General features: G+C 44.9%; 1 protein-coding gene across 2 annotated transcripts; it reads right to left on the reverse strand.

Moving 5' to 3' along the window:
- Positions 1–20,815: 20,815 nt before the first annotated feature.
- RABGEF1 (RAB guanine nucleotide exchange factor 1) lies at positions 20,816–120,537 on the reverse strand. 2 transcript variants are annotated; one of them, XM_030185653.1, is made up of 10 exons: positions 120,450–120,537; positions 119,169–119,229; positions 102,536–102,721; positions 98,758–98,927; positions 59,799–59,965; positions 44,624–44,705; positions 41,831–41,963; positions 32,113–32,204; positions 30,033–30,289; positions 20,816–23,000 (listed from the first exon to the last, which is right to left on the reverse strand). In XM_030185653.1, exons 3-10 carry the CDS (start codon positions 102,712–102,714, stop codon positions 22,602–22,604), a joined length of 1,479 nt encoding a protein of 492 aa, XP_030041513.1. In that variant the 5' UTR covers positions 102,715–102,721; positions 119,169–119,229; positions 120,450–120,537; the 3' UTR covers positions 20,816–22,601. The 2 variants fall into 2 exon arrangements, with proteins under 2 accessions (XP_030041513.1, XP_030041514.1); XM_030185654.1 differs by lacking the exon at positions 119,169–119,229 and having other exon boundaries at positions 120,450–120,517.
- Between the last annotated feature and the right edge of the window lie 1,359 nt (positions 120,538–121,896).

Below are 121,896 nucleotides of genomic sequence, written 5' to 3' on the forward strand. Positions count from 1 at the left end.
AAAACCATGAGATGAGATCAGTGAGCCTAGGGAAGAGGTGTAGATAGAGAAGAGAAGGGGTCCAAGGACAGATCCCTGGGGAACTCCAACAGATAGTGGGATGGGAGTGGAGGAAGATCCATGAGTGTACCCTGAAGGTGCAGTGGGAGAGATAAGAGGAGAACCAGGAGAGGACAGAGCCTTGGAACCCAAAAGAGGACAGTGTGGTAAGAAGTAAATCATGATTGACAGTGTCAAACGCAGCGGATAGATCGAGGAGGATGAGGATTGAATAGTGGCCTCTGGATTTGGCGAGGAGCAGGTCGTTGCAGACTTTAGAGAGTGCTGTTTCTGTCGAGTGTAGAGGGCGAAAACCGGATTGAAGTGGATCGAGGATGGCATGAGAGGAGAGAAAATCAAGGCAGTGACTGTGAACGGCGCGCTCAAGTATTTTGGAGAGGAAGGGTAGGAGAGAGATGGGGCGGTAGTTGGAGGGGCAGGTAGGGTCAAGTGATGTTTTTTTTAGGAGAGGTGTGACTACGGCGTGCTTGAAGGTGTCAGGGACAGTTGCAGTGGAGAGAGAAAGGTTAAGGAATCGACAGATGGAGGGGGTGACAGTATGGGAGATGGTGTTAAGTAGGTTGGTGGGGATGGGATCGGAGGAACAGGTGGTGCATTTCGAGGAGGAAAGAAGGCGGGAGGTTTCATCCTCGGTGGTCTCAGGAAAGGAGGAGAAAGAGGCCATGGTTGGTTGGTTGTTGGATAGGGCTACAGGCTGAAGAGGAGGTGGTGGCTTGGTAGTGAACTCAAGGTTGATCTTTTGCACCTTGTCGCGGAAGTAGTCAGCCAGTGATTGAGGAGAGAGAAGGGGGAGTGGGAGCGGGGGGCACTTTGAGGAGGGAGTTAAGGGTGGTGAAGAGACGACGAGGGTTGGAGCTAAGAGAATTGGTCAATTGGGTGTAATAGTCCTGTTTTGCAAGTAATAGGGAGGAATGGAAGGAGGATAGCATGAATTTGTAGTGAAGGAAGTCTGAATGGGTATGAGATTTCCTCCAGAGGCGTTCAGCGGATCGGGTGCAGGAGCGAATTTAGGAAATAGATTGGTAGTGCGTATTGTGTAGCTTTCTTTAATAGCAGTGAGGTTAAACAGTCAAGTGACAAGAGTTCGGCCTTGTCTAGTTCGTGTAAAGTCTATTTATGTTGTATTTAAGATGGAACATTATGGTAAGCTTTCTTGAACATGTTCTGCTTTAATCCTAAAGTAAACCATCTGGAAACAAAGCTTGCCCTATGTGTCTCCATATGAGATCAATAACCTCAAGAAGGAATTGGCTACAATTAAGGAAACATCCAGGATTACTCAATTGCCAGCAAATTTACCACCACCACCACTACTGCCACAAAGAATGAAACAACAGAGGGATAGATGGGTCACAGTAGGCTCAGGTAGATTAAGACCTGTGACACAGAAGCATTCACCCTCACAACATTTGCCCCTGTATAATTCCTTTGCTGCATCAAATTATGATGATGCTGAAACAAAAAAGTACTCAGGTGGAACCAGAGGCAAGGAAGGTAGCACAATCCAAGAAGCATCCCCCAAACAAAGATTGGTGTAAAGCGCAAACTTTATACTGCTAGGAGACTCCATTATCAGAGGCAATAACTTAGGGACACAGTTTAAGGGTTCCAACCTAGTGAAATGCCTTCCAGCATCCTCAGCTACCAGAAGTACCAACTAAATACTGAACGTGATCCGAGAGGAAACTCCAAACAGACCAAAACACAGCAGCCAGGTTGATATTTGGTAAAACACAATTCGAAAGGGCCACTCCCCTCCGAGAAAAACTGCACTGGCTCCCAATCAAAGAACGTATCACCTTCAAAATCTGCACCCTGGTCCACAAGATCATCTACGGCGTAGTCCCAGGTTACATGTCAGACCTTATAGATCTACCAACCAGAAATAGAACCGGATCATCACGATCACACATGAACCTCCACGACCCAAACTGCAAAGGTCTCAAATACAAAGCAACCCATGCATCCAACTTCTCCTACATAAGCACACAACTATAGAACGGACTACCAAAAGCCGTGAAAACAACCCACGACCACCTAAACTTCAGGAAATCACTAAAAACCCATCTGTTCAAAAAGGCGTACCCTATCGACCCAACTTAAATGCCTCAACTCAGTAACACAGCAAAACCAAAGATCATACTGAACATTATATAATCCCCCTTTCTCCGACCCTATTGTGCCTGAAACATACCTACGTTATCTGACCTTGACATTACACTGTATTTATCTACCTTATTCGACCTCAACATTACATTGTATTTGTTCCTCTACTGGACTAGGCGAACGCCTTACCATGTAAGCCACATTGAGCCTGCAAATAGGTGGGAAAATGTGGGATACAAATGCAATAAATAAATAAACAAGGATTCTAATACTGATGTTGTAATCCACCTGGGAACAAATGGCCTGGCCAACAATAGCAAGTTTACAGCACATAGAGCGTTCCTGAAGCTTGGGGAGGGGCTGAAGTCTTTGGTTCATACTGTGTCTTTTTCTGAAGTAATTCCTACATATGGGAAGGGACAGGAAAGACTATGTAAAACAGTGGAATTCAATAAGTGGCTTTAATCTTGGTGTAAAGAAGAAGGTTTTAGATACATAAGAGGATGGGGTAATAAATGGAAAAATAACAGACTGTACTGTAATTAATGATGGTCTACATAGGGGTGGGAAGTACCGTTGGGCTGCTGTGGTAGCCCGGCAATACTTCCTGTTTAGCGAGCGGTAAGCCTGCGTTGGGCTTACCGCCACTTAGTAAAAGGGGCCCATAGATAGGTAAGAGGAGTTAAAGGTCAGAGAGATGATTAAACATACGCCTAACGCAGCAAAAACTGCATTTCCGAGGTAACCAGTTAGCACATCAACATTACTATGCGCTGATTAGTGCACAGATAACACAGGAGTCCTTACCGCCTACCAAATCTTCCAGGCAGTAAGTGCTGGTGTGGTAATTTTTAAACATGGCTGCATACCATGCACTGCCAGAAGCTAAAATAGAAAAATGGCATTTTTATGGCTGTGGTAAAAATGGTCTTAGTGCAGGAATGATCCATGTAAGGGCACCAAGGCCATTTCTTACAGCAGCTTAGTAAAAGGACATCTAAGGTAGTTGCAAATGTAAATTCATTGTGCTGTAACAAATTGAGGAGATAGCTGAAAAGGAGCTTGAGGAAACCATTGGGTCACAATAATTAAAAAAAAAAAACCCCACTCACAAACCACACACATTTAAAGGAAGGAGGGACCCTGCTGAACTGTTTTCAGTTCAGCTTGCACAGAGATTTGGGCTAAATAGGAACAGTTTATAAGTAATGCCACACTGGGAAAGACCAAGGGTCCATCAAGCCCAGCCAGTGGCGTACCAAGAGGGGGCGGTGGGGCAGTCCGCCCTGGGTGCACGCCGCTGGGGGGGGGGGTACCACGCACACCTGTCCTTCGTTCGTTCCATGCTCCCTCTGCCCCGGAACAGTTCCTGTTCCGGGGCAGAGGGAGCATGGAACAAACGGACAGGCACGTGCGGCACCCCCCCCCCCAGCAGTGTGCACCCGGGGGGGTTCTTTCACAGGGGGGGTCACGCTGCATCCAGGGGGGCGCTGCACCCGGGGGACGGGGCGCGACGATCCGCCCTGGGTGTCAGCCCCCCTAGGAACGCCACTGAGCCCAGCTTCCTGTCCACGACAGCGGCCAATCCAGGCCAAGGGCACCTGGCAAGCTTCCGAGATGTACAAACATTCTATACATGTTATTCCTGGAATTGTGGATTTTTCCCAAGTCCATTTAGTAGTGGTTTATGGACTTGTGCTTTAGGAAACCATCCAACCCCTTTTTAAACTCTGCTAAGCTAACTGCCTTCACCACGTTCTCCGGCAACGAATTCCAGAGTTTAATTATGCATTGGGTGAAGAAATATTTTCAGTTGTAAAAAAAAAAAGGTAATATTTATTTACCCCCCCTCAAACATTTAATATCTGCAGTACTGATTACTTACATATATATTAATATTTAGGGGGTTGTTTACTAGCTGTTAATGCATGTTGAGGCTCATTTTCAAAGCACATACACTTACAAAGTTAGACGTTACTATGCAACTTTGTAAGTCTATATGCTTTGAAAATGAGCACCATCTTGTAACTGCTTAACACAGCTTAGTAAACAGGCTTCCTAAGGGGTATCCTTTACTAATGGTTTGTAAGTACTAATGCTGTTAATTCAGGAAGGTAAAATTATGTATCATACCTGATAATTTTCTTTCCATTAATCATAGCTGATCAATCCATAGACTGGTGGGTTGTGTCCATCTACCAGCAGGTGGAGATAGAGAGCAATCCTTTTGCCTCCCTATATGTGGTCATGTGCTGCCAGAAACTCCTCAGTATGTCGATATCAAAGCTCCATCCGCAGGACTCAGCACTTAGAGAATTACACCCACAAAGGGACACTCTGCCCAGCTCACCACCGCCGAAATGGGGGAGGAGAATCAACCCAGCTCATCCCCACACAAGTGGGGGAGGGGAATCCGTCCAGCTCATCCCCGCGGAGCAGGGGAGGGACACCACACCCGTCGATGCGGGGGGATCTGGCTTATCCTGCGACCACAACCGCGGGAGGAGCTGGCTGACCCTAACACCGCCGAAGCGGGAGGGATAGAAGGCTGCCCTACTGCCACACCAAGCGGGAGGGAGCGCCGGCAGAATTTAGGTCTCAATCCAGCCCCGTAAAACGGAGGGGAGAGGAATGCAGCAGCTCACTGTAACACAAAAGAGTCTCAACTCCAGAAGAATTCAATCGAAAAAACTTGAACACGAAGATCCTCCTGAACAGGAACTGAAGACTAAACTTGAACCTGAAATGCAACCAGAATAAAAACAGTACAGTTATCTGGGAGGGGCTATGGATTGATCAGCTATGATTAATGGAAAGAAAATTATCAGGTATGATACATAATTTTACCTTCCATATCATCATGCTGATCAATCCATGGACTGGTGGGATGTACCGAAGCAGTACTCACCCAGGGCGGGACATAGAAATCCCTGACCGCAACACTGAAGCTCCAAAACGGGCCTCTGCCCGAGCCGCCACAGTCAAGCGGTAATGACTGGAGAAGGTATGAGCCGATGCCCAAGTTGCCGCCTTACAAATCTCTTCCAAGGAGACAGACCCTGCCTCTGCCATCGAGGCCGCCTGTGCTCTAGTGGAGTGAGCCTTCAGCTGGATAGGCGGCACCTTCCCCGCGGCCACATAAGCCGCTGCAATGGCTTCCTTGACCCATCGTGCCACTGTAGGCTTGGATGCCTGCAGACCCTTACGAGGACCTGCGAACAGCACAAACAGATGATCCGACTTCCGGACATCATTGGTCACTTCCAAGTATCTGATGATGGCTCGTCTCACATCTAGACATTTGAGAGCAGAGTACTCCTCTGGGTAGTCCTCCCTACGAAAGGAGGGTAGGCAGAGCTGCTGATTCATATGGAAACGAGAAACAATCTTGGGCAGGAAGGAAGGCACCGTGCGAATAGACACTCCTGCCTCAGTGAACTGCAGGAAGGGCTCTCGACATGATAGCGCCTGGAGCTCGGAAACTCGTCTGGCTGAAGTGATAGCCACCAAAAAGACTGCTTTCAACGTCAGGTCTTTCAGAGATGCCCTCGCCAAGGGTTCAAAAGGCGGCTTCTGCAAGGCTCTTAGCACTAGATTGAGATTCCACGCAGGCTCCACCGAGTGCAGAGGAGGGCGTAGGTGATTAACTCCCTTGAGAAAGCGCACCACATCTGGCTGCGAGGCCAGGGAAGCACCCATCAGGCGACCCCTGAAGCAAGCCAGAGCCGCTGCCTGGACTTTAAGGGAACTGAGCGACAGGCCCTTCTCCAGACCTTCTTGCAGGAACGCCAACACTGAAGAAATTGGAGCAGTGAAGGGAGAAAGAGAGCCTGCCTCACACTATGATGCAAAGGTACGTCAAACCCTGGCGTAAGCAGTAGAAGTAGAGCGCTTCCTCGCTCTCAGCATAGTGGCAACGACCTTGTCTGAGAAGCCCTTCTTCCTCAGACACTGCCGCTCAATAGCCAGGCCGTAAGACCAAAGGGGGAGGGATCCTCCATCACCACGGGACCCTGATGCAACAAGCCCCGCTCCGCTGGCAGCCGCAGAGGGCCGTCCACTGAGAGCCTGATCAAGTCTGCATACCAGGGACGTCTGGGCCAGTCTGTACCCACCAGGATTATCCGGCCCAGATGCTTTGCCACCCGGTCTAGCACCCTGCCCAACATGGGCCAGGGCGGGAACACATAGAGAAGCTCCTGTGTCGGCCACCGTTGGAGAAGAGCATCTACTCCCAGAGATCGAGGGTCCCGTCCTCTACTGAAAAAGCGCGGCACTTGGCCGATGACGCCATCAGATCTAGGCTCGGCTGGCCCCAGCGTTTCATGATGTCCAAGAACACCTGAGCAGATAGCTGCCACTCTCCGGGATCCAAGGTATGGCGACATTCATGACTCCCGCAATGTGGGCCGCCGACAGCTGTTCCAGATTCGCTTCCGCCCACTGGCATAGATTCATGGCCTCCTTGGCTAGAGGGGCGCTCTTGGTACCTCCCTGGCGATTGACATAGGCCACAGCCGTGGCATTGTCCGACAGGACCCATACTGGCTTCACCACCAGTATCGGGAGAAACTCCAAAAGCGCCAACCGAATGGCTCTGAGTTCCAGGAGGTTGATAGACCACTTTGCCTCTGCAGGAGACCAGAGCCCCTGCGCTGTCCTTCCCAAGCAGTGGGCTCCCCAGCCGTCAAAGAGGCGTCCGTCGTGACGACAACCCACTCCGGGGTCAAAAGAGGCATTCCTGCGGACAGCTTGTCTGGCCTCAGCCACCAGCTCAGCGCCTTGCGCACCGCTGGATCCAAGGGAAGGCGCACAGCGTAATCCTCTGACACTGAGGTCCATCGCTGCAGCAGAGAGTGCTGTAGAGGTCTCACATGGGCCCTGGCCCAGGGCACTACTTCCATCATGGCCATCATAGAGCCCAACAGCTGCACATAGACCCAAGCCCGAAGATGAGAGGCTACTAGGAACTGGTCCACCTGAGCCTGAAGCTTGACAAGCCGATTGTCTGGCAGGAACACTCTGCCCACTTGGGTGTCGAAACGAACTCCCAGATACTCCAGGGACTGAGTCGGGCGCAGCTGGCTTTTCTCCCAGTTGATGATCCACCCTAGGGAGCTCAAAAGAGCAATCACCCGGTCTGAAGCTCTGCCGCACTCTGCATAAGAGGGGGCTCGGATCAACCAGTCATCCAGATAAGGATGGACTTGTACTCCTTCCTTGCGTAGGAAGGCCGCGATGACCACCATTACTTTGGAGAAGGTCCGTGGAGCAGTAGCCAACCCGAATGGGAGGGCTCTGAACTGGAAGTGTCGGCCCAGGACTGCAAAACGCAGAAAGCGTTGATGAGGAGGCCAGATGGGAATATGCAAGTAAGCTTCCTTGATGTCCAAGGATGCCAGGAACTCCCCTGCCTTCACTGCCGCTATAACAGAGAGGAGAGTATCCATTCGGAAGTGTCGAACTTTCAAGGCCCGATTGACCCCTTTGAGGTCGAGGATAGGCCGTACAGAACCTCCTTTCTTTGGTACCACAAAGTAAATGGAGTAACGACCCTTGCCAAGCTGATCTTCTGGCACCGGAACGACCGCACCCAGGCAGATCAGATTGTCCAAAGTCTGCTGCACTGCCACAGCTTTGACCGGAGACTTGCAGAGAGAGTGCACAAACCCGTCTCTTAAGGGTCGGCAGAACTCTAGCTTGTAGCCGTCTCTGATGACTTCCAGGACCCAAGCGTCTGAAGTTACCCTGGTCCACTCGCCCAGAAACGAGGATAGACGTCCTCCAATCTGCTCTGGGCCATGGACCAGGGCCCCGTCATTGGGTACGAGACCCTGGGGGAGGACCGGAGGACGCACCTCCGGGACGGCGGTCTCTGCGAAAGGAATGCTGCTTGGGGGAGAAGTTCCTTTTGAAGGAAGAGGGGGCAGAGGAGCCCGACTTGCCCGGGCGATACCGACGGGCTTCCTGAAACCGTCCTTTGGAGGAACCGGGGCGGGCACCACTGGCCCGAGCCCTGACCTCCGGTAACCTCTTGCCCTTAGACATGCCGAGATCGGTCACAATCTTGTCCAGCTTGACCCCAAAGAGCAGCTTGCCTTTAAAAGGCAACTTAGCCGAGCGAGACTTAGAGGCGTGGTCAGCAAACCAATGCTTCAGCCAAAGCCAGCGCCATGCAGAGACTGTCTGAGCCATACCTTTAGCCGAGGCTCTCAAGACATCATACAGCAAGTCTGCCAAGTAGGCCAAGCCCGATTCCAGGGCTGGCCAATCAGCCCTCAAGGAAGGATCCGAGGGGGAAGCCCGCTGCACAATCGTCAGGCACGCCCTGGCCACATAGGAGCCGCAAACTGAGGCCTGCAAACTTAAAGCAGCCGCCTCGAAGGACAACTTTAAAGCCGCCTCCAATCTTCTGTCTTGGGCGTCCTTTAGGACCGTGCCACCTTCCACCGGCAACACCGTTTTCTTAGTCACCGCAGTGATTAAAGAATCCACGGTAGGCCAAAGAAAGGCCTCCCGTTCACCTTCAGGCAGAGGATAGAGGCGGGACATAGCCCTAGCCACTTTAAGGCTCGCTTCTGGGAAATCCCATTGAGCCGAAATCAAGGTGTGCATGGCTTCATGCACGTGGAAGGTTCTAGGCGGGCGCTTCGTCCCCAGCATAATGGCGGAGCCAGCAGAGGCTGAGGGAGAGACGTCCTCCGGAGAGGAAATCTTCAAAATGCTCATGGCCTGCACTAACAGGTTGGGCAAATCCTCTGAGCGAAAGATCCGCGCTGCAGAGGGGTCATCCGCTCCATCCGAGCGGGAATCCGTCTCCTCCAAGGAATCCCCAAAGGACCATTGAGAGAACTCAGATACACTGCCCTCATCTACATCAGAGGAGACAGAGTCCTCTAGGGCCTGGAAATCCACCTGAGGGCATTTGCTTCCGGAGGCCTCAACCCCTTTATCAGACAGGGGAGCAGGGGCAGTGTTTTGCATAAGAAAGGCCTGATGCAGCAACAAAACGAACTCAGGGGAGAAACCCCCCATACTGTGCGCTTCTGCAGCCTGGGCCACGGCCCTAGACGCACCCTCAACCGGCGCTCGTAAGAGTGGGGGAGAAACATGCTGCGCATCCAAAATGGCATCCGGTGCGAAACTCTGAGGAGCCGCGCGGGAAGAACAGCGCTTAACTTTTGCCACTTTCCACGTCTCCCCACCTCGAGGGCAGCCCAAGAAGAAGCCGTCCGAGCAGAGTGGCCGGCCAAAATGGGGGAGGCGAGCAGTGGGGGATGGGCGCTTATGGCGGGAAAAACCGCCACACCGGAGGAACAACCGGGACACTGACCGGACTCCAAACTGACGCCCAAAAAAGGTGATTCAGGCTTTGAAACCCCCGCATCCCTGCTAGACGCACACACGCGGTCCGGGGAGCGATTCTTCGCGCCCACGGCCTCTGACGCCATAAGCCACGTGGAGACCAATCGGGGAAAATTACCTGCTTCTCGCTCCGAGCTGTAACGAACTGGTGTCCCAGTGAGCAGCTGCAATAAACGCTGATATAAATGTTGAAAATTTTTTTTTTTAATGGAGCCAGTGGGAGGGGGGAGAAAAGGAGGGACCTGGCACCACCTAGTTTGCACTTGCTCAAGAAGAGCCCTCAACCCCAGGTACTCAACAAAACCTAAGAATTAGGCTTGGAGACCTAGCCAGAGCTGCTGCTGTGTGTGACCACCACCTGCTGAGATAGAGAACATACTGAGGAGTTTCCGGCAGCACATGACCACCTATAGGGAGGCAAAAGGATTGCTCTCTATCTCCACCTGCTGGTAGTTGGACACAACCCACCAGTCTATGGATTGATCAGCATGATGATATGGAATTAATGTGGTGACTGGATAACACATACTATTTCCCATCAGTAGCTAGATATGCTAGTACACATTCTAGAACTTTATTCTTTGTCGTTGCATCAACTTTCCAGAATGCTCTTCCATAGTAACATAGTGACAGCAGAAAAAGACCTGTACAGTCCATCCAGTCTGCTCAACAAGATACATATGTGCTACTTTATATGTGACCTTGATTTGTATCTGCCATTTTCAGGGCACAGACCATAGAAGTCTGCCCAGCACTAGCCCCGCCTCCCAACCACCAGCGCTGCCACCCAATCTCCACTAAGCTTCTGAGGATCAATTTCTTCTGAACAGGATTCCTTTATGTTTATCCCACGCATTTTCATCTCCACCACCTCCCTCGGGAGGGCATTCCAAGTATCCACCGCTCTCTCCATGAAAAAATACTTCCTGACATTTTTCTTGTCTGCCCCCCCTCAACCTCATTTCATGTCCCCTAGTTCTACCGCCTTCCCATCTCCGGAAAAGGTTTGTGGATTAATACCTTTTAAATATTTGAATCTATCATATCACCAGTTTCTCCTTTCCTCTTAGAGCACAGCCCATTCATATGTTAGAGCCCTTTTTTATGTTTACATCTGTTTATTGTCAACAGTCAAAAATTATTACATATGTAATACTGTACCAAGAATTCAATGCTGTTATAACCAACAATTGCCCCTCGTTCTACAGTTTTCAGTTTTCTCCCGACCCTTCCCCAACCCTCCCCTCTTCTTCCCAACAACCCCCCCCCCTCCTTCTCCCCCTTCCCTCCTCCTCCCTCAGAGTTCAGGGCTTGGGTCTGGTACCACTTTGTTAGAGCCCTTTTAAAAGCACACTATTATATTCAGGCTTTGGCTTATAAATAACTTACATTGAAGGAGGAAGGTTTACCACATAATAATGTGAGTGAACCAAGGTGCTTCCTGGTTAAGCGTGCGATTGCTAGATATATTATGTGTTTATGACCTGTTTCTGAATTATGTCGGACTGTGAAGTGTGCTCTGGTATGAATGGTTAGGACTTTAGCTGACTAAAACAGTTATTTTCCTTTCTTCTAAATGTTTTTATTGATTGCAAATCATTCTGACATGTTTCTTGAGAACAGTATATCAAACATTAATAAACCATAATTGGGGGGGGGGGGGGGGGGGGGGGGTTGTACCTTACGGTTAATACCACCAGAGCAGGTGTAGCTAACTGCCTCATGGCATCTGTAATTCAGTTATCACACAGTAAAGACATTTCCTCTGTGTTAACTGTACAGGAAAATGCTGGGAACAACCAACCGTTACGCAAGCATTTTACTGTTTCATGTGTTAATTTTGGCAATTAATGTGTGGTAGAGCCCTTAATGATTACAATGTTTTTAATCATACACTGCTGTGAAGATTTATTTACAGTGAAGGCACTATGTTGCTGATACCAGTGATGCACTTCCATGATGTTGAATTGGATGCATTTAAAATGAAGATAAATATTTAAACATTTTAAAAAAGCTGATGATTCTGGTTAAAAAAAATACTTATTTCTTAAATTTCAGGTTAAGAGGATTGGTCCATTTTCTTTCATGCGTTTTTCTGGACCCTTTACTCATTCAAACAAATTGTATTTCCATCATTCACAATGTATTGTAAGCCACACTGAGCCCGCAAATAGGTGGGAAAATGTGGGATACAAATGCAATAAATAAAATAAAATTCATCTTTGTTTTCAAACCTATTCCTGAGGGAGACCCAAACGTTTCCGCCTTCTTCATTCTGTTCCCAACTGCCCAAAACTTTGTAACTGTATCTTGTACACAAAGCAGAACATTATATCTGGAAGTCTCCTTAAGGTTTGTTGAGGGCAGGGAGGTGGTGCGAAAGGCTTATGCCTAAATTTAGGTGCAATAGTGCAGGTAAACTGATTGGTGCCAATAATTTCAAGTTCTGCACATAAATGCTTGGTGCCATCCATAACTGGCAAACAAAGTGCTTTGCTAGCAACTATAAGGCTGGGCATGAAGGTCAGAAGCATGGGCATGTCATGGGTGTACCACCAAGCAACACCCTCGGCTTATAGATGCACGCATCAACTTATACCAGCCATGACATAAAACGGCATACCAAACCGTCACTGTACCAAAGCAGCTTTGTGCTAATATCTATAACAGCTTAATGCAGGAGCTGTTATAGCATTAGTGCTAAGCGTATCCCACTGTAGCACCTATATCTTGGTTTACACCCCCCCATAGAAGATCATTTTTGCATAGGTTGTATACACAATAAAACTGAATTTTAGGGTTTGACCGTATAAACTTAGAACCCCCCCCCCCCCCAAGCCTCAGTGAGCACCAAACCTTTTACAAAATAGGTATAGCACTGAAAATATATATGGTGCCATTTTTATATGTAACAGAAAGGGCCATTTTATCAGCATACATGTTGAATAGAGCAGCATCATAAAGGGGTTATACACTTTGACATATAGATGTTGATGTAGTGATTTCTCTCCATATACATTTAAGTGCTAATATGGCAGATTCTAAAAAGGCTGCATGTACTGGGAAGTTAAATCAGGGAGTCATCCTCTGAAGGTCACTCAGGGCTTCTTTTACAAAGCTGCTCTAGCGATTCTTGGTGCGGCAAATGAGCCCGTTCAATTCCTATGAGCTTCCTCATTTGACATGCAGGAATTGCTAGCACAGCTTTGTAAAAGAAGCCTTCAGTGTCTTGAATGTTAGGTGAGCATGTTTCTTCTCTCTAGCACTTCTCTAAGCCCCAGGTCCAAAACAGAAGTTAGCCAGATGCGAAATGTTACTTAACAGGTATGAATGTAGACAGGTAAAATGGCCAAAGTGTGTATTGCTCTTCTAAAATGTACTCCAAAATGTGACAGTTTGGAGTGGTGGAGTAGCCTAATGTTTAGTGCAGTAGGCTGAGAACCTGGGGAAGTGGGTTCAATTCCCACTGTGGCTCCTTGTGATCCTGGGTAAGTAACTTAACCCTCCATTGCTCCAGGTACAAAACCTAGGGGTCCTTAGTGCTTACTGCAGTTTACAATGGCATACCACAGGGGGCACCAAGGCATCCTGCAGTACTTTTGATATGTGTGTGCGCTAAAAAATAAAATGTTCTTTTTTTTTTTTGCCAATGGGGCTTGTTTGGGGGCAGAGTGTCTGCGCCAATCAGGACAGCCAGACTGCCACATGTTGATTAGCATGTAAGCCCTTACTGCTCACAAAATAGGTGGCATTAAGGGCTCACCCGCTATTTTTTTGTGAATGGCCAGGCACTAATAGCAACATCAGCGCATGGCAATTAAATCAGAAAATGGGAAACCAGCCATTTTCTGGCCAGGGCAAAATCTGGCCTTAGCACGCAGGAAAGACCCATATAAAGGTGTGCTAAGGCCACGTATTGCTGCAGCTTTGTAAAAGGGCGCACTAGGGAAAGAGAACGTACCTGCATATAATAAATATAGACTGCTTGGGTTGTAGCAGAGAAATGAGGTATATCAAATACAGGCCCTCTTTACAATTAACACCATATGTATTCACTTCTTCAGTCACAAACTGCAAATATTTCATCAAATTTAAGAAAGCATTTTTTCAGTCAATGCCCACATATACAGTGGAAATAGTTGCCAGATGGATTTAATAACATTATTTGGACATGTATCTTGAGAGTAGGTCCATTAGGTATAGCGCAGGTACTTACCTGTACCAGGTGTTCTCTAAGGACAGCAGGCTTTATATTCTCACAAGTGGGTGACGCCGACCTGTGTCGCTTGGTCTGGAATTTACCAAAATCTAATGACAGCTTTGTGGAGAGCGAGACATGCTCCACCACACATGCACGAGTGCCTTCCTGCCCGCTGCAAGAATGCAGTCTCTTCAGTTTAGTACTACAGCAAAAAATAAAGTAAAAATCTATGAAGGAGATAACTCCAAGGAGAGGTGGGAGGGATTGTAAGAACATAAAGCCTGCAGTCCTCGGAGAATACCTGCTACAGGTAAGTACTCGCGCTTTCTCCAAGGACAAGCAGGCTTATAATTCTCACAAGTGGGGTATCCCTAGCATCCAGGCTCACCAAAAACAACAAACATTGGTCAATCAGGCCTCGCAAAGACAAGGACTTAACTCAGACTAACCTGAAACAATATACAAACTGAGCAAGAGTGCAGCCTGGAACAGAATAAAACAGGCCTAGAAGGGTGGAGTTTGATTCTAGACCCCAGATTCTGCAACACTGCCCAAACCGACTGTCACATTGGGTATCCTGCTCAATGCAGTAGTGGGATGTGAATATGTGGACAGAAGACCATGTCGCAGAGCCTTGTAAATTTCTTCAATGGAGGCTGACCTCAAGTGGGCTACTGACACAGCCATGGCTCTGACATTATGAGCTGTGACATGACCCTCTACAGCCAGCCCAGCCTGGGCATAAGTGAAGGAAATGCAACCTGCCAGCCAATTAGAAATGGTGCATTTCCTGATTGTGACCCACATCCTGGAGATCAAAAGAAATAAAAAGCTGGGCAGAGTGTCTGTGGGAGATGTCCGCTCTATGTAGTAGAAAACAACAGGGCAACCGGTCTGCAAACTCCAAAATGGAAACACAAAAGAGCAGATCGATGAGAGAGAAATATCAATTTATTAAATAACAAAAATATTCAGAATCAGCCCGACACAGGCCGTGTATCTAGATATACAAAATTAAAAACATATAAAAATGTATTAATATCCATAAAAATCAATGATTTATATACCCAATAGCAAACAATGTAAAATATGTGTATTCTAAAAGTGACCTATATGAATTAATATAGAAATTATTGTATATAATCTAAAATTAAAGTATGTAGGACTCTACATATATATTAATCTATACAAAAAATTTCTATATTAATTCATATAGGTCACTTTTAGAATACACATATTTTACATTGTTTGCTATTGGGTATATAAATCATTGATTTTTATGGATATTAATACATTTTTATATGTTTTTAATTTTGTATATCTAGATACATTTTGTTTGTGATTATACAAGTTTTTAAATGTCATGTCATTTGTTTTGTAGCCCCTGACGCAGCCCTACTGGGCGAAACACGGCCTGTGTCGGGCTGATTCTGAATATTTTTGTTATTTAATAAATTGATATTTCTCTCTCATCGATCTGCTCTTTTGTGTTTCCGCTCCATGTAGTAGGCCAATGCTCTCTTGCAATCCAAGATGTGGAAGCTGCTTTCGCCAGGATGGCCATGAGGTTTGGGAAAGAATGTTGGCAAGACAATCGACTGGTTCAGATGGAACTCCGACATCATTTTCGGCAGGAACTTAGGATGAGTGCAGAGGACTACCCTGTTATGATGAGACTTAGTATAAGGTACATCCACTACTAAGGCCTGAAGCTCACTGACTCTATGAGCTGAAGTAACAGCCACCAAGAAAATGACCTTCCAGATCAAGTACTTCAGATGGCAGGAATTCAGTGGTTCAAAAGGAGCTTTCATCAGCTGGGTGAGAATGACACTGAGATCCCATGACATTGGTGGAGGTTTGAAAAAAGTAAACCTCTCATGAAGCGAACAACTAGAGGCTGTCCAGAGATGGGCTTACCTTCTACATGCTGATAAAATGCACTAATTGCACCAAAATGAACCCTTACGGAGTTGGTCTTGAGACCAAACTCTGATAAATGTAGAAGGTATTCAAACAGGGTCCGTATAGGGCAAGCAAGGGGATCTAGGACCTTGCTCTCACACCAGACAGCAAACCTCCTCCATTTGAAAGAATAGCACCTCTTAGTGGAATCTTTCCTAGAAGCCAGCAAGGCTTGGGATACACCCTCCGAAAGACCCAAGGAAGCAAATTCTAGGCTCTCAACATTCAAACTGTGAGAGCCAGAGACTGGAGTTTGGGATGAAGAAGAGATCCCTCGTTCTGCGTGATGAGGGTCAGAAAACACTCCAATCTCCACAGTCCTTCGGAAGATAACTCCAGAGGGAACCATATCTGTTGCAGCCAGTACAGCGCGATCAGAATCATGGTTCAGTGGTCTTGCTTGAGTTTCAACAAAGTCTTTCCCACTAGATTTATGGGAGGATATGTACACAGAAAACTGTCCCCTAATTGCAATTGAGTGAAGGAGTGGACTAGTGGTTAGGGTGGTGGACTTTGGTCCTGGGGAACTGAGGAACTGAGTTCGATTCCCACTTCAGGCACAGGCAGCTCCTTGTGACTCTGGGCAAGTCACTTAACCCTCCATTGCCCTATGTAAGCCGCATTGAGCCTGCCATGAGTGGGAAAGAGCGGGGTACAAATGTAACAAATAAATAAATAAATAAAAATAATTGAGGAGGAAGGCAACTGATCCTAGTCTGTCGTAGGCCTGAATCCTGGAACAGAACTGAGGGATCTTATGGTTGAGCTGAGTGACAAAAAGATCCACTGAGGGGGTGCCCCACACTCGGAAGATCTTGCAGGCTATGCCCCTATTGAGAGACCACTCGTGTGGTTGCATTACCCTGCTCAGTCTGTCGGCCAGGGTATTGCTTTTGTCCACCAGATAAGTGGCTCAAAGGAACATGCCATGTTGGCAAGCCCAATGCCACATCCAGATGGCCTCCTGACACAAAGAGGCATATTTTCAAAGCACTTTGGGAGGCTAAGTTCCATAGGTTTCTATGGAACTTTGGGAGGCTAAGTGCTTTGAAAATAAGCCTTAAAGGGTGTGATCCGGTGCCCCCTTGCTTGTTGGTGTAATACACTGCAACCTGATTGTTTAGACGAGAACAATTTGGTGAGATAGCCGATCTCTGAAAGCCTTTAGAGCGTTCCAGATTGCAAAGCTCCTTGAATGTGAAGCCTATCTACATGAGCTCCCCATCCCAGGAGAGATGCATTCATCATCAGCACTTTCTGTGGCTGAGGAATATTTGGAATGGAAGTCCTAAAGTCAAATTGGATCAAATGGTCCACCACTGAAGAGAGAGTACAAGCTCTGGGGATACTTGGACGACATCTTGTAGACTCCCCGTGGTTTGATATCACTGAGAAGCTAGGGTCCATTAAGTTGATCTCACATGAAGATATGTCATGGGTGTAACGTACACTGTGGAAGCCATATGGCCCAACAATCTCAACATCTACTGAGTCGTGGCCTGCTGAGAGGTACGAATATTGGATGCGAGTGGAATCATATTGTCCACTCTCATCTCCGGGGGGTAGGCCCAAACCATCTGAGTATCAAACAGGGCTCCTATGAACTCCAATCGCTGTATAGGATGGAGATGGGACTTGGGGTAGTTTAAAATGATCTCTAGTAGCTCAAGCACCTGAATAGTCATCCGCATGAACTCCTGAGCACCTTCCTCCGAGGTGCCCTTCACCAGCCAATTGTCGAGATACGGGAACACATGGACTCCCGGTCTGCGTAGCGATGCTGCAACTACCGCTGGACATGTTGTGAAGACCTTAGGAGCTGATGCAAGGCCAAAAGACAACACGCGGTACTGAAAGTGATGTGTTCCCAGAAAAATCAAAGATACTTCTGGTGGGACTTCCAGTAGGCTGGAAGTATCAGGATGTAAGTATATGCATCCTTTTAAGTCCAGAGAGCATAACCAATCGTTTTTCTGAATCATTGGGAGAAGGGTGCCCAAGGAAACCATCCTGAACTTTTCTTGGGCTAGGAATTTGTTCAGGGCACTTAGGTCTAGGATGGGACGAATCCCCCCGTTTTCTTTTGCACAAGGAAGTACCTGGAATGTAATCCCTGCCCTTCTTCCCCTGGTGGAACAGGTTCGACTGCATGGGCCTTCAGAAGGGCAAAGAGTTCCTTTACAAGTACCGGCCTGTGCTGAGAGATGACCGAATGAGCTGTTGGTAGGCAATTTGGAGTTTTGAGATACCAATTGAGGGTGTATCTGAGATGGACTATTTGAAGAACCCATTGATCAGAGGTTGTAAGAGGCTACCTTTGGTGAAAAAACTTCAACCTCCCCTGACTGGCAAGCCGTCTGGGATCGACACTTACTGTGGCTATGCTCTGCTGGAGCCAGTCAAAAGCTTCTCCCTTGCGTTGCCTGGGGAACAGCAGGGGCCTTAGGCACATGCTGTTGACATAAACGAGCGTGCTGGGGTTGAGCCCGAGTAGGCTGGTGAGCCGAAGGGTTGTACCTACACCTAGGATAGTAATAGGAACCCTTCCTTGGTGTGCCAGAAATTCTCCTAGCTGAGGAGGCTGATGCAGAAGGTGCCCGGCGGGAGAGAGAAGAGATGGTATTAATGTGTTTTTTTTGTTTTGGTCTGCGACCTCCTCAACCTTCTCTCCAAAAAGGTTATTCCCCAGCATGGGGCATCCGCCAACCTCTGCTGAACAGAATATTCCAAGTCAGAAACACGCAGCCATGAGAGTCTGTGCATTGCTATACTTTGAGCAGAAATCCTGGATGCCATATGAAAAGTGTTGTAAGAGCCCCTGGCCAAGAACTTTCGACACACCTTGTGCTGCTTGATCAACTGGCAAACTGAGTTGGCCTGCTCCGGAGGGAGTGTCTCAGCCAACTTGCACAACAAGTTTCTCAAGTGGATGCTCGTGAACAGCTGGTATGATTGTATTCGGAAAATAAGCATCGAAGCCTGGTACATCTTCCTCCCCAAAGAATCCAGGGTTCTAGCTTCTCTGCCTGGGGCTGCAGAGGCATAGTCCCTGGAACTCCTGACTTTTTTGAGAGAAGATTCCACCACCATGGAATTGTAAGGCAACTGGGATCTGATACTGGGTGGCAATCTTCTTGGGCATGACAGGGACTGACAAGGGGACTCCAGTTCCTGACCAGGACTTCCCCGAGTACCTTAGGAGAAGGCATGTAGTCCAGGACCTTGAGCATCCTGGCCCTGGACTCACCCTCCATTTCCAAAGGAAATGGAATGGCATCAGCTATTTCCTTAACAAAGATGGAAATGAAAGGCTAGCTGGAGGAGAGGGGAAGGTTCAGAGAGAATGCCATAGGACTCATCAGAGGAAAAGTAGCTTGGATCCTCCTCTGAATCCCATGAGCACTCCTCTTTGGTGTCAGACAATACCTTCTGATGGGAGAATTGAGACCAAACCTGCCTCAATGTAGAGGAACCATGTCCTCAAGAGTGGCGCTGAGAAGTCGACTCCCGCCTCGATTCCAGCGAAGCGTCCTCCACCGACATCAAGGAAGTGCTGGCTTGGGTGGCAGTCGACACCGGACTGCCACTCGGGCCTCATGCGTCATCGGAGGCTGCACTGCAGGGAGTGGAGGAGTGGCCTAGTGGTTAGGATGGTGGCCTTTGGTCCTGGGGAACTGAGTTCGATTCCCACTTCAGGCACAGGCAGCTCCTTGTGACTCTGGGCAAGTCACTTAACTCTTCATTGCCCCATGTAAGCCGCATTGAGCCTGCCATGAGTGGGAAAGCGCGGGGTACAAATGTAAAAAAAAAAAAAAAAAGGGCCAAGTGGGGCCGCAAAGGGAGGTAGGGTAGGTGCAAGCACCCCCCGGTGCCGATGCACACCATTGCATGAGGTCATCTAACAGCTCAGGGAGCAAGGCCCAGAAGAACTCATCAAGGGCCGACAACGGGAAAAGCTGGGTTGCCAGATCAGGCGCAGGTTGCAAAACTGCTGGGGTTGATAAAGGCACAGGGTCTTGGCTTCTGGGAGACTGATGCATCTTCACCTCCTGTATGGACGGCCTCCCGGCGCCGCTGCTTCTCAGGTGCCAAATCCTTTGATACCTTGGAGCTCCTGGCATCATACGTTGAGGGTGACCAGTGACAATGCTTCTTGGCCTTCGTCCGAAGCATGCTGAGGAAGATGTTGAATCCGCACGTTGACTCAGGGTCAGATCCAATAATGGACGGTCCCGGGGGCCCTGAATAGCAGAAGGCCTCAAGGCAGATGGAGACCAACTCTGTGCTTCACTGCTCCCAGTGTCTAAGGGTCTAACAGCAGCCATGCTTACCAACGCTCCCAATGCCAGTGCAATGCTCATCTTCGATGCCAATGTTGAAGAACTAGACTTGGCTCCAAAAATCCTCTCGTTACCAGGTCCTCTTCTTCATGCGAAGACAGAGAACATAGTCTTTTTGTGTATGGTGTACAGCGCTGCGTATGCCTTGTAGCGCTATAGAAATGATAAATAGTAGTAGTAGCTATGGTTGGGCCCAAGACACAAAAAAGCTCTTTAGGACCGAGCAATGTGAGGAGATGGTAAAAAAAAAAAAAAAACGTGCCCTTTCCTCACCGCGGTAGAAAAAGAACTAAGGAAACCACGTTCTCGCGGTGGGTGGGAAGGTGCCCGTGCATGTGTGGTGGAAGGTGTCTCATGCTCCACAAAGCTCGTTAGACTTGGTAAATTCTGGACCGGGCGATGCGGGTCAGCGTCACCCACTTGTGAGAATTATAAGCCTGCTTATCCTCACAGAAAAGGCAGGTAGACCCAGGGAATAAAATCTATTAAAGCTGAAAGTGAATAGAGGATGAATCCTCTCATTGGCATCTGCTAGATTCAGTACAGGAGGAGACAGATTGCTGGGCTGCCACTGCTCTAACCTAGTCTGGTACTACTTTCCAAACTTACCCTTTCATTTGAGTTTTACCCAGTGTAACATTTAATATTCTTCAAATGCATGAAACACGTTTACTACATTTTAATTTGACTGGGAAAAATTTAAAAGCTCTAAACATTTAAGACTCAAATTATTATATACAGATGTTTATATATTATAAAAGATCCATACACAAAAAGATGTCATGCACAGATATATTTTCTTACATATTTACAGAATTGTACATATTTACTTAGGAATTGAGGCGCTTGTCCTTAAAATTTAAAAATGTGTATAAATCCAGCCACACAGAAGAGTAGTACCTTAAAATGCCTTAATATTCAGCTTAGTTTTAGAATGGGATGTATGCTTAATGTTTAAAGCTTTCTTCAATTAAAAGAAAGAATGCAGCTTACATTCCTGCTCATAGGCAGCCGAATGGGGTGGGCCCTCTGGGGCCATGGCCCAAGATTGGTTTCTTTGGCTCCTCCAACCAAAAAAAAGTGTTCTGTGGCCACTGTTCCTGCTGCATTCCACTGAAAATTCCCAAAAGTCTTTTAGCAATTTAAATATAAAAAAAACTTGGTTGGAGGGTTAAGTTTTTCTAGTACCATTCGATCTGTTTTGGAAATACCAGCTCAGTTGCTATGCTGTACTGCCACATAGCTTCTGCTCCCTGAATCAACCGGACCTCTGGATTTTATGGAGGAAGCAATCACAGCACCTCTGTTGGGGCAGAGAGAGAGGAAAAAAAAAGGGAAAGAATCCCAGCCACTGTGTACTGGTGACACCTAGCGGCTAGATTTATAGTCCATGATTGCAGAGTCTGTGGTTCAGGATTCTTGTTATAATAACTGGACTAAAATAAGATGGGTGGGGGATATAAAATGGGGAGGGAGGAATCCTTGGCTAATTGTGAATGAAGGCTCATGGTGGAAGGCAAAAAGAAGAAGCAGGAGAAAACTTCTCTGTCAAAAATAAATTATTGTAATATAGCACGCGTCTGAAGAGAGCAGTGCTTATAAAGGAAGCTCCTCACTGTGCTATTTTATAGGAAACCAGTTAGCATAGAGAATTGGTCACTGCTGGGAAAGACCAATGACACTCGGGAGTGCATCATCAAGAACTTCTTCGCTGTGGTCATTGAGTAGTTACAAAATATTTAAAATAAGTACATTATATAACCTCAAAAAATAAGTAGTGCCCCAGAAAACCACGTATAATCAGGAGGGCAGCAGCACAGGAATTAAGCAACCATGGCGCCATAGATCTTATATTCAACCCCAAACCCCAACTCCCTCCTGCTAAACAAAAAGTGATGCTACGGCCAAGCGTATCTCCGCTATCTTGCTCATGGCCATGCTGCATGTAACCACGCCTCTCACTGATGTCAGTACTCCAATGTGTCTCTTCAATGTCAGCATAGGGAACACAAGCATTGCTGCCTGATAAAGGCGATGCCAGTGCAAGGCCAAAGTTTCTTTCCAGATGTGAACAAATGCCTTTTTCTCTGGACATGATATTGGAGTTAAAAATACAATTAAACAGTTGGCCATCATGCTCATAAAAGATCTTACAGGGGTTAATTATTGAAAAAAAAAAATTAATGCAAATCTAAGAGCATTTCTCAGAGTAAGAGAGCCTTTAATTCTTAACCCCATCAAGCAATTATAGCTTGTAGTCCATGGGTGGGAATAAGTCAGAAGGGACAGCTGTTCACCAAGTAGTGCTTCTTGAAGAGATACTGTTGTCTTTTCTATGGTAGACTTATCTTCCCAAAAACCCCTGTGGAAAGCTGCATTTAAATAAATAAGATTTATCAAACATCATTAATTATAAATTTTAAAGGATTTTGTACCTTTCAAAGATTTTCAATTTAAATTCTAGTGATTTTTAAACACTAAATGGAGTGTTTCCCAGCAGCAGGATGTAACAAAAGAGTGATGGATTCTTCTCCACTTTAATACTTTCCTTGCACATCTGTATCTTAACCTGCATAAACCTGAGGCTGTAAAGGTGGGGGCAGTTTGTCATTTTCCACATTTTCAGAGTCAATTGCTGCCAGCGGTTGAGGTTTTGGTTTAATATCTAGCGGATATTTCTCTACAATATCTTGGACTTCCTTGGTAACACCATCAGTCCAGTCTATAAGGTCTTTTTCAAGTTTCCTGGCTTCGTGGACAATTCTCTCCTGCCTCTCATTCAGCTGTGATAGGAGGTCTAAATTTTTGTACATCTGCTTCACACCCAAGCATGCATCAGGTGGCCAGTTTTCAGCATCCTGTTTCTTAGGAGAGGACTGGCCAGACATGTAACGATCAAACTCCTCCTGGCTTAAATTCAAAGACTGTGCATCCAGTTTTTCAATGAACGCCATAGCACAACACTATAGAAAAAGAAAAAAAAAACATTTCTTTATTTTAAAAATACCTAAGCGGCTTACACAAAAAATACATACATAATACATAAACAGGACAAAAACAAATACAAGCTTCATCAGTTGCTGCCTGTCCCTGTCTCTTCATGTTCAAGTGTACAGCGCTACACACGTCTACAGAGCTATAGAAACGATTAGTAGTAATTCTCAGCAATAACGCTAAGCAAATAGCATGCCTCGCAAAACAGCTCCATCCCATAGCCCACCGTATTTCAGATTGTCAGCTTTGTACATCCGTCATAATGTAGCCCACTGTTTAAAAAAAAAAATAAAGCCTGCACAAAAAAGTGAGTTTTCAACAAGGCTGGAATTGTAGGATACATTAAGAAACAACTATTAATAACTGCTCTATCCCTGTAGAGCTCTTTTGTTTGATGTGTTTATACTATACCTTTACAATGCCACATTAATGTAATATTAATAACAAAAGACATCTAATTAACATAATTATAAATAAAAGGAACGGAACTCAAGAGCAGGTGCAGTACTGCCAGACTCCACAATCTCCCTCCTCCTCTTCCTGTTTCATAGCAGATGTGCACGAGTAAGCAGTGTGTGAGCAGAGAGAGGAGGGGAGTCACATGACCTACCAGTATTGTGCACGTTCTGAGCCTCCACAACCTTCCTTCTGCAATTGTTCTGTATTGCAGATGTTTCAGGAAAGAACAGAAGGCAGCACAGAGCTAACTCGGGGGGGGGGGGGGGGGGGGGGGGGGGAGAGCAGGCAGGGTTGGGTCATCAAGTGTCTCAGTCTCCCATATCAGGTGGGAATACCTTGCTCCTGAGTGGAAGAGTAGGAAAGAGACTACCGATATGGACGGATTAGCAGGCAAAATTACTGGGGATGCTCAAGCACGCAGGGAACTGGCATCTAAGTCCCATTTCTTATACGCTTGTTCTAAGTACCAGGCAACCTGCCACATCAAGAGAAAGGTCTCCAAACTCGAGGATCTTACCTGATTTAGTTTGGCGATTTTTATACAGACTGTGATCAAACACATTCCAATCCATTAAAAAAAAAAAAAAACACAGTTGCAACTCTGAAATGGAATTTGCTGGAATAAAACTAAAAATTAAACAAAGTACTTATGGCATGGTATGTGTGGTGGGTGCAGGGGAAGGGCAGGAAAGATCAGCAGTTGCTTAACTGTAATGGGAGTTCTCCATAGACAGCAGGGGAATGCATCCACAATATACGATGTCCTCCTGATGAACCCAGTGTGTGTGGTACCGTAGCTCAGGGAAGCTTTTTTGAGGACTGAAGACCATTCTGAAGCCCTGCAGACATTCACAAGGATGACTGTGCACAGCTTTGTAACTGCTGCTGCTTTTGCCTTTAGTTGGTGAGGGCTGATCTTGCTTCAAGGTTGTATCTTGGCTTGGTGATAGCAGAAAGCTGTGAAGTCAGAGATCCAGATAGAAGAGTGCATTTGTTCATAACAAACAGAGTGGGTAGCTCATAACAAATAATTGTGAGCTTTTACGCAAGTCCTTCCAGACATGAAGACAGTAGAAAAGTACTCTTCTGCAACAGACAGTACAGAGCATTTCTTCTGCTTTACTTGGATAGGATCCAAAAAAGGAGGAAAGGATGATGAATGGATTGATGTGAAATTTGGAGATGACTTTTAGGAGGAATTTTGGGTGTGTGCACAGCAAAACTTTATGGAGGAAAAACCAAGTACTGGGGGAATAATGAACCAGCTCCTTGTGACTTAACCCTCCATTGCCCCATGTAAGCTGCATTGAGCCTACCATGAGTGGGAAAGCGCAGGGTAGAAATGTAACAAAAATAAAATAGATACTATTGGAGATTCTACATGGAATGTTGCTACTATTGGAGATTCTACATGGAATGTTGCTACTATTGGAGGTTCTACATGGAATGTTGCTATTCCACTAGCCTGAAACCACTAATATCTCCAATACCACGAATCTTTGGAAAATGCTATCTCGCTCTTCACTAGTCCAAAGATAAGAACTAAGCGTATGCACACAGCAATTATACAAATACCTCTATGAATATGTGTTAATATATGTGCAGGTTTCACGTGTTTTCTATGTTTATTGGGAACCCTCGGACGATACCACTTAACGGCAATTTCATTAGTTTTTTGCCTAGTGGCTAGGTCTCTCTTCATAGGGCAATCCCTTTTATTAAACCATAAATAATTGCAGTTGCAAACACTTTCCACTAGTGCCCAAAAGTATACGTGCTCAAAATATAATAATTCAAAAAGAAAAAATAGAAAAACTTATCTTGAACATTACTGCATGTCTCTCTGTCGAAGTCCACTTTGGCTTCCCCTAAATTACGCCCGACGCCGCGGGTTTCAATATTTTCATCAGGGACTCGGGTTAATCTTGCCCGCCTTGAATCCTCAACAGTCCGTGCACGTAGACTCTCGCTAGGCACAGCGAGAGTCTACGTGCACGGACTGTTGAGGATTCAAGGCGGGCAAGATTAACCCGAGTCCCTGATGAAAATATTGAAACCCGCGGCGTCGGGCGTAATTTAGGGGAAGCCAAAGTGGACTTCGACAGAGAGACATGCAGTAATGTTCAAGATAAGTTTTTCTATTTTTTCTTTTTGAATTATTATATTTTGAGCACGTATACTTTTGGGCACTAGTGGAAAGTGTTTGCAACTGCAATTATTTATGGTTTAATAAAAGGGATTGCCCTATGAAGAGAGACCTAGCCACTAGGCAAAAAACTAATGAAATTGCCGTTAAGTGGTATCGTCCGAGGGTTCCCAATAAACATAGAAAACACGTGAAACCTGCACATATATTAACACATATTCATAGAGGTATTTGTATAATTGCTGTGTGCATACGCTTAGTTCTTATCTTTGGACTAGTGAAGAGCTATTCCACTAGCAACATTCCATGTAGAAGGCTGCGCAGGCTTCTGTTTCTGTGTGCAGGACGTCAGACTCACAGAAGCCTGCGCGGCCACATTGGTGATCTGCAAGGGCCGACTTCTACATGGAATGTTGCTAGTGGAATAGCAACATTCCATGTAGAACCTCCAATAGTAGCAACATTCCATGTAGAATCTCCAATAGTAGCAACATTCCATGTAGAATCTCAAATAGTAGCAACAGTGGAGGAGTGGCCTAGTGGTTAGGGTGGTGGACTTTGGTCCTGGGGAACTGAGTTTGATTCCCACTTCAGGCACAGGCAGCTCCTTGTGACTCTGGGCAAGTCACTTAACCCTCCATTGCCCCATGTAAGCCGCATTGAGCCTGCCATGAGTGGGAAAGCGCGGGGTACAAATGTAATAAAAATAAAAACCAAAGCTTAGATTTCACTGAATTCAGGCTGAAGTCATTGCCATAAGGAATATCAACTTTCAAGTGAATTATCTGAGCGGTGCTTCCACTAGTGGCTCAAAGGGTGCCTGCATGAACATATTTAGTCAGATCCCAGATTGGAAGAGGGTCCTATTAAGGCAGTTTAGCTTTCACAGACTCTCATTAACTGCAACACAAATGGGTACACAGAGAGTGATTTGCCTTCCAGTTGCCCATGACAGGCCGAAAATGGTTGACAGATGTGGAGTGGCATTTTAGAAAGGATGTCCAAGTCAGAACATCACAAATGGACATCCATCTCACATGTATTTTAGAACAGGATAGAACACATGACTGTAATATCAATGCCCAGCATAAACATCCATTCTACAAACTGAAATGTCCAAATTATGAACTGGGTAAAACAAGGGATCCATCTTATAAAATGGCCACACAGACATCCCATGCAGAGCAGAGGCGTAGCCTAAAGATTAGAGCAGTGGGTTGAGAATCAAGGGATCCAGTGTCAAAATTCCACTTCAGCTGTTTGTGATTTGTTTTTACCTACTGTACCTGCATGTACACCACTTCAATAGCCTTCAGACTTGAAGGTGTCATATATACAGTAGGCATTTTTCTGCCCTGGAGGGCTTGCAATTTAAAAAAGAAAGAGGAGCTGAAGTGGATTTGAACCTGGGTCCCTCGGTTTTCAGTCCACTGCGCTAACCATTATGCTACTCCTCAAACCTGCATGCTACTCTGTTAAGACTGTCCATAATATCTGAAGCCCAGTATCCTTTGCTGGTTTCACATTCAGGGGAGAGGGAGGGGAAACTGCAACCACTGGGGAATTAAGGAGGTGTCATGCCTTAATCCCTCCAGTAGACAGCTGGTCAATCAGAACACCTTTCTGTAACCTGAACTAATTCTAAATAACATCATCCATCTTTTTAGACATGGACATCCCTTCCTCTTCCCCCATTAGCATGCGGCCATTAAAAAATAAATAAAAAATTAGCATGCGTGTACTTACCGCCACCCATTTTGTAGGCAGTAAGGGCTCATGCATTATTCACTAACCAGTTAGCGTTCAGTAATGTAGCTGTGGTAATTAGCACAGGAACACCCACTCTCTGGCCCCAAACACACCCCCTCAAAAAATAAATTTTTAAAACATTTTAGCATGCTTAGCATGCACCCATTTGCTATCACAGGACACCTGAGCATATCCCACAGTATGCCATCTTAAGCTACGTTAGTCACGTATTACCAACTAACACAGCTTAGTAAAAGGAGCCCCAAGCTGTTTAACAGGTTATGAGAAAGGGAAATGTTACTGGGGATGATGGGTGAGGCAGAAATACAGATAATGCCTAAGAGGGCAAAGACAAGATGGAACATGGGTCTTAGAAACCTAGATCCGTGTTGAAATATTGAAGTTAAAATCACTGCAAATGTTTTTGTGAATAGGCTGGCGGTGCTGCCTACCGTGGTGAGCCTGGATCAGTGTGGCTTTGTGCTGGGTCAACAAGCCACAGATAATGTGAACAGTGCGTTGCAAGTGGGATGGGTAATTGGCCAGTTGCAGACCCAACTTAAGCTGTCACTAGATAACTAGAAAGTGTTTGATCAGGTTCACTGGAGGCAGTATTGAAGAAGATGGGGGTGGATAACTGTGAAGAAACTGTGTGTTTTACACCTGGAAAATATATTGGATATTTTCCTGTCAAATATGTCTGAAGTGTATTTCTCCTGTTTGGCCAGCAGATGGTGCATGTTTATGCTTAAAGCTGTTGGACTGACTTCTCTTTCTTTTATTTGGCACACAGATAATAGGAACTGCCTTGCAGTGATGTAACCAGTTTTTATTTGAAACTTGACTGTTCTGGGCTCTGATTGGCCTGGAGTTTTGAAATTATTATTTATTTATTGCATTTGTATCCCACAATGGAAGTTGAGAACCAGGATCCTGATGCAAAAGCTAACAGCAATGTACCATGCTAAGCTAGAGCAGTATGATAAAGACTGAAAATCGCTTCTTTTCTATTTGGGGATAGGTAAGTGACGGAAGGGGGTGGGGGACTTAGGGGAAGCAGGAGTAACAGTTGAGGAAGGGGAATAAAGTTAAGATAAGGGAGTTAAAAACAGAGAGGGACAATTTTTTTTTTGTTTTAAATTTAAGTATTTGAGTTCAACCATTTATTTGCTGGTGCTTTGAAGAAACAACCAGGAACCAGCAGAGTTCTTATATGTTATACTATGTTTGCTGTGACTGATTCAAATTAAATAAAATGTTTTAAAAAGGGGGCGACCAAGATGATAAAGGGGATGGAACAACTTTCATATTAGGAAAGGCTAAAGAGGTTAGGGTTCTTCAGCTTGTGCAGAAGAGATGGCTGAGGGGGAATACAATAGAGGTCTACAAAATGCTGAGTGTAGTGGAATGGGTAAATGTGAATCAATTGCTTATGCTTTGAAAAAGTACAAAAACCAAGGAACAAGTCATGAAGTTACACACTACTACTTTTCAAACAAACAGGAGACAATATTTTTTTTTCACTCAGTAAGCTCTGAAAGTCAATGCCAGAGGATGTGATCAAAGCAGTTAGAATAGATTCCTGGAGGCAAAGTCCATAAACCATAAAGGTAGATCCAGAGAAGTCAATGATTATTCCTGGAGTAGGTAGAATTGAATCCTGGCTTGGTCACTATTAGAACTAGAATACTGGGCTAGATGGACCTTTGGTTTGACCCAGTATGGCAATTCTTATACTCAGTTTTTCCCCACCATCTGCTGGGAAGCATGGCATCTTTGGAAAAGTACGGAGGTATGAGTTTGCTGCTTTGATCACAGGGGCAGTCTGCTTTTGAGTATCAACGAGCAGGCTGTGTGTAGCGCTAGAACTAGTGAATCCTGGGGGCAGTAAGTTCAATGCTCTCTTCACTTCTTAGGAGCATAAAGCGAACCAGCAGTCCCTCTGATGCAAGCCATGGGCTCCAGAGCTCCCAGCCACCATCAGCATTTGAGTCATCTGGGTGGACGGTGCTGTTCCTCATGCAGCCCGAGTCTCTCATTGGTACTTGTGCTGGGCCCAAAGAGTTGTAGGGTTGGGGCAGAATGTCTGGATCAGTTCTAAGAAGGGGTCTTTGCCATTATCAGGCATGTTATTAGGTTCTGTGCTTGCCTGTGATGCTGTTGACTTGATCCTTTTGTCTTTATTTCTTTTCTTTTTTTCCTTGTCCGAGGAGGGAGGAGAGCTGCATGGTACTGGGACACAGAAAACTTTTAGATTGAGGAGAGGGAACTGCTGTGTGTTGGAATGCCCACATGTGCTCAGGGGAGCCAAAGAGACTTCCTTGAGCTACAGGAAAGCTTTGCACACTGGGTTCATCAGTGGGATGTCACCTTATATCTGCATCTCCCCTGCTTGACTACAGAGAAATTTAGATTGTAAGCTCTTCCGAGCAGGGACCGTCCTTAATTGTTAATTTGTACAGCGCTGCGTAACCCTAGTAGCGCCCTAGAAATGTTAAGTAGTAGTAGTAGTAATGTTACAACAGAAATAAGTAGCCAAAATGGGTTTACACTAAATCCTCTTGTTATCAAGCTACCATGTGTCCATGTATTGAACAATTTCACCAAATTCATTATCATGGGATGGAACAGACTAATTTGCACATACCAGATTGGTAAAATAATATCCATCTTCTCCAGTCATTAACCTACTCGGATTACAGAAGCGGGTTATGTACTGGATGTTGGACTGCAGCCTGGGTGGATTTGCCTTCAGAACAATGTAGATAAGTGTTGGCAAGAAGTCATCAGCAGATGCTGGCTCGTTCTTGGTGATCTTGATGGCATTGAAAATGTGCTTGCTGCACCTGGTGATGCAAGCCAGTTTGTCACGAGGAACACGCTTTGAATCCATTTCAATAATATCTAGGAAACAGACAATTCCAGTTAACTGAGCTTTCATTTGCTTATTTATGTCCATATTTTCCTCATAACAGTTATTGAGGCAAACATACACTGTCTACATATATAGTATCAGAAGAGGGCCTTTTGATGCTTTGCCCAGGGCTGGCCTGACCACTAGGTGGGCAAGACATCCGCCTAGAGGGCAGCAACATTGGTGCAGCAGAAGTCAGCATCCGAGCTTTGCTAAACAAAAATTTGAGGCAGCCGGTGCAGTGCCTTCAGCAACCATGTAGTTCAGGCCTGCAGAGTCTAGCCTCTTCCAATGCTCAAGGCACCATGCTGGCTGCACTGATGGTAGTTTAGAAGCTTTAGAGCCACAGCCCAGGTGGATCTGGTGGAGTGGTACAGGAACAGTGAGTGTTGTGAGGGGAGATATACTGGATATGTGAGGCACAGGGAGAGAGGATGCGAATGCTAGACATCTCGGTGGGGGGGAGGGGGGTCTAGAGAAGGGGAAAGGCTGTATACTTCGGGGGAGGTGGTTGCTGGGCACATGAGGAAGGCTTTGAACCATCCATGGGGGTTAGGGGAGGGTGTGTGTGTGGGTGAAGGTTCACCTAGAGCACAAGATAGCCTTGGCCCGGCCCTGGTTATGCCACTGATTTGTGGAATAAAATTCCCAAGGAACTGATCACAGCTACCTTTCTTTTTCTAAGACATGTAAGACTTGGCTATTTCAGGAGACTGTTATTTAAGTAATTTGTAAAGGTCTGGCCTTGCAGCTTTATTGTTATAACTGAGGTTGGTGGTGATTTTTCTGTTTTGGTATTTTATTTGCTTTTATGGTTGGTCATATTTTATTTTTGGTTTTATTGCTTCAAGATGTATTCGCAATGATAGCTCCTGAAGACGAGATGAAATGGAGCTTTGTCGAGCTGTGCTATTACACTGATGGAGTGAAGAGGTTGTGATGGACCTGAGATAATTGTTTTTGGCACACATATTTTGAAATTTTGAACAGTAGTTGAATGTGATTTATTGTTCACATATTGGTGGCACATTTAAGTTCAATCACCGTTGGACACAACATAAGTTGGTTTTCAGTTGAATGCACTTTCTAAAGAACCCCAAGGATATTAATTTGGAGCACTAAATAAGCCACAGTAGCCTAATGTAAGCTCCATATAGGCATAAGATCAATTGTTAGCACTGGTGAGTGTGAGTTGACCTTTAGTGCTACTGAGGGGTCTTTTCTAAATATTTTATTGTATCTTATAGTTCTACTGGAACCTGACTTTGCTTGTGTTCATTGGTATCTTATATTTCAGAGAGTTTTTTCTGTTATTCAGTATTAGTGCCTCTCTGCACGTTTTTTTGTTGTTGTTTGTTAAGACAGCAGCTCATCCTGATCATTCATGCACTAGGGGATGGAGGCTCAGGATCTTAGAAGGGACTTTTGTATTGTTAGTTTATTCTTCTGATGTTTATTATATTATTATAATTTGGAAAAAACTTTGATCACTGTGCTGTTATCAGACTTCATGATTATGCAAATCTGGAGGGTGCACTGATTCACTGTAATTGAAATAAAAAACAAAATGCTGACACCCCCCCCCCCCCCCTGGACTATGAAATAAAAGCAAAAGATCACAGAAGCGGCTTGTATCAGACAGTGGATAACTTATGGAGATTATAAACTGCTCAAACTCCTCAAAGCAATACTAGCAGTAGTTACAATTCTAACCACCAAACTGGGCAGACCAGATGGGCCATGTTGGTCTTTATCTGCCATCATTTACTATGTTATATAATGACAACAGGAAAAAAAAAGCTGTGTACCAAACCTGTAATTGCCTTAACCACCATATCAGAGACTTCAGGAATATCTTCATTAACAGGAACACACAGCATTTGAGAGGTCACCCAGTGTAAAGCTCTACAAAAACACAAACATTAATGAGAAATTCAAAGCAACAGCATGCCTTACACTCATTTAGTTAAGTAGCTTATCAGACTTCACAGGCCACAAGCTTGGACCAAGTACTTATGTTATGCTGGCTGATGTATAAGTTAGTAGCTCCAGCTACAATCCTGCTCAGTAATTATTAGAGAAAACAAGGAAAATACTGGATGCTATGCAAAGCAGCTGCTTTAGACTTCCAGTTATGGGATGAACGATCTTCAGCCTAGGACAAAGGCCTTACTCTAACAGGTTATTTTATTCATTTACTTAAAAATAGTTATATGCCACAAAAACTTCAAAATGTATGAAAAAATATCATTTGTACAAATACATAACCAGACAGTAACAATAATTATCAAATAAAACAATATGACATATTTACACAGTGCTGTATAACAAGAGTTCCAAAACTACTACTTGCTGTAGCACACCTTCCCTCCAACTCACCTCTCTCCCTTGATATAATCACTTTTCCCTCTCCTCCAGTGTCACCACCTTCCATTCCTTCACTCCTCTGATAAAATCACTTTCCTGTCCCTGACACCTGCTGCTGCCTTTGCTCTGAAGTCAGAACCACATGGGTCCCTAAAATCTTGCAAGGCTGCCAGCCCCATGGAGTTCTCATTTCAAAGGGAATCTAGCAGAGGTGGCTTTAGCAGCAAGTTAAGATGTGCTGCCTACTACCACTCTCTGCCATCCAGAAGCAACGGTGCACGTATTGAAAAAAGGTGAAATTTGGATTTACCTAATAGTTTCCTTTCTAAGAATCCTGCCAGATCAGTCCAGGTAAGTGAGTCATGTCCCCCTGACTGCAGATGGAGCCAGAGAAAAATAGCTGAGAGCTGGCTTTATTCCCTTTACAGAGAGTCAGTGTTGCCTTTAGCTCCTCAGCACTTCTCTAGCTCCAGCACATGTGCAGGCATTTGGCCTGGTGCAGCAAACTACAAGTAGGACAATGTGGTGTAAGCCCAGATTCCTGGTGAGGCATAGACTGAGTCCAGGGGGGACCGCTGGACAACAGTGCTATGGGGCTGATCTCCCTCCCTCTTAGGAAAAAGGCTCAGCTAAAGGCTGAGTTTCCACACCAATGGGTCCAGTACCAGGTGTGTTGGTGAATTTTCACCTTTGGCGAGTACGAAAGTAGTATATGACTGCCTGGAAAGAGAGAGACTAAAGTCAAAAGAAAAATTGTTTAAACAGAGACTCAAAATCATTCTACTATGCGGGTCATTCAATGCTGTACTCTCCAATTGTGATTTTACAAAATAAGGACAAACCTCCTAGGTGCCCCAAGACCACATCCTTCTCCTCACCAAGAAGGGAATATAAAACTCTTGATCTTGACCACCTTAACGCTAGAATCAGGGGTCTCAGCCTGAGGAAATCCCACTTCAGCTATCAGATGTAGCGGGAAGCACTTGGGAGTGAGAGGAACCCTACGACCACTGAGAAATATAGGACTCCCCAAAGATTACTATCATAGCCTATTCTAGTGATACTGAGTAGTTATATCTTAGAAAATAAGAAGCACCAGCTCCTCTCTCTCAAACAACCTCCCCACTGAGGTGGCAAATTCCACGTCTGCTGAACCAACTCTCCATTCTTTCCCTTGCTCTACTCTGCAATGCTCCGGCATCCCAAACATTGCCAAAGTCACTGTAACTGTCTTCAGACAGCAGCAAAAATGGATAGTCAGCAAAATCACTGGCTCTCAAATTCCATGAAAACTTTCATTGTTGTTGATGCTGTGCTGCCACTCACAAATCATTTTCTGGCCCAAAATCAAAGAGAGGGAAGGGCCAAGTATGATGCATGGGTCAAGGGAGAAAGGAGGGCAGAGTGTAATGCATAGCTAATGAACACTACCACCTACACTGACTCGGCCCAAAAGAAAATTGCTGCCATTGACCCTGGTAGGGGGAGAGGATATGAGGAGAAAAAGTATAATGTGAGGTTGAGGGTGTGAAGAGATAAGGTTAAATGACAGAGAATTAGCTGGGGATTATAGTCAGGCATGGTGGTGGTGGTGGTGGGTGGGGGTGTGAAAGCATCAACTAGGAAATGTTGCAATATCTTCAAGATGTGGACATAACAGCCAAGGCTCTACACTAATTTGGGTACCTTTCTAACATTTAGTCTGTGGTGTGGGCAAATGATAGCTCTCAACCCAGAAAGCAGGCTTGTGAAGTCCACAAAGGATTATTGTTATTGCCAATCCTTCTTAAAATTTATGCACGGTAATTACTGAATTGATCCAGACATACAATGTTGAGCATCCTCTATTTTGCAGAATAAATCTATGCAAAATAAATCAAAAATCCCTGATGAAATAGAGAACAAAAAATTCTTGGATTCCCACTACTTCATATAAATGCTATTAATAGTCAGACAACAGAATTCAGATACTATGGCAGAACTTGAATTCATGTGCATAACAAATAAAAAAATCATACGTTCCTTTCAGACTAACATTATTTTAAGAATTTAGTATTCAACAGATTAAGAAAACACTTCTGCTACAAAGAAACATAGAAAATGATGGCAGAGAAAGATTATATATCCCATCCAGTCTGCTCATCCATTCCTCTCCTTTCCTCTTAGAGATCCTCTGCGCTTGTCCTTGTCCCATGCTTTCTTGAATTCAGAATCAGTTTTTATCTCCACTTCCTCTACTGGGAGGTCGTTTCACAAATTCACCACCCTTTCAGTAAAGAAGTATTTCCTTAGATTACTCCCAAGTCTATGAACTTTCACTCTCTGTCCTCTAATTCCCAAGTTTCCTTTCAGTTAAGAGAGCTTGCATCCTGTGCATTTATACCACAAAGGTATTTAAAAGTGTTGATTGCATCTCCCCTCTTTCTTCCTAAGTATACATATTAAGATCTTTTAAGTGTTTTTCCATATGCTTTACAACTAAGACCACTGACCATTTTAGTAGAGGCCCTCTGGATTGATTACATCCTATTTATATCTCAAAAACTGTACATGGTACTCTAAATGGGGTCTCATCAAAGACTTATAAAGAGGCCACTATGACCTCCTTTTTCCTGCTGGCTTCCATGTTTTGTGTACGGACTGCTTCAAGGGTACAGACTTCTTGGCTCCACTCTGAATCAGATGTGGACAGATACTGAATGTAAAATATATTCAACTGTCCACAAAGTCCACTGGAGAACTATTTGGAAGAACTACAATCCACTGTACAGGAAGCGGTAGTCAAGGGACTTGTTACTTTGAAAGAAAAGTATTTGGATTACTCTGCATCTTAAAAGTTCCTGTTACCTATCTAAAAAATCAAGTCCCACTAGGAAGACAAAGTATCAGCCGCTGTCAGTGTGCATAGATATTGTAAGATCTTTTGTTCCATTAGATTTGTCATATGTTAGAGATTCTTCTGACGTGATACTTTTATTGCATTTATTTGTATATATATATATATATATATATATACACACCACAAGATGTAATAATGATTAGCATCAACATCGATTCTTTTTACATAAGTCATCAAATCAATGGCTCTTCAACAGGGCCAGTCTTACGCAGGGGCGACAGGAGCGGTCGCACAGGGCCTCGCGGCGCTTCCTGTCACTCCCTACCATATCGTCGCTCAGCTGCTTTTCTTCCAGCCGCCCTGCATTTAAAAAGTCGCAATGGCGGCGGCAGCAGCAAAAAAGCAGGCTCGCCTCTAGCTATTAAGCCTTCCCCTTCTCTCTCAACGTGCACTGATGCAATTTCCTGTTTCCGGTTTCCGCGAAGGCGGCACAGTGTGCACACGGAGAAAGAAGGGGAAGGCTTAAAGGCTAGAGCAAGCCTGCTTTTTCGCTGCTGCCACTGAGACTTTTTAAACGCAAGCCGGCTGGAAGGAAAGCAGCTGAGGAAAACTGAGGGCACAGATGGGGCTGGGGTAAAACGGGTTGGGACCTGAAACTCGGTGGCTGAAAAGGGGGGTAAGTTAAGTTGGGGGCTGGAGCGGGCAAGTCACTGGACATGGATGGGAGGGCAGGGGACAGAGGAGAAACACTTGATGTGGATGAGAGAGGAGGACAGGGGGCAAAGGAGAATCGCTGGATGGGTGGGGAGGGCAGGGGAGAGAGGAGAGAATAGTATTATAGGAAGAGACAGCCTCATTGACAGACTTGGATAACATAGTGGTAGAGAAGAGATTTGAAACACTGGAGGACAATGTAGAAGGGTCAATATTCTGAAGATTCCTAAATGTGTTGGTTAAGATTGGACAGGACTGGGGAGGAGGGTGTTTAAGTGTGAAAGTTATCAGATGATGGTCAGAGAGGGGAACAGTTGAGGCACAGAAACTGGAGAGTGAGAATTTCAGAAGAGGATAAGATCAAGACAGTGGCCATTCTGGTGAGTGGGGGCAGTGGAGCACAGTTGAAGATTGAAAGAGGATGTTAAAGCAAGAAACTGAGAAGCATAAGAGAGGGATCATTAGCATGAATGTTAAAATCCCCAAGAATGAGGGAAGGAGATGAAGGTTCAAGAAAGAAGGAAAGCCAGGCATCAAAGTCAGTGAGAAAGGAAGAAAGGGACTTATCAGGGGGTCAATAAACGACTGCTACTCGGAGAGGCAGAGGAGCAAATAGACAGATGGAGTGGACTTCGAAGGAAGAAAAACAGTGAGACTGAGGTGGAAGAACAGGTTGAAATCTACAAGAGGGTGAAAGTAGTAGCCCGACACCACCTCCGCGGCCAACCGGGCGAGGAGTATGGGAGAAAAGATAACTACTACTACTTAACATTTCTAGAGCGCTACTAGGGTTACGCAGCACTGTACAAATTAAACAAAGAAGGACGGTCCCTGCTCAAAGGAGCTTACAATCTAAAGAACGAAATGACAAGTTAGGGCAGTCTAGATTTCCTGGGTAGAGGTGTAGTGGTTAGGTGCCGAAGGCGACATTGAAGAGGTGGGCTTTAAGCAGTGATTTGAAGATGGGCAGGGAGGGAGCCTGGCGTATGGGCTCGGGGAGTTTGTTCCACGCGTGGGGTGAGGCGAGGCAGAAAGGGCGGAGCCTGGAGTTGGCGGTGGTGGAGAAGGGTACTGAAAGGAGGGATTTGTCTTGAGAGCGGAGGTTACGGGTAGGAACGTAAGGGGAGATGAGGGTTGAGAGGTAAGGAGGGGCTGCAGATCAAGTACATTTGTAGGTTAGTAGCAGAAGCTTGAACTGAATGCGGTACCTGATCGGAAGCCAATGAAGTGACTTGAGGAGAGGGGTGATATGAGTGTAACGGTTCAGGCGGAAGATAAGACGTGCAGCAGAGTTCTGAATGGACTGTAGGGGGGATAGGTGGCTAAGTGGGAGACCAGTGAGGAGTAGGTTGCAGTAGTCAAGGCGAGAGGTAACGAGAGAGTGGATGAGAGTTCGGGTGGTGTGCTCAGAGAGGAAAGGGCGGATTTTGCTAATGTTATAGGAGGAAGAAGCGACAGGTCTTGGCTATCTGCTGGATATGCGCAGAGAAGGAGAGGGAGGAGTCGAAGATGACACCGAGGTTGCGGGCAGATGAGACAGGGACGATGAGGGTGTTATCAACCGAGATAGAGAGTGGAGGTAGAGGAGAAGTGGGTTTGGGTGGGAAGACAAGAAGTTCGGTCTTGGCCATGTTCAGTTTCAGGTGGCATAGGGTTGTGACTGAAGCAGAGTCTTCAGGGTAAAGCCAAGTTTCAGTTAGGGCAAGCAGATGGACAGTACGAGAGATAAAGAAGTCATGGATGTAGGAAAGTTTGTTACAGACAGAGCGAGCATTCCAGAGAGCGCAAGAGAAAGGCAGGGAAGAAGGGGAGAGGAGAGGAACAGAAATTAGATTGGAGATATCACGGTGTGACCTGCACAAATAGGATGAGAGCTGATGAGGAGGACCAGGATTGGAATTAATGTCCCCAGCAGACAGCAGAAGGGGCAAGAGAGTACGGAGAAGAGTAGGAGAGGTATGACGACAGCGACGAAGGCGAGATGTACATAAGTACATGCCACACTGGGAAAAGACCAAGGGTCCATCCTGTCCACGACAGCGGCCAATCCAGGCCAAGGGCACCTGGCAAGCTTCCCAAACGTACAAACATTCTATACGTTATTCCCGGAATTGTGGATTTTTCCCAAGTCCATTTAGTAGCGGTTTATGGACTTGTCCTTTAGGAAACCGTCTAACCCCTTTTTAAACTCTGCCAAGCTAACCGCCTTCACCACACTCTCCGGCAATGAATTCCAGAGTTTAATTAGGCGTTGGGTGAAGAAATATTTTCTCCGATTTGTTTTAAATTTACTACACTGTAGTTTCATCGCATGCCCCCTAGTCCTAGTATTTTTGGAAAGCGTGAACAGACGCTTCACATCCACCTGTTCCACTCCACTCATTATTTTATATACCTCTATCATGTCTCCCCTCAGCCGTCTCTTCTCCAAGCTGAAAAGCCCTAGCCTCCTTAGTCTTTCTTCATAGGGAAGTCGTCTCATCCCTGCTATCATTTTAGTCGCCCTTCGCTGCACCTTTTCCAATTCCACTATATCTTTCTTGAGATGCGGCAACCAGAATTGAACAAAATACTCAAGGTGCGGTCGCACCATGGAGCGATATAACGGCATTATAACATCCTCACACCTGTTTTCCATACCTTTCCTAATAATGCCCAACATTCTATTCGCTTTCCGAGCCGCAGCAGCACACTGAGCAGAAGGTTTCAGCGTATTATCGACGACGACACCCAGATCCCTTTCTTGGTCCGTAACTCCTAACGTGGAACCTTGCATGATGTAGCTATAATTTGGGTTCTTTTTTCCCACATGCATCACCTTGCATTTGCTCACATTAAACGTCATCTGCCATTTAGCTGCCCAGTCTCCCAGTCTCATAAGGTCCTTCTGTAATTGTTCACAATCCTGTCGCGAGTTAACGACTTTGAATAACTTTGTGTCATCAGCAAATTTAATTACCTCGCTAGTTACTCCCATCTCTAAATCATTTATAAATATATTAAAAAGCAGCGGTCCTAGCACAGACCCCTGAGGAACCCCACTAACTACCCTTCTCCATTGTGAATACTGTCCATTTAACCACACTCTCTGTTTCCTATCCTTCAACCAGTTTTTAATCCACAATAGGACCTTTCCTCCTATCCCATGACCCTCCAATTTCCTCTGTAGCCTTTCATGAGGTACCTTGTCAAACGCCTTTTGAAAATCCAGATACATAATATCAACTGGCTCCCCTTTGTCCACATGTTCATTTACTCCTTCAAAGAATTGAAGTAAATTGGTACTCAGATAGAAAGGAGATGGATGAATGGAAGGAAGGAAATGTTGAAGGTTGAGAGCTGAGGAAAAAAAAGAGATGGTGAGATGATGAATTCAGAGGGTGGACAATGTGTTCCTGCAGTGTACAGTGGTTACAGATGGAGAAACAGATTAGGAAGGGACAGTACCAAGAAGAAAAAGTGAACTGGAGTAGAAGGAATTTGAAGGAAGAAAACAGTTGAAGGAACGGGACAGTATGAACAGACTGGAGGACAGCAGAGAGTGAGAAGTGAAATTGGAGAATATATAGGTTGTAAGTGAGGGGCTTCAGTGGGATTGACTAAGAGAAGGGATTGGTGTTAAGAGGTGTTTAAAAAGTGGATCCTCCTTTCTTTCCTCTATTCACGGTGCTGGATCTCAACATAACATTCCCAGTCCATGAGCCTCTTTCTTCTTCCCTGTTTCCCTCTCAATACCTCCTCTGTATGTTTTTATCCCCTTATCTACTCCTTCCTCTCCTCCCCAACATCCCTTTTCCCTCTCTATCCCCCTCTTCCTCTTGTCCCAGCACTGACCACTAAGGCACCTTTGCTCCCCTCTCTCCCCAAAGGAACAAAGTTAACCAGGCACCTAAGAAATGTCAGAAAACAACTATTTTAATACAATCCAAATTGAACCTAATACATATAATAAATCGGGATAAAATCAAGGCAATGTGCATTGATATTGATGCAGAAAAGGCATTCAACAGGGTGGAATGAAACTTTTTATTCTGGGTTTTAGAGTACACTGGGCTGGGAGGTCATTTGGATAGTGGGTGAGGGCACTTTATGCCACACCCTCTAGTCAAATTATGGTCGAGATCAGCTCCTCCCCTTTGTCCTGGGCATGGGTGTGCAGCAGGGTTGCCCAATGTCTCTCTTACTGTTCGCCCTCACCATAGAACCCCTAGTCCATAATATCTGTCAGAATGCGGCAATTGAGCCGATTTTGGCTGGAAGTCTACATCATAAAGTACTCATGCATGCAGACGACACATTGTTGTTTGTACAGAATCCACAGATCTTGTTTTCCCCATTGTTGGAGGAGATTGAGGCATATGCAAAATACTCTGGCTATAAAATTAATAAAGACAAGACAGAGTCCTTTCTCTTTCAAATTAACCAGGAGAAGGAGCTTAGGGATTTTCCCTTCCAGATATATGTCAAAGGTTTCCAATATTTGGGAGTAACTATCTCTAACCAGGTGCAGGATTTATATAAGTTGAATTATGTTCCTCTGACCCAGACTATTAGATCACTACTAGGCACCTGGCAACATTTGAACCTGACCTGGGGAGGGAGAATAGAAGTTATTAAAATGATGATTCTCCCTAGGTTCTGAGACAACAGTTTAAAAAGTGGGACAAAATGTTGCGACACTTTATATGGGCTGGAAAAAGACCCAAGATTCGCTTGGGCAGGCTGACAGTGAACAGGCAAGAAGGAGAAATGAGTCTCTCTAGTCTCTGGCAGTATTAAAAGCATTAAATGATCACTATGATCAATTGCCTGAGAAGCAATGGGTACAGACGGAACGGGAATGTTTGAATTCTTGGGTAAACCTTGGGGAGGGGCTGTGGAGTATCAAGACTCCAGAGGTAATCAATAGAAATAAAATAAAACATAGAAAAGAAAATATGATACATTTTTTGATTAGCTTTCGAAGGTAACCCTTCTTCATCAGATCAGAAATAAGCAAATGTTGATAAATAACAGTATATATAAGTGAAACATCAAAACATTCCAGTGACAGTCTTACAGGATGAGGGTGGGGTGGGTTAGGTGAGAGACAGGGAGAGCCGGGTGGATGAGGGACAGGGAGATATCTTAAGTTCCTGGATTGTCTTAAAGTTTCCTTTTAGTATTCTCACCAGACAGGACTTAACTGTCCTTGGAGAAGCAGCTTTCTGAATTTTGAGAAAGATGGTTCTAGTCAAATATTCAATGGTAGGGAATCCCATAGATGTGGTCCTGCAATTGAAGGCAAGCTGTCCCATAGACAGGGTACATAGCAACTGAAAAGTCTCTAGCTCTTTCTAAATGCAAAGGTACCTCCCACAAAGAAAGTACTGTCAGAAGACCATCCAAATAGGGTTCTGCCATTGCAAATTACTGGCCAAATAAAGAAAGTCCAACACTTCAAAGAGGATGACAGGCTAAAAACTGCAAGCTTAAAAACTGATGATACCTTTTAAAAGTCCACTGTTACATCATTTCTTTGCATTTGATACTTCACTATAAGTGACCTACTTCTTTACCAAAAGGTAACGGGAAACACCTATGTTGCCACCAACTGCACAAGAATACCCACCTGATTCTTCTTTGAACTGTGAGATCTTTCTTCTCATCATCTGTAGTTTCCGGACAAAACACATGTTTATACGAACGGGTCATGATGAATTTTTCAATATGATCCATCACATCCTCAACTTTTTCTGAGGGCACTTCAAAAGAAAATTAAATACAAAAGTAAGCTGATCCAAAAGTTATGCAAAACAGACTAAGGCAAGAGTTCTCAATCCAGTCCTCAGAACAGACCCAGCCAGTCAGGTTTTCAGGATACTACGATGACTATGCATGAGATACATATAATGGAGGTAATGCTTTCAAATTTATCTCATGCATATTCATCATGGATATCCTGAAAACCTGAATGGCTGGGAGTATCCTGAGAACTGGGTTGAGAACCACTGGACTGAGACAATACCAACAGCTAGAGTTACTAGCGCATTAAAGCATATTATTTTTCCCAGGTCTCATTTAATGCAATGGGACGTAGTTACAAATAATAATATGTACATTAGTATCTGTAAGAGCACAAGAACATAGAATATTAGGGATTATTCAACAATGAATGGAGAACAATATCATTATGCTTCTGTAGAGGTCCTTGGTGTGATATAACCTTGAGTACTTGTGTGAAATTCTGGTCACCCCCTATCAAAACTAGAAAAGGTTCAGAGAAGAGCTACAAAAATGAATAAAGGTTCTAACCTGTTTTACCCTATCAGGCTGGAGAAAAGATGGGATATGACAGAAGGAAAGTTAAAGAGGACACTTCATGAAACTAATGAACAGCAGAATAAAAACAAATCATGCAAAGTTTTTTCATGTAGTACATAATTAAGTTCTGGAATCTGTTGTCAGAGGATGTAATCAAGCAGGGCTCATGAGGGCTCATGAGGTTTAATCTATATTTTATTAGTTAGTTAAGACTTGAGAAAGCCATCACTCATCCCTTGAAAAGAGCTATGAGAATTAGATCTATTTTTTGGGATCTGCCAGGTACTTGTGACCCAGCCAGGCCACTGTCAAAGACAGGATACAAGGCTTGATGGACCTAGGTCTGATGCAGCAAGGCTTTTCTTATGTAATTAACACACATTAATAATTCTAGCTGCAAACACAATGAAGCTAAACCAAATACAAGATGAGATGCTCAAAGCAAACTGGGTTTGCAGTGATTCATTTAGACTGGTTTTAGCCAGTATAAATGAAATGTTACTGTGCGGATAATGCACAGAGGCTTTCAGGGTTCCTTTTACCGTGCACGGAAGAAGCCACCAAAAGCCCTATGCAAATAAGCTCGCTGGTATTTAAATGATGCCATTAGCGATTCCGTGCAATGCTCAGAGAAACTGCACATAGAAACCCCCTGACCTAATGACTAAAAACTTACCAACAGATCTGAGCTGTATTAGGGTCCTGCATGCACAGAGCTCTTTCCTGTTCCTGAGGTGTACAAACCCATAGTATTCTATACCACTCACAGACTTTGCTCTCTACCTGCCCAACTCTGAGGTGCAGACACAAAGCTGCCCCATTCTACCCCAGACCTCTGCCTCTCTTTTGGTCAGATAAATTAGTTCATTCAAAGTTCATCCTTCATAGCAGATTGTGTCTTGGCTCTGAGCCCCTCCCATCAGGACGACGACTGTTAAAATCTTTAACCATTTGGATTCTCCTACTACCTCCAGCAAGCTTCAGACAATCAGATTTTACTTTGAAAAGGTGTTTTCCCCCAACACAATGGGAATCGTATAGGGCGCTTTGAACCTCGTTTCCTAAAGGCGCAGCTCAAAAAATGATTTGGTCTCAGAGTTAGCAGTTCAATACACATAGCAATGAAGTTAAAAAATTTTACATCACTTTTACACAAATAACACGCTTCATATTTCACTGGCATGCGCCAGGAAATATTTCTCCCCCTTTAATGTTCAATGCTCAACAGTAACAGTGTGCATATTATTTGCCTACTGTTAATGTTGAGCTTTGGTCAGTAATTCTGACTCAGTGTTCCAGCCAATGTTTTCCGGTGCTATTCTCTACAGCGCTGGAGTTCTGTGCATCTGCTCCACAATTTGTCTCACATTATTTGTTGATTCAAGCATGTTTAAAATTATACCAAAATAACTTTCAACTCTTCTGCATCAGGAAAAGAATAAATATTTACTAACCTGAAGAGGTTTTCACAACTGGTCATCGGGGTGTGCTGCAGTGAAGAAGCCCACTCCTGGCTCGTTACATCTACGCCTTCTACTCCCCCTCCCCAAAAGGCTACATTATGATACCCAATGTCTTTTTCCAAGACAATTAGATCTGCTTGTTTGCTGTCATTTCCTATCTCCAGCATCTACTGCAACTAGATTAGGCACATTTGGCTATAAGTCTCTCATGATCTGAGACAGAAAACCATGCAATCAGAACCCAGCTACAGGGATGTACAGCGGGGAAAAAGCATTCCTAAACAAAACATGTTCCAGTAGCAATATACTTGTATGAATGCCTGCTCACTGGTTTATTTATTTGTAGCATTTGTATTCCACATTTTCCCCACCAATTTGCAGGCTCAATGTGGCTTACATTTGCCGTAGTGGCGATTGCCATTTCCGGTTAACAAAATTACAAATGGTATTGCATTAAGGTGCGTACATACATGGTAAAGAAGAATACGTTATGGTATTGCATATAAGTTCCTGAGTAATAGGTTGGATTGTAACCTATGTTAGGTCATTAATTATAGAGAAAACTTGCTGCTGTTTAATTTTCTTTTTGAAAAAATGTTCTGTAACCTCTTGCATACAAATTGCAATAGTTATCTTACTTTTCCAACGCAACTGTAATTTCTCTGCTGTATTATGATAAAAATCCTGAACATATTCTGATTGCTCCTCGATGCTGGCTTCCTAAACAAAAAAAGAGCACAACAGAAAACACAAATAAGTGATACTGTAAGCTGATGAATTCAGCAAAATAAAATAAAAAAAAAAACAGTTGAAAAGCTTATGAAGGATAACTACATTATTACTTTTAAAGATGATGCTTAGAAAAATGTGTGATTTCAAACCTATCTTAATTTTTACATATCGTAACAACTCATACTGCTAAAAGGGTTAAAAAGAACCCTTCTTGTCCAAAATAGGTTGGGGTGGATGGATGGAAAACGGTTGCTTTGTGATGTGCTATATGGAAAGAAGAAGCCCAGATAGAGCCATGATCTAGGATTTCTCTTCAGACACGTTTACCAGGCTATTTAAAAAAGCAAAACAAAAAAAAAAACCAAAACTTTCCAACCTCAGATTTGGGGGCCAAGCTTTTGCCCAAAAGATCAAAAACATTTTTTGAGATAAGATTATTTTTATATCCCTGTCAGCACCCTTGACACAAACCTTTTATTTGTGGCAGTATGGACCATGGTTAAGATGATAATGCTCATTGGAGGCATGAAGAGAATTTAGTGGGTATCAGCAGGATTATACTTTTTATTCTTCTCCCATGACTTGTACACATGCATAGATTACATTTTTTTTTTTTTTTTAGATACCTCTCTTTGGGAGGGCTGCCATAGGGAATAGAACTATGTCGGATCATGTTGCCTGTTGGGTAGATCTTGATGACATTCAACATGAGCCTATGGAGAGATTTTGGACCCTTAACACTAGTTTGCTCAAGGACGAAGAGATTATCTATAGACAAACACTCCATGATTACTTGGAATATAATCTAGACTATGGACCTTCATTTCCTATTGTTTGGGATGCTTTGAAAGCAGTTACAAGAGGCTTGTTTTTAAAGCATGCTTCTAGGAAACGGAGGGCCAGAGAGCTTTTAACACAACAATATGGCCCAACTTAAACATTATCAATAGAAATGCCCAGCTCCTATCATCATTTCTTCATATATTTTGCCCCCTCCTTTAAGAAATAATTTTGGTGCCGAAGATATTGAGTATTACCAACGTAAACATTAGCACAAACAGGAAGTAAACAGGTTCTTAGCTCTTTGAGACAGACTCATTTGTTGCCAAGAGCTAAATCAAGAAGACTTACAATTTGCATTGGACAGGCTTAGACAACAGAATTATGAATAGATAGTACATAGTAACATAGTACATAGTAGATGACGGCAGAAAAAGACCTGCATGGTCCATCCAGTCTGCCCAACAAGATAAACTCATATGTGCTACTTTTTGTGTATACCTTACCTTGATTTGTACCTGTCCTTTTCAGGGCACAGACCGTGTAAGTCTGCCCAGCACTATCCCCGCCTCCCAACCACCAGCCCCACCTCCCACCACCGGCTCTGCCACCCACTCTCGGCTAAGCTCCTTAGGATCCATTCCTTCTGAACAGGATTCCTTTATGTTTGTCCCACGCGTGTTTGAATTCTGTTACCGTTTTCATTTCCACCACCTCCCGCAGGAGGGCATTCCAAGCATCCACTACTCTCTCCGTGAATGCTTGGAATGGGGAAGGTGAGCTCCTTGCTGGCATTAAAGCTTCATAAGACATGTTCTGAGTGAGTAGTAGGAAAAATCAAAGTTGTTCAGGTCAGCTACTGTATAAATCTGGACAGATTATAGGGCATTTCCAGGAGTTTCTAGAGGAATTGTATACAGGGGATACTAAGATGTAATCCAATGATACTCAGCAATATTTGGGTGCCTTGGAGTTGCATTCCTTATCCAGTGCTCCGCGGGCAGGCTCAGATGCACTGGTGACACCTAAGGAGGTCCTGGTTTCTATTCAAGCTCTGGCAAGGCACCAGGTTTGGATAGTTTTTATAAAACGTTTGCACCAGAACTGTCCTCTTTAATTGCAAGCCTTATGAATGGAATACAGGATGGGGATCTTATCTCACCCACTATGTTGAAGGCCTGGATCTCTGTCATTCCAAAAGAAGGTAAAGATTGCGACAGGTTGCCAATCATACCGGCCTATTTCAGTTCTTAACACTGATGTAAACATTTTTGCAAAAATGTGTTGGCCGAGAGATTTGGAAGGTCTTGCCGAACCCGATTCATCCAGATCAGGTGGGCTTCATTCCCAAGAAGCAGGCAGCCGACAATATTAAGAAAATTGTTGATTTAAGTTACATTTCTAAAAAAATGGCACAACAGGCCTTCCTCCTTGGGAATCGACACTGAAAAGGCATTTAACAGAGATTACCGGGGATTTTTGCATACCACTCTTCTTAAAGTGGAGTTGGGCAATGCTTTTGTGGACAGGTGAAAAAAAAAGCCTGTGTTCTGGCCAACGGAGGTAATTCCTCTATGTTTCCTTTGAATCGAGATACACGGCAGGGGTGCCCATTGTCCCCGCTCCTCTTTGCTCTTGACATGGAACCCCTGGCCATGGCCATACGATCCAACCCGTCTATTCATAGTATTCAGGTGGGAGGATAGAGAGTATAAGATCAGTCTGTTCGCAAATGATGTTATTATCTTTGAAATACCTTTTTATCTAGATATACACTGATTTGTTGTAATCCTTTATTTCCCCCTGGTATGGTCTCCTCAATGTACACTACCTGGCAGACCTCTGGTCTCTCTCACTGGGGTCAAGTATACAATGAGGACACTTTTTTAACTTTTGAGGAACTGGCCCGAGACTACAATTTGCTACCCTCCCACCAATATGCTTATCTGCAGTTGAAGCATCTTTTAACATCCAAGCGCTATAAGGAGCATTTGACAGGGGAATATACTTTTCTGGAGAATGTACCTGAGGATTTTCAACATACTAAATACTTAATTAGCACAATTTATGGTTATCTTAGGGACTCTCTTCCTGTCCCAGTGGCTCATAGACAGCGATGGGAGAGAGAATTGAACATTAATATTTTGTGAGGACTGGGAAAAATGAAAACAATCTTTAGCTAAATTGCCACAGCTTCCAATATCAAGAATAATGTTAAGATACTGTACTGCTGGTCAGAGGCACTTTGGGCCATATACGGTGGACATACCCCAAAGCGAGTTTGTTCTGGAAATCTATTCAATTTCAGATTTTGTGGCATACTGGTCTAAGGATTCCATTGGTTCCTGGGATTTTCCTGCTCAACAAGGTAAAATTATGTATCATACCTGATAATTTTCTTTCCATTAATCATAGCTGATCAATCCATAGACTGGTGGGTTGTGTCCATCTACCAGCAGGTGGAGATAGAGAGCAATCCTTTTGCCTCCCTATATGTGGTCATGTGCTGCCGGAAACTCCTCAGTATGTCGATATCAAAGCTCCATCCGCAGGACTCAGCACTTAGAGAATTACACCCACAAAGGGACACTCTGCCCAGCTCACCACCGCCGAAACGGGGGAGGGGAATTAACCCAGCTCATCCCCACACAAGTGGGGGAGGGGAATCCGTCCAGCTCATCCCCGCGGAGCGGGGGAGGGACACCACACCCGCCGATGCGGGGAGATCTGGCTTATCCTGCAACCGCAACCGCGGGAGGAGCTGACTGACCCTAACACCGCCGAAGCGGGAGGGGTACAAAGCTGCCCTACAGCCGCACGAAGCGGGAGGGAGTGACGGCAGAATTTAAATCTCAATCCAGCCCCGTAAAATGGAGGGGAGAGGAATGCAGCAGCTCACTGTAACACAAACTCGTCTCAACTCTTGAAGAATCCAAGTGAAAAAATAACTTGAACACGAAGTCTTCCTGAACAGGAACTGAAGACTAAACTTGAATCTGAAATGCAACCAGAATATAAACAGTACAGATATCTGGGAGGGACTATGGATTGATCAGCTATGATTAATGGAAAGAAAATTATCAGGTATGATACATAATTTTACCTTCCATATCATCAAGCTGATCAATCCATAGACTGGTGGGATGTACCGAAGCAGTACTCACCCAGGGCGGGACATAGAAATCCCTGACCGCAACACTGAAGCTCCGCCCGAGCAGCCACAGTCAAGCGGTAATGCTTGGAGAATGTATGGGCCGAAGCCCAAGTTGCCGCCTTGCATATCTCTTCCAAGGAGACGGAACCGGCCTCTGCCATCGAGGCCGCCTGAGCTCTTGTGGAGTGAGCCTTCAGCTGGATAGGCGGCACCTTCCCCACGGCCACATAAGCCGCTGCAATGGCTTCCTTGACCCATCTTGCCACTGTAGGCTTAGCAGCCTGCAGACCCCTACGAGGACCTGCAAACAGGACAAACAGATGATCCGATTTCCGGAAATCATTGGTCACTTCCAAGTATCTGATGATGACTCGTCTCACATCCAGACATTTGAGAGCAGAGTATTCCTCTGGGTAGTCCTCCCTACGAAAGGAAGGGAGACAGAGCTGCTGATTCACATGGAAGCGAGAAACAATCTTGGGCAGGAAGGAAGGCACTGTGCGAATAGCCACTCCTGCCTCAGTGAACTGCAGAAAAGGCTCTCGACATGAGAGCGCCTGGAGCTCGGAAACTCTTCTGGCTGAAGTGATAGCCACCAAAAAGACTGCTTTCAACGTCAGGTCTTTCAGAGATGCCCTCGACAAGGGTTCAAAAGGCGGCTTCTGCAATGCTCTTAGCACCAGATTGAGATTCCATGCAGGCACCACAGAGTGCAGAGGAGGGCGCAGGTGATTAACTCCCTTGAGAAAGCGCACCACATCTGGCTGTGAAGCCAGGGAAACACCCTTCAGGCGGCCCCTGAAGCAAGTCAGAGCCGCTACCTGGACTTTAAGGGAACTGAGCGACAGGCCTTTCTCCAGACCTTCTTGCAGGAACGCCAACACTGAAGAAATTGGAGCAGTGAAGGGAGAAAGTGAGCCTGCTTCACACCACGCTGCAAAGGTACGCCAAACCCTGGCGTAAGCAGTAGAAGTAGAGCGCTTCCTCGCTCTCAGCATAGTGGCGATGACCTTGTCTGAGAAGCCCTTCTTTCTCAGACGCTGCCGCTCAATAGCCAGGCCGTAAGACCAAAGGGGGAGGGATCCTCCATCACCACGGGACCCTGATGTAACAGGCCCTGCTCCACAGGCAGTCGCAGAGGATCGTCGACTGAGAGCCTGATCAAGTCCGCATACCAGGGACGTCTGGGCCAGTCCGGACCCACCAGGATTATCCGGCCCGGATGCTTTGCCACCCGGTCTAGCACCCTGCCCAACATGGGCCAGGGCGGGAACACATAGAGAAGCTCTTGTGTCGGCCACTGTTGGAGAAGAGCATCTACTCCCAGGGATCGAGGGTCCCGTCCTCTGCTGAAAAAGCGCGGCACTTGGCCGATGACGCCATCAGATCTAGGCTCGGCTGGCCCCAGCGCTTCGTGATGTCCAAGAACGCCTGAGCAGATAGCTGCCACTCTCCGGGCTCCAAGGTATGGCGACTGAGAAAGTCCGCCTTGACATTCATAACTCCGGCAATGTGGGCTGCTGACAGCTGTTCCAGGTTCGCTTCCGCCCACTGGCATAGATTCATGGCCTCCTTGGCTAGAGGGGCGCTCTTGGTACCTCCCTGGCGGTTGACATAGGCCACAGCAGTGGCACTGTCCGACAGGACCTGTACTGGCTTCAACGCCAGTACCGGGATGAACTCCAAAAGCGCCAACCGAATGACTCTGAGTTCCAGGAGGTTGATAGACCACTTTGCCTCTGCAGGAGACCAGAGCCCCTGCGCTGTCCTTCCCAAGCAGTGGGCTCCCCAGCCCGTCAAAGAGGCGTCCATCGTGACGACAATCCACTCTGGGGTCACCAGAGGCATTCCTGCAGACAACTTGTCTGTCTGCAGCCACCAGCTCAGCGCCTTGCGCACTGCTGGGTCCAAGGGAAGGCGCACAGCATAATCCTCCAACATCGGAGTCCAGCGCTGCAACAGAGAGTGTTGTAGTGGTCTCATATGAGCCCTGGCCCAGGGCACTACTTCCATCGTGGCCGTCATAGAGCCCAACAGCTGCACATAGTCCCAAGCCCGAAGAGGAGAGGCTACTCGGAACTGGTCCACCTGAGCCTGAAGTTTGACAATCCGATTGTCTGGCAGGAACACTCTGCCCACTTGGGTGTCGAATCGAACTCCCAGATACTCCAGGGACTGAGTCGGGCGCAGCTGGCTCTTCTTCCAGTTGATGATCCACCCCAGGGAGCTCAAAAGAGCAACCACCCGGTTCACAGTTTTGCCGCACTCTGCATAAGAGGGGGCTCGGATCAACCAGTCGTCCAGATAAGGATGGACTTGTACTCCTTCCTTTCGCAGGAAGGCCGCGATGACCACCATTACTTTGGAAAAGGTCCGCGGAGCAGTAGCCAACCCGAAAGGGAGGGCTCTGAACTGGAAGTGTCGTCCCAGGACTGCAAAACGCAGGAAGCGTTGATGAGGAGGCCAGATGGGAATATGCAGGTACGCTTCCTTGATGTCCAAGGAAGCCAAGAACTCTCCTGCCTTCACTGCCGCTATAACAGAGCGGAGAGTCTCCATGCGAAAGTGCCGCACTTTCAAGGCCCGATTGACCCCTTTGAGGTCGAGGATAGGCTGGACAGAACCTCCTTTCTTTGGTACCACAAAGTAAATGGAGTAACGTCCCTTGCCAATCTGATTTTCTGGCACCGGAACGACCGCACCCAGGTGGATCAGGTTGTCCAAGGTCTGCTGCACTGCCACAGCTTTGACCGGAGACTTGCAGGGAGAGAGTACAAACCCGTCTCTTAAGGGTCGGCAGAACTCTAGCTTGTAGCCGTCTCTGATGACTTCCAGCACCCAAGCGTCTGAAGTTATTGTGGTCCACTCGCCCAGAAACGAGGACAGCCGTCCTCCAATCTGCACTGGGGCGTGGACCAAGGCCCCGTCATTGGGTACGAGACCCTGGGGGAGGACCGGAGGGAGCACCTCCGGGACGGCGGTCTCTGCGAAAGGAATGCTGCTTGGGGGAGAAAGTCCTCTTGAAGGAAGAGGGGGCAGAGGAGCCCGACCTGCCCGGGCGGTACCGACGGGCTTCCTGAAACCATCCTCTGGAGGTACCGGAACGAGTACTAGCCCGAGCCCTGACCTCTGGTAACTTCTTGCCCTTAGACGTGCCGAGATCGGTCACGATTTTGTCCAGCTCGACCCCAAAGAGCAGCTTGCCTTTAAAAGGCAATCTAGCCAGGCGGGATTTAGAGGCGTGGTCAGCAGACCAATGTTTCAGCCAAAGCCACCGCCGCGCAGAGACTGTCTGAGCCATGCCTTTAGCTGAGGCTCTCAAGACATCATACAGCAAGTCTGCCAAATAGGCTAAGCCCGATTCCAGGGCCGGCCAATCAGCCCTCAAGGAATGATCCGAGGGGGAAGCCCGCTGCACCATAGTCAGGCACGCCCTGGCCACATAGGAACCGCAAACCGAGGCCTGCAAACTTAAAGCAGTCGCCTCAAAGGACGACCTTAAGGCCGCCTCCAATCTTCTGTCTTGGGCGTCCTTTAGGGCCGTGCCACCTTCCACCGGCAAAGCCGTTTTCTTAGTCACCGCAGTGATTAAAGAATCCACGGTAGGCCACAGATAGGCCTCACGTTCACTTTCAGGCAAAGGATAGAGGCGGGACATAGCCCTAGCCACTTTGAGGCTCGCTTCCGGGACATCCCATTGAGCCGAAATTAAGGTGTGCATGGCATCATGCACGTGGAAGGTTCTAGGCGGGCGTTTCGTCCCCAGCATAATGGCAGAGCCAACAGGTGCTGAGGGAGAGACGTCCTCCGGAGAGGAAATCTTCAAAATGCCCATGGCCTGTACTAACAGGTTGGGCAAATCCTCTGAGCTAAAAAGCCGCGCTGCAGAGGGGTCATCCGCTCCAACCGAGCGGGGATCCGTCTCCTCCAAGGAATCCGCAAAGGACCGTTGGGAGAACTCAGATACGCTGCCCTCATCTACATCGGAGGAGACAAGGTCCTCCAAGGCCTGGGAATCAACCCGAGGGCGTTTACCTCCGGGGACCTCAACCTCTTTACCAAACGAGGGAGCAGGGGCAGCGTTTTGCATAAGGAAGGCCTGATGCAGCAGCAAAACAAACTCGGGGGAGAAACCCCCCAGACTGTGCACTTCCGCAGCCTGGGCTACAGCCCTAGACGCACCCTCAACCGGCGCTCGCAAGAGCGGGGGAGAGACATGCTGCGCATCCAAAATGGCGTCCGGCGCGACACTCCGCGAAGGAGCCGCGCGGGAAAAACGGCGCTTAACTTTAGCCGCTTTGGTGCCGTCGCCCAAATTAAGGGCGTCCATGGCATTAATGTCTCCCTCAAGGGCGGCCCACGAAGAAGCCGTCCGAGCCGCGTGGCCGGCCAAGATGGCGGAGGCGAGCAGCGGGGGATGGGCGTTTATGGCGGGAAAAACCGCCACACCGGAGGAAGGACCGGGACACTCATCGGTCACGAAACTGTCACCCAACAAGGGCGAATCAAACTTTAAGACCCCCGCATCCCCTCTAGAAGCGCCTAAGCGATCCGGGGAGCGACTCTTTGCGCCCTCGCCCTCCGACGCCATATGCCACGTGGAGATCAATCGGGGAACCCCCTGCCCGCTATAAAAAGGTAAAAATTACCTGCTTTCCGCTCCGAGCTGTAACGACCTGGTGTCCCAGTGAGTAGCTGCAATAAACGTTTAAATAAACGTCGAAATAAACGCCTTTAAGGACGTTCAAAATTTTTTTTTTTTTTAACGGAGCCAGCGGGAGGGGGGAGAAAAGGAGGGACCTGGCGCCACCAGGTTTGCACTTGCTCAAGAAGAGCCCTCAACCCCAGGCACTCAACAAAACCTAAAAATTAGGCTTGGAGGCCTAGCCAGAGCTGCTGCTGTGTGTGACCACCACCTGCTGAGATAGAGAACATACGGAGGAGTTTCCGGCAGCACATGACCACATATAGGGAGGCAAAAGGATTGCTCTCTATCTCCACCTGCTGGTAGATGGACACAACCCACCAGTCTATGGATTGATCAGCTTGATGATATGGAAAGATATCGCTGGATTTTATAGGTGACACATTACACTGATTAGACATTTTCTAAATGCAGCTTTGTTGACAATGGCAGCAAGCTGGAAGGACTCTTAATATTCCATCTTTGAATCTATGGAGAGTGAAACTTAGTTATGTTTATAAGATACAGAAATTGACTGCCATTCGTCGAAAAACTGAATTTAACTGGAAACAGGCTTGGGCTTTGAAGAGTACTGGTCTTCTGTAACTGACAAGTTATTTCCCTTGGTTTACTTTGCTGTATTTGACGCCAGATCTTGGATATCCAGTGTGAGAAACTCCCCTCCTTTGATTATTTTGCATTTTAGTTTGAGTATTGGTAAATATTTACAATTACAGAAGTACTATAGGTTTCACTTCCATGATGTTCATGTGTACTGAATGTATTTGCACTTGTATACTCTTTTGTTCAGTCTGTACTGTGCAACAGGGGCGTAGCCAGACAACAGATTTTGGGTGGGCCTAGGGAAGAACTGGGTGGGCACCAATTGTTCTCCCCCCTCCCCTAACCACCACCCAAAAAATATCTCAGCTGGTGGCAAAATGCTTCTTTCCACCTTGGAAGTCTGCAGCAGGCATGCGCTGAAAACGGAACATACGCAGGTGCCGGTATCATGGAGAGTAGCATTTTCGTTACCATCAGGAGGAAGTCTTCAGCTGGCTGAGTTTGGGATCCCACCAGCTACCACTAAACGTGTGCTACTGTTGGGTGGGCCTGAGCCCTAAGTGGGTGGGCCCCGGCCCACCTGTGGCTACACCACTGCTGTGCAATCTTTTAATAAAGACTTGCAGTTATATATATTTTACAAAATGGATGATAATGCTCTACATATTGGTCATGTTGTTCCTTTGCCCCAGTTTAAGATATATTTGGGAACAAGTTTGGGATCTTATCTGTACTATATTACAGACTGAGGAACAGCTAACTTACAAGACTGTAAATTGGAAATCTCTAGCAGTTCACACAGGAAGCTGTCCAAAGAGGGTCACCTGCTCACAATGTTGATATCTCTAGCGATTAATATTAAGTAGCTGGAAAGACAACTCTATTGATTTTGCTATATGGTGGAATACCACAAACATGAAAGGGTTGCAGATGAGAATAAGAACTTCTTGTATGTAGATAGTAAAACACAAGTACCAGTCATGGGTGCCAGCTCTGGGGATGATTGGACATGCTCAATATTTTTATTATACACTTAATTAAATTTGGAGCTGAAACCTCCATGCTGCAGAATAGCACAGGAAGGCAGGCAGGAAGTGTTTCTATATCCCAGTTACAGAGCCTGACTCCCCCCCTGTAGCCTACTGGCTGGAATGTCTGACCAATGGGCTACAAGAGAGAGAGAGAGATGTTTTATAGCCTATTGGCGGGCTGTGTCTGACTGACAGGCTGTAACCAAGGATAGAAGCACTTCCTGCCTGTAGTGCCAATGGGGAGGAGAAGAGCAACAGATAGATACTGAAAGAAAACAGTCACATAGCTTTATCGGCATGTGTTTCCACAAAATGTAGCAATTAAGTAAAAAAAAAAAAAAAAAGTATTGTGAGAGGACTAGATAAGCAAGGAAGCAGTGAAGGAGTTTGAAAGGGGTTATTGGCAGGGACAGAGAAAGCAGCTATGAAGGGCTGGAGGTGGCAGAAAGCAGCTGCAAGGGGAGGGGAGCAGAATAGGAAGGGGTAAGTGAATTGAACGAGGTTATTGCCTAGGAGAGAGAATTCTGCTGTGAAAGGCTGGAAGAAACAGAAAGAAGATGTAAGGGGGAGAGAGGCTGGTAATGGGGACATGCACTGGAAGTGAAGCTGTGGGGAGAGAAAGAGAGAGATCTGGGAAGGGGTGAAGGGGATTGAAAGGAGTTTCTGACAGAAGAGAGAATTCTGCCGTGAAGGACTGACAAGGGCAGAAAGGAACTGTATGGGGAAATGAGGCTGGGTGGAGCCGTAGGAAGGTGTTACTGCATGGGAGAGAGAATGCTGCTGTAAAAGATTAGAAGAAATAGAAAGAGTGTAAGGGGGAGAAGGGCTGGGTGATCGGGACAGGCACTGCAGCTGTGGAAAGAGAAATAGAGGGAGCTAGGAAGGGGTATTCAAAGGAGTTATCAGTTGGGAAAGAGAATGTTGCTATAAAGAGCTGGAAGTGTCTGAAAGGTCTAGAGGAAAGTACATAAGTAATGCCACACTGGGAAAGACCAAGGGTCCATCGAGCCCAGCATCCTGTCCACGACAGCGGCCAATCCAGGCCAAGGGCACCTGGCAAGCTTCCCAAACGTACAAACATTCTATACATGTTATTCCTGGAATTGTGGATTTTTCCCAAGTCCATTTAGTAGTGGTTTATGGACTTGTCCTTTAGGAAACTGTCTAACCCCTTTTTAAACTCTGCCAAGCTAAACAATTTCAGCACGTTCTCCGGCAACGAATTCCAGAGTTTAATTATGCATTGGGTGAAGAAACATTTTCTCTGATTTGTTTTAAAATTACTACCCTGTAGTTTCATCGCATGCCCCCTAGTCCTAGTATTTTTGGAAAGCGTGAACAGACGCTTCACATCCACCTGTTCCATTCCACTCGTTATTTTATATACCTCTATCATGTCTCCCCTCAGCCGTCTCTTCTCCAAACTGAAAAGCCCTAGCCTCCTTAGTCTTTCTTCATAGGGAAGTCGTCCCATCCCCGCTATCATTTTAGCCGCCCTTCGCTGCACCTTTTCCAATTCTACTATATTGGGAGGCTGAGTGATGGAGACAGCAACTGGGAGTGTAGCTGTGTGAGTGGAGAAGACACGGGCTGCGAGAGGAACCCAGGGACAGAGCATGGGCTATGGTGGGGGAAGGGAGCTGGGAGGAGGCAACATGATTTGGGAGACAGAAAGAAGAGGAAGGTACAGGGGACACAATGCAGAGGAAAGAGGAGCTGAAAGAGATTTGAGTACATCTTTGTGGGACTGGGAAAAGAGAAGCTGAGAGAAAGGTGAGAGGAAAGAGGTCATGATTGAGGGTAGAGACCTGAAGGTGAGAAGGGTGAGAAGTCGAGTGAGATGAGAGAAGGTAGAGACAGGCTATTGCGAGTCAAACACATGGAGTAAAGAGAAATGAAAAATGAGAAAACTGGAAAGAATTCATAAAAGACAAAGAACATGAAGGCAGAGAGGAAAAATACGAGAAAACAAAGAATACACAGAGACGGAGGTTATAAGACAAACTATAGACACAAAAGTAAAGATTTCTGTGCTAACTGGGCAGGGTCAAGGGTGGGGAATAGCTGGTATTTTGCCATTCTCCTCCAGCCCTATAGTCACCAGGATATATAAGTTATTTTACCAAAGGGACAAGAGGAGCAGAGGGAGTTTTGGCAATATATGATGCCATGATCTGAAAAAGTTCTGAAATGGAGTGGATATATACAGTGGGGGAAATAAGTATTTGATCCCTTGCTGATTTTGTAAGTTTGCCCACTGACAAAGACATGAGCAGCCCATAATTGAAGGGTAGGTTATTGGTAACAGTGAGAGATAGCACATCACAAATTAAATCCGGAAAATCACATTGTGGAAAGTATATGAATTTATTTGCATTCTGCAGAGGGAAATAAGTATTTAATCCCTCTGGCAAACAAGACCTAATACTTGGTGGCAAAACCCTTGTTGGCAAGCACAGCGGTCAGACGTCTTCTGTAGTTGATGATGAGGTTTGCACACATGTCAGGAGGAATTTTGGTCCACTCCTCTTTGCAGATCATCTCTAAATCATTAAGAGTTCTGGGCTGTCGCTTGGCAACTCGCAGCTTCAGCTCCCTCCATAAGTTTTCAATGGGATTAAGGTCTGGTGACTGGCTAGGCCACTCCATGACCCTAATGTGCTTCTTCCTGAGCCACTCCTTTGTTGCCTTGGCTGTATGTTTTGGGTCATTGTCGTGCTGGAAGACCCAGCCACGACCCATTTTTAAGGCCCTGGCGGAGGGAAGGAGGTTGTCACTCAGAATTGTACGGTACATGGCCCCATCCATTCTCCCATTGATGCGGTGAAGTAGTCCTGTGCCCTTAGCAGAGAAACACCCCCAAAACATAACATTTCCACCTCCATGCTTGACAGTGGGGACGGTGTTCTTTGGGTCATAGGCAGCATTTCTCTTCCTCCAAACACGGCGAGTTGAGTTCATGCCAAAGAGCTCAATTTTTGTCTCATCTGACCACAGCACCTTCTCCCAATCACTCTCGGCATCATCCAGGTGTTCACTGGCAAACTTCAGACGGGCCGTCACATGTGCCTTCCGGAGCAGGGGGACCTTGCGGGCACTGCAGGATTGCAATCCGTTATGTCGTAATGTGTTACCAATGGTTTTCGTGGTGACAGTGGTCCCAGCTGCCTTGAGATCATTGACAAGTTCCCCCCTTGTAGTTGTAGGCTGATTTCTAACCTTCCTCATGATCAAGGATACCCCACGAGGTGAGATTTTGCGTGGAGCCCCAGATCTTTGTCGATTGACAATCATTTTGTACTTCTTCCATTTTCTTACTATGGCACCAACAGTTGTCTCCTTCTCGCCCAGCGTCTTACTGATGGTTTTGTAGCCCATTCCAGCCTTGTGCAGGTGTATGATCTTGTCCCTGACATCCTTAGATAGCTCCTTGCTCTTGGCCATTTTGTAGAGGTTAGAGTCTGACTGATTCACTGAGTCTGTGGACAGGTGTCTTTCATACAGGTGACCATTGCCGACAGCTGTCTGTCATGCAGGTAACGAGTTGATTTGGAGCATCTACCTGGTCTGTAGGGGCCAGATCTCTTACTGGTTGGTGGGGGATCAAATACTTATTTCCCTCTGCAGAATGCAAATAAATTCATATACTTTCCACAATGTGATTTTCCGGATTTAATTTGTGATGTGCTATCTCTCACTGTTACCAATAACCTACCCTTCAATTATGGGCTGCTCATGTCTTTGTCAGTGGGCAAACTTACAAAATCAGCAAGGGATCAAATACTTATTTCCACCACTGTAGTTAAGTCAAATTGAAAGAGAAATGGAAAGGAATATCATGTTCCTTTTTCACAAAAATAAAACAATCATCCTGCCTCAGTTTGGGTGGCATGGATAGGCCAGGCTAGACTAGAAGGGATACGACTGTGGTATAGATGAGGGGGAGGGAGAAGACAAAAACTGAGATGGAGTAAATTGGTGGAGTTGGGGAGGAAAAGAAACTGGTGGTATATTCAGTGCTTATGAGTCCTTCCATTATGTGTACTACCTGCTGTGCTCTACATCTAAATATGGCCTGGCCAGTTATGTCCATAATACTACCATATTTTGTTTTCCTTTTTACACACAGGGTAATGTGTGCTGAGTCGAGCATCTCCTATCATTTTGGGGAAAATGGCCCCTATGGCACCAGTGACAAGATTTCTAAGTTGACTTCTAATGTCCTCTCATTTGGTGGCTGTCTCTCTGAGATTGGATTTTGGGGTTGATTTGGGTTGCTTGAAATTTCTTAAGTTATGCAGAAATGAAGTGGAAATTTAAAAGAAAATCAAACCAACCTACAACCGATAACTTTCCTTCTAAACTTGCCTCCATAAATCTGCACCTGCCAACCAACTACACTAAAGCAGATGTTCAAAGTCAAGTTAAAGTTTTACTGGTGACTGATTCTTACTGTGTAGTGCTGAATATTTCCAGTAAACATGCAATATTTACTCAAAATAATCCAACCATCCTCCACTCCTCAAATCCTTCTTAGCTCTTAATTTACTCTTGTCACTGCTTATCTTTGACCCATGGCTGGAGGAATTTTCTAGTAGTATAAGAAATGCAATGTTGTCTTTTTGATATCATACTAGGTGTCAGAGTTTAGGAAGAAAAAGCATGGAAAAGCACCCTTAGTTTCTAAGAAAGATTACAGATGGGAAGGAAGAGACGGGAAAAGTTATCAAAATACATTATGCCACACTGCAGAGACATTCATACTCAATGGCAAGAGACAAGCTACTCTGTGCTATAACTTTAAGAAACAATTCCACATGTACCTGCTAAAAGGCTGTTGAAGACAAATAGCAAGAAACTGGACCTACCCTTTTCTGCTGCATTGCTTCCAAACAAATTTTACACTGCTTGTAAACGTCATGACCTGCTTTCTGGCAGGGCTTCAGAAATTCAATAAACTCCTTGGATACTTGTTCCGTTTCAATGCTGACCTGTCTGTTTATGGAAGGGCTTGGTGCTTTCGTCTCCTGGTTCTCTGTCAATAAAATTGGAGTGGGGAGAGTTACATGAATCCTATTGTTAGCAACCTTCCTATGATTATACTCCTTACAGGTCAGGGCAGTGAAAGGAGAATAGAACTTTTAAATGCTAGCCACAAATATAATTAATTCAGTGAAAAGGCATCACCCACAACTTCTTTGTTTGCTTTTACTTCTGCATATCTAAGTGGATTACATAAGTACATAAGTAATGCCACACTGGGAAAAGACCAAGGGTCCATCGAGCCCAGCATCCTGTCTACGACAGCGGCCAATCCAGGCCAAGGGCACCTGGCAAGCTACCTAAACGTACAAACATTCTATACATGTTATTCCTAGAATTATGGATTTTTCCCAAGTCCATTTAGTAGCGGTTTATGGACTTGTCCTTTAGGAAACCGTCTAACCCCTTTTTAAACTCTGCCAAGCTAACTGCCTCCACCACGTTCTCCAGCAACGAATTCCAGAGCTTAATACACATTGGGTAAAGAAAACTTTTCTCCGATTTGTTTTAAATTTACTACACTGTAGTTTCATCGCATGCCCCCTAGTCCTAGTATTTTTGGAAAGCGTGAACAGATGCTTCACATCCACCTGTTCCACTCCACTCATTAATTTATATACCTCTATCATGTCTCCCCTCAGCCGTCTCTTCTCCAAGCTGAAAAGCCCTAGCCTCCTTAGTCTTTCTTCATAAGGAAGTCGTCCCATCCCCGCTATCATTTTAGTCGCCCTTCGCTGCATCTTTTCCATTTAACAAGGCGACGACACTACATTATTCAGTATATAGTAGTTGACCTGATATTCAAGTTAACATTTTCCTTTGACCTGTACAGCACTACCAGTGAGTTTTTTCTAGCACAAAAAGGTGCCGGTACTCAAATGCTAGGCCACCCTTCAGGGGTGAGGTAATCACTGAGGGACCCACCCCACAATAACAGGACCCCCTGCAACCAGTCACAGAATCTATGGCAAGGCAGAATTGGTATGTAGAGCCTGAGCTCTTTCATTAAAACTTGGGATCCATGGGTCGATTTTAGCAGACAATGGAAAAGGTGCCGGTACTCAGTACCCCCAAGTACCCCCTCAGAAAAAGCCCTGAGCACTACTCTCCTTGAGCTACTAGTGAAAAAGGTGTAAGCAAAATCTAATAAATAAAATAAAGAAATATTATGTGACACTGTAACAAGCGTTATTTTCCTGGTAGTGCGCTTCAAGAAATAATAATCCCTTTCTAGGTGTGCGCTACCCCTCACTAATCCTATCAGCAGTACTTCTTAAACAGCAGTCTCCTGAATTTAGCCAGATACGAAATTAAACAATGATGCAAATGGGGTTTCCTTATTCAATCGAGATTAAATGTGTTTTTAAACACTTTAGAATCTTTTGGTGTCACACCAGGGGCGTAGCCACGGGTGGGCCTGGACGGGCCCAGGCCCACCCATTTTCCCTCCAGGCCCGCCCATCCTTCGTACGCTGTCGCTGCCCTTTTGTCCCGCGGAGGCAGCATTCAGCGTTTCCTTCCTGCCCTGTCTTCTCCCCAGGCTCCGCTGCATCGTCCCTGCAAGTGGAATCCTTCTCCTTTTCGGCCGTCGCACAGCGCTGCGCTGCGCTGCCATACACACAGGCAGCTTCGCTCCTCCTCCGCCGCGTCCATTCTGGCCCTCTCTGATGCACTTCCTGTTAGGGCCGGATGAACGCGGTGGGGGAGGAACGAAGCTGCCTGTGTGAATGGCAGCGCAGCGCTGCGCGACGGCTGAAAAGGAGAAGGATTCCACTTGCAGGGACCGATGCAGCGGAGCCTGGGGAGAAGACAGGGCAGGAAGGAAACGCTGAACGCGGGGAAGGGACTTGAGGGAAGGGAGAGAGAGCTACTGGGACATGGGAGGGAGAGGAAGAAGGGACTGGAGGGAAGGGAGAAGCTGCTGGGACATGGGAGGGAGAGGAAGAAGGGACTGGAGGGAAGGGAGAGAGCGTCTGGGACATGGGAGAGAGAGGAAGAAGGGACTGACGGGAAGGGAGAGCTGCTGGGACATGGGAGGGACTGGCGGGAAGGGAGAGAGCTACTGGACATGGGAGGGAGAGGAGGAAGGGACTGGAGAGCTGCTGGACAAGGGAGGAAGAAGGGACTAGAGGGAAGGGAGAGAGCTGCTGGACATGGGAGGGAGAGGAGGAAGGGGCTGGAGAGCTGCTGGACAAGGAAGGAAGAGGAAGAAGGGACTAGAGGGAAGAGAGCTGCTGGACATGGGAGGATAGGGAGAGAAAGAGGGGAGATGGATGAAAGGATGCAGAGAGAAAGGGGAGAAACTAGAAGGATGTGGAGAGAGGGAGGAGACTGAACAGAAAAGGGTAGAGAGATAGACACTGGATAGAAGGAGAGGGGAGACAGACACTAGATGGAAGGATCAGGAGAGAGGGTAGATGAGTGGAAGGATGAGAGAAAGAGGGAAGACACTGGATGGAAGGGTAGGGAGAAAAAGGAGACGCTGGATGCAAAAGAAAGAGGGGAGACACTGGAAGGATGGGGAGAGAAAGAGGGGAGCTGCTGGATGGAAAGAGGGAGAGGACAGAGTAGGGAAAGACTGGAGAATAAGAGGAAGGGGCATGTGGCGAAGAAGGGTGAGGAAAAGATGAAAAGCCATAGGAAATGGACAGGAAACCCTGGCAAGAGAAAGACGAAGGAAAGCAGAATCTAGAGACTGGGAGCAACACAATGAGAAAAAGTAAATGGCCATACAACAAAAGGTAAAGAAAATAATTTTATTTTTAATTTAGGATAAAGTAATATGGTACCTGTGTTAATAAATTTTCAGAGACCAATACTTCCTTCCTTAGGTCAGGAGAGGATACCATAACAGCATTATACTGACCTGAGGCAGGAGGTTTTAGCCTCTGAAAACTCACTGAAAAGTGTGACTAAATTTTGCTGGGGGAGGGGGGTAGAGAGAAAATTTTGTGCCCACCCACTTTGGGTTCAGGCCCACCCAAAATTGGCAGTCTGGCTACGCCACTGTGTCACACTGGTAGAATTGCAAACTACAGGGTTTTGTTTTGTTGTTTTAAATCTTGCTTTGATAAACCCACCTCTCAGTTTCTCCATCAACACTGTTCCAAAATCAAGAAGAAAATGAAAAGATGATGCAAACAAACATGAAATGTGTGTGGGAGAGGGGGTTGGGAGGCTAGGGTAAAAGGCAAGGAACAGGAAATGGTTTCTAATTACCATGCAATCACCATATCTGTACATCAAGCAAACTCATGCAAAACTGTAGAAACTCAAAATAGACACAGACACACGCAGAGGCTTTGGGACCACAGTAACTGGTTAACATAGCAGCTTGGCTGCCTCCAAGTCCAATAAAAGTTGATCAATTAAAACAAAAATTCATATTCCTATTTTATTACAATTTTTTTAAACCCATGATGCAGAAGCAGCCATTCCTTATGAATCACAGCTCGTGGATTATCCCAAGAAGCACATTCACCCATAACTGCTTTATCCAAAGAACTGCTTTTTTCCCAACTGTAAACATTTTTTCCTTCCCTATCTCACCCCAAAAGTGGGAACCAAACATATAAATGGCAAGTGACCGACTCACCTGCAAATGCGCAGTAGAGACTTCCCTCTCTGTCCCGCCCTCGCGTCAAGACGTGATGACGTCAGAGGGCGGAACAGAGAGGGAAACGGAGTCGGACTGTCGGACGCTGCCACTGGAGCCTGGAAATGAACATCGTGCGCACCAACCTCCACCCTCCCCCCCATCCCCTTCCGTATCGGGCCCCCTGCACTGACCTGACAGCACCTCTCACCTCTGTGTGGAAGCGCTGCAGGCAGCAGCAGAGCGATCTGCTGCTGCCTGCAGCGCTTCCACACAGAGGTGAGAGGCGCTGTCAGATCAGTGCAGGGGGCCCCGCACAGAGGGGGGAGGGAGTGGTGGCGAGGAAGGTAGCTGGAAATCTCGCCCATTTTAACGGGCTTAACGGCTAGTCTTAAATACTGCATTTAGTTTTGTCAGATCATAGCATATGACTCCTCATCAGGCTGTTTAGGTTCTGTGAGCATGGGCTGTAGTTTGAATTAAACTGTAGCAAAGTAAGGCTGGTTAAATCTTCACTTAAAAGGGACACTGCCAGGGGTCGGTAAAACTGAAATGTTAAATTCTTTGAAGATAAAATTATATTGTCCCATTGTTGAGCTTTGTCATCTAAGTTTTCCTTCTTCTTCCCCCCCTCCCCTGATTTTTATTAACTTTTTAAGGTCATGATGTGCTGCTACCATCATAGAAGCAAATATTTTGTTTCTATCCACGGTGCCGGAGGCAAAGAATTGCAAATAGTACCAGAAGAGACCTTGCACCATCTTGACAAAGTGGTCCATCTAGCTTTGCTGCCAGTCCTGCAGCCTAAGTTCATATATCTTAGTTTAGATAGTACTCAAGAAGCTGAAGGTCCAGTTTATTTTAAGAACTTATTTGGTCAAAAATCATGGCGTAGAACCAATTATTTTCCAAAATCAACACATTTGTGTGGCTTAAAGCAACACACAACTGTTTTGTTGCAAACCTGAGTGATATGATCATTGTCTCTGGGATGGGGACAGCAGAGTTGAAGTACTTGAGATATAAGTTATATATACCTATTATACCTATCACACATGTACCTCATTCTACCACAACATCACCTTGTGTATTCGTTATACATTGTATTTGTTCAGACCGGAACCGGCTAACGCCGTAAACGGAACTATGTAAGCCACAAAAAGGTGGGAAAATGTGGGATACAAATGCAACAAATAAATAAAATAAGTAGGAAAACAATTCTCACACAATTTCCTTCAATTTCCCTGCTATGGCTTTACAGAAGAATTATACCTTAAGTAATTCTAGGTACTGAATAGGGAGAGATGAATCGGCTGGTCAGAGTTTTAAAGGGGACTGCCAGTAATAATGAGGAAGAAGGAAACAGAGCATATGGATACTACTTTCCAACACACAGACTCCCTTCATCCTGAACACCTGAGCTTTTATCATCAAGTTTACACATAAATAAATGACTTCCAAAGAGGTACACATTCTACTATTGTAATGGCATGTATTGATTCTGGCTGATGTTTATACTTGTTCTAAAGCTCTGCTTCCTTGACCAACTGAATGCTCAGCTATGCTATGCCCTCCTTGTCTTTGCGCAGTGAAACAGCAAAATGAGATTATAATCTTCCATTAATAAACTATGAGGAAAAAACAAAGCAACTACAGATGGGAAATTTGTAGGTACTTTGCAAAAGATTAATAGTTTCTGCATACAGGAGGAAATTCTATAACTAGGTGTCGCCATTTAGGAGCCCCACTGCTCTGTAGTGAGAGCTGATTTTATACAATGGAAAAAGAGAGGGTTCCAGGTACAACAAGAGACCAAAGCAAACCATGCACCTCCCACACTCTGCCCATGTGAATACCCCTTTGCAGTTACACATTAGCCTCTGGATTCTATATAGCACGACTTAAGCTGAGGGTACAACTCCGGTAAGCTGGTCGCTCCTTAGGGAGCTCCCTTGGGGAAGGGGGATCTTGTTTAAAGGGAGGGTTTGCGGGGTGATTTATTTTGTGGGGAGTGCGAGTTTGAAAGCGAGATCGTAAGCTTTGGACGGTTGGTATGAGCAATATAGAAGAGGTAATGGAGAGGGGGAGGTATGGTGAATTGGTTCCTTCATCTGGGGGTATAAAGGTAGCGGGTAGGAATATGAAGAATTTGCTTTGTGTGGATTTGGTGCATGAGAAGGTTTTGCAGTCAGCATTACTGCAGACTGGTCTGGTGAATGCTAGGTCAGTTAAAAAAAAACTTGTAGTGATTTGAGATATAATCGATAAAATGAACTTTGATGGGGTTTTTTAATATAAAAGAATCACAGTTGTTGAGTTCTGATAAAGGTTTGGTGAATCAATGCTGCCCAGCAGGCTATCGGTTGGAGTGGGCATGTTGAAAGCACAAGAGAGGGGATTGAGTTTTGATTGTCTTTAGAAAAAATTTGGATTTTAAATTGTGTTGTTCAGAGGTGACAGATTATGGTGAACCATTGGTACTGTCTGAGAAGAGTTTGAATTTCTGCTTAGTTTATAGCCCCATGGGGGTGATGAGATTGGATTGTTCTTTCTTTACAGAACTTTTGTGCAATTTATCCATTCAGTTGGATAAGCTTTGTACTTTACGTGATTTTAATATACCGATTCATGACAGGATGGGAGATATAGAGGAAGGGTCCTGTATTACAGACTTTGGAAGCCCTATCCTTTGGACACTTTGAGGGGCATAATCAAAAGGGGTGACTAAGTTTTCCTGAGGACGTCCTCGCAGGATGCCCCGGCGAAGGGGCGGGGAAACCCGTATTATCAAAACAAGATGGACGTCCATCTTTCGTTTCGATAATACGGTCGGGGATGCCCAAATTGCGAAACTGAGGTCGACCTTAGAGATGGTCATCCCCGATTTTCAGCGATAATTTATTTATTTATTGTGCATTTATATCCCCCATTTTCCCACTCATGCAGGCACATGATAATTGAAACCGAGGACGCCCATTTCAGAAACGACCAAATCCAAGCCATTTGGTCATGGGAGGAACCAGCATTCGTAGTACACTGGTCCCCCTCGCATGCCAGGACACCAACTGGGCACCCTAGGGGGCACTGCAATGGACTTCTGAAATTGCTCCCAGGTGCATGAGGCTGATCTTGTCTGTTTTTGGATATTGTATAATTCAGTGCTGGTTATTGACGTATTGTTTTTTTTATTATGTATGTTGATTTGTGATCCGCTTAGTTGTAGGTGGACTAGAAATTTGTAAATAAATAAATAAGCAAGCCAATCATCACTAATTGCCAATTAACAAGCAACTGACACTAGTTGGCATTAATTAGAATTTATGTGCATGGAAATTTAAGTTTATTTTATAAAATATTTCTTCTCTCCTAATGAGAAAAATTAACTTTCTTCCCTGAGTGGCAGCCCAGAATCTTTGTGACCCTCTCACAGAGCTCCATCTACTGGAGCAGTTCAGGCAGGAGCCTGAGGGCAGCTAGGTAAACAGAATAGGAAGAAAATCTGGCAATTTGAGAGAAAGCTTACTAACATTTTCTTCAAAAGGTGTTTACAGTTCCACATTTATTCTAACAAGCTTTCAACTTAGAAAAAAGGCTTACACTTTTCAAAAGGTAACAAAATATGCATATGCAACCTCATCAACGTCGTATCAGTTTACCCCCAATGCAGCCATAACACTGAAGTTAGAGTCGTAACTGCTGCTCCATGCAGGTCATTCCAATGTCTTCTTAGAAGAACAGGTGACTAGGTGGTAGCTACTGCTCCATGCAAGTTACCCAATTATCGTGCTCTTTGGTTCTCCTGTCATCAGCTTGGAAATGCACTCTTAGTAAAGAAAACTGGCAAAATAATTCAAGATTTTCTAACAAAGTTCTTGTTAGGTATGTCCCCGATTCCCCATTGCCTCCCCTACCCCCAAAGGAACAGGGGACTGGTGAGAAGAGATGCTTTTAGTATTAACAATACTGGAATGACTTTATTGTAGCAATTTATAAGCCTGAGTGACGGTTGACAGATCTGTCATATGTTTGAGTTGAAAGAGGAAGTTTCAATGAAGCATAAATCATCTCTCTGACATCTTATTTTTTTTTATTTATTTATTTGTAATTTCAGACAATAATATACAAGATATCCTTGCTTAGGTAATACAGGGAAAAGAAATAAATCATATAACATCAATTTGATGATAACTAAGATAATAATTCTCCCTTTCTTAGACCACTACTTTAAGGGAAAAAAGGGAGGGGGGTCAGAATAATTGAGGAGATATTTAATACATACACATTTAAGGAAATTTAGGCATGGACCTAACCACGGATACAACAAACATTAATATTTAAACCTTTGTCTTAGAAAGTCATTTTGCAAACTTCTTTAGTTCAACAAAACTTCTCAATTGTTCCGGCTCGAAAAAGGTATACTTATTATCCTGATATTTTATAAGACATTTACAAGGGTAAGCCAGTAAAAAACTGGCTCCTAATTTTTTAACTTCCTCTCTCAATAACAAAAACTTTCGTCTCTTTTCTTGAGTAGATTTTATAACATCTGGAAAGATCCATATTCGAGCGCCATAAAATAATTTTTGAGAATTCTTAAAGAATAATTTCATAATAGAATTAACATCTGGTTCAAAAATAAATGATACCAATAGGGTAGCACGGGATTGGATCTCAGTCAACGAATTTTCAAGAAATGCAGTCAAGTCCTGTAACCCTAAAGGTTGTAAATCCGGTTGAGCCTTTGTTCCTCGCTGTTCCTCATTTTTTCGTGGAATTGGGAGATAATAAATTTTATTTATCGGAGGAATACAGTCAGAGGAATAGCAGAGAACTTCACTTAGATATTTTTTAAATAGTTCCATTGGGCCCAACTCTGTCATAATTGGAAAATTTAATATCCTTAAATTGAGGCGTCTGTTAAAATTTTCAATTTGATCTAGTTTGTTATGTATGTTAAATTTATCCTTAATCAAACTTTCTGTTGTATTCTTTAATGAGGTAATTTCCTGTTGAAACAAAGTCTTTTGCTTATCAGAGTCTATTTTGAATTTTTCAAAAGAATCATGTAAAGCATCTACCTTAGTCACTAAAGAAGCTGTGTCCAAGGCTGCTTTCGAAGTTGTTCTTTGTAGACTCTGCAGCGTTTCCCAAATGCCTTCCAAGGTAACCTCCACGCGGGCTCCTGGCTCCAGATGGATTTCAGCAGCTTTTCCGGGGGTGGCTCCGACCGCAAAGCCTTCCTCGACGCCAACTTCGGACGCCTCTGAAGGTTCCGCCTCCCGACGGAGTTCAGCTGGGCATGGAGGCGGGTTCAATTCAGGCGAGGAAAGTGTCGTCTCCAGCCCCAGGGAAGCCGCCGCTCCTCCGCCGGCTTCCACAGCAGGGCTCCTCGCCTCATTGTTCCGTGGAGTGCTCGTCGCAAACCCGTCAAGGGTCCGCTGGACCATAGGGGAGGCTCTTGGTGCAGCCGGTAAGCCCCTAACCAACCCCTTCCTTTTTGTATGAGGCATAGCGAATTTTTAAAGATAGTTTAAGGAATATAGGAACTAAAGTCCGCAGAGCCTTGATGAGCGTCAGCGAGCAGCGTCCGCCATCTTGCGTGACCCCCCTGACATCTTATTTTTAACAAATATATTTTCCCTTTTAGCTCCACTTCAATAAGCAAAGATAAAAAAATAATAATTTATCACAAAGTATTTGATATGTGACTGAAAAGAACATAAGAACTGTCATACTGGCTCAGTCCAAAAGTCCATCATGACCAGTATCCTGTATCCAAGAGAGGCCAATCCAGGTAATAAGTAAGAACATAAGAGTAGCCATACTTGGTCAGACCAATGGTCCATCAAGCCCGGTATCCTGTTTTCCAAACAGTGGCCAAACCAGGTCACAAGTACCTGGCAGAAATCCAAATCGTGGCAACACTCTATACTACAAATCCCAGTTGCTTCCCATGTCTGTCTCAATAGCAGACTATGGACTTTTCCTCCAGGAATTTGTCCAAACCTTTTTAAAACCCAGATATGCTAACCGCTGGTACCCATTAACCACTTCCTTTGGCAAAGAGTTCCAGAGCATGAGTGAAAAAATATTCCCTCCTATTTGTTTTAAAAGTATTTCCATGTAACTTCGTTGAGTGTTCCCTAGTCTTTGTACTTTTGGAACGAGTAAAAAAAAAAATAAAATAAAAAATCGATTGACTTCTACTCGTTCTACACCACTCAGGATTTTGTAGACATCAATCATATCTCCCCTCACCTGTCTCTTTTCCAAGCTGAAGAGCCCTAACCTCTTTAGCCTTTCCTCATACGAGAGGAGTTCCATCCCCTTTATCATTTTAGTCGCTCTTTTTTGCACCTTTTCAAATTCCGTTATCTTTTTTGAGATACGGAAACCAGAACTGAGTGCAATACTCAAGGTGCGGACACACCATGGAGAGATAAAAAGGCATTATAGTATTTTCGGTCTTATTCAGCATCCCTTTCCTAATAATTCCTAGCATCCTGTTTGCTTTTTTGGCCGCTGCCACACACTGAGCAGAAGATTTCAGCGTATTATCTATAAGGACACCCAGATCTTTTTCTTGAGCGCTGACACCCAAGGTGGACCCTTGCATCTGGTATCTGTGATTCGGATTATTCTTTCCAATGTACATCACCTTGCATTTGTCCACATTAAATTTAATCTGCCATTTGGACGCCCAGCCTTCCAATTTCCTAAGGTCTTCCTGTAATATTTCACATTCCGCACATGTTTTAACAACCTTGATTAGTTTTGTATCATCTGCAAATTTGATCACCCCACTCGTCATTCCAATTTCCACATCATTTATAAATATGTCAAATAGTACCGGTCCCAGTACAGATTCCTGTGGCACTCCACTGTTCACTCTCCTCCATTGAGAGAAATGACCATTTAACCCTACCCTCTGTTTTCTGTCCAATAACCAATTCCTAATCCACACCAGAACCTTGCCTCCTATCCCATGACTCTGTTTTTCTCAGGAGTCGCTCATGAGAAACTTTATCAAAAGCTTTCTGAAAATCTAGATAAACTACATCAATCGGCTCAACTTTATCCACGTTTATTCATGCCTTCAAAGAAATGAAGCAAGTTGGTGAGGCAAGACTTCCCTCGGCTGACCCCATGTTGACTCTGTCCCATTAAACTGTTTGTCTACGTGTTCTATAAATTTTATTCTTTTTAATAGTTTCCACTAGTACTTGGCAGGATCCCAAGAATATTTACATTTCACACTACTTATCCCCCAGGGATAAACAGTGGCTTTCCTCGGGTCTCCCTTAACAGTCTATTGACTTTTTCAATGTGGAACTTGTCCAAACCTTTTTCAAAATCAGCTATGCTAGCTAGTGTTTCTACATCCTCCAGCAATGAGTTCCAAAGCTTAACCATGAGCCAAACAAAAATTATTTCTCTTATTTATTTAAATATACTAATTTGTAACTTCATGGAATATTCCTATGTCTTGGTATTTTTTGGAAACAGGAAACAATGAACTTGCATTTATGCTTTCCACTTCACTCAGGATTTTATAGACCTCTATCATATCTCCCCTCAGCTGTCTTCTCCAAGCTGAAGAATCCTAACCTCTTTAGCCTTTCCTCCTACAACAGTTGTTCCAGGTGGGGGGAAGAGGGGTTGGTGGTTCGGAGGCGAGAATAGGGGAGGGCAGACTTGTATGGTCTGTGCCAGAGCCGGTGATAGGAGGCGGGAAAAACTGCTGGGCAGACTTGTACAGTCTGGGCCCTGGGAGAGACAGGTGCAAATCAAGGTAAGGTATACACATGAGTTTGTCTTGGGCAGACTGGATGGACCATGCAGGTCTTTTTCTGCCGTCATCTACTATGTTACTATGTATTTTAGTTGCTTCTATATATATTTTTTTAAGTCCACTATATGCTTTTAGAGATGCAGTGACCAGAACTGCACAAAGGTGGAACAAGGTCAGAGGACATGCTCTGGAGCAGACCTCAAGTGTTGTAGTGGCAACGTTGTGTGCAAGAGTGTTGAAATTTTAAAAAGGTACTCAGCGGGTTGGCAGGGTTTTTTTGTGGTGCCACTCATGCCAGTGGGAGTACACTGGGGGGGGGGGGGGGGGCAGATTACTACTACGGGTATTACCTGTAGATAAGACAACCCATATTTTTTTAAGGTTTGTCTACAATTTCTTGACTTATAGTTGAGTATATATGGTAGCTATAATTTGGTTTACATTTCTCTATTTGCATCACCTTGCACTTGCCCACATTCAATTTCATCTGCCATTTGGATACCCAGTTTCCCAAAGTCATCCTTCAATTTCTCACAATGCGTATTCAATTTAACAACTTTGAATAATTTTGGATCATCTGCAAATTTAATTACCTCGCTCATTGTTCCTTTCTCCAGATCATTTTATGTGTTATAAAACACCAGTCTCAGCACAGATCCCTGGGATACTATTTACCCTCCTAGTAATTTGACCCTACTTTCTGTCCTTTAACCAGTTTTCAATCCAAAACTGGACACTGCATCCTATGACAGGGCTTTTTAATTTCCTTAGGAATCTTTCATGAGGTACTTAGTCAAATGCTTTCTGAAAATCCAGATACACTACAGTACAACCAACTGGCTCACCTTTATCCGCATATCTATTCATGTCTTCAAAAGACATAATATTGGTAAGAAGACTTGGCAAAATCCATGTTGGCTTTGTCCCAATAAACCATGTCTATCTGTTCAGTTTCTTCTTTAACTATTTTTCCTGGCACAGATGTCAGGATCACTAGTTTGTAAGAACAAAAAATAGACATACTGGGTCAGACCAATGGTCCATCTAGTCCAGTATCTTGCTATCAACAGTGGCCAAACCAGGTCACAAGTACCTGGCAGAAACCAAATTACTAACAACAGCATGTTACCAATCCCGGGCCAAGCAGTGGCTTACCCTATGTCCATCTCAATAACAGACTACGGACTTTTCCTCCAGGAACTTGTCCAAACCCTTTTTAAACCCAGGTACACTAACCACTGTTACCCAGATCTCCCTGGTCCAGAATTGCACACAGTATTTGAAGTGCAGTCGCACCATGGAGTGATACAAAAGGTATTATAATATTATCAATTTTGTTTTCCATTCCTTTCCTAATAATTCATTAGATTACATTTGCTTTCTTAGCATCCACGGCACACTAAGCACAGGGTTTCAAAGTTTCAATTTAAGTAAGCACGAGAATTTTAAATTGAACACAAAATTGTAATGGTAACCAATGAGCTGGTAAAGAGAAGAAGACGCGTTCCAATTTATGTGCTCAGTAAAAGACTCGAGCTGCAACATTTTGAACCGATTGCAAGTGTTTAATGGCATACAGTGGTAGACCTGCTAGGATTGCATTACAATAATCCAAACATGATGTGATAAGAGCATGGATTGTCTGTTGGTCACTCCAGTTCAAAAATGTCTGAATTCACCAAAACTGCAGAAGGGTGAAAAAAACATCTTTAAACAACTGAGGAATTATGAAGAATAAGCTTGAATTGACTGTCTATGGTAACCTCTAGACATTGAAAGGAATCAACTATTTGCAGAAACTGCCCCTGTAAGCAGCACTTTACCTATGCTGAATGTTTTAAGAATCCTTAGGGCCCTGTTTATTAAGCCACACTGTAGGCATGCAAACATTTTAGCGAGCACTTACACTAGAGACAACCATAGGAATATAATGGGTGTCTCTATCGTTAGCACACCTACAGTGTGGCTTAGTAAACAGGGCCCTTTGTGTGAAATCATAGCTGAAAAGAGCAGGCAAGAAATTTTAGAGAGTGAGAGCAAAGAAAAGAAATATGTGAATGATAATAACACACCTAAGGGCTTCTGTAGAAAAAGAAATGGAAAGAGAAAAAGGGAGACCTAGGCAGAAGCATCAGAGAAAAGGTATATGCCAAAAAAGAAACAGAAGCCCTAGAATCTAACAACAGGAAAAAAGCCAGTATAGTGAGAGAAATAAATAAAGGATTTGGGGGGGGGGGGGGGAAGCGTTAAAAGAATGGCTGACAGAGAGAGGAGGATGGGACTGAGAAAGGGCTGAAAGGTTAAGAGAAGGAGGTGGCTCATAACGGAGTACTAACAGAAAAGATAAAGTAACGCTAGAAAAAGGAGATCCAGAACCACACAAGAGTAAAATAAATGAAAGACAAGCTAAGATATCAACTGAATAGGAAGAAGAAAGACCCAGAGGTGGAGGAATTAACAACTGAGGTCTGTACTCCAGGAGAGGGAAAGATTACTCAAGTTGAGTTTAACATCTAGAGTTAAGGAGTATGATGAAATGATTAAGGCCATAACATGCATAAAAGGACTAACCATTAATATCACAGGAATTAATCAAATCTAATACTGTGCAGCAAAAATTATTATTGGGAGAATTCTGCCAACAAGGACACAGGGCAGAGGAAGAGGAGAAAGATAACTCCTCTTTCAAAAAAAACAAACAAACCCAAAAACATATTGAAGGTATCCCTGACAGATGGGTATCCGAAATGATCAAGAACAGTAAAGATAATGAGAAAGACCCCAAACATCAAACTGAGACATGCTGTATTAGCAGTGGAAGACCCTAGATTTATATGCTCCAATAATAAATTAAAATTAGCAGCTAAAGCACAAAAACTGCAGAAATATGAAGAAAACAGAAAAGAGATAAACCCAAACAATTCTACTGGGAACTAGGAAAGAGCATAAGTACAGCAAAAATACCACCAACTAAAGCTGAAACATTCTACAGAGCACAACTAAGGAGAGTTGCTACCCTCCGTTCAGAAGAATTTGGAAAAGGCAAACATCAAAATATGGAATGGCCTGATTTAACTATAGAGTTGGAAAACAGTTTGAAAACAGACCTACATCGGAAAAGCCCTGCTCCAAATGGAGTGACCAAATTTTGGCTCAAGCAATTATCACCACTCTATCAAGACCTGACAGACTGCAAAAAGTCTGACCACAGTGGTCTATGCCATGATAATGTCATGACTGGACTATTATAATGCCCTGTACACTACTTAATCCAAAAAAGAGTTTATACCAACTCCAACTAATTCAGAATGCTGCAGCAAAAACGATACTGGCTACCAGTATCTTACAGGGCTAAATTTAAAAATTTATGTTTGATTTTCAAGGTCCTCAGACAAAATGGACCAGAAATGGACCAGTCATACCTGTCTGCAAGCCTTCTCAGGAGGAGTCTTCCCCATGCTCTGGAACTTACTCCCAGAAGGGTACATCTAACTCAAGACTACCTCTACTTCAAAAAGCAGGTAAAAGCCTGGCTCTTCTCTCAAGCTCCAACAGAAAAAAATAAAAATAGGAGGACAACGAAATGAATTCCAACACAAGGATAATTGATTTAATAATAATCAAACAATGTGAAACAAAGTTATAATAAAGCCTTCCTTATTGGAAGTATATCAATAAACTTCTTTACTGCTACTACTACTATTTAGGATTTCTATAGCGCTACAAGGCGTACGCAGCGCTGCACAAACATAGAAGAAAGACAGTCCCTGCTCAAAGAGCTTACAATCTAATAGACAAAAAATAAATAAAGTAAGCAAATCAAATCAACTAATGTGTACAGGAAGGAGGAGAGGAGGGTAGGTGGAGGCGAGTGGTTACAAGTGGTTACGAGTCAAAAGCAATGTTAAAGAGGTGGGCTTTCAGTCTAGATTTAAAGGTGGCCAAGGATGGGGCAAGACGTAGGGGCTCAGGAAGTTTATTCCAGGCCTAGGGTGCAGCGAGACAGAAGGCGCGACTGACTCAACTGACAACGCAGAATTTGGGCTTTTTTGATGGTACCATAGATGTACTTTTGTGCTTGGAATTATTGACCGATATCTTTTCATTTATTTTATCCATGCATTATCAACTAGACTGACTGGCTTGCGACTCCTGAAGCAGGCTCTCCTTGTACCGAAACACAGGACTGCGTCGAGTCGAAGTAACATAGTAAATGAAATGAAATGACGGCAGATAAAGACCTGAACAGTCAACCCAGTCTGCCCAACAAGATAAACTCATTTTAGATAGTATGTGATACTTTATATGTATACACGAGTTTGATTTGTCCTTGCCATTCTCAGGGCACAGACCGTAGAATTCTGCCCAGCACTGTTCTTGTACTTAAAGTTCTGAAGCTAACATCAAAGCCCCTTAAAATTTACACTCCAGCCCATCCATATCTATTCAGTTGCCATCAGGGCTTAGACCGTAGAAGTCTGCCCAGCACTGGTTTTGCTTCCCAATTACTGGCGTTGCCACCCAATCTCCACTAAGATTCAGTACATCTATTCCTTCTAAACAGGATTCCTCTGTGTTTATCCCACGCATGCTTGAATTCCATTACTGTTTTCATCTCCACCACCTCCCACGGGACAGCATTCCATGTATCCACCACCCTTTCCGTGAAAAAATACATCCTGACATTACTCCTGAGTCTGCCTCAATTCATGTCCTCAAGTTCTACCACCTTCCTGTCTCTGGAAAAGGTTTGTTTGTGGATTAATACCTTTCAAATATTTAAACGTCTGTGTCATGTCATCCCTGTTTCTCCTTTCCTCCAAGGTATACATGTTCAGGTTGGCAAGTCTCTCCTCGTACAGTTTGCAACGCAAATCCCATACCTTTTTTGTAGCTTTTCTTTGCACCGCTTCCAGTCTTTCTACATCTTTAGCAAGATATGGCCTCCAAAAAAAAAATTTGTTTAAGGGAAAAGGGGATGGGATTTGACATACCACTCTCTGTGGTTACATTCAAAGTGGTTTACATATTACATACAGGTACTTATTTTGTACCTGGGGCAATGGAGGATTAAATGACTTCCCCAGAGTCATAAGGAGCTGAAAGTGGGAATCAAACCCAGTTCCTCTGGTTCCCAGGCCACTGCACTAACCATCATGCTACTCCTCCACTCAAGTCTAGTGATACACTGCCAATAAGGAAGTTTATTGATATACTTCCAAATGAAGGAAGACTGGATAACTTTGTTGCACAGTTTCATTTAGTTATTATTAAATCAATTATCCTTGTGTTGGACTTCATTTAGCCATCCCCCTTTTTTTATTTTTCCTGTCAGTGTGTGAGGGGGTATCTTCTTTTTGTACATATCTTTGCCAAGCTCTTAATATATGTGGTGACTGACTATACATACACTTACTGTACACCTGGCCTAGCTTGCTGCACACCTTGTAACTTAAACAGGATATAAGGAACTGGACCGGTTCCTTATATCCTGTTTAACTGTATATACAACGTCTTGAGTTTAACCACCCATCTGTTTATTCCAACTGACTTTGTACTAACCATCTTGTCCCCATCTATATATCTGAACTTGGCTCCTTGAAGAGAGAGAGCTCAATATTCAGCGCTATTTAAGTGGCTAGGAATGGCTCCTGCTCGGTTAAATTTAATATTTAGTGAGAGATAGCTGGTCATCTCTGCTGAATATTAGCAGTTATAGCTGGCTATTCGTGAATATTCAAGCAAATCAGCCCTATCTTTGCCTGGTCGGCTCTGATTATTCAAAGAGCCGGATAAGTTATAGCCAGCCAAAATTCCTCAGATATTCAATGCCGGTCACTGGCAACGGACCAAAATTGAATATCTGGGGTTAGCGTTGGCAGTAAACTGAGCTGCTTGCTGCCAGCCAAATATCAGGGGGACAGTGAATGGTATGGACGGGCAAACTGTATGGGCCATATGATCTTCATCTGCTATTATTTTCTATGCTTCCTTGTTTCATTGTATTATAGAAACAGCATTAGTATCATATCTCTGTTACTCAAATGTTCTAATGTGTGCTTATTAGGTGTTTCATTGGTATTATGTTATTTGAATGTTCATCCATGCTATTATGGCATCATTTGTTTGGCACTGACATTTATCATATTTCTGTTATATGACTGTTCTACAGTGCTGTTAATTGTCTATATTTCTGACACCTTTTCACATTTAGTCCTATTACTGGGTTTCAATTTGCTGTTTCCAACTTTACCTCTGATTGAATTTATACTTATATTTGGTCACTTTACTATTGGTTACGCTGTTAACAAAATTGTAAGTTTTATGTTAAACTTTACCTGCTGTACGACACCTTGAGTAAATCTCTTCATAAAGACGGTTAATTAAATCAATAAATAAATAGGCCAGGCAACCAGACTTACCACCACAATGTCTAATAACATACGGTACACTTCTTCAAAGGGAGATCCAAGTAACATTCCCCAAAATTACAGACCTATAAACTTGTCGACCTGCAGTCTATAAGATATTCACTGCAACAGATGCCAATAGAATACAGAATTATATAAACTCTTAACATCATCATGGCAATAGAAAAGAAGGGAGCATATTTATTTTTATTACATTTGTACCCCGCGCTTTCCCACTCATGGCAGGCTCAATGCGGCGGGCAATGGAGGGTTAAGTGATTTGCCCAGAGTCACAAGGAGCTGCCTGTGCCGGGAATCAAACTCAGTTCCTCAGTTCCCCAGGACCAAAGTCCACCACCCTAACCACTAGGCCACTCCTCCACTCCAAGGACCGGTTAATGCTGAATAAAGCCTTTATGGCCATTACTAAGCAAAGTAGAAATTTCAGTATACCACAGATACTATGAGAAAGTCTTTTATAGCATCCCACATTCCTGGTTAATAAATTACCTGGATTGATCAAATATGTGGCAAACCAAACTCCACATGGAGAGAGAGAGTTTGCCATTCCTAACATTAAAATTTCAGGAAGACTCCCCGCCATCAATTTTGTCTGACACTTAATCCATTGAGTGCTCTTACTAATTCTTTGAGCTATGGGTTTAGCCTTCCTCTAAAGATAGCAATGATCCAGAGGTTATGTCACACTTACTGTTTGTAGATGACATGAAACTCTACTAAAAATTACTGAACAACTCTGGGTAGTAAAAAAGCTTCACAGATGACATCAAGATCATTTTTGGTCTGGACAAATGTGCTAAGGCAACTTTGCTTAGGAGAAAGTTGAGTAAAACTGAAAATACCCCTCTGATGACTAAGATAAAGGAACGTGAACAGGAGATGTATATAAGTGTCTATAAGTGAGGGAAGAAGCAACAAGCATACATCACTGTGAGGAAAAGTCAGTAAAGAATATTATAAGAGACTAAAATTGATATTGAAGAGCGCATTTATCATCACAGAATAAAATACGAGCCATACAGCTTTAGAACTGTAGACTAGCCTCACCTCTTAAAACTCTTGAAAAACTAGCTGTACAAACAAGAAACCTTATCCATGCCCACAAGGACGTGTGTAAGAATCAGTGAATGCCAAGACTGTACATTCCCGAGCTGAAGAAAAATGGGTCTCACAGATTATACCTATTCAGCTACTATCATATGCCTCTAGGCTTATGTAACAGAGTCATCAGACCCAAATCCACAAAAAGCATTGAACTATGAAAGTGAATGCCCAGACTACCATTAAACTTGGACAAACATTCCAACAAGTAGAAGGAATGAGCAAGAATCCACCCGTATCAAAAAGGAAGCAAACAGAATATAGTTTCAGAGGTGGGGACTGAGTTTTGGTGGGTTAAAGGTCAACAAATGATTAAGCTACAATGCTGGACTACCAGTGGCATAGCCACAGGTGGGCTTGGGTGGGCCAGGGCCCACCCATTTATGGCTCAGGCCCACCCAACAGTAGCACATGTTTAGTGGTAACTGGTGGCAATCCCAAGCTCCGCCAGCTGAAGATTTTCCCCTGATGGTAACGAAAACGCTACTCTCCACGACACCTGCGCATGCTCAGTTTTCAGTGCATGCCTGCTGCCAAGGTGGAAAGAAGCGTTTTCCCACCAGGTGAGAATTTTTTTTTTTTTTTTTTGGGGGGGGGGGGGGGGAGAACACTTGGTGCCTACTCAATTCTTGCCTAAGCCCACCCAAAATCTGTTGTCTGGCTACGCTCCTGTGGACTACATGTATTAATGTGATTTATTTAATTTGGTGTCTTTATAAAGAGTAGTTACTTACCTGTAACAGGTGTTCTCCGAAGACAGCAGGCTGCATATTCTCACAAGTGGGTGACGCCACGTCGGCCCCGGAGGATTTTAAAGCAAAATCTCAAAATCTCTTTACGGCGTTCCGTCGCGCGAGCGATCGTACTGCGCATGTGCGCACACCTATTCCCGCTCGCCGAGCGGACACGCCCCTCAGTTATATCCAAAAGATGGAGGAGACAACTCCAAAAGGGGAAGGTGGGAGGGTTTGTGAGAATATGCAGCCTGCTGTCTTCGGAGAACACCTGTTACAGGTAAGTAACTACTCTTTCTCCAAAGACAAGCAGGCTGATATTCTCACAAGTGGGGTATCCCAAGCTTTCAGGCTTACACAACAAACAGTGGTCAATAGAGTCTCGCAACGGCGAGGCCAGAATAAAAATTGACCTGAAAAGGAGAAACATCTAAATGAGTGTAGCCTGGAACAGAACAAACATGGGCTTAGGAGGGTTGGAGTTGGATTCTAAACCCCAAAGAAGTTCTGCAGCCCCGACTGCCCAAAACCGACTGACGCGTCGGCTATTCTGCTGAAGGCAGTAGTGAGATGTGAATGTGTGGACTGATGACCACGCCGCAGCTTTGCAGATCCCTTCAATAGTGACTGATTTTAGATTAGTCACCGATTCAGCCATGGCTCTAATTTTGTGAGCCGTGACATGGCCCTCTAGAGTCAGTCCAGCTTGGACAAACATGAAGGAGATGCAATCTGCCAGTTAAGAAGAAATGATGCGGTTTCCGACAGCAACTGGCATTAAAAGAAATAAACAACTGGGCAGACCTTCCGAGGGAGCTCGTCTGCTCCACGCAAAAAGTGCGCAGCTTGCTTTCGCCAGGGCTTGTAAGATGAGGGAGAAAGCATGTTGGGAAGACAATTGACTGGATCAGATGGTACTCTGATACCAGCGCCAGTAAGAACCTTGGCTGCATGCGAAGAACTACTCTGTTAAGATGAGAAGTAAGGTAAGGAGCTTGAGCTACTAGAGTCTGAAGCTCACCGACCTTTCGAGTTGAAGGAACAGCCACCAAGGAAATGACCTTCCAGGTCCAATACTTCAGATGACAGGAATCCAGTGGCCCGAATTGAGCTTGCAGCAGCTGGATGAAAACGACATTGAGACCCCAAGATACTGAATAAGGAGTGATAGGGGCTCTGACCGAAGCATAAGAGCCAACTGTAAAAATTATTGGGGGTGCTAAGCCCAACAGAAATAATCCCCCTTAGACACATACAAGGAATTCTCTCAATACTTTGGGAGAAGTAAACGTCATGAAGTGGACAGCTAAAGGCTGACCTTTTACACGTTGATGATAAGCTCTTATTGCACGAAGATGAATACTGACCGAGTTGGTCTTGAGACCAGATTCAGACAGGTGTAGAAAGAACTCAAGCAAGGTCTGTATAAGACTAGAGGCAGGATCTAGGGCCTCGCTGTCACACCAGACGGCAAACCTCTTCCATGAAAAGAATAACACCTCTTTGTGAAATCTTTTTCTGGAAGCAGGCAAGAGTCGGGAGACACTCTTCTGGAAAAGTCAACGAAACCTACACTCTCAACATCCAGACCGTGTGAGCCATAGATTGGAGGTTGGGATGTAGAAGTGCCCCCTCGTTCTGCGTAATGAGAGCTGGAAAACATTCCAACTCCAGAAGAAGAGGGAATCGTATCTGACGTAGCTAGAAAGGAGCAATCAGAATCATGGCTCCACAATCTTGCTTGAGAATCAGCAAAGTCTTTTCCACCAGATGTATGGTAGGATACGCATACAGAAAACTTGTCCCCCAAAGAAGGAGAAAGGCATCCGATGGTAGTCTGCCGTGAACCTGCAGCCTGGAACAGAACTGAGGGACTTTGTGATTGAACTAAGTTGCTCAGCCTGTCGGCCAGACTGCTGTTTACGCCAATTAGATAAATGGCTTGGAGAAAACAAGCCGCGTTGGCGAGCCCACCGCTACATCTGCATGGCATCTTGACTCAGAGGACAAGATCCAGTACTCCTTTGTTATCGAGTACATCACAACCCGATTGTGTGGTTGATTAAAATAATTAGGTTGGATAGCCAGGAGGGATGCAACCTTCGTCAGCAGCTTTTGACTGAGTAAGGTGGACTGGACACCTCAGAATCAAAATGGAGAGAATTAACCACCTCTGAGGGGAATTCCGAAGACTGGCGAACAGTTGGGTTACATCCTCTAGATGTGCAAAAGTGTCAAGGGAGTGACGTGAACTGTGGAAGCCATGTGTCTAGAAGTCTCAATATTACTGTGCTGTAATCTGTTGAGACGGGCAATCAACGTGTTAAGGGAACACTTGCACTCCCAGTCCATGAAGATACGCTGCAACAACAGCTAGGCACTAGGAAAAACATACTCTGGACGCAAAGTGAGTAGAAGTATCTTGTAAGTCCAGAGAGCATAACCATTCGTTTTCCTGAAGTATGGGAAGAAGGATGCCCAGGGAAATCATCCTGAACGAAATCTGTTGAGGCCCCTTATGTCTATGATGGGACGGAACCCACAAGGAAGGACCTGGGATAGAAACTCAATCCTTCTTACCCTTGTGGAACAGGCTCGACTGCATTGGTACTGAGAAAGGCAGAGAGTTCCTCTGCAAGTACTCACTGTTGATGGAAGCTAAAGGATTAAACTTCCAATGAACAATGTGGAGGGTTTGATTCCAGATTGAGAATGTATCCTAACCGGACTATTTGAAAAAAACCCCCGGTTGGAGGATATAGAAGTCACCTGTGGTGGAGAATATTTGAACTTCCCCCCGACAGGCAGATTGGCCGGTACGGACATTTGTTGTTTTTTTTTTTTTTTTTTTTTTATATATAGTGGCTATGCTGAATTGGAGCCACTCCAAAACCCCTCTCTGGTTCCTGCGGAATAGCTGCAGGAGCCTGATTAGGTGCACGCCGCTGACTAGAACGAGCGTGCTGATCTCTTTAAAGAAGTTCCGAGATGAGGAAGTGTATGCACAGCATATCAACAATTTTCTGCTGAGTCTCCTCCTCCAGGTGAGAGGCACACAGTCATGAGAGTCTGCGCATCACCATACCTAGAGCAGAAATCTAGGTGTTACAATACAAGTGATGAAAACGCCATTGGACAGGAACTTGCGACACTTGGAAAAAAGATGTAGCCTACTCCGGTGGGAATGTTCATAAAGATCTGGCAGGACTTGGTCTTGGACGCGATCATGCCAGCCTGGTACGCCATTCTCCAAAGGAGGCTAAGGATGTATGCTCTGGCCTCGGGGGCGCCGAAGCAAGTTCTTAGAACTGCTATCAGTTCTGAGTTGAAGATGGTAGTCCAGGACCTCGAGCATCTGGCATTGGGCTGATTGACAATCTCCATTGTAATGTGTCAAGACAAATAGAGGATCTAGAGGATTCTCAGCAGAGAAAACCCCATGACCTTCATGTTCATCAGATGAACCATCATTGAACTGAGCCAACTACTCAAACAGAGCAGCTCAGATGCAAACATTGACCAGTATAGAGCAACTGTCATATATACAATTCTACAGAACAGCTATGGAAAAATATGTTCTCCTGTAGCAAAATGGCTGTTCTTAACATGCATTTCTGGGCCTGGAAGCCAAGGTATGGAGGCGCGGTAAGTTCTACGAGCGAACACCCATACCAGAGGCAGCATCGGTGAAGGAGACCAGTTGAAAAGCTAGATGCCGCGGGAGGCGGTAGCATCCATGGCATCCAATGGTACCCATGGTCTCGAAGCCAAGGACAACATCTGGCAATGCAAGGGAATCGAAACCAGACTGCCAGATGACTTCCATAACAGAGATGTGACCGATGGTACTGATAGTACTCATGGCACCGACGGTGCCGATGATACACATGGTACCGATGACCCCCGGTACCAATGGAACCCATGGTACTTGGTACCGATGATAGTCATGATATCTGGTATCGATGGTACCCATGATACCCTAGTACCGAAGGGACCCTTGACATGTGGTACCGATGGTACCCATGATATTCGGCACCAAGAGCACCGACGGTACCTATGGTACACATGGTATCGACGGTGCTCAAGACACCTGGTACCAATGGCACCCATGGTACCGATGGTACCTGGTCATGATATTTGGTATCGACGGTACTCATGTACCGACGGTATCCATGATACCTATCCATGGTACCGACGATACCCGATACCGATGGTACTCGTGATACTCGGTACCGATGGGCGATGATACCTGTGATCGATGGTGCCCATGATATCTGATGCCGATGGTGATACCTGGTGCCGACGGTGCCCATGCACCGAAGACACTCGGCACCGATGGTACCCATGGTACCGATGATACCCGGTGCCGACGGAATCCATGGTACCGATGGTACCGGTACCGACGGGACCCATGGCACCGACCATGGTACCAATGTTCCCGGTACCGATACTCCTCGGTACCGACGCACCGGTGACATTCGGCACCGACGGCACCCATGGTACCGATGATACTCGGTACCGACGGCACCCATGGTACCGATGATACTCGGCACCGACGGTACCCATGACACCCGGTACCGATGATACTCGGCACCGACGGTACCCATGACACCCGGTACCGATGATACTCGGTACCGACGGTACCCATGACACCCGGTACCGATGATACCCGGTACCGATGCGGTGTATCGACGTCCAATGCCAGGATACCTCCATAATAGAGGGAGCAACGCTCTCGGCACCGACTGATGTCTGAAGCCCGAATACCTCCATAACAGAGGGAGCAAAGCTCTGGGCACCGATGGTACCGACACCCGCTGATGCGCCCGAATGACCTGCCAAGCAGGAGGCGCCGAGGCAGGTGGAGACCTACTCGATGCATAACTATACCCAGCGTGCATCGGTCTCTGTCGGACTCCAGAAACTCCTTTGGGCATCCCTGACAAGTAGCATAAGTCTCGTCTTTGAGACACTACTTGCGCTTCACAGGGAGATGATCCGGTCCTTTGGGCATCCCTGGCAGAGTAGAATACGTCTCGGTACTTTGAGACACTACTTGCGCTTCACAGGGAGATGATCCGGCCCAAGACACTTCCGCCGATGCGTCCGAATGACCTGCAGAGCAGGAGATGCCGAGACGGGTGGAGACTCACTTCAAAGGTTACACCACTGATATTGTGTCACCAGGCTGCCCATTCAGTGGCTGACCAGGGATGCACCTGCTTAGGTTCCTGGTTTTTCCTGTGACATACACCTTCACCACTTGTGAGGCTCAAAGACAGTAGTGTGCTGAAGCAGGCTCTCACAGCTCTCGAGAGCAATTTGTTTAAGTTTTAATAAATGGATCAAAAAATGTGGGCTTGTTTTATTTGCTGGCTAGAGAGAGCCCACAGATAACAATATACCAGCACTTTCAAGAAAAAAGAAAAAGAGAAGCTTATATGCTTCGTTGAGGCACAGCCCCTTGTGACTCTGGCAATTACTTAAATTTTTTCTTGCCTCAGGTACAAAAAATACCTGTATATATAAGCCACAATGAGCCTGCCATAAAAAGTACAAATGAAAAAATAAAAAAGAGATTTACTCCGAAGACCTGAAGAAAACACGAAGCCCTAACGAACTCCGTGTCTCCTCAGACGCGGAAAAAGAAAAACTGAGGGGCGTGTCCGCTCGGCGAGCGGGAATAGGTGTGCGCACATGCGCAGTACGATCGCTCGCGCGACGGAACGCCGTAAAGAGATTTTGCTTTAAAATCCTCCGGGGCCGACGTGGCGTCACCCACTTGTGAGAATATCAGCCTGCTTGTCTTTGGAGAATCTTCTTTTAAACTTGACAGACTTCACGTAAGTTCAAGATTAGAATGACAGAACATAAATACTGTGTTAATGCAAGAAAAATTGAAATTCCTATTGTCAAACACTGTATTGCATTACAACATAGAGTCCACACTCACCGTTCATCAATGCATCATACATCCACTTATGATCTCTCATCCCCCATAATTCCACATTACTCATACATTTACTCACAGAAATATGTACACCATGTGCCTTTGTGTCTTAACACTGCCCTTAAGCTTCCCATTGTCTCCTCCCAATGTCTCAATGTTGATGTCCCATTGTGATGATCCTAATAATAATTCGATTATCTCGCATAACTTGTACAATGTAACCCATAACCAAGTTGTAACAAATGTATTTTCATTATTCATATCTTATTGTAAGCCACACTGAGCCCGCAAAGAGGTGGGAAAATGTGGGATACAAATGCAAACAATAAATAAATAAACATAATTTTCAAGATCCTTGTTGTATGGTAACTGATTAGATTCCATTTACAGAAGGGATGATGTGCACGTTATGGCACCAATAGGAACAAAGGTGGATTTACAGATTGCAGACTGTTGAATCGGATGGCCTGAATGGCCCTTTGGAATGGGAAGCATCTTTTTTTTTTTTGTAACATTTTCCCAATATTGACCTGTTAAATTTAGGGTGTTGTTCCTCTTTAAATGAGGTTTGATCTCTGAATAGTGCAGATTCATGAGGCGTCTTTTTCTTTCCAGTTGCCATCTTGATCGGGCTGCAGTGTGAGAACAGTTTCTTCTCCTGATGCAGCTATCAGCGAAATACAAGGCCCTTGTCGGGGTGTGGAAATGTGCTGAATAGTGTCAATCTGAAACTTAATCCTCAAAAAATTACCAGCTTTGACACTGCCTGGATGGACAAGTTGTGAGTGTCACAAAATGTCTAGCACCCACCTGGGGCTAACCCTGCAGCCACCTAAAGGGTCTGTCCCAGCACTGCTCAAGCCCACCTTCACCTGTGCACATGCTCTACACTAGCATACCCTGCACCACACTGCACTGAGTTTCTCTTGCCTTTGGGCAAGTCTCCCACTCGCAAGTTAATTCCACGGTGGTTTCTAAGGACACTGGGGCCACAATCCCAGGGGTCCCACAGTTCTTAGAAAACACCCACAGACTAAGAACACAAACCACAAGGATTGGTCAGTCCAGGAAAGCAGAGATAATAAACCAATAGGTTTATTATCAGAAAATGGAACAGTGAACGGTGAAAAAACAGTGTAAATAGCAAAAAATAACAGGTAAATTAACAGGTATCAACATTAAACTACTGTAACTAGACACTTTCTTACTACCTGAGTAGTACCTGGGGAGTTCAGGAAAATAACGGACAACAGGTTTTGAACAGGGTCTCAGTGCAGAGATCTTTACTCTCCACACTTCCACTCTGAGACTGGGGGAATCCAGCACATTCTGGCTGGATTTTGTACTTCAGGGCCAATCACAGCCCAGAGCATTAGCACTGAGGGGTATTTGACCAATAGCAGTGCAGGTTACTTTCCCTCAGGGCTTAAGCTGAAAGGAAAACAGTCAATTCTGCAACTGCTTTAAAGCATTGTTGCCAGGGTTGCGGTCTTCCCGCAACACTGGGCGGGTTTTCTGCGAGCAGCTGCGGAAAATTTTCGGCGGCTGCGGGTTTGGCCTTTTTTCCTGTGGCTGCTGTGCGCTTTTTTCCGGGGCTTCTATTGGTCCAATAGAAGCTTTTCCAGGGCTTCTATTGGTCCAATTTGGCCCAACAGAAGCTCTCCCGGGGCTTCTATTGGTCCGATGTGGTCCAATAGAAGCTTTTCAGGGGCGTGGTTGACGTCAGGGGCGGGGTTAACAACATCAGGGGTGACGCCAGGGGGTGGGGTTAATGACGTGGGAGGCGGGGATGGTGACATGGAAGGCGGGGTTTGACTTTGGGCGTTTTTTGGGTGGGTTTAGGGCTGGGAAAATTTTTCCCATCTGGCAACCTTGCTTTAAAGCAGAGGACAGACACCAACTGCTGGCCAAACACACATCATAAAAATAGTAATACAAATCACTGGCATAACATTTTTTTTCAGTTTACTTTTGAAACTTATTTAATGTTCACTGCATTCTCAGTTCAATTGGATGTTGTGCTGGGGTTTCCATTTATTATATGGCTTATTATTATTATTATTTTTAGAATGGGCTTTTTCTCCAAGTTTTTGTTTCAGTGCAATTTTTTTCCCCCGATTGCTCTTTTTTTTTTGTTCTCAATGAATATTTTAATTTTCAGAATAAAACAACAACTTGAACAAATACACTTCAAAAAGAGAAAGGAGGTAATAAACATTTTTCACCAACTCTAAATGCTGAAAACCACAATGACAAAACCTCCCTTTTCACAACCCCAAATCCCTTCTATAACACCCTCAATTTCTCCCCCCATAGCAGAAAAATCATCACTCTCAAAGTGTCCAGTGTACTCTTCAAGACACTTTGAGTACACCACTCCCACCTCCCCAACCCTCCGTCTACTCCAGGCAACCAACCACCATACCTGAACATCCCCCCCTCAAATGCGAGCTAAATAATCCTGACGTCTTTCCCAATCGTGCTTATGCGGCTAAAAGCAAACCTTCTGCTGAGTGGTGAGGATTTCATCCAGAGCAATTGGCAGAGCCTCTGTTTTCAGTCCTCCATGGTAGGTGGCACAGTACTCTTCCAGTGAAAGGAGAGGAAATATTCTGCAGCAGCCAAGCCCCAGCACAGCAGCTTGCCCTCCCACCAAATACTATAATCATTATGCAAGCCAAAGAATTCGGAGGATAACAAATCAAGGAGGTCCGAAGAGCTGCCGAGAAAACCTGAACTACCCCTAACCACAAGGGAACTTATCAAGGCGCAATCCCACCAAATATGCAGAAAAGTGCCTGTTACAGTCTCACATCTCCAACATAAATCAGACACAGTAGGAAACATACGCTTCAAGCGGTCAGGCATATAATACCATCTGATAACTACCTTATAGGATTTCTCTTGCACCAGCACACAAACTGAGGCTTTCTGTACTTCTGCACAAATGGTCTCCCATTCTAGAGTACAGCAACTACATTGTAGGTCCTCTTCACAGCAGTGCATACATTTATACCTACCCCCTAACAAATTTATATATCACCGAAATGAGTCTAAGAGCCTTCCTCAAAAGTAGCCATAAGTTTTTCAGACACTCCGCCGTACCGGGATCTTCCCGTAGTCAGGCCTGCCCCAGCATGAAATGTTGGCGTTGCATATAAAGAAAAAAATTCCCTTTAGGTAGGTCGTGCAGGGTCCACAACATTTCAAAAGGTATAATGTGTCCCACTATCATAACATCTCAGAAACTAATCAAGCCAAACTGTTCCCACCTCACAAAAGCCCCGTTCCCCCTCCCTGTTCCAAATCACCACTGCCAGGGAAAAAGCTCGACCTACTTGACTTCACCGTCTATGCGCCTCTCCCCAAATCTCAAGCAGATGGTGTACAAAGGGGTTGGGAACCCTAGGAAAGGGGTCCCCCCTTCCCTCGGAGGTCCACAAGAGAGAGACTAGTGGGCGGGAGGGAAAATACAATTGCTCCAACAGCACCGAGGGCTTGGATTTCCCAAACTAGCACCATCTGATTGCTCTTTTTTTCCAGTAGCTGAAACCTATGATAAGATTGAACTCTTCCACTATGAATTTAAAGTGGTTGCGCTCTTCTTGTAACTGTTTTATATCTCCAGCACTGCATCCTTCCAACTGGGTTAAGTAGTAAAAGTAATTTTTGTGAATTTACTATTAGTAACTTTTGCTTCCCTAATTTTTTGGCTTCTTTATGTGAAAAAAATAACCCATTCAGAGACACTGCCCCTGAATTGCTGGTAGTAAATTTTAGAGACCAATATCATATGCTACATATACTGTCTTAGGAAGGACACTGTTCATGAGTAAAAACATGCATGAGAGAAACCTGCATGCAAAATCTATTTCATGAATATCCATTGGGGATATCCTGAAAACCTGGCTGGTTGGAGTCCTTCTAGACAGGTTTGGAAAACTACTGTTATATAGTCACTGAACTACCTGCCACTATGCAATTCAGGGCAGACATTGGGTCAGGACTTTCAAGCTAACAGCTCTGATTACAAGCTCAGAGTTATAATATTCTGCAACTGGAACTGTAAAAATCACACCTCTCACTTTAGGTAGCAAGTGTAGCTTTAGTTTCCTAGAAACAACCAGCAAGAGCTGTGCTGCATTACCTTCAGTAGGGGAAGACAGCTCCAAGGTGGAGTAAAAATTTCCTTCAAGTCCCTAAGAAGGTTATCAGTATTTCGCTCCCTCCCAATCTGTCCTTGTTTTAGACCTCTCTCTTGAACCATTGAAATAAATGCACAGGTGAGCAAGACAGCAAGTGCCAGGTGATAAGATGGAACACAAAAAAACAACTTTTTGGTCAAAAACAAGTTCAAGACATTAGTTGGGGGGGAGGGAGGAAGAAAAGTCAAGCCGATTTACATACTCAAACCAATGAACCATGCAGAGAGGAAAAAGAGAAAATCTCAAACAGTACAAAACTTGTCATACATAAGTACTACTAAGACTCAGTGCACAACACAAAAGCAGTTTCTCTCATCTGTATCCGATCTGTTTCTGAAGGCTAAACATTTGCTTTAAACGGGTACTTGAACACTTTTACTGTAGCTGTGCTTTGCCAACATTCAGAATACATAAACATGAGGATGTTGCCTTACAACAGGTCTTAAACCATCTTTTTGTAAAAAAAAAAAAACACCAACCAAACCATTTCTCTAGTGAGCTCAGTCATTCTTTATTCTACCAGTAGAAGCAAAATAATTCACAAAGATCCAACCTGTAGGATCTTCTAGTGATAAGGCAGGAAGTCCAGTTTCAAAGCTCATTCATCCTTTTATTTTGATCCATTGCTCAGGCACCCACTACATTGTTTTCTTGACAATGTTTGGTGCAATCTGGATCAAGAACACTTACTGACTTTACAGAGGTCAGTAATAGTCACTAGCAGCTGGGAATATGCTTGATTTTGTTGAGAATGTTTGCTTATGTACTTATGCTTATGTGCTCAATGTTATTTTTCATCTGGCTGGAACTGCTTGATCTTTGGGTTTTATGAGCTGTAGGAAAATTCCATTTATTGATTACACAGATTTCCCACCCCAACCCCCTTCTTATTCTCTACTGGCCACAATACAGCTTTTAAAATCAGGAATGTTAATGAGATTATCTAAATAATTGTTGAATCCATACTACAGAGCAACAAAAATAATTTTCTATAAACTGCTGTTATATACATATACACACACATACTGATGCCTGTCCAAGGAGAAGAAAACACACATATGAATGTACACACACGCAGCTGGTCTCCATTTTATTTATCTGAGGACAATATTTGGCAAGTATTTGGCAAAAGTTAAAGCATATAGGACCATATACAGTGGTGGAAATAAGTATTTGATCCCTTGCTGATTTTGTAAGTTTGCCCACTGACAAAGACATGAGCAGCCCATAATTGAAGGGTAGGTTATTGGTAACAGTGAGAGATAGCACATCACAAATTAAATCCGGAAAATCACATTGTGGAAAGTATATGAATTTATTTGCATTCTGCAGAGGGAAATAAGTATTTAATCCCTCTGGCAAACAAGACCTAATACTTGGTGGCAAAACCCTTGTTGGCAAGCACAGCGGTCAGACGTCTTCTGTAGTTGATGATGAGGTTTGCACACGTCAGGAGGAATTTTGGTCCACTCCTCTTTGCAGATCATCTCTAAATCATTAAGAGTTCTGGGCTGTCGCTTGGCAACTCGCAGCTTCAGCTCCCTCCATAAGTTTTCAATGGGATTAAGGTCTGGTGACTGGCTAGGCCACTCCATGACCCTAATGTGCTTCTTCCTGAGCCACTCCTTTGTTGCCTTGGCTGTATGTTTTGGGTCATTGTCGTGCTGGAAGACCCAGCCACGACCCATTTTTAAGGCCCTGGCGGAGGGAAGGAGGTTGTCACTCAGAATTGTACGGTACATGGCCCCATCCATTCTCCCATTGATGCGGTGAAGTAGTCCTGTGCCCTTAGCAGAGAAACACCCCCAAAACATAACATTTCCACCTCCATGCTTGACAGTGGGGACGGTGTTCTTTGGGTCATAAGCAGCATTTCTCTTCCTCCAAACACGGCGAGTTGAGTTCATGCCAAAGAGCTCAATTTTTGTCTCATCTGACCACAGCACCTTCTCCCAATCACTCTCGGCATCATCCAGGTGTTCACTGGCAAACTTCAGACGGGCCGTCACATGTGCCTTCCGGAGCAGGGGGACCTTGCGGGCACTGCAGGATTGCAATCCATTATGTCGTAATGTGTTACCAATGGTTTTCGTGGTGACAGTGGTCCCAGCTGCCTTGAGATCATTGACAAGTTCCCCCCTTGTAGTTGTAGGCTGATTTCTAACCTTCCTCATGATCAAGGATACCCCACGAGGTGAGATTTTGTGTGGAGCCCCAGATCTTTGTCGATTGACAGTCATTTTGTACTTCTTCCATTTTCTTACTATGGCACCAACAGTTGTCTCCTTCTCGCCCAGCGTCTTACTGATGGTTTTGTAGCCCATTCCAGCCTTGTGCAGGTGTATGATCTTGTCCCTGACATCCTTAGACAGCTCCTTGCTCTTGGCCATTTTGTAGAGGTTAGAGTCTGACTGATTCACTGAGTCTGTGGACAGGTGTCTTTCATACAGGTGACCATTGCCGACAGCTGTCTGTCATGCAGGTAACGAGTTGATTTGGAGCATCTACCTGGTCTGTAGGGGCCAGATCTCTTATTGGTTGGTGGGGGATCAAATACTTATTTCCCTCTGCAGAATGCAAATAAATTCATATACTTTCCACAATGTGATTTTCCGGATTTAATTTGTGATGTGCTTTCTCTCACTGTTACCAATAACCTACCCTTCAATTATGGGCTGCTCATGTCTTTGTCAGTGGGCAAACTTACAAAATCAGCAAGGGATCAAATACTTATTTCCACCACTGTATTCATATTTAATAAAGATGTATTTATGCAGTGATTAATTGACACATGGCTTATTATTCCAAGGTGGAATAATCAAAAGCACTGTTCACACTTCATTTGTTGCTTTCTGGAAAATAAACATTTTGGGAGAATAAAGAAATGATAGAGATATTTTATTGATATTTTGCATATTGATCCCCTCTCCCTGCCAAATCTTTCTAGAGTTTATTATATTTCTAAGTCAGTTTGACATTGTAATGAGGCAGGGGAAATTTGACTACTCTTCTGGACTCGTCTACCAAAGAGGCCTCTAATAGGGCTAATAGAGCTATCCTTGTGGCTACTTTCATACAGATTTCAGTAAGAGATTGGGTAATGCACTTATTTATTGCTGTAACTGTGCTCTGCTTTGCTTTTTATTTTATTACTAGTAAATCAGGCCCGTTTCTGACACAAATGAAATGGGCACTAGCAATGTTTTTGTCGGAGTGTGTATGTTTGAGAGTGTGTGAGAGAGAAAGAGTGAATGTGCAAGTGTGTGTTTGTGACAGAGAGAGAGAGTGAGACTGCTGTGTGCGAGTGTACCTGCTCTGTCCCCTGCCCCCCCCCCTCCAGCCACCCAGCGATTCTTCTCTACTACTACTACTACTATTTAGCATTTCTATAGCGCTACAAGGCATACGCAGCGCTGTACAAACATAGAAGAAAGACAGTCCCTGCTCAAAGAGCTTACAATCTAATAGACAAAAAATAAATAAAGTAAGCAAATCAAATCAATTAATGTGAACGGGAAGGAAGAGAGGAGGGGGTAGGTGGAGGCGAGTGGTTACAAGTGGTTACGAGTCAAAAGCAATGTCAAAGAGGTGGGTTTTCAGTCTAGATTTAAAGGTGGCCAAGGATGGGGCAAGACGTAGGGGCTCAGGAAGTTTATTCCAGGCGTAGGGTGCAGCGAGACAGAAGGCGCGAAGTCTGGAGTTGGCAGTAGTGGAGAAGGGAACAGATAAGAAGGATTTATCCATGGAGCGGAGTGCACGGGAAGGGGTGTAGGGAAGGACGAGTGTGGAGAGATACTGGGGAGCAGCAGAGTGAGTACATTTATAGGTTAGTAGAAGAAGTTTGAACAGGATGCGAAAACGGATAGGGAGCCAGTGAAGGGTCTTGAGGAGAGGGGTAGTATGAGTAAAGCGACCCTGGCGGAAGATGAGACGGGCAGCAGAGTTTTGAACTGACTGGAGAGGGGAGAGGTGACTAAGTGGGAGGCCAGCAAGAAACAGATTGCAGTAGTCTAAACGAGAGGTGACAAGGGTGTGGATGAGGGTTTTGGTAGAGTGCTCGGAAAGAAAGGGGCGGATTTTACGGATGTTGTAAAGAAAGAAACGACAGGTCTTGGCGGTCTGCTGGATATGAGCAGAGAAGGAGAGAGAAGAGTCAAAGATGACCCCAAGGTTTCGAGCTGAGGAGACAGGGAGAATGAGAGAGCCATCAACAGAAATAGAAAATGGGGGGAGCGGGGAGGTGGGTTTGGGGGGGAAAATGAGAAGCTCGGTTTTGGTCATATTTAATTTCAGGTGGCGTTGAGACATCCAGGCAGCAATGTCAGACAAGCACGCTGAAACTTTGGTTTGGATGCAAGGTGAGATATCAGGGGTAGAAAGGTAGATTTGGGAGTCATCAGCATAGAGGTGGTAGGAAAAGCCATGGGATGAGATTAATGAACCAAGGGAAGAAGTGTAGATAGAAAAGAGGAGGGGACCAAGAACAGAACCCTGGGGTACGCCGACAGGCAGAGGGATAGAAGTAGAAGAGGATCCACCAGAATGAACACTAAAGGTGCGGAGGGAGAGGTAGGAAGAGAACCAGGAAAGGACAGAGCCCTGGAATCCAAGTGAGGACAGGGTATCGAGAAGTATGCTGTGATCGACAGTGTCAAAAGCAGCGGAAAGATCAAGAAGAATGAGGATGGAATATTGACCTCTGGATTTAGCCAGTAATAGGTCATTGGAGACTTTAGTAAGCGCAGTTTCGGTTGAGTGGAGAGGGCGAAAACCAGATTGTAATGGGTCAAGAATAGCATGTGAGGAGAGAAAATCAAGGCAGCGGCGGTGAACAGCACGCTCAAGTAATTTGGAGAGAAAAGGAAGGAGGGAGATGGGTCGGTAATTAGAGGGACAAGTAGGGTCAAGTGAAGGCTTCTTAAGGAGAGGTGTGACCACAGCATGTTTAAAGGCAGCAGGGACAGTCACAGTGGAAAGTGAGAGGTTGAGAATGTGACAGATAAAAGGAATAAGAGTAGGAGAGATGGCATTAAGAAGGTGGGTGGGAATGGGATCAGAGGAACAGGTGGTACATTTTGAGGAAGAAAGGAGAAGTGCTCCCCCTCTAGCCACCCAGCGATTATCCTTTTTCCTTGGCCCCCCCCCCCCCGTATCCGCCCAGGCATGCTCTTCTCTCCCCTGCCCCCCCTCCCACCACCCAGCGACTGTCCTCTGTCCCTTGCTCCCCCTCCAGCCACCCAGCGATTCCCCTCCCTCCCCGGCCCTCCCCTCCAGCCACCCAGCGATTCTCCTCTCTCCCCTGGCCCAGCTGCAGCCACCCAGCGATTCTCCTCTGTCCCCTGCCCCCCTTCCAGGCACCCAGCGATTGTCCTCTCTCCCCTGCCCCCCCTCCAGCCACCCTGCGATTCTCCTCTCTCCCCTGCTCCCCCTGCAGCCACCCAGTGATTATCGTTTTTCCTTGGCCCCCCCTGTATCCACCCAGGGATGCTCTTCCCTGCCCCCCTCCCGCCACCCACCGAGTCTCTTCTGTCCCCTGCTCCCCCCTCCAGCCACCCAGTGATCCCCTCTCTCCCCGGCCCCCCCTCCAGCCACCCAGCGATTCTTGTCTCTCCCCTGCACCCCCTCCAGCCAGTTAGCCATTGTCCTCTCTCCCCTGCCCCCCCACCTCCAGCCACCCAGTGATTTTCCTTTTTCATCTGCCCCCCCCCACAGCCACCCAGCGATTCTCCATTTTCCCTTGCCCCCCCCTTCCAGCCACCCACAGATGCTCTTCTCTCCCCTGCCCCCCCTTCCAGCCACTAAGCGAATCTCCTGTCTCCCCTGCCCCTAAAGATACCGGCCAAATCTCTTCGTTGCCGTGCACAGCCCAGCATGCAGGTCCAGTGAACGCTAGATCAATTCGCTGCTCTGCGTCCGCCCTCCCACATCTGGTTGGTCAGCTTTTGTGTGTGACGTACCTGGAAGTAGGTACGTCACTTCATCAGATGGATGTATCCTTTCAGCGATCCCTTCACTCTCACTGTTCCACCCTCGACATTATCACGTTTTTATGCGAGGGCGGGGCAGAGAAAGATGTGACACCCTTACGAACTTACGAATCCTGAAGCCATGGAGTCATCTTCAGAACATTGGAGGTGCGTTTTATTATAGTAGATAAACTGGCCTGGCCAACGAGTGGTATATCAAGATGCTCATTAAACATATTCCAAGATAGATTCAGTAAATGGCGCTCCAAATTCAACAATGAAAAAATCTGCACTGAACGGTATTCTATAACAGGTGTTTCAGGATCGGCGCTCTTTATACAAGCGCACATAACACCAGGATTTGCACCCAACTTTGGACGCAAGATTTATTATCAACTGAAACCTGGTGTAAATCTTGGCATGTAAGTTAGGTATGGATCCCCGGTATCCAGTAACAGTAACATAGTAAATAGTAAATGACGGCAGAAAAAGACCTGCATGGTCCATCCAGTCTGCCCAACAAGACAAACTCATATGTGCTACTTTTTGTGTATACCCTACTTTGATTTGTACCTGTCCTCTTCAGGGCACAGACCGTATAAGTCTGTCCAGCACTATCCCCGCCTCCCAACCACCAGCCCCGCCTCCCACCACTGGCTCTGGCACAGACCGTATAAGTCTGCCCAGCACTATCCTCGCCTCCCACCACCGGCTGGCTCTGCCACCCAATCTCGGCTAAGCTCCTTAGGATCCATTCCTTCTGAATAGGATTCCTTTATGTTTATCCCACGCATGTTTGAATTCTGTTACCGTTTTCATTTCCACCACCTCCCGCGGGAGGGCATTCCAAGCATCCACTACTCTCTCCATGAAAAAATACTTCCTGACATTTTTCTTGAGTCTGCCCCCCTTCAATCTCATTTCATGTCCTCTTGTTCTAGTAACAGTATGCACTTCTTTAGTGAACGCCCCTGATCTGTACATGCTCCTCCCACGGCCAAACCCTCTTTTGAGTTGCTCGCTATAAGATTTGCGAATGGATCTTTATAGAAGCACTTAGCAAATCCAAATTGCTGTCAATTAACACCAATGGTTGTTAGCACCCAACTATTAATGCTACTTGGCAATTTTGCACACCATTTATTGAATTCCTCTATGCTTAAAAAAGAATTTCATAGATACAGTGCTTGTTTCTGGATGTTTCTCCTGCGAGTCATGAAGGAAGTAAGTTTATTATTTTAAAATATCCCAAGAAATATATGATAAAAGTTAGTGATCAAATTTATACATTTACAGAAACTTTCATTAAAATATTCTGATTAGTAGAGAACAGCCACTACTTAAACGATGACTATTTGCCATTGCTTTTTAAAATTTGATTTGTACAGCAAATTTTCTGAATTAAGAGGCATGTGCTGCACATTTGTTTTGTATTTACTGCTGAATTTTGTTTAGTTTCTCAGATCTCTTTGCTTCATTGTGGGCTTGTGTGGGATTCAATAGAAAATGTTTTATATCCTTTTCACTGTATTTTGGTGAGATTAATGTTCTGTAACATCATTTTCCTCAGATTTGTTTGATTTCCATTGGACATTGGTTCAAAGGTATTAATAAATATTAAAACTTAAAAGAAAAAAAAATGCTCCATAGGACATTTCTTTTCAACCTTAGAATTTATATGTACCTGTGACCTCACCACGTCTCTGTGAACTACATTACTAAGAACTATGCTTCTCATACAACTACGAAAGCTCCTTTCACAAGGGAATAAGAAACTTAAGACAATATTTGGTCCTATTACTCACAAAACCAAAAATGTGGAGCTCTGCTTACGATACAAAACTCTTACCTGCCATAGCTTCAGACCCAGAAAACTGCTACCAGATTAGGATAAGCCAAAAATAATTTATCTTCCTTCCCATCATCTGTCGCTCTCTCCTTATGCATTTGAAGTTCTTCTCTCAAGATAGAAGAAGGAGAGCAAGCTGCCAATACTAACGGCGGTTCATACATGTTAATTTAAGCAAGCACATCAGGGTTTAAAATTCAGTCCCTCAGCATGCAAAGCAGGTACACACCATATGGCTGCGTTCCTGATGGGGAAGGAATAAATGAAAACAGATTATGGTAAAAAAAGGAAAAAAAAATAAGGGGCTAGTCTGAAAACTTCCAGGTTGATCTGCTGCCTAAAATCTGGGCCCTGGCATATGATAGAAGAAATACCGATTAGCCATCGCGTGGGAAGAGGGAGAGGTGAAGCAGAGTGTGGCTTGCACCTGGGCCAAGAGGAAAAGTTTGTGACAGTGATGCTGGGGAAGTGCAGCAGCTGCCAGAGGCAGAAAGAAGAAAAACAACTGAAACAAGAAGAGTGGCCAGAAGGAAAGAACAAGTTACCTCCCCCTCCCCCCCCCCCAAAAAAAAACAAACCCAAAACAGCCCAAAAGAAAAAAGAAAAAAAAAAACCGAAACAAAATTAACCTGGCTTCTAAAAATTGTTTGCTGGAGTACAAGTTTTATAAATCTTTTTCCACCCCTTTCACTTCATGCACATCTTTAGCCCTGGGATATCAGTAGCACTTCTAGTGTCTGGTACAGCTGAGAACACAGGATTTCACACTACTGACACTAATTGGCTTGTTGGTTCACACAGATAAATACTTTGCAAATGTGAAGGAATAGAAAATTATTGTGGTAAATGTTTATAAAATGAATGTACAATGTTATTTAACTATGCATCTACTTCTTTTTTTGAGAGAGTAATACAAACACCAACTGAAAGGAGAAAAGCATCCTCAGAAAAAAGCAGGTGCAAATATATTATGCTGTTTGCTTCTTGGGGATAAATTGAATGCATTTCTAAAAGTGAAGCAAGATTCCCAATTCAATAAGGCATTTTATAAAACATGTATCAAACTGAAAATGTAAAATTAGTATATGTAAACCGCTTTAACTGTTTCTACAGAAAGGCAGTATATCAAGTGCAAAATAAACAAACATCAGCCATGCTCACCTTTCTTAGGCACGGTCCTGGAAGACGCACTGAAGAATTTTTTCACAGTGGTCACTTTCCGCGTCTTCTCATTTGTCTTTTTCTCTTCAAACTTTGAGAAGGTAAGCGATGGTTGTGTTCCTTGTGCCCCTTGACTGCTAGCATAAGCCTCCTCTTCTTCTCGTTGGAGACTACAACAAGAATATCCAGGAAAGTTTTCAGATTTTCCCCTCAACTATGAATTACGTTGATTTCAAATTTGCTATACCGCACTTAAACTAACCCATGTTATGGAGAGATAAGGAGACAAAGAAAAAGAAAATAAAAAATCATTTTAACATCATCCGTCCCCTGCTTTAGTGACTAAGGGCCATGTTTACTAAGGTGCGCTAGGAATATATGGGTGTCACTAGTGTTAGAACGACTACAGTGCGGCTTAGTAAACAGGGGCCTTAAAGAATGTAAGAATAGCCACAGTGGGGCAGACCGATGATCCATCTAGCCCAGTATGCTGCTTCCAGCAGTGGCCAATCCAGGAATCAAGCACCTGGCAGAATCCCAAATCGTAGCAAGATTCATGCTACAAATCTCAGGGACAGCAGTGGCTTCTCCCATTTCTCTCTCAATAGCAGACTATGGACTTTTCCTCCAGGAGCTTTTATAAAGCCCAGATACACTACCACAGTTACCACATCCTCTTGTAACGAGTTCCAAACCACGCAAAGTATGTATGTTTTAAGACCCACTTTAAATTTAGCAAAATTCATTTCATCTCTAAGATATTGAGCCTTATTCTATAAAAGGTTATGCTCCTACATTTACACTCCTAAATTAGGAGCACAATCTATTTTGGAGCACAGAGTATGCTCGTAATTTAGAAGCACTGACAATAACTAGACTTTACACGCAAAACTCGCTAAGCGTATTCTGTAATGCAGAGTGTCTAAACTCTAATGCGCAGATCCAAAATGGAGTGTAGTTATGGGCAGGAAAATGGGCGTTTCGTGGGCATTCCAAAATTTACACACACAGTTATAGGATATGTCCCTCTGCGCCTAAATCTATGCCATGTTTCCCTTGGTGTAAATGGATGCATGTAGTTCTAGGCGCTGGGACATCAACTAAGCATATTCTATATACTGTGCCTAAATCTAGGCACCACTCATAGAATATGCATAGGCGGAAATACATTCCACGAGGATTTTTCAGGTGCCATATATAGAATGTAGTCCTCTGTGTGCAAATATTAGGATTTTAAACTTAATTTGATAAGTCACCAGCAACCAGTGGCAACATGGTCAAATGTCTGTTAATAACTAACTTGTTTAACTTGCCAAGTTTTAAAAGTTTGCAGGCATCTAAGAGAGGACACAATGAGACCATTAAAAACAGAATTGCAATAAGTCTATTAATAAGTGCATGAACCAGGATCAGTAATGCTGCCTTAGCCAAAGAACGTCTAACAGCATGAACTGCAATTCCATCATATGATGAGAGTCACCTGCTAAGAAGGCTTTATAAAGTCCTTGGAATGTCACAACTTTCCATACTCAACAGGTTCCAATTTTTGAAATATAGATCTTCTTGAAATCCAAGTTAGTCAAAAGAAATATATAAAAGCTTTGTATTTTACTTTCAGAGACTAATATTTTTATAAGTTCCTCCAACTGAGAATTCACACATCCCCTCCCCCATCATAAGCATCAAAACCCAACAGTTGTTCACTAAGATATAACACATATATAGGCAACCTATCAAGGTGTGCTTCAAAATTCCTTTTAGTCAAGTATGTGCCACCAAATACAATGGGAGATATGAGAAATTTCTGTATCTTTTTGTCATGTTAGCCGACAAATTCAAAATCTAGAAACATCTACAAACAGAAGCCCTAATTATACATATGACTTCTGCTCTTAGATGCTACAAAAAGCAGAAATCTCAGCATAGCAAGGATTGACTGTAAGAAAGCCTTTGACATGGACTGACTATAAGAAAGCCATTTATAGTATTCCATATTCCCGATTAATAAATTGCCTTTAAATGTAAAAAATAAACTCAGAAACGAACAAATACATCAAGTTCACCATGAAAATATGGTAAACCACACTCTGCCTGTAAAATGCAGATAGTTTGTCATTCCTAACATCGAGATCCAGGGAGGTACGTTTTAGGGAGACCCTCTATTGCCACTTTGGTTTTGTATGACACATCTTCCACAGAATACAGAGCATATTCAAAAGCATGGGTTAATGAGACAAAGCCAACATGGATTTAGTGAAGGGAAATCTTGCCTCACCAATCTATTACATTTCTTTGAAGGAGTGAACAAACAGTGGATAAAAGTAAGCCAGTCGACATGAATTTGGAGAGTCATGGGATAGGAGGTAGTGTTCTATTGTGGATTAAAAACTGGTTAAAAGATAGAAAACGGAGAGTAGGTTTAAATGGTCAGTATTCTCAATGGAGAAGGGTAGATAGTGGGGTTCCCCAGGGGTCTGTGCTGGGACTGCTGCTTTTTAACATATTTATAAATGATCTAGAGATGGGAGTAACTGGTGAGGTAATTTAATTTTCTGATGACACAAAGTTATTCAAAATAGCAAGAGGATTGTGAAAAATTACAAGAGGACCTTTTAAGACTGGGCATCCAAGTGGCAGATGACATTTAATGTAAGCAAGTGCAAAGTGATGCATGTGGGAAAGAGGAACCTGAACTATAGCTATGTAATGCAAGGTTCCACATTAGGAGTCACTGACCAGGAAAGGGATCTAGATGTAATCGATGATACGTTGAAACCCTCTGCTCAGTGTGCAGCGGCAGCTAAGAAAACAAATAGAATGTTAGGTATTATTAGGAAAGGAATGGAAAATAAAAATAAGAACGTTATAATGCCTTTGTATCGCTCCATGGTGCAACTGCACCTCGAATATTGTGTTCAATTCTGGTTGCCGCATCTCAAAAAAGATACAGTGGAATTAGAAAAGGTGCAGAGAAGGGCGACGAAAAATGATAACGGGGATGGGACGACTTCCCTATAAGGAAAGGCTAAAGCGGCTAGGGCTCTTCAGCTTGGAGAAAAGGCGGCTGAGGGGAGATGTGATAGAGGCCTATACAATAATGAGTGGAGTTGAACGGGTAGATGTGAAGCGTCTGTTCACGCTTCCCAAAAATACTAGGACTAGGGGGCATACGATGAAGCAACAATGTAGTAAATTTAAAATGAATCGGAGAAAATGTTTCTTCACTCAACATGTAATTAAACTCTGGAATTCGTTGCCAGAGAATGTGGTAAAGGCGGTTAGCTTAACGGAGTTTTAAAAAGGTTTGGACGGCTTCCTAAAGGAAAAGTCCATAGACCATTATTAAATGGACTTGGGGAAAATCCACTATTTCTGGGATAAGCAATATAAAATGTTTTGTACATTTTTGGGATCTTGCCGGGTATTTGTGACCTGGATCGGCCACTGTTGGAAACAGGATGCTGGGCTCGATGGACCTTTGGTCTTTCCCAATATGGCAATACTTATGTACTTATGTAAGAAAATCCTTATAATCATCATTTATTACCCAATTTACTGGGTAACTAGAGAAATAAAGCCTGGAATTTGGACAAGGTTTGCAACTGCTATCACAGATTAGATCCATCTCTATTGAGGATTTTAAAAATTCCATAAAATCTTCTAACATGAAAAGTTATGAGCTTTTTTAGCCATGATTGCTGCTCAACACAGACATCTGAAAATGCAAAAGAAACGGCTGTTAATACAGTACTACTACAGGAAGGAAAGTTACTATTACCGTTCTGCAAGTTCCCTGTCCTCCTGAATCTGCTTTTGCCTGCCTTTCTGGTACTCCTCTCTCCAGCACTTGGAGCAAAAGCCCTGCCACGTTGGGTTACCATAGTAACCACATCCTTTCTTACACAGCAGATCTGACTGATCAACATGAATTCCTCTGCGTTCCGACTTCAAACTCATCTTATTTCTGGTGAAAGAGATAAAACGAGAGACAAGCTAATTAGTATTTGCTACAGAACAAACTTATGGATTTTCCAGGGGGAAAAAATTCATGTTAAAATAGCAGGCAACAACTATTAGTGGTTAAACAGCCAAAGTGTAGACTATTATTAAAAGGGATAAAAACCAACAGCAGAGGTAAAGGAAACATCAGAATAATATTAATAATAAATTTAAAAATACATTTCAAAATACCACTAAGCAGTGGTGTAAATACCTCCCAAGCACACCACACAGTGCAGGGTAGCCCAGTCGAAAAGGGACCCAACCATCCCTGAATTGCAGAAGCAGAATGCAGCAAACACTGAACTTCCTTCTAACAGTGCTGCCACCTTAACTACTACTTCAAATGAATTACTTGATCAGCCCAGCATCAGCAGCTGGGACCAAGTTTCATGTTAAGAGCCATACACTTTCAGTTGTTATGAGACTTAGCCCCACAACTACAATTGATTCATATACAAGAACTTCTCCCACTGCCAGGATTAATCAGGTAATTCATCTGAAGGTGATGATCAGAAGTGGCACAAGGCAGAAACATGTTTCTAAACACAAAAATTGTAGTAACTTCTGAAAGAATGCAAAAATGCATTTATGAATGAAACAGTTACAAGAAATTGATGCCTTGCAAAACATTTGTAACCTTTCAGTACCTTGAACTAGTACTGGCTTGTAGCCCTCCACTGAATTAACTGTTATGAGAATCTGTATCATAAGACATCCACCAACTTAATCAAGCCGGTCAGTGTTTTCCCAGTCCTTACTCCCACAAACCAATCCACCCCTCCAACTGAGAGCTCTTACCCTGAAAGCCCCAGTAAGCCATCAGCCCAACCACCCAGCTCCTATCTCCACCCCCACAAGTCACAGTAACACAGTAAATGATGTCAGATAAAGTCCTCCAGGGTCCATCCAGTCTGCCCAACAAGGTGACCAGAGTCATACCAGTAACTCTGTGCAGGCCCCAATCACCCATGCTTAAATACTGGATAAGTCTCCACCGTGCCAACCATATAGGCAGCCAAATACAATGGGAATGATATATGGTCCAAGGCTCCAACTACTGTTGACAGTACTCAACTTACCAGTCAAGATGTCTTCCCCCCCCCCCCCCCCCCCCCCCGAGCTGCACAGCACTCTCACTGGAGTTGCCAAAGTGTCACCTGTCTTTTGCCATTTGCAGGACACAGACCGTAAAAGTCTGTCCGGGACTGGCCTCTGTTTCCCCAATGCTGGAGATGCCGAAAATTCTTTCGGTCTTTTGCCATTTGAGGGACACAGACCGTAAATGTCTCTCCAGCATCGGCCTCAGTTCCTTGTGACCTTTGTGAAGTCACTTAACCCTCCATTGTCTCGGGTAAAAACTTAGATTGCAGGGAAATAACCAGAGTATCTGAAATGTAATTCGCCTTGAGCTGGACCCTAGAAGGGGTATTGAAATTGTCTGCCTCCACTGCATGCAAATTTCTCATGAATATTCATTGTGGATATCCCGAAAACCTAACTGGCTGGGATGCCTCCAGGATCAGGTTTGGAACCACTGAATTATGCAATAAAATTAAATCCATTACAAAAATAATACAATAAATAACACCCCAAGCCACAAGTAAAATACATAAGACTAAACTACTGGTCTTTTAATCCAAACCATAACCTGTCGGTTAATTCACGAATTCTTCCACAACCAACACTTTTAATTCTCCCCTTATAGCAGGTAATAAATCATAGGAAATAGTCCATAACAACTTTGCTCCTACACTCTCACTGGGTAATTGAATTTTCTTCCACATATTTGTATGAGAAGAGAACACAGGCCCAGTCCAAGCAGCAAGCCTGCCTGTTCATGCCCATCTCACCACACAGGGTGAAACCAATAGGATATCATGATGCGAGTTCAACTGTGCAAAAATAAATGCCATTTTGAGTGGTGGTGCCTATGGTTTCAAGGAATCTGTTACCAATAACCACTACATGACTATACTTTCACCTCAGCTGAAGGACTACCTATGATAGAGCTTCACAAACTGGGGTCAGTACCCCAAATGCACCTCCAAGGGGGAGGGGAGGGGGGGTCACACAATTTTATTTGGCCACAATCATGGGGTTACAGCCACAAAAATATTGGGAACCACTGAGCTATAGGTAATAAAAATGTGTGAAAAGTAGTTATCACCCATCCCTCTGTTATTTGTATTCTTTCCAACCCAACTGATTTGTTGGACAGAAATTATATAAAAGAGTTTGAGAATGTCCGTCCATCTGTCTGGGAAAACAATTTTATGAAAACATAATAGAACAGGACCAAATCTGGCATGGAGGATAAAACTAGGAAAACATATATAGGTAAAAAAAAAAATGTTTCCAAAGAAAAAGAGCCCCCCTCCCCACCCAAAAAAAAAGAATGGCCCAATGCATATTATTTACAGAAGAGGCAGTTTCGGCTGTTGCAACATACTGATACATTAAAACATGTCAGTTGGAGTCACGTGATGCTAGGCGAGGGGTAGGACGCCGCAAGACTGAGCTCTGAGGCCCCGCTGTAAGATCGCCCCCCTAGCAGCTTCAATCGGTGAAATCGATAGCTAAAAAAAGTCAGTAGACAAGCGGGACATCCCACATTAACGAACGGTGGAATTTAAAAGGCGAAATCCAACAATATGTCCTCCAAATCGGTGAGAAAAGACGGAGCACGAGGGAGAACGGGAGAAAATAAAATGGCGGATCCCGGCCCCTCGGGGGAAACAGTGAGCTCCGCTTGGGCCAATGAAATAGCAATGGAGGTATCGCAACTGCTGGAATCCTCCGTGGATCTGAAATTACAACGAATCTCGGAGAAACTCGATGTTATGGACGAGAAGCTAGAAGTTTTAAAAACTGACCTGACGGGATTCCAGCAGCGGCTATCGGAGCTGGAAGACAGGAGTACCCAGCAGGAGGGCCAACATAAAGAATGGCAGCAGAGGATCTCCCAGCTGGAGTCTAAAGTGGATGATCTAGAAAATAGATCACGCAGAAATAATATCAGGCTGGTGGGGATCCCAGAGACTGTAAGGGAAGTAGATCTGAGGGCCATGCTGGAAATCTGGTTGCCGAAAGCGCTTGAAGCGCAGGACTTGACGAATAATTTAAAAATTGAACGAGCGCACCGTTTGGGTCAGCTGAGACCTGAAGCGCAAAGACCCCGAGTGGTGATTTGCAAAGTATTAAACTACAATCATAAACAGGAGATTTTGAGGCTATGGCGTTCCCAGGGCACGGTGAACTACGAAAAGCACAAGGTGTTGTGCTTTCAAGATTTTTCGACTGCAGTGGCGGCACAGCGAAAACAATTTGTTGAAGCATGCACAGAACTCCACAACAGACGGATCCGGTTCGCACTGCTCTACCCGGCAAGATTAAGGGTCCAACATGAAGGCCGAACCCGTTTTTTTGAAACAGCAAAGGAAGCGCTGCAGTTTGCCAAGCAGATAAAAGAAGGCACGGAACAGTCTGGCGAGGATGAAAGGCACTGAAGGAAACAGTGGGAACTACTGCAAGAACGAGAGCAAAGAATTGTTAAAGTGTTGGGCCGAAAGGCAGAGGACTCTCAACGCAGTAGCGGGAGCAGAGCTTTGCGAGCGCAACTGCTGTGAAACACCTTGGACACTAAATTCCATGTGAGTTGGAGACATGTGGAGAGGCAAAAGTTAAATATGCATAAGAAGTAGATCTTAGAGACAAGGCCGAGACTTTAATTGAAGGTTAACTAGAAGGGAATGCCTCAATGTTTAAGGGAGGAGTGAGTTTTTCAAGATAAGGATGTTTAATTTGTATGTTGTTTGAAATGGGATGTCCTAATTAAGTAAACGAACAAGGAGAGTTGGGAAAATAAAGGGGCACAGGGGAGTGGGCCCTGATCACTTCGGTAAAGAGGAAGCTGTAGGGGGGAGGGGCAGGGCGGAAGCGTGACCGGTTCTTAGAGAACACAATGGATAGAGTACGGAAGAGGGGGAGGGAGGGGGGGAGTGAACAGTGGGCAGAGGAGAAGGGGATTGATATTTTGTTTTTGTTTTTTTTGGAACTCATAGAGTTTATGGAATTTTATTTAAATGTTTCATCATTGTTGGCTTCGCGCACGGGAGAGCGGCAGGGGAGGTTATTACGGATAACGAGAGGGGTACCTAAGGGCTGGGAGGTACGCTCTCTGCTCAACAAGAAAAGGCTGAGACTAGGGAAATGGTTAAAGTGGAGTGTTGGGGTCAGTTAAATTGTTATCTTGGAATGTAGGGGGAGTTTCCTCGCCCATAAAACGGAAAAAAATCTTGCAGGCTTTGCAGCGCAAGGCGGCTGACATTGTTTTTCTCCAGGAGACCCATTTAACGACGCAGGAACACGATAAATTTCAACAGGGTTGGGTAGGCGCGGCAGTGGGTGCACCCGCTCATAATAAAAAGGCGGGGGTACTGATTCTATTTCGTAAGGGGCTACCAATAACTATGAAAGCGGTCAAAAGGAGTGCAATGGGTAGATATGTCCTGATAGAGGCGGAGTTGGGGGGAATACCCTACGTTTTCTGTAACATATATGCACCGAACGTATATGAAAAAAACTTTTATAAAGAAATGGTAAATCTGTTGGCCCCATATCAGGCGGGTAATGTAGTGCTGGGAGGGGATTTTAACATGGTATACGACCCAGAGATGGATAAATCTAGCAAAGGGAGCTTAGGGCCACGGCACTATCAGAGGGGGCTACCATTCTTATGTTCTACATTGGAACTGGTGGACGCTTGGAGGGTGCTACATCCAGGATGTAAGGACTATACTCATTTATCTAGGGCACACTCTTCACTATCCAGAATAGATTACATACTAATCTCACATCCCCTTTTTGCTAAAACGGTGGAGGCAGAGATCGGCCCGAGTGAAATTTCGGACCATTCCCCCATATGGGTACGATTGGAATTGGGAGGGGACCGGAGTGGGTACAGAGGGTGGTCTTTTCCATTTGAATTGTACAAAGACGCGAAATTTCGAGAAATGTTGCAGAGCAAATGGAAAGACTATGAAAACAATAACAAAGAACACAAAAACCAACATGGGTTGTACTGGGAAACGGCAAAGGCAGTCCTGAGAGGAGAAATTATTAACTATAAGGCCTGGACACGGAAGCGAAGGGATAAAGAAATATTACGTTTAGAAAAAGAAGTCCGAACACACAGGCAGCAATATGGGGCTACACAAACAGAAGAACAGAAATTAGTCTACTTGACAACACAGAGAGATTTAAATGAACTCCTGCATGAGAGGGCTAAAAAATCCATAATGTATTACAAACATCAGTTGTTCCAATATGGGAACAAAGCAGGCACGTTGCTGAGTCGTTTGGCTAAGGGGAAAAAAGGGATGACCCGAATCTTACAGATAAAAAAACAAGATGGTACAGCAATCAGACGTGAAAAGGACATAGTAGAGAGTTTCAGCAGATACTACGCGGACCTGTATGGGGAGCCATCGGGGATAATACCAGATAGCGCACTGTTTTTGGAAAATATTGACCTGCCACAGATATCGAGGAAACAGGGGGAGTTTCTTGATGCCCCTATTGAGGAAGGGGAATTAATTTTGGCCTTGCAGCAGAGTGAAGTGCATAAAGCACCAGGACCAGATGGTTTCAGTATGGCTTTTTATAAGATTCTACAGGAACAGGTGACGCCATCTCTATTAAATTTATTTAACTATATGGCTAGCACTGCCACAATGCCAGAGACCCTTGGACTAGCAAAAATTATTGTTCTACCTAAGCCCGGTAGGGATCCAGGGGACATGGGATCCTATAGACCGATCTCCCTACTAAATTGCGATGTCAAACTATATGCAAAAATTTTGGCAAATAGATTGGCCCGAGTGTTGCCGGATTTGGTGGCCCCTCCGCAAGTTGGGTTTGTAAAGGGCAGGTCGGTGGTGGGCAATGTCAGAGCGCTTATTGCTTCCTTGGAGAAAGTGAGGGAACAACAAAGGCCTTCTCTGCTGGTAAGTTTTGACGCGGAGAAGGCCTTTGATCGGGTGGTATGGCCCTTTATGTTTAAAGTTTTGCAGAGAGTAGGCATCGGGGGATTCTTTAGGAACGCAGTGGAGGCTCTCTACTCAGACCCCCAAGCGTTCATGTGGATAAATGGGGTAGGGTCGCAACCGTTCTCGATAAGGAGGGGGGTGAGGCAGGGATGTCCTCTCTCCCCGCTACTATTTGTACTATCTTTAGACCCATTAATACGAGAAATTGAGTCCCACCCGGAGATAATGGGGGTTAGTTGGGGTACTGTGGGTTTTAAACTATCTGCATTTGCGGACGACTTATTAGTGCTTCTCACGGAACCCAAAAGATCATTGGGAGCCCTATTGGAACTGTTTCAAGAATATGGAGATTTTGCTGGCTTTAAAATAAATTACTCGAAGTCTCTGGCGCTGACAGATACAGAGAGTGTAAAGAGGGAGTGGGGGAATGATTTTCCGTTAAAGTGGGCCAGGGAGAGCCTCAAATACCTGGGAGTACAAGTGGCCATGAACACAAAGCTTATTTACACTCTCAACTTCACTAAGTTGTTGGATAAAATGAGGGGTCGGCTGAAGCAATGGGAGGCCTTGCCGCTGACGCTACATGGGAGGGTCCAGTTATTTCGCATGGTGGAGTTTCCCCGATGGCTCTACACATTACAGGTCTTGCCGCTGCGTTTAAAAAACAAAGATATTAAGCAGTTCTATAAGTACTTAAGACAGTTTCTATGGGGGGGGAAAAAAGCTAAAATGCCTTTGGATATAATGATAGGACCTTGGAAACTGGGAGGCATGGGGCTCCCAGATATCAAAAAATATAACCAGGCGTGTCTGTTGAGGCATCTGGGAGACTGGTTATTAAATAAACAAGACTTTACCCCATGGAGATTGGAACAGGTATACTTCCAGCCATTTCACCCGCATTACTTATTACACGAGGCTGAGAACAGGCTGCCCAATAAGTTTAAGGGAAGTTTGCTATTGGAACCAATGCGGGCGGTTTGGCGAGATCTCAATGGTTACTGGGGGATGGAGGGAGATATATCGGATATCCTGCCATTACAAGGTAATCCAAACTTTTCACCTGGGTCAGAGAACAGGGTGTTCCGAAGGTGGGCCTCACAGGGGATTACAAGGCTGGAACACGTATTAGGGACCAGAGGAGTTCTATTAAATTTGGGTGCTCTAGGGGTTGGATACACTACTAGTCACATATTTGCCCATCAGCAATTAGCTCATTATGTTAGATCCCTCAATATTGAAAAGCTGACTAGTGGGCATGGGAAGAAAATCAGGGAATTTTTCAAAACGGTTCCTGGGGAGAGGTGCACAGTATCGAAACTACATAAGGCTCTGTGGGTGGTGGGCCCACAGAAAAAAACAGAAGCACTTACCGCACGCTGGGCACGAGACATGCAGAAGCCCAGTTTAGTACTGGATTACAATAAATTGACATCTCGAATACCTGAGATATCGGTTAATGCGACATTACGGGAATGTCAATATCGAATTTTACACCGTGCATACATGACCAAACCACAGATATTTAAGATGGGAGGAGTGCCGGACCCACTATGTTCTAAATGTAGGCAACGGGAGAGCACACTTTATCATTGTTTGTGGGAATGCCCTGGAGTGCAAAGGTTTTGGCATAATATATTACAATACTTGGAGGGCTTAGTGGAATCTCGAATCACCTGTTCTTTTATGGGGATTATCCTTGATAAACACGAGCTCTTTGTCCTCCAAAGAGGAAGTCATAAGACATTGGTGCGAAAGGCCTGCCTGCTGGGGAAAAAAGTGATTATGACTGGGTGGTTGAGTGCAGACCCACCAGAGTTCTGGCATTGGAGAAACAGAGTGCACGAGCTTTTAGTGCACGAGCGTAGGATGGTGGGAACTTCCCCAAAAAAGAGAACCCAATTTCTGGAGATTTGGAGACCTTACATCCAAACCCTGGCGCCGCGTGCGCGAAGCTTAATATTAAATAGTCTATAAAAGAAAGGGGTTTTTTTTTTTTTTTTTGTTTTTTTTTAAAAGGGTACAGAGGGATTCACTTAAAGGGTGGTGCAGACGTGCGAGGGGGAGCAGGGAAATCCGCCCCCCGTTTCGTGGGCAGATCGTTGTCCCAGGGTACCCCATTAACGGTCCTAAGAAGGGAAAAGGACCAGGGCCAACAAAAGGCCAGGAGATTATGGAGGTTGGGGTAACCCTGGAAAGCATACCACACATTGTTTGTAGGAGGGGGGTGGGTGGGAGGAGTGGGGGGGATGAAGGGAGGGAGGAGGGGTGAAACAGATAAACTATTGATGATGGCATTTTTGATGTTTGCACACAAGTTTATGATGTTGTTTCAAAGACACTTGTTAAATTTTACGTTTTGCCATGTATTGTATCATCAATAAAAAACCGTTAAAACATAAAACATGTCAGTTTAGAGAATCTTCCATCTCCTTTGTCATAGAAAACAAATAAGGAAAAATTAAAAAGAATGCCACAAGCCACATTCTGCACAGTTTTCCCCACATCTTCTTTCCAAACCAGCAGACTGTTTGGGTACCACTCCATTCAAACTGCCCAACCTTTCTCCCCTCCAGGTCAGAAAGACAGAGAGAGAGACACACACACACAGGAAAGAATTCCATGAGCCCTACTCTGAATACTTTTTTCCATTTGTCTCTAATAACAAATATATAAACTCGTGCAGGAGGAGTCACGTGATGCACGGCTAGAGGAAGGCTGTCGTCGTGCGGAGCTCCCTCCTCACCTGCCCTTAATTGCGAAATTCCAACAGTGTTGCGGCGTTCCCCGTTTTTGCAGACCAAAGAGGTGATCGGGTGCAGAGCAAGGATCGATATTGTGAGAGCGGAACGGGAGAGCAAGCGGAGGATGGCGGCAAAATTCGGAAAAAAAGAAGGGACGCGGAGTCGCGTACCTGAAGCCAAGATGGCAGATGTTGATAGTGGGAGTCCTAAAACAGTGAGCTCCGCGTGGGCTGCGGAGGTGGCAGCGGAGGTTTCTTCTATGCTGGAGGCGTCCGTGGACCTAAAATTGCAGAGGATTGCAGATCAGCTACAGGGGATCGATGAGAAACTGGGAAGCATCCAGTCTGAGGTCGCCCTATACAAGCAGAGGTTATCGGACGTCGAGGACTCAGTGCAGCAACAAGAGAGGTCAGGAGCGGCTTTGAAGCAGCGGGTAGACCGCCTTGAAGCGAAATTGGAGGACCTGGAAAACAGGTCTCGTCGGAGCAACATTCGGATGGTGGGGCTGCCTGAAACAATCAGAGAAGGTGATTTGCGCTCCTTTTTGGAGTCCTGGCTTCCTAAAGTTTTACAGTTACAGCTGACTACGGGCCCTTTGCGTGTGGAGCGGGCCCATAGGCTGGGGCCCGTGCGGAAGGAGGATTCCCGCCCTAGGGTGGTGATATTTAAGGTCTTGAACTTTGCCCATAAAGAGGACATTTTGCGGGCGATCAGGAAGGTGGGGCAGCTGAAATATGAAAACTCTGTGGTGCGCTGCTTCCAAGATTTTTCAAGTGCAGTATCATCACAGCGCAAGGCGTTCCGCGATGTCTGTCAACGTCTATTTGCGAGAAAGATCCAATTTGCTTTACTGTACCCGGCACGTTTGAAGATCTGGCATCAGGGATCTCAGAAGTTCTTCACAACAGCAGAAGATGCGGTGAAATTCATGCAACACGATTTGGAAGTGGAGATGCCGGCATGAAGATCCCTGTTTGGATGGACCTTAGGGCAGGAGCAGTTGAGTGGTTGGCTGGGACTGTCAGGTATCTGGTGTAATGCTGGGGCCCAATGTTCCTTTTAGGCGAGCCAGAGTGCGTTGTTACTGTAGTTATGTTGAACTTTATATTTTCATAGGAGGATTTTGGGATTGGTTTAACCTGGGAGGTTTTGGGTGGTCTGTGGTTTTTCATGGGCTTGCAACAACTGTTGGGATAGATGATTTATACTTGGGTGAGGAGCGAGTGGGGAGTGTATAAGTGGATTGGTTAAAGAGTGAGAGACTAAGTGAGGGGGTTATGCTGTTGTATGTACTGTGTGGGAGGGGAGGGAGCGCGCGTGATTCGGCTCCACAGGGGCTATGAGGGTTTTTGTATGGGGACGGGAGGGGGAGGGGGTTGGAAGGGGGTGGGGGGGCTGGGAAAGCGGGGGAGGGGAGGGAGGCCGAGGAGATGCCTGGATATACTTTGGGGAAGGTGTTGTGGGAACGGGTGGTTGTGGGGGGGATGTCCATGGGCTGGGGGACATCCTCTGTTGTTTTTGAGATTGAGAAATTTTGCTACAGGATTAGATGAGTATTGGCTTAATGGGGTCACTTAAAATAGTCTCTTGGAATGTGGGGGGGGGTAAATTCGCCCATTAAGCGTACCAAGGTACTGCAGGCACTGCAAAGGCAGAGGGCCGAAGTGGCTTTTATACAAGAGACACATTTGTCTTCCGGTGAACATGCCAAATTTAAACGTAGTTGGGTGGGATCTCTGGTGGAGGCCCCAGCAGTGGGGAGGAAGGCAGGGGTGAGGATTCTTTTTAGGAAAAATATTCCTCTTCAGCTCAAGTCGGTTAGAGCAGATCCCGAGGGTCGGTGGGTTTTGGCTGAAGCAGTGCTAGCTGGTCGCCATCTAGTGCTTTGTAACGTATATGCCCCCAATGTTTTCACTGGGAGTTTTTTTCAAGCTTTGATCGGGAGGCTGTCTCCGCACACTGGGGGGGAACTGATCGTGGGAGGAGATTTTAATTTGGTGTTTGATCCCCTGATGGACAGATCAAATTCGGGCGCACAGAGGTCAGGGGGTGGTTGTAAGGCATTGTCTTTGTTGTGTAAGGCTTTAGATCTAGTGGATGTATGGCGGGTGCTGCATTCCTCGGAGCGAGATTATACCCACCTCTCACGGGCACACGGCTCTCAGTCACGTATTGATTATTTGTTTGTTTCCCGATCTATTTTTTCTCAGGTGCAGCAGGCGGAGATCGGACCATACGCGGTGTCCGATCATGCTTTGGTTTGGTTGAACTTGACTGGTAAATTGGGCGGCCTGTGTTGTCGGATCTGGCGCTACCCTTTGGAGCTCGTACGTGATCAGAAATTTCAGGTCTACTTGTTGGAGAGATGGGAGGATTATGTGCACCATAATGGCATTCATGTGGATCAACCGACTCTTTTTTGGGAAACCGCAAAGGCTGTATTACGCGGGGATATTATTTCTTATTTAGCGAGACATCGGAAGGCAAGGGATGGGGAAATCGTGCGTTTGGGAGCATTGATACAAAAGTTGTGGAAATCTTATGGGCGCTTACATACTGCTTCGTGTAGGGAAGCTCTGTTGGGAGCACAAAATGAATTAAATGAATTGCTCCATCAACGGGCAGTTAAGTCTCAGCTTTATTATAAATATCATTTGTTTCAACATGGTAATAAAGCATGGCGGCTGTTGGCCAGGATGGTTCGTAAGAAAGGAGGTGCATGTCGTGTTTTACAGTTGAAGGCATCGGACGGTCGGATGATGCGTTCAGACAAGGATATTGCAGATACTTTTGGTCGGTTTTATAAAACATTGTATGCCCCTGACTTGGATGTGGACTTGGATAGCAACATGTATTTGGATAATCTGGATTTACCTCAGCTTTCTGATTGTCAACGGGAACGGCTGAATGCGCCATTCACTGAGGGAGATTTGATGTTGGCCCTGCAGCAGAGTGCTTCTCATAAGGCTCCAGGACCCGATGGATATCGGATAGAGTTTTATAAGCAGTTTTTTGAACAGGTCAAAGCGCCATTAATATCTTTATTCAACACAATGGTGGCTAACCAGGAGATCCCAGATACTTTTAAGGTGGCACAGATTGTGGTAATTCCTAAGGGGGGGAAAAATGAGGCAGAGCCAGAATCCTATAGGCCAATCTCTCTTCTGAACGTAGACGCTAAGTTGTATGCCAAAGCTTTAGCCAATAGGCTAGCGATGGTACTCCCGTCTTTGGTTGATGTGTCCCAAGTGGGGTTTGTGAAGGGGCGTACAGCAGTTAAAAATGTTCGTTCTATTTTGGCATCTTTAGAGGTTGTGGCCCAAAAACGGTTGTCATCGCTTTTAGTCAGCTTCGACGCAGAGAAGGCGTTTGATCGGGTGAAGTGGCCCTATCTATTTGCTGTGTTAAGACGCTATGGTTTTGGCGGGATTTTTTTTAGAGGCCCTTCAGGTCTTGTATTTGGAGCCGCAGGCCTATGTGTGGGTGAATGGAAGGTGTTCAGAGTTATTTAGGATATATAGGGGGACAAGGCAGGGATGTCCATTGTCTCCTCTTTTGTTTGTCTTGTCTCTGGATCCCCTTATTCGTGAAATTATACAACATCCGGAGATTAAAGGGGTACCAATCGGGGGCTCGGATTTTCTCCTTTCAGCTTTTGCTGATGATTTGTTGGTGCATCTTACTGAGCCACACAGTTCTCTGTCCGCTCTCCTAGATCTTTTTCGGGAATTTGGAGATTTCGCGGGATTCCGACTCAATTATTCTAAATCTTTTGCGTTGCCTTCTGTGGAGAGTGTGCGTCAGGAGTGGGGCTCGGAGTTCCCTCTTCATTGGGCGCAGGGATCTTTTAGGTATTTAGGTCTTCACTTGTCCATGCGGGTCTCAGAGTTGTATCACCTGAATGTCTCTCGATTGTTGCAGGCTACTACGGAGAGGTTGCGCGCTTGGATATCTCTGCCTCTGTCACTTTGTGGGCGGATCCAGTTGTTTCGAATGGTGGAATTTCCCCGATGGTTGTATGTGATGCAGTTGTTACCAATATATCTGGCGGGGGGAGATCTCAAACTGCTTCAGAGAGCGCTTCGGCGCTTCTGTTGGGGGGGAAAAAAGGCTAAGCTCTCGTTGAACATTCTGATGGGATCCTGGGGTGAGGGTGGCCTTGGTTTACCAGATGTGAGGCGTTATAACTGGGCATGCCTTTTGAGGTATTTTGGAGACTGGTTCTTGGCAAGGGATGATTATACTTGTAGGCAACTGGAAAGTCAGTACTATGCACCCTGGCAGTTTCAGTTTCTAGTGCAAGCCCCCAGCAAGATGGTTCCGGCCTTGTTACGTAATAGCATATTGTTGACTCCTTTACGGAATCTTTGGAGAGATATGATGAAGGTGTTTGGGTTAAGCAGAGGGGTGTCGGATTTCCTCCCAATCAGGAGGTCATTTCAATCGGGTATGGAAAATGTGGTTTTTCGGAAATGGGCGCAGCAAGGCATAACGAGGTTAGAACATGTGTTAACTGTGCAGGGTTCAATGTTAAATCTTGGAGCCCTGGGTGTGGGCTATGACATGGGGAACATCTTTGCTCACAATCAGTTGACACATTATGTGGCCTCCTTAGACAAATTGGCTTTGGGGTCCAGACATAGTCACTTCCTGCGGCAGTTTTTTCATTCGGTGCAAGGGGAGCGGCTTTCTATTTCTGGCTTACACAGGGTGTTGGGGAAGTTTTTGGGATCAAGGGATCGAGAGTATATTCGACAGCGATGGGCGGGCGATTTGTTGAGACCGCATCTTTCTTTGGATTTTAATGTGTTGACATCTAGAATTCCTGGTCTGACGGGGAATGCGGGATTGCGTGAATGTCAGTATAGGATTTTGCATAGGGCCTACCTCACAAAGGCCCAGATTTTCAAGATGGGAGGGACAGGGACGCCCCTGTGTGGAAAATGTGGGAGAGCTCCGGGGTCGTTTTTTCATTGTTTATGGGAATGTCACAAGGTAAGACAATTTTGGGGTTCCATAGTCCATTATTTGGAATCCCTTTTGGGATCGAGAGTGGTATGTTCCCCTATGGGGATTTTGCTGGACAAACATGAGCTTTTTATTTTGCAGGGGCGTTCGGCCCGTCAGCTGATTCGGAAAGCCTGTCTGGTGGGTAAGAGGCTTATAATGAGCCAGTGGATGGTAGACTCTCCACCAGATTTTTGGCACTGGCGGAACAAACTGCACGAATTTATGTTATTTGAAAGAAGAGGTGTGGGCGGTTCCCCCAGGCGGCGGAGATTGTTTCTTGAAACTTGGGGGCCATACGTTCAAAGCTTGTCGGCTAGAGGGAGGAGTTTGGTGGTAAATTCACTTTAGGAGTGGAGTAAGATATAGGCCACTCACCTTGTATTTAGATCGGGGGTTCGGGCATCTCCTTGGGGGGGGGGGGGGTTCTGGGTGAGGGAGTTGTTTTGATTGATGTTAATGTAAGTTTGGTTAAGGGAGGGAGGGGAGAACACTGTTAAAACTTAAATGATGAGCTTAGTAGTGTGCTGTTAGTCAGAACCATTTTTTTTTCTCTCTTTTCTTTCTTTCTTTTAACTTTGCTGTGATTTGTGACTGGTGGTTTTTCTTATGTTGCATCATCCATAATACTTGTTGAAATATAAAACATTAAGTAATAGCGGTGATACCGTTAGGTGCAGGGGATAACAGCCAAAGCCCTTTGCAATATGTTACTCTGAATGGCAGTTTGCTTCAAGTATTAGACAGATTTCTGTCTTGAGGCCGACACTTTGTTAGGCACTATTTTGATGGCATCTTTCTTTACACAGCAAGAGACACAGCTTTACATCTGCAATGTGGCTGCAGAATATGATGGCACTATAGAATATGTATGGGGGGAAGGGGGAGGGGTTGGGAGGTGGGGAGAAAATGAAAACTTGTATAATGACACTGGCTACGATGTTGATATCTGGTGCTTGTGTTCTGCTTTGAGATGTTGTACTTTTTATGACACTGTCAATAAAAAAAGATTTAAACTAAACTCGTGCAGGATTCTCACTGTTCAGGTATTTCCACTTCAAAGTAAAATGAGGATAGATCCTGACAGCCATCATGTCAACAGACACAAGAACCCTAAGACTCACACTTGGCATAGGATGGTTTGATCAAAAACTGCTTTCTAGGTTATATTTCACATAGCATAAGTCAGTGGTTCCCAAACCTTTTCGGTTTAAGGCACCCTTAGTGTCAAGAAAATTTTTTTAGCTCCACCCCCCACCCCGCTACACATCATGTCCAGTATTTCTCCCTCTCTCCCCCATGCACCATCTCTCCCCTCCACCCCTATGTCCAACATGTCTCCCTCTCTGGCTCCTCTTCATTCAGCATCTCACCCTCCCCTCGACCCCCATATACAAGATTTCACCCCTTCCTCCCCCTCCAACCCATGTCCAACACTTATGCCCCTCATTCCTCCTGCAGGATCTCTCCTTCCCTCCACCCCCACCCACAATTCTCCCTCTGTTTGAACGGGTCCCTGGCATGGTGCCTGTCGCTAACCCAGAAGCGTTTTGTGATTTTTTTTTTTCACTTGCCGTTCTTACAGGGTCAGGATTAATTATGCTTACCTTTATCTCTTTCTCTCTGCCAGCTGCGCACAAAATCTCTCTCACCAACGGAGAGACCAATGCTATTTTCCTGCTACACATGGATGGGGCAAGTTACTGATCACAGAACAGCTGTGATTGGTCAGCGGAGCCTTTCTGGCGCCTAAAAGGGTGATCCTGATTTGGAAACAAAGAGCCTCACTCCTTGCTTCCCAATCAGGATCGCCCTTTTAGGAGCCAGGCTCTGACCAATGACAATTGAGCTGTGATCGGTAGCTTGTCCCAGCCATGTAGATTTCCTGGAACTCCATGCAACTTTGTTTAAATATGTTGACTTTATTAAGTAATGTCCCGGTGCTTGCTTGTGAACCTCCCATCTGCCCAGTGGCACCCCTGTGAGTTTGCCACGGCGCACTGGGGTGCCATGACACGTTTTGGGAAACGCTGGCATAAGTGGTGACTGGTAGATCAAAAGGCAGGTGGTACAATAAGCACTAGTCCCCCCTCCATTTGTTCTCAGTCTTCTTGCTTCTATGGCCCAGTAAACCCATCTCTACCCTTTCTTTCCATCATCCTTTTCCATTAACGTTTTCCATCTCTGGTCAGTTATTTTTGATGGCGTGATTCAACCACCACATTTCAACACAAGTTTCCACTTGTACATACAAATATATGATCATTTTCTCAGCATTACCTACATCCTCCAACTAAGCCACCATCAGTGAGCACATAAGTTGAAAAGTAGTTGTTTTCTCAATGTACACAAGAAACATAAGGAACACATGACAACATGAAATAAAGATAACTCATAATTATTACTGGAGTCTCACTTTGCTATGATATAACAGTGAATCATTCTTTCAGCATTTATAATTAGAGTGAGAGGCCATACCAGTAATGCTACGTCTATTAAAAAGAAAACTTTGTTACATAGCAAATCAGAATTTTTGCTTCAGAGCAAATTACTGGAAAGGTGACTATTCACTGTACAGTCAGGAAACAAAAACAACAACAAAAAGACTTACCATTAATGATTTTTCTCAATAACTGAGAAATTATATTATCAAATCAGAGGCCAATTCTGACCTACAAGAAAATTAACACACATTAGTATTCATATTACAGAATTTTGTATGGTGCAACATATTACTGAGTGCACTGTGCAGCCATATGCTACACAGAAATATTATTTCCAAAGAGAGACAAGAGAATAGCATTTTAATTTAAAGATTTTCACCACCCCAAAAATAATTTTGTTAGGGCTATCATAAAACAAGTTTTATATATATAGAGGTAGAGGGTATTTTTTCATACCGGAACTGGTGAATGCCATTACGGTACTATGTAAGCCACATTGCGCCTGCAAATAGATGGGATATATATATATCCCACATTTTCCCATCTATTTGCAGGCGCAATGTGGCTTACATAGTACCGTAATGGCATTCACCAGTTCCGGTATGAAAAAATACCCTCTACCTCTATATATATAAAACTTGTTTTATGATAGCCCTAACAAAAAGTGGAGGAGTGGCCTAGTGGTTAGGGTGGTGGACTTTGGTCCTGGGAACTGAGTTCGATTCCCGGCACAGGCAGCTCCTTGTGACTCTGGGCAAGTCACTTAACCCTCCATTGCACTGAGCCTGCCATGAGTGGGAAAGCGCGGGGTAAAAATGTAACAAAAAAAAAATATATATATATATACATACATACACAGCAGTAAACAGAAACAAACTACAACCCTCAAGGGAACCAAAATGTTGATGAATTTTAGATTCAAGTCCCCGATGCTGTTTGTTATGTGCTCTCAGTTTACCAAAATAAATTCTAATAAATAAATTTCAAAATTTTCTCATCTGGAGCGTCCCACCTAAGACAAATTACAATAATGCCTTCACATGTCAAAACCCCTTGGGGAAAAAAACAGCAGGCAAAACGACTGTGCCAGGAATGCCAGCGCCACAGAGCCTCACCCCACACCTCCTCTAGGGGGCATCTCAGCCCAAAGCCAAACAAACACAGCAAAGGCATTAGGCAAAATACACATAATGCCTTCAAACCGCCCGAGCCACTTTGTTTACGGAAACACTTTTAACATCTTAAGATTCATTTCAGAGATACCAAGTCACACCCGTTTGGCTGCCCTCACACACTGATGAGAACCCTTTCCATACGCAGTCGGGGACCCTGCGCTCCCCCCCACGGTCTGGCATCTCTCCCTCTCTTTCACGCTCCTCGGTCTCCTCCTCCTCGGCCACCCGCGCCCCAGCCTCTGTCCCTTCATTCCCCCCTCCCCCCAGTCCTACCTTCAAAGGTATGTGTAGGTCGCCGGCCGCGATTCATACGGGTTACCCGCAGCGCCCCAAGCCGGACCTTTCCCTCCGCCGCGTCCCGTCCCACCGGAAACAGGAAATGACGTCAGGGGAGGGTGGGACGCGGCGGGAAAGGTGACAGCCCGGGGTTGCCGGCGCCCCGTATGAATCGTAGCCGGCGACCTCAGAGACACGTTTACGTTTGAAGGTAGCACCAGGGGCGACAGAGAGAAAAGACAGTTGTTTGGGGTCTGGTTCCTCCGCTTTGCCTCTTCAGTCTCGTGGTCAGGTTGTCCGGGAGCTGTTTGGAGGAAATGAACCGCAGTTCGACATAGGGGCGTGGCCTTGCCCTGTAAAGGGCAGCACGAGGCAGGGAAGCGACTCCAAGACCCTTATCGTTGCACTCGAGCAAGTTTAGGCACACAGGCGCGTGGATTCTACGTTCCCACACTTTACTGCCTTTTGAATCTGTAAATCCAAGACCTTTCTTCTGCTAGAGATTGGAACAGGGATGGGGGCAAACTTTGTCCTGGTGTCGTTTCTCTAACGAGATAATGATAGCATTTTATAGATGCTGTTCCAGATAAAAATGGAAGGTTCGAATCCTCCACAATCCATTAAGCAGAACGCTCACATCTGTGGAAGAGCTCCTCTCCAGAAGAATGAAAATGGATGTTAACAGCTTTTTGAGCGACTTTTGTGGAACAATACCTACTTGAAGGCTATTAAGGAATTGGACTGTTATTAATATTCGAGTAATGCAGACAATGTTTTGATTTTTTTGAAAAGCAAGGAAAAGTGCTGGCCAAAACTGGCATAACTTGAACGGGAGAGCCTGTGCATTCTTTTTACCCAGAGGTGTAGCCAGACCTCGCAGTGGGAGAGGGCCAGAGCCTGTGGGGGGGGGGGGGGGCACATTTTGGTCTGCTGCCCTGCCAGTGCCCCCCCCCCCACCCACTGCTGCAGCAAATATGCCAGCTGAAATGTTGTCCAACGCCGGTCTCCGGCGCCACCGTGTTGCCTGCCCTTATGTCCTGCACCCTCTTTTTAATGAAATTGAGCATACTCATTTTCACTAAAAGGAGCATGTTGGACATGAGGGGATGACAGAGCAGGGCGGGCAATACAGTGGCGCCAGAGACCGACACTGGACAATGCTTCAGCTGGCGGGGGGTTGGGGGGCCCCAGGCCTCCGTATCCCCATTTAGCTACACCACTGCTTTTACCACCACTTCTTCCGGGAGGACATTTTCTGTTGCAGAAAGGACTGTGGAAGACAAGAAAACTAGACTGAATCCTGAGATTGTTGATGACGTATTACTCATCCACAGATTTAAAAATCATAGTGCTTCATAGAACATACAGAGCAGGGTTGTATTTTGTCCTCCTGGACATTGTAACAGGGTAGATTAGGGGTAGGAGAAGCCAGATATTGTTGGGG

Source organism: Microcaecilia unicolor, chromosome 13 (assembly GCF_901765095.1).
Source record: "Microcaecilia unicolor chromosome 13, aMicUni1.1, whole genome shotgun sequence".
In the NCBI taxonomy this organism is placed as follows: Eukaryota; Metazoa; Chordata; class Amphibia; order Gymnophiona; family Siphonopidae; genus Microcaecilia; species Microcaecilia unicolor.

Coding starts and splice junctions, on each gene's coding strand:
- RABGEF1 (XM_030185653.1), bottom strand. CDS start 102,714: ATGAGTTTGAAGTCGGAACGCAGAGGAATTCATGTTGATCAGTCAGAT. Junction 98,928..102,535: donor GACAGGGAACTTGCAGAACG/GTAATAGTAACT, acceptor TTCTTGTTGTAG/TCTCCAACGAGAAGAAGAGG. Junction 59,966..98,757: donor CAGGACCGTGCCTAAGAAAG/GTGAGCATGGCT, acceptor TTTTATTGACAG/AGAACCAGGAGACGAAAGCA.